Source organism: Pseudopipra pipra, chromosome 3, assembly GCF_036250125.1.
Source record: "Pseudopipra pipra isolate bDixPip1 chromosome 3, bDixPip1.hap1, whole genome shotgun sequence".
Lineage (NCBI taxonomy): Eukaryota > Metazoa > Chordata > Aves > Passeriformes > Pipridae > Pseudopipra > Pseudopipra pipra.
This window is the reverse complement of record NC_087551.1, coordinates 15,297,415-15,438,384: the sequence shown is the minus strand read 5'-3', so window position 1 is coordinate 15,438,384 and position 140,970 is coordinate 15,297,415. Positions and strand designations below refer to the sequence as shown.

At 40.4% G+C, this 140,970-nt stretch overlaps 2 protein-coding genes across 3 annotated transcripts; one reads left to right on the top strand and one right to left on the bottom strand.

Moving 5' to 3' along the window:
* Positions 1-41,725: 41,725 nt before the first annotated feature.
* MSH6 (mutS homolog 6) lies at positions 41,726-56,942 on the top strand. The gene is made up of 10 exons (XM_064647989.1): positions 41,726-41,993; positions 43,984-44,186; positions 46,902-47,077; positions 48,137-50,681; positions 52,006-52,271; positions 52,880-52,997; positions 55,188-55,277; positions 55,782-55,936; positions 56,140-56,339; positions 56,774-56,942. Exons 1-10 carry the CDS (start codon positions 41,731-41,733, stop codon positions 56,853-56,855), a joined length of 4,098 nt encoding a protein of 1,365 aa, XP_064504059.1. The 5' UTR covers positions 41,726-41,730; the 3' UTR covers positions 56,856-56,942.
* FBXO11 (F-box protein 11) lies at positions 56,909-129,171 on the bottom strand. 2 transcript variants are annotated; one of them, XM_064647990.1, is made up of 23 exons: positions 128,735-129,171; positions 93,497-93,624; positions 93,297-93,378; positions 87,379-87,523; positions 85,981-86,110; positions 84,825-84,908; positions 84,604-84,736; positions 79,383-79,489; positions 79,182-79,293; positions 74,144-74,250; positions 73,921-74,058; positions 65,063-65,280; positions 64,663-64,748; positions 64,487-64,581; positions 63,332-63,454; positions 63,145-63,230; positions 62,708-62,784; positions 62,451-62,594; positions 61,429-61,539; positions 60,218-60,325; positions 58,815-58,923; positions 58,326-58,424; positions 56,909-58,247 (listed from the first exon to the last, which is right to left on the bottom strand). In XM_064647990.1, the coding sequence occupies exons 1-23, from the start codon at positions 128,844-128,846 to the stop codon at positions 58,118-58,120; spliced, it is 2,664 nt and encodes an 887-aa protein (XP_064504060.1). In that variant the 5' UTR covers positions 128,847-129,171; the 3' UTR covers positions 56,909-58,117. The 2 variants fall into 2 exon arrangements, with proteins under 2 accessions (XP_064504060.1, XP_064504061.1); XM_064647991.1 differs by having other exon boundaries at positions 87,379-87,520.
* Positions 129,172-140,970: the final 11,799 nt, after the last annotated feature.

The window sequence follows — 140,970 nt, the reverse complement described above, 5'->3', positions numbered from 1 at the left end:
GAACATTTCTTTAAATACTGCCATTTTTGGACTTCACTTTTTGTTTACCCAAGTGATCAAACACGTACAAAACATAAATATAAAAGCTTGGCCAGTACTTTTTCTGAATAGTGATGGTCAGAGAATTCTTTTACAAGGCATTTACAGCTGCAAAAAAAGGCTGTACATGATAACTTCTTGATACTCCAGGAGAGTTATTTTTTTGTTTAATAAACACCGTCTCTTCCAGAGGAAAATAAATATATCTGTAACTGTCTTCTGGCATGGACTATGAATAAACTTTCTTGTCTCTTGTTGGTGTCAGCTGCCATATATCCTCTCCTTCTTCATGTGGACTTTTTTTCTAGGCATAAGAAACAGCACTTTAGGGACACTCAGTTTTAAAATCTTAGTTCTGATTTATAAGGGACTGTACAAACCTGATGCTGGAATAACTACAGAAGAGTTCACAGACAGTCCTCTCAGTATCTTGGCTGCAGGTAAGTAAATAATTAGTAATATCTGGCACGAAAGGCCAGAGTCTAGCAGTTCTGCCAATTGCTTTATCACTAGCAGTCTTGCAAGCGGGAGGTGAAACACCAAGAGAAGATGGCTAAGCCAAGTACAAAACATCCAGTTTCCCTTGGTGCCACAAAGGTTTCCTAATGCCTGAGCTCTTAGTCCTGGCGGTGTGATACAGAGAGCACGCTGTGCTCACAGGACCCTCCGATGGAGTGTACCCATCAGATGGAACGACCCGCCCTGTGAACACTGTCCTTTGGAGAGAGCTGCTCTGCTGCCCTCAGCTCGCTGGTGAACAGGGTTGGCTGTGCTTAGCACTGAGCCCATTAAGTGAGGAAGCAGCCTGAAATAAAATCTTATTTCTAAGATGAAAAGCCGGTGAAACAGTAGTAATCAAAACTGGGAAATGAAGGCTTCTGGCGTAGCAATGCAGAAGACCTGTGGCTGCATCTGCAGCCTTGTACTAGGAAAATGAGAATGGAGTTGCAGGACAGAGGTGTAAGGAATTCAGACTAGTTACTTGTCCTTGCAGCTAATGGAGAAATTTCACTCTGGTGTAAACTAGCAAGGGGGAAGATGCAGCCCATGAGTCTGTGGGTGAGTACAAAAGAAGTTGCTAGAGGAGAACCTTGCAGGGCAAAATCATCTGGAGAATAGTGCTGGAGTGATTTCTAGTACACCTCTGCCCAAAATGTCCCTCTCTGGGCTGTGCTTTCCTCTCTCAGTCAGTGTACCAGCAAGTTCATGGTCCTGTGCATGGGCTGGTATTGGCTAAGGAGAATGAGAAGCTCAGACTGGTAGTATATTTTTTAGGGGAGCCTACAGCTGAGTTTGATCTTAGCAGGGTAAGACAGTTTAATGGGCTTTTCCTAACTTTAATACATGCTGGAAAATACAGTCGACCTTGTGGGTGCCACTGAATAGGTTTACTACATCTTGAAGCTAACTTTCTGGAACATTTAAATTTGGAAAAGCTGAGAGTGAGACAATTTCATAGCAAGGCTGTCTATATTTAATTCTAAAGCCTCAGGAAAATGTCAAAAATGGCATTGCAGTAGGAAATCCTATTTTTCTCAAGAACTGTATGTGGCCTAAGCAGACACATTGTTTTCTTCTGGAACACCAGTGGAAAATGTCATTTTAGAAGACAGACCTTGCGGTCTGCTAATACAGCATTTATATAGATTCATAAGCCTGTAAAATGGATCATTACACTTTGCACAAAAATCCATACCATCTTCTTGGCTTAATATAGTAGTGAAAGAAATATTTCCATGATTTCACTGGAGGAACAGATTGGAGATCATGACAAAGAACGAGCATGTAGTGTAATTTATAGCTTGCCTGAATTAGACTTCTCATGTCTAATCTGCAGTTAAAACTGGATATAGTAGGCTCAAGTTGGCTTCGTCAGCTAATGAAGAACTTATATCAGGATAGTGGCTGTTCATTTAGCCTGGCTGTGTTCTGCGATCCGGTCTCTGCAGCTGTTTCCTGATCTTGTTGATGTGTTTAAAGAACACACATTTGGTACTCCATGCTTCTGGAGGTGGTATATCTTCACACTTCCTGCGGAGACTTAGCACTATACTTTACAGAGTAGTAGAAACAAAAGCCTAGAACATAAACAATCAAAATTTTTCTGGGAGAAGGATCCTATTTGAAAGCAAAGTCTCAAAGTTCAACCCCACAAAAAGGCTCATGACCTGTTCTGCTGTAGCTCAAAACTAAGGTCTGAAGAATGCATGCTGGACCTTGCTCTACCTTAAGCTAGTTTGTCAGGGTAAATATTTACACATTTCGAAATATAAAATAGGTAATGTTCATAGTAACAGACACAAAAATCCAACATGTAACACTTTTTTGAAAGATTTACATATGGATGTGGAAGTTTGTGTAGGAGACCAAGACACACCCACACACTGTCATTAGCAGTAATAATAAGGCATTGGACATTTGACTAACACAATAAATATTTATATATAACCAGTTTGTTAAATGAATGCACACTAAAACAGAAGAACCACCTAATTGTCCATTAGAAATACTATCTTGCTTCTTTCCCAGGTCTAATACCCTTTTACATCCTGGGCTACTGAAAAAAACTAAAAATAACAATAAGGGGAGGTGTAAACATTTTTTCAGGCAACTGTTTTGTTCTTATTCAGAGTGGCTGCTGCCTCTCCCTTTTGTCTGTGGCACTGAAGTCATGAGACATCCTCACCCTTGTAGCTGCTCACAGTGTAAGGTGAGGTACCCTCTGGAGATGGGTTAGATGCCACGGCTCCCAAAGGGAGCTGAAGCCTATCAACCCCAGGGAAAAGTGGTACCCATCAGGGGTATGGCTGGGTTGGGACTGAAATGCAGCAATGTAGGGCAGGAAGATGCATCTGAGCTGCTTTAACTAGAGGGCCATGGTAGCCTCATGGTGGTTTCCACAGGCTGCAAGACTTTGAGAACCCACAAAGGACACTTTGGTTTCCAGACAACCTTGTGCCCTGTGCTGCTAGAGCTGGAGGACTGTGGGTACCTGGAGCAGCCCCCGTAGGCTGCAACTGCACCTCTGGATCTGAGGGCAGCTGATGCTCAAGGTTAAGTGTGACAGGGAGAGAGGGAACACATGTGTGTAGGCAATAAGAACAAGCATCAGGGAGGTGCTGAGTGAAGGGGATGGCCATGGAGCTGGAAGAAAAACAAAAAAACAAAAAAAAAGGAAAACACAAAACTCAGTCTGGAAAGATGACGACATATGAATGTATGACGACATATGAAATGGCAGAAATACAACAGGAGGGAAGCAAGGGAAGCAAGTGTGGTGTAGAGGCAGTTGGGGGACAGAAGTGTGTGTGTAGAAAGCTTGGAGGGGGATGTGACCTGGGCTGCAGCTTCTCCCATCTCAAGTGAAAATTACAGGGAAGGAGCAAGTACTGGAGTGGCACTTTGCCTAGATTTTCTCTGAAAGACACTGCCAGCAGTAGACGAAAACACGATGATGAATTTGCAATCGGGAAAAGGCAATTGAGGAGTCATGAGCTGAAATGATTTCAACTTATGGGGTTAATTAAGCTGTAACATCACTGCAAGGGTCTTGCGTGTGGAAAGAAAAACTCAACTCTGGATGCAGATTCTTCCTTTGAAGTGGGTGCAGTAGCTCTGAACTGAGTGCATTTCAACATCTGTTAAGAAAAGCTGAAAGGATGAATAGCAGGGGAAGGTTTCATTTTCTAGAGGGTTAGGTTGCTTCTACTTAGCATTAACCTTCAGATTTACAACATTAAATCAGTATTCAAAATACAGAGGCATCTCTCTTGTTCCTAAAAACATTGCAAAAATGGTACTTTTAAGCTCTCTAATTGTAACAATAATTTTCAGTTGCATCAACACAGGGGAAGGATATGTGTAAAGAAGCTGAATTAAAGGGTTTGCTAAGATGAGATATTTCTCTTAAGAAATGTTTCTTTTGAACAGGCTTTTTCAAAACTCTGTTACCATCACATTGCTTACTTTGCTTTATCGCTGACTCATTACACTGAGAGGGGAAGGCTACTTTTCTTATTTTGGGTGTATGCTGCATCTGTTTTTTCTGCACTGTTAAATCCACAGTCTCCAGGGTCTCTAGAAACCCTTAGGTCTTCTGGGTGCCCACGCAACCAGGAATTAAATATTTTGCATTTCTGTCTGAAACTGGTTTAAAGTGGTGTCACATACATTTACGTCAGGGATTAATACTGTAATTATCATCTGGTAACAAGGCCACTTACTCTAACCAGGAAAACGTCCTTGGGCTATGGCAATGTAGCTTGTTCACAAGTAGCCTTCCTGCCCTATCTTTTGTTTTGTTTTGTACTGTCACATGGACATATTGGCAGAGCTTCGGAAAATAGAGATGCATGAGTTTCTTTTTCTACAGCAAATGTGTGAGATGCAGGAGCATTCAGTGTGTTGGATGCAAGACTTCATCTTTGTTTGAGGCATACACTTGCCCACAGAGAGAGCACTTGCTAACAATGCTGACTCTTTCAACAAGTTTTTGTGTTAACCTAAATGTGACTTCTGTTAACAGAGCAGTCAGAAACTATTTCTGCATTTGTGCCTTGAGGACCATGCAGAAAGTTAAGTTCAAAACATAATGAGCACAGAGGGAGGGAACATTTGTTCCTGCTCTTTCCACACCGCACTTCTGCGTCTCTCTGTAGGTGTCTCTCGGGTGCAGAGACTGGAACAACATCAGCCCTAATAGGAGTGAGAAATGGGAATTGCACAAGCTAAACTTGTATGTTAGCCTCTTCACTCCCATTTTTCCTGCACCTTGAACACAATAAACCCTGGAGGAAGTGTGGGATCTACGCTCAGGACAAAATTTCTCCATAACCACGCGGTGGCCGAAGAGATTCAGTTAACATCGGCCACAGGACACCAAAGGTCAGCACGAAGCGTGGAGAAACAAGAAGTTAATAATGCCTTGAAGGTGCTTTACAAGCATGGTCTGTCTGCTGTAGAAATAACAGCTGATGGGCAGCCAAAACCTTTCAGAGGCCCAAGTGCTTATAAGACATAAAGTCTCGAAAATCTGGCAAAATACTGGTAACTGCTGTGCTGCTATGAAAATAAACCTGCTATAGGGGGGAAGGTTTGTCTAGGTAAGAAAATTATGCCAAAAAAGAAGCAAATTGAAGAGTCTGTCATAGATATAGGAATGTTTTATGTCTGATATATGATGGGAAGAAATACAGATATGGAAAACTTGTCCACCAGGATTCAGTTTGTTGGGGATCTAGTTAGCAAAAATTTTTCCAATACAAGGAAAATCTGATGGATAAGGCAGACATAAGATCAATTGCTATGACTTCAGGGAAACAGTATAATCACTGGGATTGCTGGAGTGCTCATCATTAAAGGTGTGTTACACCAAGTATGTCAGAAGAAACAAAGAGAAATTCTGTGTAATTTTGGTCCAATATAGATAGCCATGGATCCTGTTCTCCCACAACTTTAAGATTACCAACACTGCAAATTTAATTTTTCTGACCAACAGATCCTCTTCCTTACCATCCTCACTAAAGTCTTTCTTCCCCTGCTTCTGCGAAGAATGCAGGAAATTGTTTGGTGACCCTTCCCCACTGTTGCTGCTGGAGCATGGTTTGTCCATGACATGGGCCAACATGGAGGCATCTGCTAGGGAAACAAGACCTTCCATGTAATATTTTATTTTAAAATCTGTTTTTTGAGCAAATCTGAGGTTCATGGTCTGCACCAATGAAGGGGAAAATATCTTTTGTAAGGCTTTTGAAAAGCTTTGTCTAGTTGACAATGTGGCAGCTGTTGCTAAACAATGTGAGTCTCCAAGTTAGAACCATCAAAAAGCCACAGAAATTCCCTTTGTGTTAAGATACATTCATGTTGTCGGACCTAGTCTTCCAAATTCCTGGAATGCAAAATACTTTTGTGGCCATGGCTCCCTGGGAAAATTAACTTCTACTAAAATAATGAAACTGTCTGCCCAGGGGAGGGAGGAAAAGTGAAGGGGACAGAACTGCCCTGGGAAATAAATTCAGATTATGGCACTTATTTTAAAATATATCAAAGTGATCCTTTGAATTAGCATTCCCTTAAAAATGCATCCTCATATACAGCCTTATACACTGACATAACACATAACTTTTTAAAAAGTGCTTAAGCAGTTTCTTCCCTATAGGTTGGGGGAAGTGGGATTGGAGAGTCTCAGTGATGGGACTGTCTTCGGGTACTTAAAGCAACTTAATCCTACAACTGTGAGGTGACAAAGAAGCTCTTAATGCCTGTGTAATTTCGTATGGTCTTATTATACAAAAATAAAAATTGCTTTGCTGTCATCCTAAATCGTCCGTTCTGTGAAGCCTTTCCTGTAGATTAATAACAAATGTAAAAGAATCGGTAGAATTGTATTTCTGCAAGAGAAATTGATCTGTTAACATTTAAATTCTTTGCCATGGGCTTTAGTAAATCTTTCAGTTGAAGGTAAGATTAACTTATTCTCTATGGTTCCAACATCTTGGCTTGTAGTGTTTTTAAAGATGCATGAAGGATAGATATCCTTGCCTTTCAGCTTTTTGATCAGATCACTTTCATTTGGCCAGATGCTATCATGGCCATAAATTTCAAAGCTAAAAATAGACTTGACTTTTTCCCCCCTTATCCCTTAATTCTCTCAAATAGATAATGATTCAGTGCTACCTTGTGACCTTTCAAGTCTAGCTCACTGCATGTTAAGTGAACATACCGATTTGGAGAGAAGAAGTCTTAAACTTTCAGGTTTATAAAAAAGGAGTTAGATTTTCTAATCTGTTATTTAAAGCAGTAGGTAAGAGCAAGGTGACTTTATTCCTTCACTGCAGGACATACACATACCAACTCTGGAGCCTTAAAGCCTGATTCTGGTTTTTCACTTCAAATAATTCTATTACAAAATCTTTACTTTTCACAAGATTGCATCATAATATATAATATTAATACCCAAAACATTATATCTTGTCAGCTCTTGTCTATATGACTGCAATATTAATTGCCGCAAGGGGACTTTGTTAGCATCTTGGTTTAAAATGAGTGTTATGAGAGGAACTCGTTATGACAAGCTTTTCTGAATGAATAAACTGTAGCATAACATTTATTTAAATGTTTAAGATGAAATCCAAAAGCACAGCATTGAAAGATCAAGCAAGACACATTAAATCATGAGGAATTCAATTCTTGTGGAGGATGTCACTCAACATCAGATTTTCTGCCAGTTTCTTTAGCATGTCCTGGTGGAGCAATTCCCAAAATATCTTGGTAGCCACAGACAGCTAGTATTCTCCACCGCTGACAGGTTGCAGAAGAGTCTTTTAGGAAGCTGGGGAATTCAGGATTGTAAACCCGTTTCCCTGTTTTATTTTCTATTTATGTGCAAGAAAAAATTGGTTCTGGTTAAAAGCTTAGCATAAATGAAATGCTAGCACATGGGAGTTTTGCACTGATGGAAAGAACTACACTCTGAATTTTCTTCTTGGCAGTGCAAAGAGCATCACTACAGCAGTGTAAGCGTGGTGCAATTTGTGATTGCCTTGACTGTGTTCTAAATCATTTTGATCAGGGATGTCAGCAAGGAAAGGACTGTGCTGGGTGTACTTTGATGGTTGTTTCATGTGTGTGCACTCTTTCTGGTTATACCAGTTTTGCTAAAGTAACGAGTTTGAGCCTTCTCTTTAATTAACTCTAACCCTGATACCAGTGCCCCGTGGCCTATCTGCAGCGTCTAGGCTGGACATACAACATGCCAAGACTCTTCATTGCAGCATGAGTTACCCATTACTCTTCTGCCTTCCCTGAAGGGCAGCTCTGTTCCTACGACTTTAAAGGAGTTTTATGATGTTTTAGTGACTCCTTATAAAGCATTGGATACAGTTATAATAAGTACTATGAGAAGACCAAGAGGAAGTTGTTAATCTGAAAATTAGACATTGAGTTTGAAAAAAATACTGAAGTTAAACTGAGCACTGGAGAAAGTCGGACTTTGGAGGGTGGGAAAGGATGTAGAGGGACTGAATTTGTGAGAGAAGGTGGCTCTGGCAGCGACAATACTTACAGAGGAACTGCACTGAACTCACTGCATTGAACTCTGATCTTACCTTACTCCTGTGATAGGATTTTGCTATTTAAAATGTCTCTTCCCCCACTCACTCCCACAAACCAAAGAAGAATAAAATAAAAAAAAGCCAAACTCTAAAATCTAGTTTCTATCACAGGGGACCTTCGATGTTTATGGGATACCCCACCAACAGGTGTTGGATTGGAACAAACAGCTCAAATAGATTATTTATATGCCTTTTGTTTCTTCTTTTTCTTTCCTGTATCATCCACCTGCTTTGCCTTTAAACTCAGGAATATCTCAGCATTTGTAGTTTGCTACCACATAGGCATGCTTCGTTTATGATGGTTAATGAACTGACTTTGCTTTTTAAATGGTGAAAGTTATAACTAAGGCATGACATCAAAACAAGTAAGAGTATTGAGAAGTTCTAGGTCAGTTCACTAGTTCACACAGTTCAGAGAGATCAGTGAAGTTTCCCCACCATCGATTTTGTTTAGCTGAATATCAGTTGATGTGGTAAACAGAGTCTGGCTAAAACTGTTGTGTTCTTCATCTCTCAGCAAAAACTTTTCCTGAATACATGCTAATCTCAGTGAATTCATGATGCTTTATATAGGGTAGAAACCACCTCAAAATAACATCTTAGCAACTAAAAAATTGCCAGTCTTGGCAACACCTGTAGGGGAGATCAGTAACCTTTCCCTTTTAAGTATGAAACAATCTGTCTTCTTTACCACATCACCCAGAAATTCTGTTGCAAAAGAAGATCATGAACCCGCATCGCAAAACTGTTCTCAGAGGAGGAATTCAGAAAATGCCAAATTCATAAGCAAACCTGAAAAAATAAAGAAAGGAGTCCATTTCTGTTACCACCCCAGTGGGACCTGGGGCTGCATATATCCATTTGACTGTGTCCATAAAATTAGCCTTGTTCACTGATAAGTGTATTACAGTTGTGGGGAAACACAGTCACAACAATGCGCTCGCTGGATGACAATGACTTGTTTGCCCAACAGCTGCACTTGTCCCAGTTGCCTTCCTTGTGTGTCTCCACCTTTTAGCTGCAAAAGTATGGAAAAATACACTTATTAGAACCACTTCTAACAGGTTGCATATAGCTGTGTCCCGTTTACTGGGGAACGCAGTCAAGCAAAGAGACACAGAAACCAAACCAGAAATGATTGAAGTATCACATGCCTTTTTCAGAACGCCATGTTCCATATGTCAGTGACATTTTCCTTGAAGTGACATCTCTAATTCTCAGCTTGGCCCCAAGGAATCTAGAAGATCCCCAGATGAAGTGAAAAAGTAGGAACTTCTTCAGAGGCAGGAACAAATAATTCATTCTCCCATTTGGCTCCTTCTCATCTCACCAGTATCACAGGGTGTTGTCAAAGATCACTCTTTCTTTGAGAAGTAGTCCCTAAACAATATGTAGAGAAAACTATCAGGGAAGGATTTCTGTTTGGAGCAATCCAACAATGAGCTAAATGAAAAAGATGCCAACTCCTTCAACCTGCATCTGTGTTCTGTATTACTTCTTTTCCCTTCCTCCTCTAAGCAGCAATCCATCCTTACTATTATTTAATCTGTTTTTTCAAGGGACAGAGATCTGTGCTGGGGTATAACCACAAAACTCTGAATTGTGGCTCAAGTTATTATCAATAACATCTCATATATCTCATTTTAAGATGCATTACAAGACCATAAACTTAAATAATCTATTTAGAAAATATTCAGATTCCCAAACCTTCAAGACAGGCAGTGTTGGAATCAGTGCTGCTCAGGAAAGTGGCACAAACTATTGGAAACTTCCCCCCCCCAGGACAATTTCTCTAATTACAGATCTCTGTCCCAGTAGCTTCTCTTGTGGCAAAATTGAATTAAAAATTCATATAGAGAAGAATTCCAGTTCAAATCCTCTATATTTAATTTGTTGATTTACATCTCCATTTTTAGGCCTCAGTTCCTTTTCCTTGAGCCATGCACTTCTGCCATGTGTTGTTTACAGTTGGATAAAGTGAGAGTTAGTTGTCCTCTATCCAGAGCACAGCTAACTAGACCCTGTGGGAGGAGGCTCATGAGAAGTGTAAGAGGTTTCCCCAGGCCACGATGCCTGTCGAATGTCAGGGCAGGACTTTTCTCAAGAGATAATTAAAGTGGATGAAATGGCCTCTTAGAATGAGGACGAGCTCACTGTAAAAGCTGGAAAATAAAGGTTAAGATACACAAAGCATATCTGACTCCTATAAGCAATTAGATGAGTGGGTACTGCAGGAGCACTCCTCTTTCTCATGCTAAAATTTCCCATACAAGAGAAGTGTTGGTGAAGAGATGCATCCAACACTGCTGCTACATGAGAAAGTAAATATTTTCATCCATTTCTAACACGGAAAATATGAGCCAGGGCAGGATGCCTTCCTGCCAGCCTTTGCCTGAGGCTGCACAAAAAAATTGTCCCAAGCTCAGAGTTTCAGGAATCAAAGCCTTTGTGCATCATGCCCTGTGGGTCTAGGCTACCAGTCCTGATCTCCAAACTGTTACAGGAGATGAGTGTAGCATGCTTGCATCAGACTAGGGTGCTTCCAGGGTTAGCTTTATTACAATAGACCTTTTAAGTCTTATTATTGACTTATTATTGTCTTCGTTGTTTGCAGCCAATGGAGTACTGGTTAGAAGACTCATCCATAAGATGAAAAGAAAAATGAAAGCAAATTTGCATGGGGGAGAGTTCCAGGTCCAGTTTTTGAAAGGAGATAAAAGCTTCTTTATTTTATTGACTGTCAAGAACACAGAAAATTTTCAGCATTCTTTGTGACCTGGCCCTATAGTGAAGTATTTGAATAGAATTAAGTTTGCAAAACTGCTATTACTGTCAGCTGAAATAAGCACTAATGGCAGTCAAGAGACCTTTTAGAATGACAACAACTCACCTTTTATTTGACATGAAGAGAGACTTCTTAACTAACTCAGTTATCTCTACCTGGTGCTTTTATTAGTGGTTGCTGAAAATACACTCTTCACTGTTGTGGGAAACGGTTCTAAAAATGACCCTTTTTTCTTCAAACTTCCCTACTGAAGTATTTAAGAATTGCCATGCATTCCAACATTTACACAGCTGCAGTGAAATTAATAAAACACTTCCCTCCTCCAAGCAAAAAAAATTCTAATCAAACCCCAAAGGTCATTAATTATCTTCTAAACATTACCAGTGCAGGAGTTCAGTTTAAAAATGTGGAAATGAAGACTGGTTACAAAAGCTGCCGTTGATCTGTGGCCTAACTGCACTCAGCTGTGCAATAACTCAGCATGTCACAACCTGCCCCACCACTCTGTCCCTGAAAGACTTTGGATTATCCAGTTTGTCATGACCTGGTTTTAAAAAACACCAAGTAGGCAGGCAGGAAGTGGGCTCTGTGCAAACTCTGTGTGGTGCTACCAAAATAAATGTGTCTGATTGCTGCAAGATTTCTGCCGAAACAACCCCAAGGACAGGACCCAGCTGGAGGCACAGGGAAGGAAACGGAGAACCAATGACAGTTTGGCATCTGGGATGGGAAGGGACAGTGCATGGTGTCACCAGGGTAGGACCCTTCAAAGCCAATGGTCATTACAATAGGGCCTTTCCTCTCAACTCAGCCAAGAGCTGAGGCACCTTCTGCAGTCTCCTCAAGGATGGACACACAGGGTGTCTGTGGTGTCCAAGGTGACACTGACAGCTTCCTCTGCTTCCAGGAAGTGTCTCGGAAAGATCTGCATCCACCCGTAAACATTTCTACCTTTAATCTTCAGCCATGGGGGGTTCAAACAGCACTCAAGGACAAATATCTGGCACTCAGCAGTCTGCTCATGGATTTGAGTCTGGACCTTGATTTTTGTACATGGAAATTTGTCATAGATGCCAAATTTTATGCATTTCTCCTCTTTCCGCTCCAGTTTTTGTGAGTTTGATCTGATGATCCTCATGAGTCCCTTCCAACTTGAAGTATTCCATGATCTGTTTTGCTATCATTTAGGTGACTCAAACTTCGTTCTTTGCCAGCTGAGGTTTTCTGGAGCTCTGTTGATTCCCTTTGTTTTGCCTGTTTCTCCAGGTGTGACAACAAACTGTGAAATCAGGTGAGATTACAGCAGTCAAAGTGAAAGCTGGAGAAAGAAGTGAAGTCCACAAAAGATCTGGGCATAGAGAAAGAAGTATTATCTGAGGACACCTTCAGCCACCACCTGTTCTGGCCGTATGGTGTGGATCTGCTGTTAGCTACCTTGGACAAAGGGGAGGCTGTAAGCAGTGAGCTACACGGCTTGCAAGTAACATTTCTATTCCTCCTAAGCCCGTGATCAGCTCCAGTAGTGATGGCACACGAGGCAGAGAGAACAATTTCTCAACAATCTGTGCTCTGCAGTGAAGCAGCAGGTTAGTACTGGGAAGAGTTACGTTGCCTCTCAGTACAGCTGAGCTCAATAAAGGAAATGCAAGATTTGAACAGAGAGTTGGCATATTTGATCCCATGCTGAGATATTTTCAGTTAAGGGATATGCTTCTGCAAACCAGGACAAACATTCCTTCTGGAGGGGTTCTAGGTAGAGCACAAGTGTTGCATACCACCACATTTTGAATATGACAGCCCCATCATGAGGCAAGGGACACCTGGAATACCCTCCTCTGGACTGACCCCAAGGAACCCTTTCTATGGATTTGCAGGACTTGTCGTCCAGAAAAACATGACTTCGGAAAATAGATGCAAATCAAAATCTTACAGATTGTCAAAACAGTCTTCACAGCACAAGTGATAACAGCCTAAAGGAAGAATGTAATACAAGAGGGGGTTGATACAAGCAAGCACAGAGCAGTGACAAAGTAGTAAGTACTTTCCTGATAAGCTCAAGGAGCAAATGTACTGTGGGCAAAAACAACAGAGATGGCAGCAGCACATGATGGATGTCACAGAAAACGTAGTTAGCACATATCTGTGTACAGTGCAGGAGCCAGTGTCATAGCACTAAAGCTATGGGAATTTTGGCAAGGAAAACACAAGCCACAAATATAAAGATTACAGATTGTTAGAGTGTTTTTTCTTCAGGCCACCTTTGCTGCCGCCTGATTCTGGTACTGTCTTTAATACGCAAATCTAAAATGAGGAAGATCTACTCAGGGAGATTTAATCCCAGGAAGGTTCAAGGCAACTACTGACTGAGCAGTGGGAAGTGATAGCTGCTGAGGACTTTGTTAGATCCACCAAATCCCACAAAACTAGAAGGTATAGTTTAATAATTTAGATATTAGCTAAGGACTGCAAAGAATGTACACATTTCACTCAGCTCTGAAACACTCTTAAGCTGCCTTTAGCATAGATCTGATGAGAAATCGTGGGCAGCACACTGCAGACCTGACTGGGCAAAGGTCAGTAAGGCACTTCTGCCTTGTCTTACAATTGAAGATATGAAGCATCCTAATGGAGAGTCTCTTGAGCACAGGAAAGCAGCACTAATGCACTGAAAACCTGCCAGAACAAAAATAGTAATGAGCAAATGGTTTCGTTGCTCTGATATTTTCTGATCATATAACTTCCAGCTGGCCTAACTAAAATAAAGTTGATCTGAGTTGTCTATAATGGTCACTTCTATGTGCTAAACTACAGACTAGCTAAATCAGACTATATATAAACCATATACTTACATTCTAATAAGAATAATTTACAACCTCCTGCATTTCTTGAACAAAATGTAACACTCCAACATAGTGAAAAGCTGGGATGAAAACACAGAACTACACCAGGGAGAACCCCTTTGCCTCAGGCTGTCTGACCCAGTCAGTTGTGTCCCTCAGCTCAACCTAGGAATGAGCTTGAGTGGAAGGAAGGAAAAAACCAAAACTACATTTGGGGTGTGCAGCCTGGATGCATCAAATTCACCCTACTTTACTTGTAGAGGGAACATTGGAGGATGCATGATATTTGGGCACAGAACTAGAGGGTGGGGAGGAAGATGCGGCACTTCCACATCTCTCACTTTCTTGTCTTCCTTCTCTCAGTCTTTTCTACCTTTTCCTTCCCATCTATTTGAAAAGGCAGCCTTCCCACCTTTTCAGTGCCATTCCTACCTGCTCAGCCTGCTGCATATCAGCAGCAGCAGCAGAAATTACAGATATTATGGCATAATTGCAGTGCCTTGATCCCTCTCACATGGGTGCAGGGTGCTTACTTTTTTTCTCTGCCCCGGGGAAAGCAGTAGGACTTCACTGCACAGGAGATGAATGCCCAGGAGGAATCTGGCCCAGGGTGCAAGAAATACATCAGGTTCTCCTTGCTGGCAGGAGCAGTGTAAGCTGTCCCACTGGTGATCTCTGTCTGGATCAGGTTCAAGAAGTGCTTGAAAAACTGTCAACCTGCCATTGAGGCAGCGCGATGCATTTCCCTGTAGTCAGGCTCCAGCAGACAAACAGAATCAGCCTGAAAGCAGAAGCCATGGCCCCAGAGCAATAGCCAGCACTTATTAGGATTTCACTAAGAATGAAGTTGGCAGGCTCAGGGAAACATATTGCTAAAAATACACTTGGCAGTCAGCAGGAGAGAAGCAAGACAAAAACCTGCTTCACTCAGCGCTCTTTGGCCACATACCCTTAAAAGAGCAGGAGGCCCCACAGCAGGCATTCCATGAAATGGGATGAGTGGGACCAAGTAGTAAATCTGTGTCAGTGGATGTGATACTGAATCCTGTTCAGTCCTGAAAAAAATTAGGGAAGGTGAAAGTTCTTTCCACCTTTCCACTCTTTCCATCAAGGAAATGATCAAGTGTTAAAGCAAATACAAGCAGATTAAGAGTGATGCAGAGTAAGTGCATCACACTGAACTCAGTTTCTATCCTAGGAACTCATCAGAAGGTGATGGCTGATAAAATGAAACTCCACTTTTCACTTTACTCCACTTCCTCTTTTTAAGTATTTTCTCAGTGTCTGTGATACATAAGGGTTTGGGTTTTTTTTAAAGATATGCTTCTTTGGAAAGATGGTTTATCGGCTATATGCAGGGTCCTGCACTTGGGTCACCATAAGTCCATGCAGCACTGCAGGCTGGGGGCAGCGTGGCTGGAAAGCTGCCCAGAGGAAAAGGACTTGGGGGTGCTGGTCAACAGTGTTTGAATGTGAATCAACAGTGTGCCCAGGTGGCCAAGAAGGCCAATGGCATCCTGGCTTGGACCAGCAACAGTGTGGCCAGCAGGACTCAGGAAGTGATGGTCCTCCTGGACTTGGCATGGTGAGGCCACATCTCGAATCCTGTGTCCAGTTCTGGGCCCCTCACTGCAAGGAACACATTGAGGTGCTGGATCATGTCCAGAGAAGGGCAAGGGAGCTGGTGAAGGGTCTGGAGCACAAGTCTTGTAAGGAGCGGCCGAGGGATCTTCGCTGAGGGATCTTCTAAGTCCTCCACCTTGCAGGCCTCCACCTTAGTCTGGTAACCAGAACAGGAAGGTAAGTAAAAATGCTCCTGGCAGCAGAATGTGAGGAAAAGACACGCTGTCTCGTGCCTTGCAAAGTACAGCAATGTTTCTGTAAGTGTGTGCGTGTCCACAAGTGACTGCTGATAGTCATCTTCAAACCACATGCTCTGCTGGAGGCAAAGACATTCTTCAGTTTATGAAAAATAGCAAAGTGCCTGGCAATCCTGAATGAGTGCCACATAGCCTTTTTGTGGTTAGGCTATGTAGTTTTTACTCTTCACAAATACAAGTGGCAAGGCAGAAGGGACATAAGCCTCTTCACTTGACTCAGAATTTTAAATCTGCCCTCTTGCTTAATCCAAGTGCTTTGAATGCAGCACAACACTTTCCTGGCAATCTATAGTTCTGCTGAAAGCAAGGTGCTTCCTATGGGCAGTTCTGTGCAGAGAAAATCTCCTTGGAGAGCTTCTTAAAAGGTTACTGAAAGAGATTTCCCACTAACTTCTGCTTCTCAATAAAAGCCCATGTTACCTGCAATCCAAATAGTTCCTGTGAGTCAATGTTTCGCTTCAGCAAAATTTAGGAGTAAACTGTAACAAAATGAAATTCTTACAGAAAATTCCATGCTTCTATTTCACCAATTCTTGGTCAAAGCATTTATGTATGATCAAAGTCTAGATTTTCTGGCATTGATCCATAACCAATCTGTACCTTTGTGTGTCAAGGAATTTATACAAGATTGGGACTGGTTTGAGGCATATGGAGAAGCAGCATAATTTATCCCATCCAGCTATTTATTTTTATAATTATGCTTCCTATTTTATAACATGTTTTCATTATAGCCATTGTGACACTGCAGATGGCAAAACTCTGTAAATTGACTGAAATATTGGGATCAGACTGGGAGAACCTCAGGACTTCAACTGGTGTTTTGCAGCTCTTCTGTAAGGTACTGCAGACACCTATTGCCCCATATACTCATTGCAGATTTTCATTACAGGTGGTTAATTTTATGTGGCAAAAATTTGTAAAATCCTTGTAGTATATTAATTTTATTTTTGTCAGTGTTCAAAAACCCTGAAGAGTCTGCTTCAAAATGTCCTGTATTTTACCTGTAGCAGTTTCAAGTCCTAGCTACAGGATGCTGATCTCCCCAATCTGAAATGAGAGACAGTAACCTGGCAAATAGAAGTGCTGCAGTTCCCTGCCTCTCATTAGTACATGTCAACACTTCATTAAGCTCTCCAGAGCCTGCAAGCATAAGACAGATGGACCTGATTCTGCAAAAGAAGTAGAAGCAAAAATAATAGTTTTTCATCCTCTTGTTTTGTGGATTAATTGGACAAACATTCAGCTGATAAAGATAAGAATCTGAATGGACAAGAAATGCAGCAGTTTAAAATATCATATTCCTACAGCTGGAAGTCAGGTGTCTGTGAACCATTAGGCCTTGTTAAGGCTAAAAGACTGATGGTTCCTTGCATGGGCCATGAAATAGCCACCTCCAGACACCCTGGGAAAATCAAAAGTTATCATGAGGTCCATTAGCTGTAAATTCCAATCTGCAACGTCAGGGCTGAGGCGCAATGGCTATGAGAGTGCATGAGGCATTTAATTGGTGTTGCATCTCTTTTGTAGACAAAAATCTTCAGTTTCCAGGGATATTTTTCATGCTGAAAGCCACTCTATAGGTACCTCCAAGTGTTCATGATTTTTAAATGTAAAGGTTTGAAGCCACTGAAGTGCAGTGGTCCATTACGAGTAGTCAGAGAGAGCAAGCCATTCTGGGGAAACACATTCACCTCAGAGGTGAGGAGAGAATAAAGGGAAGAGAAATAAAGCAGAGAAACAAGCACATTTAAATTAAAACATTAAAAATGTAAAGCTAAAATAGCATTTTGTAAAAAATAATTTATTTCACACATTAAATATGCTTTTATCAGATTAAGAAGCAAAGGCAAGTCATCTATAAGGACTGAGCTTGTTTTTAGTCTATAGGAGTAAGAGAATGAAGCAAAGAGGATAGAATCATGCTACAAGGATGCATAATAGTGTGAGCGAACATAGAGAAGCAAAAAGGATAATAATCATCTTGCGGTGGAAGTTGAACATTTGAGTTGACAGAGGTTACTGTGTAGGATGGCTCAAAGCCTCTTTATGCTCTTCAAATTCACAAGGGACTAAAACCACAACTGTTTTGAAATCAACCTGTGTTCTCAAGGGAGACCTGAAGTATTATTTCATTAAAACACAGGGCCAGTTTTTAATTGCCTGAGAGATCACCTGTTTATCCATGTCTGTCTGATAAAACCCATTTTTATTCCTTGTCACCCTTAACACTCCTCTTAAACCAACAGTACTACTACTGGTGTTTTAAAACACTTGGTGATGAAAAACTGTGAAATAATCAGAGTAAGAAATACAAAAACACTGAAGATCTGTGGGGAAAATGTAGCTTAACTCTGTTTAGAGGGAAAGAAATTCATGAGATAAACTAGATTTCTCTGAAAATCACACAATTTATTGTAGGAAGATAAAAGCTGTTCAGAAGAATGGTAACAAGTGCATGATCTGCAACTGTGAGATCCCAGAGAGCTGCAGAGCTCTCACAGTCATGTGCCAACTCCACACTAAGGCACAATGTGGGTATCCACCATCCTCCCGAGAGCAAAAAGCTGGCTGAATGTGCAGGATTTGCAGATCTAAGTAGTTTTGCTATCTCCTGAGAGAATAAAATCTGTTCATTTTATGTGCTGTGTTCAAAGGGCTTTGCACCATCTCAAACTCTATTTCAAAATTGATTTTCTCCTGCTCTGCTTGCACAAGTTCCAGCTTTGATGCTGGAAATGTTATAAACAAAGGCTGAGGGAGGAGACTCATGATTATAGCTCCCTGCTCAGTTTTCAGGACATAGATCTTGATACTTCAGAAAATGGGAGGTTTTTTTTCCCAATGCCTCCGGAAATTTTTTTGCTCCTGAATCTCAGTCTACTTACAGACTGGAAAAAGACCCAGCTGGGCAAGACAAGCAAATGTAGCACCGAGAGTCACAAAATTACAACGGATATTCACAAACTTCACACAGGTTTCAGGGAGTGGAAAGTTTCCCACTGCTAGTAATTGTCTACCAGAATATTTCTATAAGTTTTGAAGCTTTTGACAAGAGCAAGACTAACCCTAATAAATTACTTATGAACTCAGACTTATCAGAACTTATGCAGCAGCTGTCTGAGAATCTGAGAAGGTACAGTGAGCTCCTGAAAAACTGATTTAATGGAATGCAATTAAGGACTAAGAAGTATCAGATGTATGTAATCATATTCTCTGGATCTAGAAATTCATATTCATAATTCTCAGGCAGCATTTTCAAATCTGTTATTTGCTGGTATTTTTTTGTGTGCGCGAAAAATTTATTTCCATTATACATCTCATTGGATCTAACTAGCAAATTCTGCTTTATTACGATGTTATTTATTCAAATTCTGGTCAGGGAACATGAGCCTGGCCTAGGAAATCCAAAGAGCAAGGGATTCTTTCTGTCCAGTAGAAGCTACCTGAAAACTAAAAAAAAAAAATACTTGCTCCAAAAATTTCCTGTGAGTATAAAATGGAATCCTTAAAGAACATGTTTGGACTCATTGGGTGAGTAATTTTATTGTGTTAATTAAATTTAGTTGCTTTGTCTGACACATAGATTGGCTACCAGCTCTGTGTCTAAATTATTTTTGCAAAACTAGTGCAGCATTTTTACAAAAAGCATACCTTGAACCAAATTATGAATTAAAATCTTGAAGGAGCTAGCAAGTTATTCTTTCTTAGCAAATGGCAAAGTAGAAACAAGTATCAGACATTCAATATAGAAGAAAATTTTTATTTCAAAAATTATTCTAAAAAAGCAAAGTATTAGGAGAATTAGACCTGTTCTGTAAAATATTAAACCAAATTACTTTTCCCACCCATGCAATTGATATTTCTTTTTTTAGGTGATGAACAATCTACATTGTGGTTGATGTATTACCCCTTGGAAGTTCTTTAACCCACATCCCAGAAATAATTAAATTACTCTGTGCAAGGCAATGTAAAATAAAGATAATACTTTAAGATTAATCTGAACATCAGTTTTGGTGAAGTCAAACTGTCAGCACTCATTAATAGTGAGTTTGAATCTGAAAGAACTTGAGACTCTTTCTACTTTAAAAAATTAAAAAATAGACTTTGGTGGGTCCTTCCTTGATGTGGGACTGCATTTGTCAGCATCACGTAAAGACAAAGGAGAGTGAATGTTGTGCTCCCAGAAATCTTGCATCTCTTGCTTCACTGAACATACCAGGCAGCTTGAACTCCTGACACCGGTGGGTGTGCACAGAATAACATCCAGGCACTCCAGTTTCCATAGGAATGCTGAGAAGGAAGGCCTGGGCTCTCTGTAATGGCACGACTCTTCTTTTCTTCTCAGTGTTGTCACAGAGTGTGAAAGGACAATGGCCTTCCAGGTCCCTCTGTGAAGATGGGACCCTCCCATGGCTGCCAGTCTGGGGTTCCTTGAACCAAAATGCTTCAGAATCATCTGAGCTGATACCTTGTGATGCACACAGGAGACACTACCCATTTTTGCAGTCCCTGTACTGTTTAAATGACTTACATTCCTGTTAGCTCTTGTGCTAGTAGTGCTGTTCCTCTGTAGGAACATTTAGGGAATACTGTAAATCCTTCAGGAATTTTGTGGTCAAGGCAGTGTAATACAGTTATTTTGAGCTCCAGCTCACAGTGCCATACAATTACATCAGATTCTGCATTTTCATAAAGAAGAAATGGCAAGTTTCTTGCCCTTACAGAAAGCTTTAAGCTTTAAAATATGAAACTGATGCAATGTCATCTGCCTGAGGGCCTGAAATAAGAGCTCTAAAGAGACTGATGCAATGTGATACGCTTGAAAACCTGAAATGTGCTCTAAGGAGTGTGAACTCTGGTATGCAATTTCATTTCATGTTTATTCCTGAATCCATGGTCCCATTGAGGTTAGTGACAACCACCCTTGCAAAGAGCAGTGAAAAGGCAGGAACAGATAATTGTGGTAAGCCCTGACTACTCACCAAGTCACTGTGCAAATCAATGAGGCATTATAGGTTATCCTACTGTTCTTCCTTCTTCTCTTACAAAAAAGAAGACACTTCTATTTTCCATTTGCACTGATTAAGTAGGACTATGGCAGAAGGCTTCTGAATATGGAGACATGGAAGGCTTTTTGGCAATACATATGGGCTTTAAATTATTTTGTTCCAGCCACTACGTACTGGGAATGTCATTAAATAAGAGGATGTAAAAAAAGTAATATTGAAAGTTCATGAATGTTACAGAGCTTGGTAAACTATTATTTTTCTGTGTAAAGAGCCCTTGAAGTACACATGGGGATAAGGGAAAGGTGAATCTGTCAGGAAACTGTGTTGAACAATTATGCAGTTAAGGCTAGAAGCAGAAAAAAGCCAGGACTCTGCAGAAAACTAGAATTAATGAAACCCATTCTTCCCTTTGAGCCATAATGTTATCAGCTTGCTTTACTCCTCACTTATAGAATTGGCTCATCTCCATTTTTTAAACTCAATTATATGGTATAACTGAAGGCATCATCTGGCCTTTCAGTACTTGTTGTTACTTTCATCTGTTAAATCATGTAAGTATTTTTGTAATTAATAAAGTCTTTTAAGTGTTTTGTTTTAGGTTTTTTTAAGCTGGTTTTTTTCCCTCTTTGGGCAAAGCTGTTGTAATTGCTCAGCTGCTAATCAGCTAACAGCAGTTGGTTTGAATATTTGTGATCTGACACTGTATTCTCAAGGGACTAAAAATATGCGTATTTCAGATTTTACTAGAAGAAACCATGACATTTAACTGACTGAGGTCTCTATCCCACAGAGAACTCAACATAACCTTTGGTATACTATTTGTTTGCAGAATAAAGAAAATCTTCACCGGGAGTTAAAAGAAAATAGAACTGAATGAAAAAGTCATAGTAAAACATCTGGAATACAAAGAGGAACAGAAATATATCTGTATGTGTGTGCATTTCTACTTTGCTTCTCTTTCAGTAGCCCCATTTCTCCAGAGGAAAAGAAACTCAAAGTAAGAGATGTTTAAATTTTATTTTTTTAAGTACTGAGGGAAATAAATTGACAAACAATAAAAGCAGAAAGAATGGAAACAGCAGCGTAGGCTACAGTCAAATTGGCTGCTGTAACTCCAGTTGGGTAAGAGGTTAATGCTGAAGCTCTGCTCACCACCTCCCCCTCAATGTTACTGCCTCTCCAAGATCTGCAGGCGTCACTGAACATGCAGATTTGAGTTGTGTTATCTGACTTTGGGGAGTCATTGAACGTGCAACCCTGCCAACTGCTCCAAAGCCAGTACTGCTGCAGGGGCAGTGGGATCCACCCAAGGATCTACCTGGTGGTAGCAACCCCAATAACCCAGCTCAGCTGCCAGGACAGCACCTCTGACCAGCCAAATCAGTGTCAATCCAACAACACTAGATTTTTACTGCTGTAACTCAGAGCAGAATGTGACACATAAAAGCTGCAAACAGAATGAGAGCGAAAGTGCATCAGTTTGGAGGAATAGGAAATGAAGAAGAAAAAGTTAAGAGAAAAAAAATGAAATGAGGCAGAATCTGGCTCAGATGTATAAACCATCTGTAGTGTGTATCAGTGGAGCAACAAAGACCTACAGCAATACAAGCTTTGAGGCCAAGTGTAGATGGAGTGACTGCATATGCAGTGGTTTGCTTATACCCAAGGACCTGTTCCAAAGGTTCCAAAGATTCCAGACTTCCAGAGGAGTCTCCAGCAGTGACCTGCATGGGTAGTTAGTGAGTGGGCTGCATGGGTAGTTAGTGAGTCTCCAGGTGCAACTCAGGTCTAAAGAGTTTTTTTACTTTTAAAACCGTAAGAAACACCTTACTCCTTTTGCCAGATCAATACTTCCACTGTAAGATGCAGTGCGATTCTGCAAATCAATCCTGGCTTTTTTTTCTGCTTGAGCCTGGATCTCACAGTTTTGTTGATAAACCATGAAATCCCTCATGTCACTCAGCACACAGGGGTGTGAATGGAGGTACTGGGGTGAGACATTGAGAGATCACTTGAATAGGAAGTCTTACAGCTGTGATGTTGTCAGAGATACCTGTTTTGGCAGGGAAAACAGCTGGTGACTGTTCTCTCCACAACCACTTGAAATGTGGGAGGGTGCTTAGCATAGAGCCAGTCCTCAGCACAGTAATCCTATAAATCCAAAGAAGTTAATGGAATAAAGAGCATTTTTTTTATGACTTGGGAGCCCCCTGTGGCTGCAGATTTGGCAGTAGCATCTGTTTCATGTTCCAGAAATCTCACAAAAAAGCTTCATGATGGAAAAACAAGGTACATTGGGTCCCTAAGCCTTTGATGTGTATTTCTCATCGTAAACCTTAGGAGTTTTTGTCCTTTTTAGGGGCTTGTGGATTAGTTTTGAATGACTTACATAAAGGCTCTGTGTCTGCATCTTCCATATTGTTGTGCCCTCAATGCATATTTGCTTTTATCTCCTACAGGCAGCATTGGCATCCCATATCCAGTCAGAACATCTGACTTTGTGGGACCGTTTTTACACCAAGAAAGAAATTGTCTTGTGCCAGTCCAATTCTTTTCCACTGAAGCTACTCATGGTTATTTATTAAGGAATCAATACTTTTCAAATCGGCTTCCACAGTCATGAGCCTTTCCAGCACATTATAGCTTTGAGCTGTCATTTGGACAGGGCTTGTGGCACAGACAGGAGTGTGTCTTTGCTAATTTGCAGTTTATTCTGTACGTAAAAAAGCTCCACAGAAGGGACTGTCACTGTTCTGAGAAGGGACTTCTGAGAAAGGACTAGTCACTGTCATTCCATGACATTCACAAACAATCTCAGTAAAAAGCTTGTTCTCACCTCTATAAAATAAAGGTAACATGAGAAAACTACAGACTGTGCCCAGGGAACCCTGTGAAGGTAAGCAGTCACTATTCTCCTCCCCACTCGTGAAATCCCTTAGTCTGATACTGAACCCACCCTGTGCTTAATAAAGGGCTCTGCTAAGCTACTTCTAGTGCTGTAGGAATTGACCAGCCCAGACTTTACTGGAAATGTGGTACACAAGACCCTTGCCGGGTTCAACTGCTGGGACCATTCAGACCAATTGCTGTGCTTCCAGCATAGGAGAAAGGACTACTCTCCTGAGCCTGGCCACTGTCTGCAGCACATTCCCTCTGTATTCACAACTGTTGGATTGGGGATTGTCCTGGATTTGGTTGGGATAGAGTTAATTTATTCTCAGTGACTGGTACGATGCTATAGTCTGGATTCAGTAGGAGAATAAAGTTGAGAACACACTGAAGTTTTGGTTTTTCCTAAGCCAAGGACCTATTTTTGCGTCTCATGCTCTGACAGTGAGAAGGTATGGAAAAGAAAAAAAAATGGAAGGGAACACAGATGGGACAGGTGACCCAAGCTGGCCAAAGGGATATTCCACACCATGGAACACCATGGCCAGTATATAAACTGGGGGAGTTACCTGGAAGGGGGACTGATCTGGGTTTGGGAATAGGGTCTGGCACTGGTCAGTGAGTGATGAGCAGTTGTATTGTGCATCACTTGTTCGAGGTTTCTTTCTTCTCTTTTTATGATTATTATTTGCCATTACTATTATATTTTACTCTGTTTTCAATTATTAAACTGTTCCTATCTCAACCTACAATTTTTACTTTTGATTCTCCTCCCCATTCCACCTCTAGGGGAAGAGGGGGTGTTGAGCCAGCAGCTGTGTGGTGCTTAGCTGCCAGCTGGGCTTAAACCATGACAGGGATGTTGAAGGTATATCCATTTAGTGTCTGCTGATGGAGCTAAAAAGAGTTTGCCTGTGCCTTTTTTAAGCTTATTGAGAGCAACAGAACCATAGTGTCCTAGGGGAGCAAGTTCAAGAAGTTCAGACCTTGCAAGAGCAGTACATTTTTCATCTCTTTTAAACCCATCTCTTACGAGTTTCATTCAGTGCCCTTCAGTCCTCACATTGCACGACTTGGAGAACAACAGTTCCCCATCCAGCTTAAAGCAACTTTGTAAACTTCACTTGCATCTCGCTCCACCTTTTCCTCTCCAAGTCAAATAGTGCCGGTCTTTTCGGCCTTTCCATGCAAGGCAGAGGCTCCATCCTTTTAAAACTTCATTGCTGTGTCTGAGGTCTCTCTGCCCGCACTGAGGTGTACGGCAGCAGAACCGCCAGCACGCAGAGCGCAAGCTGTGGGTGTGTCATGGTCCTTTGTGGTGGTGCCAAGGTGACATCTGTTTTTGCCAGGACCCTTTCTGGCAGTGACCTGATGGTGCTTTGGTGCTTTTCCAGCTGCTGCTGTGCACTGAGCCAATGATTTCAGTGACCTGCAGTGATGGCTGCAGGAGCCCTTTCCTGAGAGCTCCAGCTGCCAGTTTTTAGTTCAATGTTGTGTGAGCCTGAATTAGACGTACTTAATATACTTTTATCTGCACTGAAGCATATCTGCCACCTTTTTGACTCCCATCATCAGTACCTTGTTTGACTGTTGATCTGCATAAACTGGGAATTTTTCTGTCTGCCACCTTCTCCAGGTTACGGATGAAGATGTTGAATAAAGTCTGACTCGCATCCAGTTCCTGAGAGACACTACTCTTGACCCTTCTCCACCCTGAAAAATGACAGTTTTGCCTCTCTTTCTGCTTTTATCCGGTAATCATATTTCAAACCATAAAAGCACGTTTCCTCTAATCCCATGGAAATCTAATTCCTCTAAGAGCTTTTCATACAAGTCTTGTCAAAGGTTTTTTCAAAATCCAAGCATACTATGTCCACTGGCAATCTTTCTTATAATTCACAAAATCCTCCTTGTCTGTGTAAGTCATCAACACACAGGGTTACCACGTGAGAACTAAGCACATTTATCATTTGGTTTCAGAATCAGAATCATCTTTAAGTCGTATGCTTTTATTTCTCAATTGCATTGTGCAAGAAATAGCCCAGGTTCCCCTCCCATGTGATACACCTGCAAGGAGAAGGTAAGTGATAGATCCTAGTTTGTATATTGGTAGTTCATAGCGTTTTCTAAACTGAAATCTGAAGAAACAAATATATTCTTTATTTAAATAAAGAAGCTGAACAAACACGTGAGTTTTACAATCTAATTATATAATGTCTACTCAAAAGAAAAGTCTGCGGTTTCATCCTGATCCAAATAGAAAGTAACAATGACTGCTAGGTCAAATTAAATAGTTTTGAAATTCAATATTATTATTTCATTAGATTTTAATATACTTTCTTGCCATCCTAAATAATTAACTCAATTTTGAAGTTAAACATTATTTAAAAATTACAAAGTGGCACATGTCATTATGATATATTATGTTTAAAAAAACTTTTTTAAATTGTAGGGGATTTTCTGTATTTGTTGGCTGAAACTTACTGGCCAAATTCTGCTGTGAATTTACAAATATTTCCTGCCTTATCAGCAAGTAAATTTTTGGAATGAAAAATTTCAGTGAACTTTATATACAAATCTCCCCATTTGTAGTCACAAACAAGATTCTATGGACTGCAGTATCATGTTTTCTGTAACTTGACTGAATATCAAAGTACAACGTTGTAATTAATGCACAGAGAAGTCTGATTTGAAAGTAATTCACACTTCTTCCTCTCTAAACTGCAAAAAGTCAGACTTTCAAACCGCTCCTCTCGCATACTTATTGATGCTGTTTTCTTACTATGAAACTGAACTATGTTGGTCATTTGATGCTCTGGGGGCTGGGACATGTCTTCTATGAAGACAGGCTGGGAATTTTGGTTGTTCAGCTTGGAGAAGAGGAGGCTCTGGGGAGACCTTAGAGCCCTTTCCAGTACATAAAGGAAGCTCACAAGAGAGCTGGAGAGTGACTTTTTACACAGGCAGATAGTGATAAGACAAACAGGAATGGCTTCAAACTGAAAGAAAGTAGGTTTAGATTAGATATTAGAAAGATACTCTTCGCTATGAGGATGGTGCACAGGTTGCCCAAAGAAGTTGTGGATGCCCCATCCCTGGGAGTGTTAAAGGCCAGATTGGATGGGGCTTTGAGCAATCTGGTCTACTGGAAGGTGTCCCTGCCCATGGCAGGCAGGTTGGAGTTAGATGATCTTTAAGGTCCCTTCCAACCCAAACTGTTCTATCATTGTATGAATTTGCAATAATTCATTTTTAGAGGTTAATCCTCTTAAAAGCAGAGTTGTTCTTTGACATATCTTTTTTTCTGTCCTGAAATCTGAAAAGGCCTAGAGTGTCACCTCTCAATATGTTTCATATTACATGCATATTTTGATCATTTTTACTTATGACATCTTAGGTGTCCAAGTTACAAAAGATTATTGTCAATATTCAAATCAGAAAGTCATTCAGAAAGAGGAATTCACACAGGGTGTAAGTCTGGTATGAAATCACGATCAACTATGTGTGATTCACTCTTTCAGAAGACAATTGCAGGTACTTAGTGATCTAACCACACACCTCAGGGAAATTTATATGCCAGTGATGTACTCTCCAGAATTTAATAATGCATATGCATCATTAATGTGCTACTTAGCAAACCTAGGGAATATCATTTATCAGTCGGGCAGAATTTCTCTTAATTTTTATCCTGTTGCTTTGCACTACAATTCAAAATGAATAATCATCTAACTTCAGCTTAATAAAAATACATTAAAGAAATTCTTGTTTTTCAGACAGAATTTTGGGGGTGAGTTAAACAGTACAAGTATTAGCTGGCCTAACTTTCACCAAGAGCAACAAGGCTAAGGAAAGTGAGGACAAGAAGTTAAGGGTGTCAAAACATGTAAGCAGGGAAAAAAGACAATTTCAGCATGGCAAAGGTGAAAAACATGTAGAAGAACCCACTACTGACTGTACTCACTGGCAGGATTTGAAAATACTACTGACTGCAAAAGGGATGCCCCCACCAAAAACTTCTTTACAATACTACGTAAACTTGGAATTTTCCTAAAATGTGATTTTATATTACAGCTTTGTTCACTTTTGCAAATGACCCCAAAGGCTACAAAATATGCAATATTATTGGATTTTTTTGAGTTTTTATTTTTTTAACAAAAGCTCTGGAATAGGGGAAATAATGAGCAATCAGGTGAACCAGATTCCGTAGTCTCAATGTGTTATATAGAGGTATAAGAAACTGCAATTTATAAAATCATGTAAGGGACCTCAAAAATTTTACTATTCTTTGATCTTTAAATGCCTTTAGAAGTCCAGCTCTTGGACACAGAAAAAAAAATCCTGAAAATCCTATCAGGTCAAGATTCAGCAGGTAACTATGTTAAAATTTACTTGCTCTACGTGTTGTAACAATTAACATTGCTTTACCCTGTCACAGTTGCATTCAAAGACAGCATCACAGTGGTGATGTTAAACCTTTAGCACCTGGAGTTAGGAATTCTTTTTCTAGCTGGATTATTTCAGTTTATATTATATGGAGGTATCCAGTGTCCTAACTTGCAGAACATCATGTTACTGGAAGATAAGATGTTAATAGAAAAATTGCTGTCATGAAACTAATACAAAGCATGTTATGAACTCTTGCAATTATTCCTTTTTTCTTCAGAGCTTTGGTCATTTCAGCACTCATTCATAGTTAGGTTAACACAATATTGCTGGAGAGTAGTTGAAAAATGTATGTAACCTGTTAGCTGAGGCAAAGTGACCCACAGCCATCTGAAAGAATAAACCCTTTTGGGTGGGGTAATGTGTACCTACTTTTCTTTTTTGATTATGTTTCTTATTGAGACAGTTCTGATTTTGTATTAATTAACTTGGTCCTTTGTAGTGATAGAGGAGGCCTAAGCATTCAGTACACATTTCTTTCTATAGATCATTTTCTACCCAAGCAAGTGAGAGTTCAAGTGGCTGACAGATGTTCACGGAGGAGCGAGATAAGTGCAGTGTACCTAAATACCGATTTGGGATGTGATGATGTGGCTCCCTCTACTGCATTATCCTGGATGGTGTTGCTGGTCCCTATCAGGGTTCCCTGGCTTGGCTATGAGAAAAAAGAAGCAGCACTTCTAAATGAAAACAAACTAACCCACCCCAAAGATTACACTAATAAATTTAACTCACTAAGAAATAGTTTTATGATTCTCTGAAGTAAGTCACAAAGATATACCTCATTTTGACACTCCTTCAGGTGTAGCTGGAGCCTTGTAGCTCCTTTAAGGCAGGGAAGTGCCCTAAGGAGACAGGCTGTTGCTCCAGAAGGGCTCCATGTCTCTTAAGGTCCTTTTCCTCCTGCTCCTATTGATACCTCCATCATCAACTACTTTTCTTTTTCTCTCCTGTTCCCTGATTCTTGTTATCTCCTTTTATGTGGTTTTTTTTCTGTCCACTTATTGTTTTGCTTTTATTTTCCCTTCTTGATCTTTTTGTCTTACCACTTCTATATAAGGCAAAATGCTTGGAAAGGAGTTGTTGTTTCTTCTGACAGTAGCATTGATCATCGTCACAAAATCCTTAAAGTGGAAAAAAATTCACTGGCAGCCCAAAAAGAAACTGATTCAGTATCCTGGATGCTACAGTTATTACAGTGCATCAACACCATCCACACAACCACAAGAGGAAGGATGTTGGGGACCATGGGGCAGATCTGTGTTTCTACATGTGCCCCGACTCAGTGTGGTGTGACATCAGTGTGACCTGTCATCCCTGTCCTACACAAAGCTGGGCTGCTCTCAATTAATCAAGTAGAAACAAGAGACTGCAGTTAGAACTGATGTGGAAAATGGCTGAATGGCAGTTTGCGCTTATTCTAAGCAGACCTGTTTGAAATGAAGATGTAAATTTACATCTGCTTTGCAGGCACCTGGAATGACTGTGGTGCTTGTGCAGGAGGTCACTACTTGGTCTCTCTGCAGAAGACTAACAGTGTCTAGAGTGTTATTCCTTTGATCTTTGCAATATCAGTGAACATCTGTGATTTCAGCTCATCTCTGACCTTGCAGTGGAATTAATTGGCAGTGGAGTTTCCACAGGATCACCTCCGTCTGACGCTGATGTGGAAGGCAATGACCATCCAGCTGGTAGGTGACTGTGAGTACTGAGCTCTTGTGCCATTTCCAGCCACTCCAGGTAGGCCCATGAAGGGAAGTACAGCTAATCCCCTATACTGTCCCTGCCTACTAACAGGTACTTTCCATGTCTCAGTGGACAGTCAGTGAAAACAGACTCCCCTTCATACACTACTGGAAAGATGATCCCTTTGGGAAAGAGAACTATCTGAATTTTCCACCATGTGTCTAAGTGCATGTGCATACCCATGCCCATGGGCACGCACACCAGATGCACTCCAGTGAGGCTGCAGAGCTGCCCTGTTGTGAACTGTCAGCTGCACAGTTACAAGTCTCAGAGTTGGTTTTTTTCCATGAAATTTACAACACATGATACCTTTTGTGAAATCCCAGTTTCCAAATCTCCAGGACGACATGGGAATTTATTTCAAAGGAAGGCAGGTTCTGAGCTTTCATTCTTCCAGAGAAATATTTGAAAATTAGACCACTTGGAGCCTTGGATTAAGAAATCACAAGGCAAATTTAAAAGTTCATTACATTTTAAAAGCTTGTTATTTTTTAATGCCTAAAGTTGGCAATATAGCATAAGTCTGTGTAAGCTCACAGATTTTACTTAAATTAGATGCTAACAGAGTTCAGCAGTCCTCACCAAAAAAAAAATATGGGGCCATCTGTTACCAAAGAGTTTCTTCTAAAATTATGAATCCCCATTGTGGCTGCTGCCCAGCTGTAATTGGCTGAGAGATAAGTAAGCCACCACCTGAGGGGAGAGAAAAAGAGAGTGAACAAAAATGTTACCCAGAAAATTAACAAATTATACTACAGCTGTTTAGTAATTTTTCCAATACAAAAGTGCTTCAAACTAATTAAGTGCATTTTCCATTCACAGAAAAACACGTGTTAAAAAGTGCACCAATTCAATGAGCTCGTTTAACTATGAAGCAGAATTTTCTTTAAGAGACCCTGTGTTAAGATTTAAGGAAGAATGTAGGAGGAGATAGCAGATGCTCCAAGACAAGTGAAAATTTTTTAGGTGTACTTCTATTAATAAAAAAACTGCACTGTATCATTACTATGAACGCAGGATATTCAAGACACGGAGTAATATACAAGTCAAGAAGTGATGTGGGAGTCTTCCGGCTGAAGTTGCCTTCCTGAAACTACAAAGAAAAGAGGATGTGTCAAACAGAAGACCACTAAATGTGAAACAAAAAAACAGTAATGAAAAGGTAGTGTGTCAAAGGAGACCTTGTCTCCTGGTAACCCTGTGGAAAAGTCAAATTTAGTGATAGAAATTATACCTTAAATTATGCATAAGTTAATGTCACCACTAGAAGCTTTAACTTCTGAATTTCAGGGAGCACTGACAGCAGACTTGCCATGCAACTAGCCTAACCTCTGAACCACTCAGTATTAAACTTGTGAAAATGCCAGTGCCTACAGAATGAGCAATATAGATATTTTCTGTCTGGCACAGACACATGAACTCCCATTTCTGATGAAAATCACAGATCACAGGTTATAGAGTCACTTAGGCAAGATACTTATCATTCACGGCTACAGCAGTTCTGTTCAGAAGGATAATTATCCTTCTGCAATTTGGCAAAACCCTCTAAAACTCTGCACTTTTTCCAGAGATACTTCCTTTGTATGTTTTTGACACCTGTGTTATACATAAAATGAACATAAGTGGTGTCCATCCATTTTTAACACCCACCAATGTTTTAACATAAGGGTTAGTTGCAGTTGGTTCCACAAAGCAATGTAGGAAGCCCAGCGGCTACAGAGGAAGCCCTTGGATAAGGAAGAGCACTCTCAGGGTCATCCAGTATTTGAGGAGGAAGAGCATCTATGGTCAGCCTGTGTGTGCTCTAGACCACACAACGGGGCTGACTGAATGTCAGCCTCAAGGTGAGCATGCGAGGACTGGCTGCACATCCTTTCCAAAACTTCTCGTAGCAGGCTACTTGCTCTGTCCTGGCAAAAAGCCTTACACATGCCTCTTCCAAATTCTCCACAGGAAAACAGAGAAGAAAATACTGCAGTGATCCTAAAAAATGAAGCTTCAAATCACCCTGCTCAGTGCAGACCACCAGGACTGCAATTGTCAGTGCAGGACTGCGGAGTTCCATGGTAATACAATTGTCAGGGGATCATGAGAGAGTTGCTGGTTTTAGCGGGCAGTTCAGGGAAGATGTGGAAAAGGACATCTTTATATAGTAGCCTATTTTAGACATCAATAAATCTTAGAGTTTTTTAAATTAGAAACTTGCTTGAGAAAGGAAATAATTTTTAGAGCTGACCTGTGGAAAGGATTAGTGTATTTGGCACTCTCTCTAATTTGTGAAGATATACCTTTGTCCTTACTTGAAATTCATTCAGTTTTAAATCTCCTGCCTCTCCAAGGTGTGGATGCCAGCTGCACAAATAGATCTAACAATTCTGTCCTGTAGGCAAATTGCCCCTGCATCACTCCTTGCCTCACTGGTTCCCCAGCCTGCTTAATTGCCATATTGTATCATGAAACAACCTGCCATCCAGATGCACCTCATGCATTTTTATTTTCTTTTAACAACTACAACAGGAGATTAGTAAGCTGATTGCATGTTATATTGCATGATATAATTTAGCAACAAATAAACTGTGTAGCAAAACAACTATACTAGTAACTCTTTTCAATAATAACTGTTAGGTACCCACTAGAAGACCAGTACCAGCTGTATTATTTCATGACAATATTTTGCCCAAACATTAAAGGAGTATTGAAAAATAATGAACTGGAATTTATATCCAAATGTGGTGTTATTTGTCTGCAGGGTTTGCTGCTCTTTCTGTTCAGTTATGGTGGTCAAAACTTTGTAAAAACTAGGAGGGGAATGAGGACAGTTTGACAACCGCCTACAGATCAACACCTTACAGCATAACATTGTCCTTATGTATGTGAACAGCAGCTTGGTGGAGAATATAATATTAGCACCCTGCATGGCTTTCTTCTCAAAGAGAAAGAAAGGAAAAACAGCACCAAGTGGAGCTTTTGGCAGGGATTAGAGATGCCCGTAGAGAAAACGAAGACTTACAGGAAAAATAAAAGAATAGGAAACCTTTTGTTGCTCTCATGTGAAGAGAGATATGGTGTACACAGCAAAAAAAAAAAAAAAAGGAGATAACCACAGAGAGGGTCCTGAACTCATGAGGGATGGCAAAAATCATATGGAGAGGTGACACGTAGAGCCACTGCCATGTACAGGAAGGAGACCAGAATGTTGCAGAGAATCTTTGCCATCACAGGGATGAGCAGGATGAAAGCCCTGATAATTCCATTGAAAGCTCTCAATCTCCATGCTTCCCCTGGTTTATATTCTACCACACATACCAGGGAGCGATCCCTGCTTTACCTTGAGCCAAGCATAACTTGTTTCAAGGAGAGGTCATTACTGCCCTCTCAGAGATCTTGAGCTCTGACTCCCTGGAAGCTTCATATTATGTGGCTCCCAAGTCTGGCTGCTGAAATACAAAGTGATAGTGAAAACCAAGATGCATTAAAATAGCAACATTCTAAAATTGAACCATATTACAGTGTGAACTACTAGGTTAGAACCAGCTCCCTAGTGCAGCTACAAGCACATAGGCAGTGAATTTAATGAAAATAAACTCTTACTAAGCATTTGAATTCATATTGTGAGTCCTTCTGCCCTTTGTGCTGTTTTACATGCACTAACCTGGCCATTATGGGGAAAATTAATTTCTAGACTCACTTCAGTCAAAAAACTCAACTATCACAAACTCAGTGTATGCATGTTTAAAAATAAATTAATATAAATACAAAGCTGCTAACAAAACAGAAACTTCGGGAAAGAGATCTTTTGGAGGAGCTGCATGAAAAAGTCTACAAAAAGGAGCTCAGAGTAGTAGTTCCAATAAACGATTAAATTCCAGTAAGATGACTGGTTATCATCTCCTTGTAAAAAAGCAAAGTCATTCAGCAAATGTTCATAGTTAAATTCTCTCTCTTGCTAGGAAAATCAGTTATGAGCTGAGGTCTGAGTCAGGGGATGGATCCAGTGTGGACAGGGCTCGGTGGGCACAATACTCGTCCAGTGTGAAACTCACAGCTCCGCGTGGGCAGACCACCCAGCCCCATGCCACTTGTCCCAGTCTGCACCCTCATCAGAGAAACAACTTTTGGAAGTCATTTCCCAGATTTAGTGCCAATGTCACTTGGCAATAGATTAGCTCTGCATAAGGAACAAAGTTATAGATTTAAGACGGAAATCAAGAAGCCTCTTCTTTTTTTCTGCCGCATTTTAATTAGTAGGAACCAATTTTCCTTTGGCTCTCTGAGCACTATCTGGCAGGGATGCAGAATTGAAACATTTAATGGTACTGTACTCGTTCTTCATCACCAGGCTGCTTTCCTGTTGCCTCTCTCACCCATCATCACTGCTGACAGGGGATATCTCTGAAGCAAGAAGACATCAGTAATGCAAAATACAAATAATTTCTTTTTGCAACACCAATTTGCAACATTAATGCAGTGCTGGGGAAAAACCTGGAATTTGCTTAACCCTATCCATCCTGCTCAAAATTATGTTCCCTGCCCTAATGGCTGCAATTATCTCGTAGTACTTAATTAACAGATCATTGTCGTGATCTGTCTTTGCAAACCTTTAAATGAAAACTTTTTGTTTTCCACAACAGATTGTCTGATTTAAACAGGGATTGATTCAGGGAAATTCAATGCCATGTGCTATGTAGGTCAGACTGTTTGATTACAGTTGTTTTTTTCTGGATGTGTGAGTTATTTTTTCTTTGCAAATTGAAATTATTAACCTGTATCATTGAAAAACCTGCAAGTGTTCATATTATTAATAGAAGCACAATAAAACAGACGGCAGGAAACAGGATAACTGTGGGTGGCTACTACACTTTCATATAGCAATAGCATCTTGAACCCAACGAAATCAGCAGATGAATGTTCCTGCTCTGTGGGAGCAGGATGGAACCATGGAGAAGAGTTTGATCATCTTCAGCCCTGGCCCATTTTAATTTTGTTTCCTGTTAATTTTTTTTTCTTCTGTTTTTTTAGGACATTCTATTATTATGCACGGATCTATACCATATCACATGAAAAACATCTGAATTGGAGCAGTCTGTCTGCAGTTTTGGTTGTGAATTAATTTCACAGGTTATGTTTAGACTCTTCTTCATTTTTGAACTCTTGTTTCTGGTAGTTCTGCCACATGCTATTCCAGCAGCTCTCATCTCACTTCAGGTCTGCATCTAAAAGAAGGCAAAATGTAAACAAAACATCCTAAAATGTTATTTATTCAGAAATCTTACATTTTCATCTCTTCTTTTTGCTGCTTTATCATGTTAGAAAAAAGAGTAAAAAGGTTTTAGTCATAGTCTGTGTCATTAAAGGTACCCTAAACAAACATGCATTTCTTGCTTTATTTCTTGCTGCTGTACAAGCTCTTCTAAAGCTAGTACAAGGAAGCTGCATGTCTGCAGACATACAAAAAAGCAAGCAAAGAGGAAAATAATTATCTTCTGTTACTAAAATAGAGGTGGTTTCTCAACCCAATTACAGAACAATCAGTTACTGCATAAACAGTCTCTTATTTATTTCATACCCATGCTTAGCCCTTTAAATATGCTAGATGTTGAGAAGGAAACTAAGAAGTGGTAAACTTAGCACTGGGGAAAAATTGCCCTTTAAACACACTTTCAAAGCATCCTTTCCTGTTTTCTGGGCCTGCACAAAATGAGTATATTAGGATACCTGACTCTTAGCAGCTCACCAGATCAATTACATTTAGGTCAGAATGACCTCAGCACTCATAAACATTTTGTCATGGTCATATTTTTCTTAAAACTTAACCTTTTCACCTGTTACCTTATTTACAGCATTCATCTCATGCTTAACTTCTCCTTTGGGGCAATTTCCGAGAGAGGTCAATGTTGTCTTCAGTGCTGTCTATATCATATAACATGACAAAACTATTTCTGTAAAATGTTCCACCTCACAATCTAAGATTGGTCTGTCAGCCTTTGTCACCAGGGTGAGGCCCATAAAGAATTTAGCACCGCTTTAGTGTTGCCTCTGTTCATCTCATGTCTATGGATAAAAAAGCAGTGGCTGCTTTCTATTAGTCAGTCTCAGAGAAAGGACACACATTAATCAAATGAAGCAGTGGACTGCTCTTTCCACTTCCCTTAAGCTATTTGCATGCCAGTTATTTAACTTGGTTTTGATAGCTGATAGATACTGAGTATCTGCAAGAGCCCTGTAAAAACAGTTAAATCTCACAAACTTCCTTCACAGTCATGTCTTGTGCCAAAAATGAAAATAAACTGTACTAAAAATTTTTTAGAAATTGTGTTCATAATAAAGGAAGAAAGCGAAAATTGTTGCATTTGTTACAGTGGGACAGCTGCAGAATATTGGAATGATAAAATCTTATCAGTTTTGTTCAAAATGAAAAAATCCTAACTATAATAATAGCTAGGGCTGTGGGGTTTTTCTGTCAATTTAAGAACTTTCTGTTAGCTCTGGAAGACAAATTTGTCACTTTGCTCAGCAGACACATAAAGAAGGGTAGTGCACATATCTTGTACTTCAAATCCACACCAAAGTGAAGTTTCCTAGACTGCTGTTGACATTAACTATCATAGATAGAGGTCTTTTGCTAATTGCTTACCAAATTTTGTCTGAAGAGCTTTCAAAAGTTTGATATCAACAATTTTTTTGCCCTGGGCATCCAGCCCCTGCCTGAGCCATGCTCACTGTAGCTGTGCCTGCCTGCAGCCCTGTCTCCTGGATGGACGCTGGATCTGATCCAGCCTCTCCCCTGGCCTGGAGCAGTTGTGGTTATCAGCACCCTGCTCCGCCTTTAACAACTGTCCAGCACCCCTTTCTGTCTCAGCTGTAGAGAGGCACTGCATAATCGAGAAAAAGCAAGGTTTCAGTTTCGCAAATTTTGAGATATCTTGAAAAAAGCCAAATCCTTGCCATTTCCAGGGCTCCTAGAATTGAAAATGTTCAGAACCACTTAGGGAGCTAAAAAGCACAGTTGAAGGCTGTGTGGGAGTATTTGCGTATGCACTGGCGGGGGAGAGGGAGGAAAAGAATTACGATAAATACAGCACTTTTCGGTGTTCAGCTGAGTTTGGTGTAAAGTCTACACTGCAGGAACTTAACAATTCCCTGTGGTTTTCTCTGCAAAATAAGGTCTTTCAAAAAAGAGGGGAGGACAGAGTTGTTTATAGTATTGTCATTAATAACACCTTTTATATCCTTTCAAAGACTTTAGTTTCTTAATCATTCTATAGCCTATCCTATTGAGACTGGTTGAAAAACAAGTAGAATTTCTTTACTGGATAAAAAATGAAGACCGTGTCCTAAAAGGTTCCTCAGCATGAGTTTGTGTGAAAAGGCTCTACAGGCACATGTGTGGATGGAGAAATAGGCACCAGGAACAAGGAGGCTGAAGAATGCCCCTGGGACAAAGGCAGGTGAGCATAGGGCTCCTAGGCCAGACTTTTCCTGGGGAAAAGGCACCAGGGAGCATTTGAGAGGGAGGAAAACTTCACCTACCGCAGGGAGCCAGCTGCACAAGAAATAGTTTCTTGTTGAAAGGAGTGCTTTAGGAATGGTACTCCCCAATTTAGTGTTCCCACTGGAACTCCAAACCACACGCAGCTTGCTCACTCGCTCCCCCCCTTTCCCCCGCCCCTCCCCAATGCAGCAGATTGGAGAGGAGAATTGGAGGCAAAAAAGGCAAGGATCATGGCCTGAGAGAAGAACAATCTACTAGAAGGAGCAATAAGATAAGAAAAGGAACAGGAACAGCAACAATACTAATGCCAGATGGTGGAAGAAAAGAAAGGATCCACAGGGAAAAAAGCCCCACTAATAGACAATATTGGAGCCCTCCATCCACCACGTTTTATTGACTGGAAGGAACCACTTCTGGATGGAAGTAAACCCTTTTCCCCTGCCTCCAGCAAGGATGGGAGGTGGTAGAGAATAACCTCCATGTCCTAGTCCCCTCACAGCTTCTGCAGACAATTAATCTTGTCCTGGCCGGAACCAGGACATCCAATTTTTCTTGGTTCCATTGGTTTAAGTAAGGACGGGAGTGGAGGGAGAGACGTGTCACGACCCATGGGTAGGGCCGTGAGGTTCGTTTCAAATTCTCATCAGGCTGAGCAAAGACACCAGACCACGGAGAAGAGAGAGAGAGAAAACAGAGAATGTCACCAGCGCGTAGATCCTGCGTTAGTCCTTCCGTGGGAGTGGTCCAGAGCTGGGGCAAACCATGAGAGGGAAAGAGCAAGAGAGTAAAAACAGAGGGCAAGGGGGCCCCATCTGCTGCCTTTTCGAGTTAACCTGGTGCAGCCTCTCCCATCAGCTAGATTTCTCATGCCCTTTAGTTCTCACATGCACAGCCAGCCCTTGGAGCCCTCCTGCAGCAGGAGATGCTGGGGAAGAGACATCTGTAAAGCAGCTGTGCAGACACCTGGGAGATGCCAGGCTGGCCAATTTGGAGCTCACAAAGTGCCCCTGGGGCAAAGGCAGTGGGTGCAGGCAAGGCTGCAGTTGGCCAAGCCTTGGCAGCAGGTGGAGGGAGATAATCCTTGCCCTTGTGGGTGCCCAGCTCTGGGCTCCCCAGCGTAATAAAGGCCATCTAGTACATACTGGTACAGTCTGTGTTTCCCCAGACTGACCCCGCCAGAAAATTAGGGAACGTACAACAGGATTGCAAAGGTTAACTCCTACATTTTTGTGGGTATCAAAGTGCAGAGCTACCCCACCTTGGGGAGGATGTCTGATATTTGATCCAGACTTTTTAAATTACAGACTTTGGTATGTCTCTAACGTGGCATTTCATAAGTGGCTGTCACCATAAGTGGAGGAATGTCCAGACTCAGACCCAGGGACACCACAGACCTGAAGATCTGGTATCATCGGATGGGACAAATTAAAAAGTTGCAAAAAAAGTATTAATCTTCTCAAAGGTGCATACTCTGTGTCCCTTGCCCAAGCTACAACAGTCATCTCCAACCCGAAGCCACGAGAGCCTATCAGGAATCTGTTCAAAACAGGTTTCATCTTTAAAGACTGGGCCTGTTCACAGCATTCTCCCAAGTTTTTTCCCTCTCTGCCTCAGCCCATCTCCCTGCTTCTACCTGCCAGATGGATGATCGGAGTGTAATTTTCCCAACAGTTATAAATTTACATAATGGTGCCTATTTGCTGCAAACAGTTGAAAAAAATGTGTCATCCAAATATTTTTGCAAGTACTGGTCCTGGTGAGCGTTTTTGATGGGAACAGCCATACCTGCTGAGGGGATTACCCTGCAGCATGTTCCACTTCCAAGCACTTCACCATCCATGTGCTTTGGAATCCCTGGATTATTCTCAGGAAACTAAATGCCATTGCTTTGCTTCTTGAGTTTGAGGCTTGTGTGGCTGAGGACACATCAGATTGTTTCTGAAAGCAATAGATGACAAATAAAACAGAAATTTTGCCTTTATATGAAACGAAAATAATTCTTTTAGGAGGAACATGCTTCTAAAATCCCTCAGTATCATCTGGGTTTGTGTGACCTCTTGTGGTTAAAGCCCTGCTTTGCAGTTCCACATTTTTACTGGCGGTGAGAGCACACCTGCGGCTTTTTCTGCTACAGTTGAGCAGAAGGGTAGGAGAGACTTCTGCTTGCAATGTTAAACCACAGTCTTAGTGAGAGAAAAAGCTGTGCTAACAGGCATGTTGTGACAGTAAGTATTTTTTCTCTGTATTTATGTTGTTATTTTTGCTCTATACTGCTGTAGCAATTAAGACCCATGAATGGTGGGTTTTTTCCCCTTCAGACATAGGTGCAACTTTGTTAGTTAAATCTGTCAATTCACTATAAAATCACAGAAAATTCTGAGTTGGAAGTGACCCACAAGGATTATCCAGTCCCACTCTTAGCCCTACACAGGACCCTCCCCAAGAGTCACACCATGTGCCTAAGTATCATCCAAATGCTCCTTGAGCTCTGTCAGCCTTGGTGCTGTGACCACTTCCCTGGGAGCCTCTGGGGGAAGAACCTTTTTCTAACACCCAACCTAAACCTCCCCTGACACAGCTTCAGGACATTCCCTCAGGTCCTGTCACTGATCACCACAGAGATCAGTGCCTGCCCCTCCTCTTCCCCTCACAAGGAAGTTGGAACTGCAACGAGGTGTCCCCTCAGTCTCCTCTTCTCCAGGCTGAACAGACCAAGTGACTTCAGTGGCTCCTCATACAGCTTCCCCTCAAGGCCCTTCACCACACTCAATGCTCTCTTTTGGGCGTTCTCTAAGACTTTAATAGCTTTTTTGTATTGCGGTGCCCTGCACACAATACACACAATGTTCAAGGTGAGAGCAGAGCAGAGCAGAGCAAGACAGTCCCCTCCCTCGACTGGCTGGCGATGCTTTGCCTGATGCCCCCCAGGACACGGTTGGCCCTCCTGGCTGCCAGGGCACTGCTGACTCATATTCAACTTGCTATCAACCAGGATCCTCCTGTGCCTTTCCCAGCACTGCTCTCCAGGATCTCACTCTCCAGTCTGTATGTACATCCAGGGTTATCCCATCCCAGGTGCAGAATCTGGCACTTTCTTCTGTTGAACTTCATATGGTTGGTGATTGCTCCTTTAATTTGTCGAGGTCTCTCTGCAGAGCTTCTCTGCCTTCCAGGGAGTCAACAGCTCCTCCCAGTTTTGTGTCGTCTGCAAACTTGCTTAGTATTATTCCCAGTCCTGCGTCCAAGTCATTCATGAAGATGTTGGAGAGAACAGGCCTAAAACCTGTGGAACCCCACTAGTGACAGGTCACCAGTCTGATGTCCCCATTCACTATTACCCTCTGTGCTCGACCATGAGCTCGACCATGCTTACCCACTGCATGATGTGTTTATCCAGCTGTGTGCTGGACATTTTGTCCAGAAGAATCCTGGGAGAGACAGTATCAAAAGCTTTACTGAAATCCAAGAAGATTACATGAATGGCTTCCCTTTCCTTTCCTCAGAAAAGGAAATCAGGTTTGATAATCAAGACTTTCCTCTCACAAAGCTGTGCTGGCTTGACCAGTGACTGCATTGTCTTTCAGCTGTTTCTCAATACTTCCCAGAATAATCTTCTCCATAACCTTACCAGGCACTGAAGTGGACTGACAGGCCTGTAGTTTACAGAATGCTCCTTCTTGCCCTTCTTGAAAATCGGGACAATGTTCACCAGCTTCCAGTCAGCTGGGACCTCTCTGGATTCTCAAGACCACTCAAAAATCATTAAGAGAGGTTTTGCAATGACATCTGCCAGCTCTTCGTGGATTCTGGGATGAATCTCATCAGGCCCTATAGATTTGTAAGGATCCAGCTGGAGCAGCAGATGCTTCACAATTTCAGGATTGACTGGGAGTTGATCATTCTCACAGTCATGGTCCTCCAGCTCAGGGCACTGAGACCCCCTTGGTCTGTCATCCATGTGGAAGACAGAGGCAAAGAAAGTGTCAAACACCTCTGTCTTGTCTCTGTCCCTGTTTGTGAGGTGACCATCCTCACCCTGTAATGATATTTGTATACTGCCTATTGTCATTAATATATTTGAAAAAAACCTCTTTTTATTGTCCTCCACATTTCTGGCCAGTTTCAACTCCGCTTGAGCTTTGGCTGCACGAATTTTCTCCCCACCGCAATTTTGTCCTGACACCTGGGCATCACTCAGAGCTTGTTTATTAGCTGCTATTTCATGGATTAAGTCCCTTGCTGATTAGGTCTGAAAGCATAAAAATATCAAACACCGAAGAACATCCTTTTTTTAAGAAAACATTTACATATCCCACACTTCGCAACACAGCTAACAGGGGCAGATCTGCTGGGCTCGGGGAACGACCCCCGGGTCGCCCCTCACGGTTCCCGCCAACGCGGCGGGCGGGGCGGGGCGGGGGCGGGGCCCGGCCCGGGGGCGGGGCGGGTTTGGCGCGTGTTTGGCGCGCTGGGGGCGCGCGCTTCCCGCCGCGGCCATGTCTCGGCAGAGCACCCTGCTCCGCTTCTTCTCCAAGGCCAACCCGGCCCCGCCGGGGGACGCCGCGCCGGCGGCCGCCCCTGCGCCGGCAGCCGCCCCTCCGCCGGCCGGCGCGGGGCTCCGGCGGCGCCGGGGCTCGGGGGAGCAGAACGGCCGCCAGGCCGCCCGCAGCACCCGCGGCGGGGCGGGCGGAGCGGCGGCGCGGGCCGGGGAGAACGGCGAGAAGGGCGAGGGGGACGGCGCGGCCGTGAAGGCCTCCAGGTACCGGCGGGGGAAGCGGGGAGGCCGCAGGAGCGCGGCCGGAGGCGGGGGGAGGTGGAGGCGGGAAGGGAAGGCGGGACGGGGCTGCTGCCGGCAGCGGTGGGAGCGGGACCCTCGGGCCGCCCCTGTCGTCGCTCCCGTCGTTGTCCCGCCCCCTGTGCCCTGGATGTGGTGCTGTCCCACCCCCTGTGCTCTGGATGTGGTGCTGTCCCGTCCCCATTCCCTGGATGCGGTGTCCGGCTGTGCAGGCCTGCAGCGGCCCGCGCTCCCGGCGGGCCTGGGCCGGCGGGACAATGGGACACCTGCGGGGAGCGGAGCCGCGGGGTTGGTTTTTGCTCTTTGGGAATAGTGTGTCACTCGTGCCTGTATTTCCTTTCCGTGGTGTATCATAGAATGGGTCAGGTTGGAAGGGACCAGGGTGTGTCATCCGGTCCAGCCTCCCTGCTCAGGCAGGGTCGTCCCAGAGGACATGGCACAGGATTGTGTCCACACTGTTCTTGAATACCTCCAGTGAGGGTGATGCTACACCCTCTCTGGGCACATCCTGTGGCCACACACAGAGTAAATAAGTTCTTCTTCGTGTTCAGGTGGAACTTCCTGAGCATCAGTTTCTGCCTGTTGCCTCTTGTCCTATTGGTTGGCACCACCAAGAAGAGCCTGGATCCAGCTTCTTGGCACCCTCCACTTTACGTGTTTATACACGTTGATGAGGTCCCTGCTTGGTCCTCTCATCTTGAGGCTGAACAGGCCCAACTCCCTTAGCCTTTCCTCTAAGAGAGATGCTCCAGTCCCTTAAACATCTTTGTTGCCCTCCTCTGGGACCTCCATGTCTCTCTTGTACTGTACACCATGATGGCAAGTGTCCCACATGTCAGCGAACTGAGTGTTGCTGGTTCTTGGACCACAGCCCTCAGGAATATCCTGGCCATCATTTGTGGGAGTGTGGCAGTGGCTGAAATATCAGGGGAGGAGGAGAGAGAAAATAAAAGCTGCATCAGGTGCTTTGCAGTGGGGGACAGAGTTTTTTATTTATTCATTTTTTGTAGCTTGAGGGTTTTTTTAAAATCTTACTCTTTTCCTTTAGGTGCCTGGTTGATAATTAGTCTCTACAGGAAAACTTGTCTTAGTTATATAGGTTGATAATTCGTAACACCTAGTCTGCAATCTTTTAGGTAAGATCTGGTTGGACCCAGCTACTCTCTCACTCCCTTAAATCCACAGAGTCTGGTTACATCAGGCTGTAGGTGGCCCAGCTTGAGGAGAGGGGTTGGACAAGATGACCTCCAGAGATCTCTTCCAACCTCAGCCAGTTTTCTGTGACTGTGAATCCAGAGGAGGCCACAGAGATGCCTGGGGAGCTGGAGCACCTCTCCTGTGTAGATAGGCTGAGAGAGTTGGGGTTGTTCAGCCTGAAGAAGAGAAGGCTTCAGGGAGACCTTATAGCATTTTCCAGTACCTAAAGAGGCCTACAAGAAACCTGGGGAGGGACTTTTTACAAGTAGTGATAGGACAAGGGAGAATGGCTTTAAACTGAAAGAGCGTAGGTTTAGATTAGATATTAGGAGGAAATTCTTTGCTGTGAGGGTGGTGAGGCACTGGCACACGTTGCCCAGAGAAGTTGTGGATGCCCCATCCCTGGAAATGTTCAAGGCCAGGTTGGATGGGGCTTTGAGCAACCTGGTCTAGTGGAAGGTCTTCCTGCCCATGGCAGGGGGTTTGGAACTAGATGATCTTTAGGGTCTCTTCAGACCCAAACCATTCTGTGATAAAACTCTGTCTCTGTGGGGATCCAGTAGAACTTGGGGGAGCAAATAAAAAAAAATTGAGAGGTATTGGTGGTGGTGTAGAAGGACTGTGTAATCCAGGTTGTACCACCTGGGAGCCTTCCAAGACCCAAGGGGCGTAAGCCGCTCAGAAGCAGTGTACAGTTACAGTTATGAAGAGAGCTCTTTTAAATGTTCCTTTAATTACACATTTGTTGTCTCTGCAGTGTCTCCTGTGAGTATTCTCCTGGGGACTTGGTCTGGGCCAAGATGGAAGGTTATCCTTGGTGGCCATGTCTCATATACAACCACCCGACTGAAAGAACAATAGTCAGAGGAAAAGGAAAATCCACTCGTGTCCATGTACAGTTTTTTGATGACAGCCCTACAAGAGGCTGGATCAGCATTAAATACCTGAGGCCATATAAAGGTAAGAGATACAAACTAAACTTTCTGAAGTAGAAATATGCCACTTGTTTTGGAAAAATGTGCTTGAAGTGTAAGGGTATGGTATTCTCCATAGAGAAAGAGCAGCAAAACCAAGATTAGAATTGAGCATGTTTTCTGCTTTGTAAATTAGAGACAGCAAGTTTTTGAGGATTACAGGTACATTATGGTTATACAGTTCTTTGAACATAAACCACTAAGCCCTCTTGTTTATTAGATTAGAACAACTAATTAAGCAAACTTGCTTATGCTTTAAAGATTTTTCCTTCATTTCTCCCATCAACATAACAAGTATCTAAAGGATAAATCCAGTAATTCCACTTTTAGCCCTGAAATCCTTCATTTATTAGGAGTGTTGAACCCAGTTTTTAAGCAGCTGCTTAGGAACTCTAGTTTGTCCAGAATCAGAAGACTAGGCTCAGGATGTTAGGTAACTAAAATTCATTCTACTGTGGTGTTTCTTTTAGGCAATGCAGCAGTTTTGTTAATAAAATATATAACTTGAGAATTGAGTGTGTTTGTGAGGGTATTGCTTGTAGTTACCAATCAAAGTTGGTCTTTGTCATATTGAAGAAATGACTTGGCCAACTAGTGAAAATCAAATATATCAAGAATTGTCATTTTGCATAATAAATCTTACCTTATTACTAATAATGATCTGTTTCCCCCTTATTTAATAATTTTACTGTTGCTGAAAACTAAATCATTGTGAACTGTCATGTGTAAATCATGTTGCTGTGAACTGTCTTGTTGGTCAGTCAGATACTTTGGGTGTAATACGATATTTCTGATGTGCTTTAGGATTTGCTTATGTCAGTGAAAAAACTAAATTTAAACAGAGTCTTCCTTTTTACAAGTCAGAGTTCCATCTCATATCATCATGTAGCCACATTTTTTGGCTCCTTTATGCTTCAAGGCACCGCACTTTGGCCATAGTTTTAAATTAAAATGGTAATGTCATTGCCATGAGTGTTAACATAATGTAGTGCAAGTGAGTTGGTCCATGGTTTATATGTCCCTTCCCTGAAGGTGTTTTAAAAGGATCAAATGGATTTTAAGAGCTTGCAGTTGCACTTAAAAGCAAATACAGCTAAGGGAATTAATCTGTTTGCCAATAGAAAATTGTGGAAAAATAAGAAGTCACAGATACACAGGTCATTCCATGAGAAATGTGTTGAATGCGGAACAGAGTAAAAATATTTAAAATATGTGGTTTGCTTGAAAATTCAAGCAAAAAGCATCTTGGTATACAAAGTAAGAGTGTTGGAGTCTTTGGATAAGAAAATGGTGAAGCTTCTTGTGTTGTGTTATTGTTTTTACCTGAGTAAATATAGACTGGACAGGGCCAGAGGTGTAACAGCTGGGCATGCAAGAAGGGCAGGTGAATACCAGTTGGTAGAGTGAATATGCAGGTGTTGCACACTTGAGTGTGCAGTTAAATTATAGGAGGAGATTTTTCTCCTGCCATTGTTAAATTGCATTTAATATTAATGCAAAATATTTTTAGATTGCCTCACTGCATTTGCAAAACTAGAACGGAGAGATCTGGATTGTTAATGTGTTGCATTTGTGCTGTAGAAAGAGCTACTTGTAACTCCCTGCTTTGCTACTGCAAGCTCAAAGAAATGAGTGTGAGCAGGAGTTCCATTTGGCTTCTTTCTGAGGTAGTTGGCCTCCTATGAGTCAGCTACCTGTTGTCTGCCTCTGAGTCGGAGCTGAAGCTTCAGTCAATAGCACCGTTTGATGGGATTCACAGGAGTGGGTGTGAGGACCTATCCAAACAGATCCTACTGTTGGATGCAGACAGATAGACTTGTTAGAGCAGAAGCAGGAATTGCCCTTCTTTATCTATCACATGCTCGTGTCCTCCTTCTCCTTCCCCCGAGTTGAATATATGATATCTTATATATAGCACTGTTTTCTTGAGCATGGCATTAAGATGAATCTCAGTGTCTCTGTGGACCCTTTCTAGAAACCAGTCTGTAGATTGGTTGGCTTTGTTTTTGTGCTGTGTACAGGTGGTGGAAGGAGGAACTGCCGTGCCATGGGGCTGTGAAAGAGGATGAGGGAATGGTGCAGTTATTAATAGCAGGCTTTGCTCTATACCCTGCAGTGTCAGGGTGAATCACCAGTGTGATTGAGGATCAGCTAATCTGGCTAATAGGTTAGTGTTGGGTCTGGACACCTTGCTGCTCTTCCAGGAGCAGTTTGGAGGCCAGCAGAGCTTTATTCAAGAGGTCTGTGTCATAGGTGACTCGTGCCTAAAATGTGAAGATAACTTTGTGGCTGAACTTCCCTGTGATTGCTAAAATACCCGTGTGGTCTCAGTCAGGCCTGTTCGCTGCACTGCGAGTGTGAAGCGTTATTTTCAGTAGTTACTACAGTTAGTGTGAGGGTGTTTAGAGCTCAGCTTAGAAGTATTCACACGTGGTAATGAGTTACAGAAATAGAAGCAATTCTTCAAGTGTTCATGTACTAGGTAGGCATTTCATTTGTGAGTGTTTATACTTTCTCTAGGGGTAGTTTATCAGGCTGAGTGATGAGTTACTATATTTAAGTATGGTGAGAATGTCTGGTAACAATGCAGAATGTTAGGGACTTATACTAGTTGTCTGAATACATTTAAAAGTGAAGCACGAACACTAACTGTCTAAATGGTAGACTAACTTCAGTTTCTGACAAATTTGTGGTTTTGCAGGTTCATCAGATGGGGAGACGCTGAAGGGAGGAATGTTTTACAGTATGAAGCCTGAAATTAAAAGAGCAATGGTATTAGCAGACGATGCAATGAGCAAAGATAAAACTAAGCGGCTTGAGCTGGCAGTATGCAATGAACCTTCAGACACAGAGGAGGAGGAAGAGGAGGAAATAGAGGTAAAATGTTTCTTACTTGCTGTCATTTTCAGAAATAGTACTAGAACCTAGGAGCTGTGTCTTGGAACTAAGCATGGAATATCCTGCAATTCTCTGGTACAGTAATCACAGCTTATCTCCTCTTTAATCGTATGTGTATGTGTATCCATATGTCTTTTTTTTTACTGCTTCTGTGTTGTCAGGTCACATGCTGGTCTCTCACCTTTTCTAGTTTGAAAGACAAGTCTCTCTGGTGTTTTGCGTGGTAAGGACTGACCTCAGAAGCTACTTAACTTCCCTGACTCTCTTCACTCATCACTCTCTGGGTGACCCACTTTCTCACTCATAAGTGCTTTTTTCTAGTGCATCTTTTTAATCTTCTCTATCTGCTATTCATAGTCCAAGTTGCCTTAAGTTTGATCTGAAGTTTTAGTGTGTCATAATGTAGAAGTTTGTAACATTTGTTCATGGCAATGGTGCAGTGGGCACTGGCACTTTGTACTCATTCCAGGCCCTCCACTGATGTTTTTTTCCGGTGCTGTCGCTGGAATTATTAAAGTGTAAGGCTGAAAAGGCAAATAGTGGAGTTTCTTTTTCGTGCACCATCTTCTTGAAGGTTACTATAAGGTAGTATGTTTCTAGGTGGAAATAAGTAGTTAACTCAAAAGTAAAAATCAAGGGCAAATCTCACATGGGCTTGTACTGAAAGGTGGCAAGACCTCATCGTGTTTCTGACAAAAGTTAACATTGAGTTGGTTTATGGAGGCGTTTCTCCTTTTTGCTGAATTTCATGTGCTAATCCTTTTTGTGCAGTTTAAATGTTTTGTTCATCAGCATCAGTTAAGCACATGAATGAAGCTGTAAAGGATACAAATAGGACTAATTATACCACTGGCCAGTAGCAGTTAGTTATCCAGAAAAAACCTGAATTCTGTTAAGGTAAATGGAATTGGCTGTGGCTCTGCTGTCTCTTGCTTGAAGTATCATAGCTACTGCATTATTGCACACTTTTGCACTTCTTTTTGCATCAGTGACTTTGTAGCGAGAATTATCTATGGGTAAAATAATTTATTTTTCCAGGAGATGAGTGAAAATGCATCAGGCAACAGTGATGATTGCAGTAGTGAGGAGGACATGAAGAGCAATAAGCGAGTAAAGAGCAGGGAAAGAGCCGTAAAAACCAAGAGAAGAAGAGTGTTGGATTCTGACAGCGACCAAGAAGGCTCTGACACAGAGTTCAAACCCGATGTGAAAGAAGCAGCAAGCAGTGAGGAAGCGAGTAGTGGGGTAGATGAAAATGAATCTTCTGACACAGAGACAGATGCAGAGAGTGTTGCAGAAAGTCCCATTAAAGTCCCTTCTAAACGAAAGAGAACAGAGGTGAAAAAACCTGCTAAAAGGAGTAGCTTAGGAAATGAGTCTTCTGAAACACCCAAAAGAGCAGCAACCGTCTCTTCAGAAGCCAAGTCCAAGCTGACATCATTTGCAGCACCTGAAAGTTTTGAGTCTCAAGCAAATGCTTGCAATGGAGGCGTTGGTGGCTTCACAGTGTGGGAACATGAAAAGCTTGATTGGCTGCAGGAAGGGAAAAGGAAAGATGCGCACAGGAAGCGTCAGGGTGACCCTGATTATGACCCTTCCACTCTCCATGTGCCCGAGGATTATCTCAACAAGTGTACACCGGGAATGCGGAGGTGGTGGCAGCTGAAAAGTCAGAACTTTGATGCTGTGATTTTCTACAAAGTTGGAAAGTTCTACGAGTTGTATCATATGGATGCAGTCATTGGTGTAAATGAGCTGGGCCTGATCTTTATGAAAGGTACTTGGGCCCATTCAGGTTTTCCAGAAATTGCATTTGGCAGATTCTCTGATGTTCTAGTGCAGAAGGGCTACAAGGTAGCCCGGGTCGAGCAAACGGAAACTCCTGAAATGATGGAAGCGCGCTGCAAGTCAACGGCCCACACCACAAAGTTTGACAGGGTGGTACGCCGAGAAATCTGCAGGATCATCACCAAAGGAACTCAGACTTACAGCATTATGGACTGTGATCCCTCTGAGAACCACAGCAGATACCTTCTGTGTGTTAAGGAGAAAGAAGACTCGTCCGGACAACGTGTTTACGGAGTCTGCTTTGTTGACACATCAGTGGGGAAGTTTTTTGTAGGCCAGTTCTCAGACGACCGTCACTGCTCGAGGTTTAGGACTTTAGTAGCACATTACACTCCTGTGCAGGTTCTCTATGAGAAGGGGAACCTGTCTGTGGACACACAGAAGATACTGAAGGGCTCACTTGTTTCTTGCATTCAGGAAGGGCTGATCTCGGGTTCCCAGTTCTGGAATGCTTCTAAAACACTAAAAGTCCTTCTTGAAGAAGAGTATTTCAAGGAGAAGCAGAACTCTGAAAATGGGTGTTCTCTGCCCTCTGTAATCAAATCTCTGACTTCAGAGAGTGACTCCCTGGGATTAACTCCTGGTGATAACAGTGAATTAGCTTTGTCAGCTCTTGGGGGGTGTGTCTTCTATCTCAAAAGATGTCTGATTGATCAAGAGCTGCTATCACGGGCAAACTTCGAGGAATATGTCCCTGTGGATATTGCTGCTGCAAAACCTATGAGTTCAAGTAGTTTGTTTGCCAAAACTGACCAGCGGATGGTGCTGGATGGAGTCACCCTGATGAACTTGGAAGTTTTGCAGAACGGAACCAATGGAAGCACAGAAGGTACTTTGTTGGAAAGGATTGATTCTTGTTGTACACCATTTGGGAAGCGACTCCTGAAACAGTGGCTTTGTGCTCCGCTTTGTAATCCTAAATCCATCAATGCTCGTTTGGATGCTGTTGAGGACCTCATAGCAGTGCCAGATAAAATGGCTGAAGTTAGTGAGCACCTGAAGAAACTGCCTGACCTTGAAAGGCTGCTCAACAAAATTCACAGTATTGGATCACCACTTAAAAGCCAGAACCATCCTGACAGCAGGGCCATCTTTTACGAAGAAATCAAATACAGCAAAAAAAAAATTGCTGACTTTCTGTCTGCACTGGAGGGTTTTAAAGTAATGAATGAAATTGTTGACGTCATGGAAGAGGTTGCCAGTGACTTCAAATCTAAAGTCTTGAGGCAGCTAGTCACCCGCAAAGCCACAAATCCAGATGGCTGCTTCCCAGACTTGAGTGCAGAGCTTACAAGATGGGATACTGCTTTTGATCACAACCAGGCTCGGAAGACAGGGGTGATTACTCCAAAGGCAGGTTTTGACCCCGATTATGATGGAGCACTACAGGATATTAAAGCTGTCGAGGAAGATCTTCGCAAGTACCTGGATAAGCAGCGCAAACTGCTCGGATCCAAATCCATCCTGTACTGGGGGACAGGCAAAAACCGATACCAAATGGAAATACCGGAAAGCATCGTATCACGTAACTTGCCCGAGGAGTACGAGCTGAGGTCGAGCAGGAAGGGGTACAAGCGTTACTGGACCAAGGAGATTGAGAAGAATCTGGCGGCGATGGTCAACGCGGAAGAGCGGCGCGACGCAGCGCTGAAGGACTGCATGAGGCGCCTGTTCTACAACTTTGATAAAAACAGCAAGGACTGGCAGGCAGCTGTGGAGTGCATTGCTGTGCTGGGTAAGAGCTCTGCTTCATTCTGACATAGGGGAAAAATTACTCTTGTGTAGGAAATGGTGGCATCTGATCTGGATAAGCAAAAAAGGCTTGTTGCCAGCTCTTAAGTTGTAGTTTAAAAACTCTGATTGTGGTAACAGTTTTGGAGTTAACAGTGATTCCCTGTTTCCTTCCTGTCAGTAAATGGCAGGACAGTTGCTGGGTCTGGATGTTTGCAAGCTCTTTCTTCATTCCTGTTGTGTGGTTGTAGATGTGCAGCCGAGTATTTCTCACTGTTCAGCGTAGCCTGGTGGGTCTCTCACTGCTTCCCGATTCTTGTGTATGGATTAGTAGCTTCTTATTAAATGGAGGTATAAAGATCTAACCTGCTAGTCATCTCCTTTCTATCTGAGCAGGCTGCTCTCTCAGCAGCCTTTAAAAATAAAGAAGTGGTGATTGTCAAGCCTTGAAGAAGGTAGTCTACTAGGAAGACTTCCCCATATCTTTCTAAATTTCTGAGATAGAACAGTCTCCTCTATTCCCTTCTCAGGACTGGCATACTTTTGTACTGTGAATTTTCTGCTAGGATGAGGGATTCTGGGATGTCTTTGTTCCAGGGAAAAATGAGAGCATTCTCTGAATGCTACTGGGGCAGAAAAGGGAGGACAGGTGGGCAGGCAGTGTTGACTAGGAATGGATTCGCTGGGAGATCTGGGAAGAAGTGACATCAGCTACACCACAACATCAGAGAATTCTGATCAATTCAGAATACTAAATTTGTTTCCAGTAGAGGCTGAGCTGTAGTTTTCTGTCTGTAGAGCCTCTAAAATCATAGAATGGTCTCGTTTTGTAGATAATCAACTTTTAGAACCTTAGATCTCAGCTGACTGGGGGGACTTGTGCTGCTGGTTTTTGCTGGACCAGCAGAATTTTCATATTTATATAAATTTCCTCTGGCAACTTTTAAGCAGCATTATGATCCTTCACAAAGTAATTCACTGTCACAGAAGCTGATTTCCTCTTTACTTACTCTAAATAAAAAAACAATGCAAAAAAAAAATATTTTATACATGTACTTTTGCAGTGAAATTATGTGGATTTTAAAGACTTTAAAAAAGCTAGAGGGGAGGATTTTAACCTGACAACACTAGAAATCTGGAAGGAATGAGGAAAGGCAATGTAAATATTCCCACCTTTTACTTGTTCTAGAGTGCTTCTTGGGTGTTTTCCTTTAGAGGAAAACGGAATGAACTGGAAAATTGTGTTTACAAAATTGCTATTCAGTGAGTAAATGAATTCCAGTGAATGAAGAAAGTGTAACTTACTGTAATGTCTCCTAATTTTATAGATGTCTTGATGTCCCTTGCTCGCTACAGTCAAGATGGTGATGGACCTCTGTGCCGACCTGTAATTGTGCTGCCTGTGGACAGTGCTCCTCCCTTCCTGGAACTTAGGAACTCGCGCCATCCGTGCATTACAAAAACCTTCTTTGGGGACGAGTTTATTCCCAATGACATCGTGATAGGCAGCACAGATGAAGGCAGCGGCAGTGAAGCTTCCTGTGTGTTGGTAACCGGCCCGAATATGGGCGGCAAATCTACGCTCATGAGACAGGTGATGGGCTGTCTGTGTAAGGTCAAACGTTCCACAGTGCCTCTGTGTTCGGCATAAGGGAATTACAAGGCCTGGCTGTTGCCAGAGGAGGTCCCAGAAGTGGTCTTTGGGGTGTGCAGCACAGCACAACAACCGCACTGTAAAGATACAGTCTGGTAGAAAATGCCCATGTTTAGATAGATTTTCTACTTTCACTTTAGGGAGGAATAAGTTTTATTTCTCCTGTGAGAGATGGTTGGGAAAAAGTGATAGAGTACCTTTTATCTTTTTCAATTGACTTATCTAGGACTTGGCATCATCTGGCAAAAGATGCTTCTGCAGGTTGAACAAGATGAAACTAGAGATCAGTGGCAACTGTGAAAGCAACAGGGAGTTTGCTTTATAAATGCTGCTTGCTGTGATAACTTGTGTTTTGAAACCTTCCAGAGTAGTTTAGTCCTGCCTGAGATTATGATGCTGCAGCCTGGAGCTGTTAAAACAGTAGGAAGCTTTATGTACTCTAGTCTTTGCTTTAGGGGAAAACAGAGTTTCATCCCCTCGTTCTCGGTGTGGAACTGAAGCTCCAAGCACATTGTAGAAACGTGACTGTGTCCATGTCTGTTCTGCAGGCTGGTCTCCTGGCTATCATGGCTCAGCTGGGGTGCTACGTACCTGCAGAGGCCTGCAGGCTCACCCCCATTGACAGGGTGTTCACGCGGCTCGGCGCCTCAGACAGAATCATGTCGGGTGAGTTATTCCAAAGGGCTTTTGCCACCCAGCCCAGTGACTTTCTTCTCTTGCTTTGAGTGGCAAGTTGGAAAGGGACGGTACGTTGATTGTGCAGGGAGAGCTGGGCACTAATCTGTTGCCTCTCATTGTTCAGAGTGGAAACAGGATTGTAGTTAGACTTTATTCTTTCACATGCGTGTCTGTTGTTATTTCTGACAGACACGTAGGATCACTTTTAATGAATTTTAATATTAAAAGCTGGATACCAGTCTGCGGGATATCTTTTTGGATATGGTACAGTTGATTATATTCTACTCACATTGATACCTTTTTCTAAGTGTTCTGAAATGGGACAGTGATATTTGGGTAGCTGTTGTAGAGGAGTTTTTTGTACCTTATTGCCAGGCCTAGAAGTCCCTTGTTTCAGTCAGAATGCCTTATGTCTGAAACCTGATTTCTTCAGACAAGGAAAAGAGCCAGGCTTCCTTCTTAGAAGCAGTAGTTGACAATTCTTGGGAGTATTTTGTCTCTTTAATGGAGAGGAAGAAATAAGTGACACAACAACTGGAATGGGAAGTCTGCCTGTGGTGGTGGGCAAAGTGTCACTGGGCTAGAAAAACAAAATTATTGTTGTGGTAAGAAGAGCAGTATCACTGCTCATTTAAGGAGGGCACAGATTTTCTGTGATCTCTCTGCTGAAAAATATGGGTCAGTGATTATGAAAGGATTTAAGCCTACTGGACTTGTTGCACATAAGGAATTTGGAAATGAATCATTCTGAGTTCTTAATTAAAAAAAATATTTACACTTCCCTAAATCAAGGCTTTTCTTTGCACCTAGAGAATGTTATTAAGGTTTTCTTTGCCTAGCTAGTTTCCATTTTAATTTCAGTACAAAACCAAATCTTAATTGTAGAAGAATACCTAAGTGCTTATAGCAGAAATAAAAACCATCCTTCCTGCACGAGAGGCGGTCTAGCAAAATGCAGCATTTTCAATTTTTTTTTTCTATCAACTGAGAACTATTCTTTTACAAATATGTGCACAAATGTTATAACATTTCACATCGTGAGGCTGAACACTGCACAGAAGAACTAGGTTTGATATCTGTTCTTGATGCATTAGTTTGCACACTGCGTAGATAAGAAAGCACAGCAAAAGTTGTTCCATGGCATTTGCTCTGTAATGGATGTCAACAGGGCTTTTATGAAGTTAGTTTTTTAAGCAATATAATTTTAAAATTGCCTGTGCAATTTTTAGGGCTTTATTTTCTAAAATGAATAAACGATTATTCTTAAACATGGGTAAAAACATACTCAGTCTTGGGAATTTCTTCAAATGAATGCAGAACATCAGGATTAGTGGACACTGCTTAATAATTCATGTTGGACAACTTATGTTAGAGCAAAGCAGTGCTCATGCAGCACAAGTACAGGAATTAAATGCTTACCTTTATTGGAATAATTTACATTAATTGCTACTGCTTGTGATTATTTGTAATGACCACTACAAAGAAGTAGTAAATCCAGACTTTGTAAGTGTGCATTTATCATGTGAAAGGGTGGGAATAATTGTGTGCCTCTGCTTGTAATCTGCTAAAACCAATTTCACGTTTAAATTTCAGACCTTGCATTATCTGGGTTGCTTCAACTCCCATGAGATGTTCAAGCCTCAGCAGCAGAATACTTCTCTTGTCACATTTCACTCAATTAGAGTGCATACAAATAAATCCCTTATTATCCAAATAATTTGTTACCTTATGACATCACAACCAAACCAGTAATTCCAGTCTCTCAGTCTTTGCTTGCTTTTTCACTGAAAAGTCACACACACCTTAGGCCTGTCTCATGCATTTAGAGCAAGAAGGGGCCAAAGATTGCCCCCATCTTGTATCCTTAGTGCCCCTGTTTTTGTCCAGCTGGTACATTTGACCAGTGCTGTGAAAGGTGGACAGATATGGTGGCCTTAAAACTTAATTAACTGTACTCATGCCTATGCCTGTACTCTTAGGGAATCAAACCCTGCTTTTTCTGGCAAATGGAAGCCCACCATTTTCACACTGGAAATAAAGCTGTATGTTTTTGTTCCATTTCAGTTTGCTGTCAAGTTTCACTTTACCTTAACCAAGATTTTAGTGCAGATTAAATGGGGGTTGAGTTGTGGTTTTCAGATCTTTTGACTACTTTTTTTTTTGTCATTTCCTTTAAAGGTGAAAGCACCTTCTTTGTTGAACTGAGTGAGACTTCCAGCATTCTCCAGCATGCAACAGAGCATTCCCTCGTTCTTGTGGATGAACTGGGTAATTACTCTATAGTTTTAACATAATGCTCCTGATGTTTAACTGGTCAGTGTCTAATGCTCTCTAAAACGTGTATTTTTTGTGTGCCCCAGGACCTGATACACCACCTCCCACCCCCCCTCATTATTATCCTATTTCCAGCTGTGTTTCCCTGCTTTTCCATTATATAATTACTTGCAGCAAACCTCAGGAGAGCAGAAACATCTTTTTCTGCAGTGCAGAGGAGTGTGATTGTTACGGGGCAAATACTTGGGTCACTTCCCACTGATCCTGGTGGCTCTCACCACTCACTGCTGTTTGTCCACACAGTGCAGAGGGAGAAAAACCAACACTACAAATGCATTGCTGCATTTGCCTTTAGAAAGGCACCTCCATCTCTGTGGTTCTTCGTTTTAACAATTAAAGGGATGTGCGTCTCTCCCCAGTAGCAAGTAAACTATGGACTGAATTTACTCTGCTGCTTCTGTTCCCGAGTGTGCCAAAGCTGTCCTGTTTTCCCTCCAGGCAGAGGCACAGCTACTTTCGATGGAACAGCCATAGCGAGTGCTGTTGTGAAGGAGCTGGCAGAGAAGATCCGTTGTCGGACGCTGTTCTCCACTCACTACCACTCGCTGGTGGAGGACCATTCCCACAGCGCGGCCGTGCGCCTGGGGCACATGGTACGTGTGAGTGCAGCACAAGCCATGGGGCCTGAAGGACAGGATTTTTCCTTGTGGCTGGGGGGGATCCCATGCTGTGCACCCTTTCCTGTGCTCTTCTACCCCAAGTCACAGGCATTTTGAGAGGAGGACATGACGTCCCGTGCATTTATTAGGCTGTAGGCCTGTGTTGCAAACACTGACTTGTGCCTTGCACTTCCTAGGCATGCATGGTTGAAAATGAGAGTGAGGATCCAAGCCAGGAAACAATTACGTTCCTGTACAAGTTCACCGAAGGAGCATGCCCGAAGAGCTACGGCTTCAATGCAGCAAGACTTGCAGATATTCCAGATGAAGTTATTCAGAAGGGGCACAGAAAAGCCAAAGAGTTTGAAAAAACAACCCTTTCACTAAGAGTGTTTAGGTAAGGCTTTGGGTTTCTGTATTTAAGTTGCACATTACTTAGTGGGTACCCACTTTAAAATCTAGGGAGTGGCTTTTGCTCAGTCTCACAGCAGTGGGGGCAGCTACTACTTTTGGGAATAGCAAACGTACTTCACAGAGAGGGGAAGGTACTACAGGAGGGCAGATATGATTGGCAGTGCAGTATTTTATGCCAGTCTTAGTTTGCACAGAGGTGCTGGGCTGGCTGTGTGCTGAGCCACACTGGGGGAAAGGCTGTGCAGTGCTGGGGGGCACTGGGGGGACCTTACAGCGGTACTGGAGCCTCTGCTGCTGGCAGCCTTCACACCAGGCCCAGCATCTTCTGTGTCTCCCAAAGCTGTGCCAGGATAGGCAGCTTAAGCTCTGCCCCTCAGTATCTATCCATGTTCAGTAAAGGTGTTTTTTCCCCCTCAGGTATCTGTGCCAGGTGGTGGATGGTGCAACAAGTGATGCAAATGCTGTGCAGAAACTCACCGCGATGATCAGCCACCTTTAGGGACATGCAGGTTTTGTATGGGCAGTTTCTCAAAAACACAGTAACAGACAACATTATGATCTAATAAACTTTATTTTTTAAAAATGACCATTTTTCCATTGTCTTTCCTAGGAAATTAAACCCTTTAATTCATACCTACCCTCTACATAATGGTTATTGAGTACTCCACAATATATTAAGTCTAGATGTTATGGTACATGCATACACTTTCAGGCTGTTGATTACCCACTGTCACCAATACACATAAATGGAAAAAAGCTATGAAACTGTATAGGGCTGTATATATACTTGTCTCAGCTTCATTAGAGCAGGAAATTGCTGTGATTTTTTTCCAGCAGGTTATGTAAGTAATGTCCAGACTGTTCAAAAAAAACTATGAACAGAGTAAAGTACAAGACTGTTTTGAGGAGACTTTCTACTGTGTACTTTAAAACATAGTAAAATTTCTTTCACAAAACTTAGTTACATGGGTACTTTGTTTTATAGTGCATTATAGTCTAGGAAGTCTCATTAAAACACTCGCTTTTTTCTTTTTGTTAGGGTGGTTTGAGTACAGACTATTGCTGGGGCAGGGGAGGAGATTATTCTAACTTCAGAGGACACCAGAAAAATTGCTGGATATAATTTAAGATTAGTGTTTTCTCTTTCATAGAAAGAACGTACATACTGGGACATGAGTACAGTTACAGCAAGTCTAGGTGTGCTAACAAAACAGGACACATTCAAGTACAATAAGATTTTTTTGCTTGAAATTAGAAACAAACTACATGAGATTAAAGCATTAAATCATATTTCTCAATCTGAATAAATGTTAAAAAATCAAAAGAAATGCAGAAGTGCTAGCTCACATTTTTACCATGTTACAAAAGCAATTGGTACCCATGTCCATAAAGGCAGCAACAAAGAATGCTGCTTGTCTACAGAATAGTACTACTGCAAATTGGACTGCGTTTCAATGCTACTTGTAAAAACACCAGCTCTCAGAAGTTGGTATCTGTACAAAATTGCAGCTTATTTTTCTTCACTTCTGTCCCTTCAAAGTCTTTGTTTACACAGTAATGCTAAAACGCCCAGTTCTGTTATCCTGAGTCAACATATTGCCACTTTCTTTTTTGGTAGGTTGAGCTCCATAGTGTCAACACCTCACACATCCGCTTTAATACAGTCTCTTTCTGCAGAAATGGGCAAGTGTAACTTCCTCCAAAAAAAAAGTTTTAATAGGTATGATATTAGAATGGCAGGACTTTCTTTCTGAAAGGAATTCAGTTGTGCTGCAATGTATTAGATTCTATAGGTGGAGCAGAGTCATATAGTGTGTCTGTATCGTGTGTAGGCTCTCCGGCAAGCGTACAGGGATTGGACAGTGTTCCAGCACCACAGTCACAGAAAAACCTACAACGAGAGAGAGCTCTTTAGTGTCTGCCTCCCTCGTGCTCTCCACACAGCCCCACGCCCTGGTCTGACACATACCTATCATGTCTAATGAATTCTACGTCATGTCCTTGATGGCACTTCTTAATGCAGTTCACGCAGATGGCGTTGCGGTCTGTGGTGTTGCAGGTGTGACATCTGAAGGGAAAAGCAGCACATCAGGCATGAGCCAAAACCCGACGAGCTCTCCAGTAAAGGGCGGAAGCACTAAGGAAGGGGGTGCACAGGGCTGTAAAGCTTGGCATTTTTATGCAAATTTGGATTTCACAGCACACTTTTTGTTGCATGTGTTGAAAACGCTTGTGCTGTGTGATCTCTCAGGCTGAGGTTCACAGTAAGAATCTGTTTTCCTCAAGCCCACATTAAATTCCAGACAATGGAAATTTGTTCAATCCTCCTGTTGCTGCTGAGTAAGAACACACATTTGTGTGTTCACTGACATATGGCAACTGTTCTAGGGGCCTTGTGGGAAGAGAAAGAGTGTTTATTTGAAAACCTTACTGTAGGTGATGGGAAAGAACCTGTTACCTGTAGAAGTCATGCATCGGGTAGCTGGTGTAGCTTGAGATCTTATACAAACACTGGCCTCTACTGACAGCTTTCTCTATGGCATCTTGATTGTTCATTATTTTGTTATCTGTTGGAGGGAAAAAACAAATCCAGAACTAATCACACCTGGATCAAAGACTTATTTTTTTTACCCTGAGGTGTTGAAGCAGAGGGCCCATTAGCAAGTTAGTTCTATATCTACATTTTAGTTTTGGCATTTACACATATCAAATCCTTGATGCCAGCTCACAAGGCCCATGCCCAGAGTGCTGTGCATTCCTCAGGCGAGAAACACTATTCTTCACTGCACACACAGCATAAAACACCTGACAGCCTCCATTTAAATACCCTGTGCAGTGGCCTGTGAATAAATGGTTGCAGACACAAGCCTTCCTAGCAGGCTTAAGTTTTGTGCTGAGGAGCCTGAAACCTGAATGTTTAAAAGTCTCTCATCTACCAGAAGGACTTCTACACATACATCCCTTAGGAAGAGAAAAAGGATTGTTCTTTCTCCATCAGTTTAGGAATGAGGTGCTTACCAACACAGTGGAAGTGGAAATTAGGTCTGACCAGTTCCAGCAATTAAAAGGTGTGCCCAAGGCACAGGAAATTTGATAATCCCCTCTGTTATTCAGCTACTAGATCTTGTGTCAAGTCTTGAAGTGCACCTCAAACTAGTTTGTCCACTCCCAATAGTGTCACAGCACCAACTGATGCAGTCAGGAAGCCTGGGAGCTGTGAAATGGGGAGCCAGAGCTTTTGTTTTAAGTGGTATAAAGGATCCATGGGAAGAGACTTAACAACTAAAACCAAGCATGTAAAAATTCTGCAAACTGAACCTTTTTCTTCTAGAATAACCTCCTGGAGCAGTCTGGCATTCAAACCATCATTCCTGTCTCCTTCAACTGGATCTTGTCTCATGCACACTTCCCCACTATACATGAGAATTTTATGTATGTAAACTGTTTGTATTTTCTGAAAAAAATGATTTAGGATTGTGAATATTCATGCCTTTAGATCCTAAAAGTGAAGTGATGCATGTTTCTTTACTGGACACTTGGTTTTCGATATGGGAAAAGATTTTCCATTATACTAACTTAGAACTGGAGTTTGACACGCGCTGAAGACCAGTAACAAGTTCAGAAGCCATTTTGAGACAGAAGAGCTAATAATAGTTTTAATATTATAGCAAAACCTTAAGCTACCTTTACCTTTGAAAGTGCCTGTCTAAAAGCTCATTACCTTCCACTGAAACTCTCAGTCACAACTCAGCTTAAGGTGGTACCAAATCTGAGCCACAAAGGGTGCAATAAACCCAAGACCCAGCACCAAAGAAAAAAATGGCAAGTGAACAAACACAACCAAGGAGGGCTCAGGCTCACCTTTCATCGTGACATTGACACCAGATGCTAGAAATAAACCTCCAAAGCGGTTGTTGAAAATCTGATTGCCTTCTAATGTTGCAGTCGCATGATTTGTTATTTCAATACCTTTATTGGGTCGGGGGAACAAAAAGAGAAAAGAAAGTGGCAAAGTTAAATCCTTGGTGATTGTGCACTGGTACCTCTCTCATGTTCTTTATTTTTTAAAACCATCATAAACTCAGGGGGAAACTGCACTGTAATTTGTTATAAAACTGAGGTTCAGATGCTGCTGTTGAGTCCTTTCAAAGAGCTGCAGCTGGCATGCACGGTTTCTGGGAGAACACCCTGCTACTGGCTTATCTGATTATAAAATGGTACTATGATCATGTATATTTTCAAGGGGAATATAATCTTTGGGTGGTTAAGGCTGTCATCTTCATGTACATTTGCAAGTTCTTGTGCACATACCTTACCCTTTTTAAAATATCTTTCTAAAAAAGTTCTCAAGATGGGAACCTAAAATAATTTCTTTAACTCTTAGCTTTTATCAGTAACCCGTGTCTTCCAAGTCATTTGTCCGGGACTGCTCTTGACAGCAACCTATCCTTCCCCCCCACCACACTGAAACAACACCTTTAGAGGCTCTTCTCAGAAAACTTGCTTCTTCTGAAAGAAAGATGGGAGAAAACTCAAGAATGCAATTTTAGTTGAAATGGAATGGAATGCAAGAAGTATGGAACTGCAATGATTAAACAGTAAACTGCCAAAAAATCACTGTTAAACATTCTTCATCTCTTTTGGAGTAAGAAACACATTTGTAATTTTTCTAGTTTATGGAGTGAGAAAGTTGAACTTGACATGCAATTCAAATCTCTTCAAAATGTATATTTGCTCAGTTTCCTAAGTTTTAAAGCAGTGATAAAATATTCAAACCAGCATCCAGCAGATCAACTATGACTATGTCCTAGACAACTTTATCAATTACTTCTAAATTAAAACAATGAAAAAGTATTTCGTAAAAAAAATGAGAAGAGAGAATGTATCACTTCTCAACATGCTACTAATTCCAGAGACTTTTATAAACATATTCTGAATTCTCAAATGACTTCTAGAATACACTGTTAAAATGTCTAAATACCATGGTGTAAAGAAACTCAGAGTTAGCTTTGTGAAGAGCCTACACTTTGTGAAGCTCCAACACTTCCAAATTTGATTTAAACAACACAAACCTGCAGCAAATCCATCAAATATTCGGTTTTTCCTTAGCACAGGGTGGCTATTGGTGCTGATAAGAACACCAGCTTGAGCATTCCTGAAGATATCATTCTCTTCCAGAAGACCTACAACAGACCAACACACAAGACATTTGGGCCTGGTAACATTTCCTGACCTGTAACCATTCTGTGACATACTTTCAAAAGATCTCATCTTTTATCACCCTCCTGATTCCTTTCATTTGGAGAATACCCACCAACAGCACTGAAGTTAGTGATACAATTTTAAAGTAACTGGCAGTGTATAATCTTGGAAGTATATTTTTTCAGTATACAGGACAGAATTTGGGATCGTAAGCGCCATTACAGAGAACTAAGTCTTTTTGCTTTCCAAATTCTCTTCAATTTTTCCAACACCTTTCTGTTCTTGTCTTTCAAAACAAGCAGCCTGCTGAAGCCAAGCTTCACTTGCATTTTTTTGTTATTGCAGGACAGGATTACTTTGAAATGCTTAACTTAAAATTAAAGCTCATTTACAGCAAGTGATTATCTACAAAATATGAGAAGCTGATATCAGGACACACAAGTCAGGAGATTTCAGACAGGGACCACTTCTAAGTTTACAAGTATACAAGAGATTCCTTAGAGATCTGTCTTTTTTTTTTCCCCTAAATCTTGGACATTGGCAGAACCTGAACTGTTCAGGTGCATGATTTTGGCTACGTGACTTGAATTCAATACTGTATTTCAGTCAAATGGCAAAGCTTACAAAAGCAGATGGGACAGAAGTACTGTCCTAAGCAGCAATCTAACAGTCGTCTTGGATGAGATTAATTACCTCTCTGCCTCCCACATATTTCAGTATTACTGATGTAATTAAGGCTAAAAAGCATCTGGGTATGTTCCCTATAACTCTTTTATTACTTCAGAAGACAAGAGCGACATTTCTAAAGAGCACTTTAAAGAGGACACTGTTTAATCTGAAATTAAACTCTCATCCAGAATATTCAGTATATGCCAGTAAGAGAAAAAACTACCTCTTCCTCCATTAAATATACAGATGCCTCCATCTCTTCCATCATGGATTTTATTTCTTCTTAGTGTAGGATTACTGTCTGTTTTAATCCACACACCAGCCATTGCATTATCAAAAATTTCATTGTCTTCTATAAATCCAAGCCCTGAAATTGAAGGAAGGGTGGAAAAAAAAATAAAATCAAGAAGGATAATAGATGATAAGAGATAACATTGCAGAGCATAAACAATTCTGGATAAACATGAAAAACAAACCTACCAGAATTATAGACAAGAATACCACCATTCTGACCACCCCAGATCTTGTTGCGTCTAATTTTGGGGTTGCTTCCAGTTCTAGAGTAAAATGTAAGCAAAGAAGTCATTTAAAACAGTTTACTACATCTCAAGGCCAAACATTAAAAATGCATCTAAAGTGCCCCATAGATCTCACTGCTTAAAAATCTTAGTAAAATATGGTTCTTTCCAAACATGCAAATATATTTTAGCTTTACAGACTCCAAGGGCCACCACACATTCTAGTCAATATTTGGCCTCTATTAGTAATAACTTTCTTGTAGGTTAAAGCAGAGGGTATTCAAATATACTGGATTTTAAAAAAGTTATTTTTATAAACAAAATGACAAGAACAGTTAAAAAGACACAAAAGAGCACAAGCCAAGCTACATCTGTTTTGACATAAAATCAGAATGTTACCTTATCTGAACCCCTGAGTACATGTGATTATAGATGTCATTGTCTTCTAACACGCCATGTCCATTGTCATAAAAATAAACTCCAACCTAACACATCGAGAATTAAATTATTAGTTCCAAAGTAATGAGGCATAAAACCACAGACTTTCTTTTCTGTGGTCCTCTTGTAACCACAAAGCAAAACTCACTTGTTTTCCACTGTGTATTCTGTTTCTCCTCAAGACTGGAGTGCTCCCTGTTGTCACCCAGACTCCAGCCAAAGTATTGCTGTAAACTTCGTTTTCCTCAATCACACCTTGTCCTTTTTCATGCTAAATCAAGATGATTTAAGAGTTGAGAAAACCTGCTAATCACCAGTACTGTTTTTCCTGCTGTATACATCCCTCCCCAACATGGTTTCTTTACTGTAGCAAAGTAATTCCTTTCTATTTGAGTATATTTTTTCACCTTCCCCCCCACCCCAAACAGCACATCATGATTTTCTATGTCTGCCATGAAACACCCTGCATGTAAATCCTTATATTCCAAGGCTCTGCAGTGGTATTTGCAAATCTCTGCTGGCTGTTGGCAGCATGGCTGCTCCTCAGCACTGTGCACTCACATGACAGCCCTGGCATGTGGTTCCTAAACCTACACCCAGCCCTGTCCACCAGGAGGACAAAAAACTGGCAGTACTATCCCCACCACATGTTTGGGCTCTGAGGCAAAGCACCAGTGTCCTTGGTCAGAGGAAGCTGTTCTGGTTAGATCTACACAATGAACAGATGAAGCTGCACACCTGCAGCATTAGCTGAACCTTACAGAAAGCTACACAAATATTTCTCAAAATCTGATATTGCTAAAGGCAACCTGACAGCTCTTTCAGTTCAGTCAGCAGAGCCTTGCACACACTGGAAATTGTGCTTTATTCCCCACTTCTACAATACACAACTGTACAGAAATTGCAATGTAAATCACCCTGAGGGCATTAAAAAAAATCTTATTTGAGGTTAGTGGTAAACACATTACACTCCTTAAGAGCTGAGCAGACTTCTATTTTTTTAAAAATAATGACATACTATTATGAAAACTAAGCCTTTTCAAAAAGCTTTTAACCAAGAAATGATGAAAATCTGTAATCTATCCTATTTTAAATATTTTACTCTGTAATAGGAAAAATTTGGTGGCATTCATAAAAGCCTTCATCTTTTAAATATCAGCAGCAGCTTCCGTCTCTTACAATGAACCTACTTTAGAACACAAGAAACTCAATCATTCTAAGCACAAACATTTTACAGAGTACTCTTCTCTAATGTTTATAAAACAGAAGACAATTTTGTAGCCTGTTTGTAGGTTGTACTTACTACATAAATTCCACCATGTTGACCATCATGAATCTTGTTGTGTCGAACTATGGGACAGCTGTTTGTTCGAATCTGTATTCCTGCTAATGCATTACCTGTTAACAGAAGTGTTATTTAATACTACTTAGATATTCACTTTTCTCAGAATTCAAGGTGCAACAAGCAAATCAGCTTACCATAGATGTCATTTCCTTCAATAAGGCCTCTTCCATCACCAAAGATATAAACACCACCTTGATTCCCATTAAAAATTGCATTGCCCCTAGGAAACAAAAAAATCCACATTATGAAGAATGGTTCTAATCTACTGTACAATACTACACATGTATGTAGTGTCTAGGACTGTACACTACTCAGATTTAAAATAAAGACCTTATGTTCTGTTGCTTTGAGAAAGATCTACCTCCAGCCGTGTACAGAAACTAAAAATGCAGTTCAACTGAACACAGACAAATTTCATTTCTACATATACAGTAGTACTTATAGTTCATTATAATTAAATGAAATTAAAGTGCACTTCCTCTGTCCCCAGCAAATCTCTTCTAAGCAGTGAAATATCAATGAGGAAAACAATACCTTATTGTTGGGTCACTGTTTGAGGTAATCCAAACACCTGCAAAATTGTTTGCATAGATTTTGTTCTCTATGAATTGTCCTCTTCCTTTTTCATGAACATAGATTCCTCCAGTCTGGCCATGATGGATTTCACACCGCACTACCGTTGGATTGGCATATGCTTTCACTTCAAAGCCTGCTATCCTGTTCCTATGTATGTTGCAGCTTTCAAAATAACCCTTAGGACACAAAACATGCAGTTTCCTGGTTAAAAGTCCTTTCTAAAATGAAGGCTATTCCCTCCCCTCCCTCCCTTCTAAATACAATCTTCATTTAAAAGGAAACAGTACCAAAACTGACAACACATAAGTACTTACATAGGCAATTAAAACAACTACTGCCACTATGTAATTTCATTTCCCCCCCCAACAATACTGTGTTTGCATTGCTATTTATTACTACCCACACAACACCAAGCAAAAGTGGCAATTCTGGATATAGTACCTTGAACAGGACTCAGTATTATGTTACCTTAGCTGCTCCTGAGGATCAGACTCCTCTCAAAGGCCATAAAGCCCACAGGCCCAACAAAAAGAAGACAGTGCTATGGAGAAGACTACCTACTTGTTTTCAGACCAAGAACTATCTATATTTGGTAAACACATGGTTTATTTATGAAGAACTGTGCTAAACTTCTTTGAAACATCTAGTCAAAATAAATACATAAGAAGGTGGGAGTTCAGTAATTTTTCCAGGGCTGGACTGGTCTGAATGGCCAACTGGTAAACTTTTTTCCCTTTTCCCCTTTTTTTAAATGGTATGCACTTCCACTTAAAGCACTGCAGTAGTAGCAGTAAACCTACAACAACAATATTTAAACAAGTGCATTATAAACAAAGGCCATTGCACAAATCCATCCCCAGCACGCTCCTTCTATGCCAACAAGCACTCACATAGCAGCACAATGAACTGGTCCATCTGAAAATTAATCTGGCAAAGCAGCTGTTTTCTGCCCAATGATTTCTCTGATTCTAATGCATTCCAGGACCTTGCAAAGGAATTGTGTCAGTCCTTTGAGAGCATTTTTCTGAAACGGTCTCAGAGCATTTGATACTCAAATTCAAGCTATTCTTGAGGTGAACTTTAATGGTATTTCATGCTCATTTTGCCCAACTGAAACAACAGATATTAAACAACTGAAAGACAGGAAGCACCTCTTACTGGAGATGGTAGACAATCACCAAGTGATATGTTTTAATCTGTGGATGGCCTAGATGCAAGCTCTTGAAAGCTCTAACACAGACCACCTCCAGCAAGCAGCTGCAGAGAGCAGGACTAACAACAGAACACATGACATTCAGAGCAGGACTCTGCTGCTGACAAACAACCGAAACCGCACTGTCCCTTCCATCCAAGGACACATGGTTGAAAGATCAAGTGAACCAGTCTCAGTTCTTTCTTTCCTCCTAGATGTCTGTCTCTCTGTGCCCTGCAAAGCCCTCTATAGTGTAAACAATCTATATGATTCCACCTATAGTTGTAGCAGTACCAGTCTTTATAATGCAAAAAGGTTACCTGTTTAATGAACTGATAACATTCAGTTATAGGTATATAGGTAAAACATCTGACCCAAAAGGAAAGGTCATGACTTTCAATGATCTTTGTCACCCCCACAGGCACCTTGTCCAAACACCCTTTTTCCTGTAGCCACCTAAGTCATTTAGACTCACTCATCATGAGACTTGTTATACTTGTGAACTAAAAAAAAAAGCACAATTCCTGCCACTGCTCAGAGTAACTGGATTCCAGTGTTTGTACTCACAAGATCTACCACCTGGAACACCTCAAGCCTGGAGCTTCTACTGGCTATCATGTGGAAATTACTCAATTTACTGCCAGCCTAGGTAGTCAGCAACCTGTTTCACTGTGCTGTGAATTGCTATGGGACTCCATCAAACATATTTTGATTACAAAAAAGCAGAAATACATCCAGTTGAATGAGGAAGTCAAGATAGTATGCACTTCTCTCTACTCTGAGGATTGCAGCCAGGAAAGACACTGCATGGATTAAACATCCTCCAAAAAAAAGTACTATTCCATGTGCACAGCTTGGCTCCCCCGACTCCTCGGGGTGACAAATAAAAAAGTCAAATGGAAGATGACTACTTTCTGTCAATATTCTGAATATGTTTTTTTCAAGGACTTTGAAGAAATCCAATCCTAAGTGAGTCAAGATATTTTCAGAGTTCTCAAGGAAGCTACATGCTAACAGACTGGGGAATCTAAAAATCTCCTCAGAAATACACCTTCATGCCAAGAGGCAGTCTTTTGGACTTTTTATCCCAAAAGGAAACACTTTTTTTCCTCATTTTCACCTAAAATGAAGCCCTCAGGGAAACTTAAGTAAGATAATTTGGCATAAAGGCAAGCTTGATTCTCTTAATGGAATACATAATTTCAATTAAAATATTACTAAACATGGTCTGATATCTTTTTAAATACTTCACACATTACCCTCCCTTCGAGGGCCAAATGATGGCACCACGATGAAAGAAAAGAAGTATTTCAAGTGCACTTCATCACAGCCATTTAGGATGCCATGCAGAAGCTGCAAACAAATAGAGCCTTTATCATGTTGTCTGCAGTATCTCCACAAGCTTCAGAAAGCACTGTTATTTAACAGTATGGAAATTTTGGCTAAAATACTTTTAATTCTTGAAAACAATACCATATACTCTGTAGCTTTTTAACTTGCTTGGAAATTAAGTGAAAGAGAAGGCTCCTTCCCTTCTGCTTGTGTCCCAGTGTATCTATGTAACATGCAGCTTCAGGGAGGAACAGAAGAGGTACCTGTAGATACACTGTGCTCTGCCCACTACATCCTAAGAATACCATAACATCGCTTGACAGCAGAGTACAAGTGTAATTTCTTCAGAAAGCAGAAAATGGAACCTTCACAATGACTGCTCTTCTACTTTCTCTAAAAAATGTTGGACTGCTGATTCAGAAAAAACTGAGAATCTGCTGTTAAGCCTCTGTGAGGGAAATGCTCCTACAAAGAGGAAGAATAAAATAAACTAAAACTTTATGTCAGATAATTTTATAAGGTTGACTGCTGGGTCAGAAAGTCAAGGTTTTCTGCTAGGTAAGATCCTGTAACATTCAATATTCATAAAAAGAAACTGCATTAAAGAACCCACTCTAGCTCAATCAGAGTCAGCTTAAGCTGAACTGCTGGCTTTGAGCTGTCATGGTTAAACCCAGTGGACTTCTAAAACTTTTGAGACCATGTCTGACCATTACCTGTGTGCATCATTTTTAAACTGAATTCAGTCAAAACAACAGAACTGCTGTTTGTCAGAAACACATGCTCTCATTCCCAGACTTCCTATTTCCTATGCTATTCTCTGTTGATACCAACAATTTCTTTGGCCCAAATTCACCGCCTGGGGAGGGCTAAAACTTATTTCAGTCTCTAAGATGCACCCTGGCAATCCCTGGTATCTTTTCAACCACCAGAGCTAATTCCCTTCAAAAAGCATTGTTGTGCCTTTGAACTGTAGCCTCTCAAAGATGTCTAGTGATGGACTTCTGGATCCCAAGAAATCATATATGGGTTCAGACAACATTTCCTCTTTGGAAAGCTAACAATGAAATTGTTTCCAAGTATGAAGATAAATGATCTATTACCCACAAACCTTACTGCCAGCTCCAGCTATAACCAGTACCACCATTAGACACAGCCTGCTCCTTTCTGTCTCATAGCACACACAGTCTGCCCAACACACAGCTCTTAAGCTCTGTCCAGCTGTCAGGCAGCTCAAGCCCAGATCCTTTATGGAGACTCTGCCAGGAAGCTATTAAGGTCAGGAAGGTCAATATCCCTCCCCTGCATAGAGGGATTGCAAGCCTTATACTGCCTTCACCTCCTTCTAAGACTCATTTTCAAGTGTACTGGGTATTTTGCTTGTGCTTTGTGGTGGTTTCTGGTTATTATCACTTAGCAGAAGAAGAGTCTGGATGTCACATCACCTGGCAGTGCCAGGACTGCAAAGAAAAAGAGGCCCTTATCATTAATAAGGAAAAGGAATAAGGGAGATGTGGAAAAAGTACTACAGACTTACACAAAAATACCAAGTGTAAGGAAACTCAAAACACCTTAGTAGTAGCTTTCTGCTTGAAAAATCCTAGCTGTTAAAAAGTAGCTCTGCACATCAGATTTATTTAAAATGCCAGGCAAAGCACTCGCTGTGTGCACAAGATGACAGCTACAGTGACAGAAAGCGTGGGCAAGAACGCACTGCTGCAGCCTGTTAGGATCTGAGCAGGTAAAGCAATCACAAACAAACACCACAGGAATGATAATGTTGATGTTCTCACAGGTACACAGTGAACACGAAAAGATGTGATGACAAAGATGGGCTCCTTTGGACAAGCTCAGAAGACTTTTTACATCAAGACAAACACAGTAATTGAACTCTGATGGTTTTTTTCTTTCTGTATGTTATCTAGTTTAACAAACACTGCTTAAAATTTTAAAAATGATGGGATTTTGTTTGCTGTTTTTCTTCTCAGAGCAATTTCCCCCCCCATTTATTTCTAAAAGGACTATTTTTTCTTTCTCTATCTCAAAGATCACAACATTACAGAAATACAGAGGTATTTCATGTTACTATTTGAACAACACAGATATTTGAAGAAAAAAAAAGATAACTGTGCAAGCTTCCTAAATATTTATTAACGCTGGTATTCCCAAAAGGGTAAGAAAAGAAAAACAAACAAACAAACGACAGGAGATCAAGATAGAAAAAAATTAACTGCTTAGGAGTATCTGACTCTGTGCCAATTTAATCAAATAGCAATTAGAAATGTGACTGACAACAGAAAAAATATGCTTACAAAAATTTGTCTCCCAAAGCCTGGAATGGTCTTTATCTGAAAGTTGGTGCATTTCATAAAAATTCAAATGCAACATAAAGAAAATCACATCCAAGATGCAAAAACAAACCCTTTGCCTTTAGTGCACAGCAAAAGGCCAATTGAGTTTTAATGTAGTCTGTATAGAAACTGGCATATGCCTAAATTTTTTTTTACTTATATACACACTTCTTTAAAATGATCTGTAGTACTTAAAAGACTGAGCTGTAAACTAGTTAAAATCACCCAGACACATGCTGCTATACTTTTATTTCATCAGAAAAAAACCCCAACCAAGTAATAGTGAGTTTTGTGGTTCTCATTTGGGAGCAATGAAAACGAAGACTATTATGCCTAGATCTCAGTTTTAAACTGTAAAATTATGCTCATTCTTACAGAAAGTTGGAACTTCTCTGTTGTTGGCATACAACTACTAAATACAATTTATGACAGATGTCTGGTAACTCGTCTCAGGCAACTGCAGGAGAGGTCAGTGTAAGGCACTGAGGGCTGCCAACGTTATGCTGCATTTTTAATGCCTGCTTGTTAAACCTTCCACACAGCACTAAGGCAAACATCAGAATATTGCCAGTTTAGAAATAAGAGGTTAAGATCCTACAAGTATCAAAACACAAAGAACAGTCTGAGAACATGAAACTCGAAAACTGAAAAACAAAGCACTCTTGAACCTTTCAGAGCCAGCGCTTCAGCACAGAAACCCACGGGAAAAGAACGTGTAGGGCAGGAATTCAGCACTGGAATGTACTTTTCCCACTTCACAAGCAACATAAAAAAAATAAATATATCCCACAAAGTAACAGAAGGGAAGCGAGAGAAATGAATGCAGAAAAGCCACTGATTTGTTTAGGTATATGGAATTTGTATCTGAAAGATACCATGTCACTTTGTCACTTAATGAGTATGTAAATATTACCAATGATGTAATTTCATTAACTCTATCACTAGGCATGATGCATAAGAGAGGCTGATGCCAAAGCAGACTTTGAGATGGGAGTGCAGAATCTTTCAAAGCAGTTTATGACTACAAAGTATTTCAATAATATTTGCAGCTGAGATAAATATTATTCACAGGTTCTTTTTAATGTGCTAGTGTTTCCTCTGAACGAAACAGAAACATTTATTTCTATTCCACTTTGCTTGTGATATCACACTGATCACAGCACTGAAACAGGCTTTTCATTGGTAAGAAAACAGATCAAATACACTTTTATTTAAAAATAATAAACTGAATTCAGCCTGGCTTTTAATTTTTTTTAATACTTCAGTATTCATATATTTCATATTTATACTTTAGTATTAAACAAGAAGCAGCTCCTAGCCAGACTTTCCAATTAACCCAAGCCTACACACAGACACCTCTCCTCCAGGAGTTACTGAAGCACTCTCCTTTACCAGTTTTTCTATGGCTGAAATTACTTCATTAAATTTTTCCAAGACTAAGTCTTGGAGGGACGTATGGATACATGTATCCACTGAAGCAGATTAGTAGTGCTTGTATAATATGTTAGTACAGCTTAATACAGTCCAAACAACGAAATAATATAAAACAAAGACATAACATCTTAAGTTTGCCACCACTCTCTGCAAAATAGCCAAACAACTACATTTCTAGAGAACAGAAAATGATGTAGAGCAATCCATCAGAAGGCTGCCAGCTGGGCATTCTTCTGGACTGGTGCAATCTTGCCCAACACAGAATAAATATGCTTTTTAAGAGGTAACTATGAGAGCAGAAAAGAGGCACCTAACAGCAGAATCCCATCACGCTTCTCACCTTCCACTGGAAAGAAGATTTTATGCCAGCAGCAAAAATAGCAGCATTCTGTGACCTGTTTACCTTCCACTGAAACCAGAAAACTGCAAATCCAACAGCTACAACTAAGCACTGCCTCGATCCTTCATCCCCACCTCCCCAGCAAACTGGATGAAAAGGAGAAAGGTCTCACTAGTTTATGTCCACAGTGGATTTTCTGTTAATACTATTTCCAGTCTGCCAATTCTCATCAAAAACCTCAGGAGATCTGGGTTGGAAATTGCTGAAGGTGCACTTGATCCCACTGTCCATGTCACTGATGAATGGTACTAGTCCCAGTACAGACACTGAGGGACACAACTTGTCACCAATCTCCATCTGGACATTGAGACATTGGCATCTACACTCTGGATGCAACTATCCAAACAGTTCCTCACCACCAAACAGTCTATCCATCAAATCCACATCACTCCAATTTAGAGAGAAGGATGTTGTGGGGGACTGTGTCAAAGGTCTTGCAAAAGTTAAATGGCATCTGTAGCCCTTCCCTTGTCCACTGATGTCACCCCATCACAGAAGGCCACTGGGTTGGTCAGGCAGGTCCTGCCCTTGGTGCAGCCATGCTGGCTGTCCCAAATCACCTCTCCCTGTCTCCCATGAGCCTTAGCAGAGCTTCTAGGAGGATCTGTTGCATGATCTTCCCAGGCACAGGGGTCAGGAGTTCCCAGGATCCTCCCTTCTGCCCTCTCTTAAAACTGGGCGCAAGGTTTCCTTTCTTCCAGTCATCAGGGACTTCACGTGACTGCCATGACTTTTCAAATATCATGGAGAGTGGCTTGGCAACCACATCAGCCAATTCCCTTGGGACTCTGGGATGCAACTCATCAGGTCCCATAGACTTGGATATGTTCAGGTTCCTCAGGTGGTCATGAACCTGATCTTCTCCTACAGTGGAAGTTGTTCCCCCAGTCCCTGTCTCACAGTTCATCCACTCAAGGGGTGCGGGAAGAAAGACTGCCAGTGAAAGCTGAGACAAAGTGTTGTTGAGTACCTCAGCCTTCTCCTCATCTCATTACCAGTGTTGCTCATCGGTGGGGTTGCTTTTTTTTTGACATTCCTTTTCTGGATGACATACCTGTAGAAATCTTTCCTGATATTCTTTGCATCCCTTGCCAAGTTCAGCTCCATCCACACCCTGGCCTTCCTGACCCCCTCCCGACACAATTGGACAGTGTCTCTATACTCTTCCCAGGTCACCTGTTCCTGCTTCCACTGCCTGTTCATTTCTTTCCTGGCCTTGAGTCTTACCAGCAGGTCTCAACTCAGCTATGCTGGTCTCTTTCCTTCCTTTCCTGATTTCTTACACCTGTGGATCAAGAGCTTTTGCACCCTATGGGAAGCATCCTTAAAAATCGGTCATTTTAAGAGTGACCAGAATAAAACAGCTCATTTTATCAGCTGGGTGGGGGGAACTGGGAGTTTGTCATTCAAGCAGGAGAAACAATGATTTGGCACTGTTTAGTAGTCATGCAGAATATTTTCCTAAAACAAATCAGCAAATAATCATCTTTTATTTCAGTGGCAAAAATCCATTCTGTTTACTTCAAGGGCTATCAATCTTATCACTCACTACTTTACATGTACTGGGAAGCTATCACCCTCACCCCACACAAACATTTTTATGAAAGAGGATCTGAATTCTGATATGAAATTCTGTTTCCAAATTCCACAACTAATTCCATGCTACAAAAGTCCCTCTTCCCAGAGAAGTTGTTTCAGAGTTTTAACACTAAAATAAGGTTAAGTCTCCACAGAGCATGTTTTTTCATTTCTAAATCTTCCAGCACCTTATTTTTTGTTCCATTTCAAAGGGAAAAGAATGAAGCATAAATGTAAGCCTACCATTTACATCCTATTTCAAGAGGTATTTTGTCACTGTAACATAATACAATGTAACAGGCTGCCAATCAACTGCAAAAAGCTTGTTTAAACCTCTTCCAGATAAAATTGTCTTTAAAGTGAAGTCTCCCACTGAAGGGCAAGAGAACACCAGCAGGCATATTTTATAGCATCTGTTCATAAGTAAAAGCATGTTTTTTTAAACATTTCTTCAACGACAGGCAAAATGTGAAAGCTTCAGTTACACAACATCTGTATTCCTTTCTTCAAAAGAAAACATATATGTTACCATGCCATGGTCAAAAGTGAAAACTCCAACGTCACGTCCATGGTGAATGTGATTCCGTCTGATAATGGGATTTCCATGGTTTTTAACCCAAATCCCTGCTAATGCATTATTGGATATCTCATTGTCCTCATATATTCCCTGGGAAATAAAAATGTAAATTAAGACAGGAATCAAGAACACCAAACAATTTTATCAAAGTAAAGAAATTCGTATAGAAAATTACCTGTGCATGGTCTGTAATATAAAGTCCAACATTTTCACAGTCGCTGATGTTACAGTGTTTAATAGTAGGACAAGCTCCCTGGCCACTAACACATACTGCAGAGCCAACTGGAAGAAAACAGTACAGTTACCATAGCTTCAAAGCATAGTGTATTTATAAATAGTCTGGCAGTGCTTTTGCAAGAAAAGTTAGTGTGAACTGATATTTAAAAAAGATTCAGCCAATGATTGGCCAGTGCCAAAACATTGCAAGACACTGGCAGAAAAACACTAATGTCATCATTTTGCAGATGCAAAAATCACAGTAGGAGTTGCTTTAAAAATCACCCTGCCACGATTATACATCTGCAAGGACAATGGTTTATATAATAATTCATGCTTATGAAAGTTCTCATTTATTTCCCTGCATTAGACCCACTGTATACTGACCACAATAAAGGGCAACAGAAATAGAAAAAATTTCTATGCTAATTACTGCTTTTTTTTACTTCCCTTTAAACTTTCATAACTCAGTACTTCAAAGAGGCCAAACAAATATTAATTTTGTAGCATACAAAGACACACTGTCTAACCAGAGATGAGCAGGACACAAATGCACAATCTCAAGTAGACAAAACACCAGGAACCAACAGGTCTCTTCTTGGCTGAGTTACAAAGCTCCTTGAATAATTTCAGCTACCATACCATAACCTAGAAAATAAACCTTTTTCAGGAAACTAGGACTCAAACTGCTCAGGTCTTCAGCAGATCAGCTCAATTCCCTGAATCCCATGAAGTATGAAAATAATAAATTCTGCAGCCATTAAAAATCAACAGTCGATTCACAGTGATTTCTGAAAGCTAAGACCTTGTCTCAGGGTACTTGGTCTATGTACCACACATCATCCCTAAATAACCAAGCCAGTACCTGCTCTGTTAGTAAGTTTTCATATATCCTTCTAGCAAATTACCACAAAGACTGTACTTTAATAATTCACACCCTCATTTACAGAGAGTTTATTTTTTTAATTCCTACAGATATTGTTTTGATTGTCTAGTCTGACCTCATGAATAATACAGGCTATACTAATTCCCTGAATTAAGTCCTGCTTCAATTCTAGTAGCAGGAACTTCAACACGTTATCTCTTAGAAACACATTTAATTTTGACTCTATGATTTCCAGCAACTGAGAAACCAGCATAAAGCTTGTTAGCTGGTTACAGGGCTGTTCCCTTTTAATTTACACTTTAATTGCTCATCTGAATTCCTTCAGCTTTAGCACACAGCTACTGGTTCTCTTTACACCAATGTATGCCATACCCAACACACGTTTAGTGCAAGCAATTTTCTCGTTCAGCCTTCTCCTTGACAAAGTAACAAACTGCAGTCAGTGTGTTTTTCACTACAGCTGAATTTTTCTGCTTTACCTTATATGACTTTTCATTGAACTGTTTCTAAATTTTCGAACATGTTGCTATGGACACCAGAAAAGAGCACTTTATTCTGAAGTAGAACTAAGCAGAGGCGTTAACACAGTCTCTCTACTTCTGCTCAGTATTCCCAGAGGTGTAACTAAGGATCACATCAGTTCTTTTGGCCACTTGACTACACGAGGGTTCATATTTAGCAGTTCCCCCACTGTGACTCTCTAAGCTTTTCCCAGCTTTCCACAAGGGAGGTTTATCACTTAGAAGGAGGAACAAACGTGAGTTGTGTGTATAACTTTGCACTTGTCCAGACTATCGTGAATAGTGTTTGACAGCCCAACTACAAAGAAAGGTCACAGCAACCCATCCTCCTGGTTACTTATAAGATTACAGTTATAGTATATTCTTATTATATCTATAATACTCTAAAATATAAAGTCCTCATTCTCTAGAAGTCCCATCAATATGCATCTTATTTATTTTCTTCAAGTCATTACACTTAAAGTCAAGAAGTCATCTTTGAAATAACCACAAAAAAAGCCATTTATAGTTACCCTGAAAGTTATTTTTCATCTATTCGGTGTGTGGTCTGGTAATTCTGTAGAATTCTAATACTTTAAGGCACTATATGCTGAAGTCAAGTATTTTTCAAGGATCAATGTAATTATACTGGGACTGCTGCCTTCTTTTAGTCAAAGAAAGTAATAAAAAATGCTAACAGTGTGATGCAACCATTATAACTTTCTGTAAATATACAATCATTTGATTCAATCATAAATTTTAAATTCTTCATTAACCAAACCCCTTCATTTACTACCTCATTATTCTACCCAGAATCAATAGACAGTAGTCATGCCATACTTCATCCTGTGTAGTCTCCCTCCATACTGCCTCCCCCAAGGACATACACCATCTCACCCAGGTTTCAAGTTATTGTTGATAGATAATAGGAGCCCAGAGAATTTCTTGGTCAGTTCTTTTTAAACTCCTGCATGATTTTAGAATGTCTATTTTTACAGCTGTTTAACCTCATCCACGGTTACTGTCAAGAGTGGAACATATTTCATTATCCCTCTAGGGTATGAGCACATTTATCATTCCTGCCTATTCTCATTAAATATGGAACAAAAATTACACAACACTTTGCCATTCAAATTTTTCCATGCTATGATGGATCAGCATCACTGCCAAAAGTCCCTTTGTTCCCCAAATTAAGACACAAGCACGGTCTCTTCTAAAGACAGATGTATCTTGTCTTGTTTATCAAGTTCTTTGTGGGGGTAAGGTGGTATTTTGATGGGGTGTTTGTATTTTGGGGGGAAGTCCCCACAGTTTACTTCAATTCCTATTCTCTACTTACATTAGCTGCTAATAACTTCTCCTTTCTTGTATTTCATAATTACTTTCACTCCCCTTCCCTCTACCTCTTTTGGTGTCACTGAGGAGTGACGGATTTTTAGGAACCCAGTCTGATGTTCTAAAAGCATACCTCTATCACATTTTGCTTCTTTAAATGAAAGCAATCTTTATTCTCACTCACTTCACTGGACTGAAGTATTCATTGTGTGAAATTGGTCCTTTTGCAGTACCAAGCACACGTAATACTGGTTTAGGCTTTATTTTGTTTACTCAAAATATAATGATTGCACACACTTATGCAATATTTAAAATAAAAAGGCACAATGCCATCCACTACTACTTTTATCCATCGAGGTGAGGACTAACACAGATTTCTTCCACAATGGATGCAACAGAACCTCTAGACTCAGGATCTTGCCATTTAAACTTTATTTAAAGATGCTCTGGACTGGCAGCAGGAGACTTCTAGCTAAAATCCCTTGCACTTACATAGCTCGTATCTCTACATGTTACATACATTAAGACCTTTATATATGACATAATGTAGAAATATGCTTTAATGCAATTAGGAGATCTGCAGAAAGGATATCAAACGTGCTAGGAAAGATTTTGAATGCTTATGGATCAGTATTTCAGAGATGTCAATGATTTGGAAACAGTAAATGCCTTTTCTGGCAGACTGCCATTTTTTCCTCCCTTTTTACACACACTCAATACTTCCTGAATAGGTTATAGCAAGGCTTGGTAGGATTTAAAAGTCAATAAAATTTAATAATCAATAAGTGATGATAGTACAGCCTCCACACAGGCTCCAAAATTGACCAGAAATTTTAACTTCGCAGAAAAGAAGCAACAATTCAATAGAGCAAACATTCAGAAACCCAGAGTCTTGAAGGGGGCAAAAGTCCGAAATCCTCAGAAAGTCTTCCATAATGAAAAATGTTCATAAAAAAAGATCAAATATTAATTTTAATAAACAACTTTCACCAAAATATCAAGACCTACTAGCATATCTGTAAGCACGTTTCAATATGAAGCCATGCAGCTCTTCAAACTACTTTTATAATCACGTGGTTCAAGAAACTAATCTAATTCATTTGTTGTCAAGGTCCCCAATATTGGTATATAAGAAGTTCCAGAATAAATTTTCTTCATGTACTTCAATTTCCCAGTAGTTAGCATTAACACTGAAATACTGAGAGCAGTTCCTGTCCTTTGTTCCTCTCTTGCTATTTTTAACACTTCCATATATTTGCTGATATGCCTTCAATAAAACAGATGATGATGACCAAGGGTAGTGTTTTATAGCCTGAAACCTCCAAGAAAGAGCCCATCTTTCCCCAGAAGGCACAGACAAGGAATCCTTCTACCACTCTCATTGTGGTTCCCTGCAGTATTCTCTCCTTCACAGGTTGTACCAGAAAAGTGTAGTTTTTCTATCTAGTCTGAAGATCTTTTTTCCTCACCTTTATGTTGAGCTGAGCAACCTCTGTGCACAGCCTGCTGCACAGATCCATTCCCTTTCACTAGCTGAACTTGCTGATCTAAGTTCATACTGCCATTTCCATGCAAAGACTCAGTATCTTAATTCTCCCAAACCACTTCTTTCTGACACTCCAACTGCATTTATCAGGTTGTGTTCAAACACGTCTTGTGTCTAGTGATTACAAACTGTTGTGTCTTCCTGCCAATGATTAAACTGCCATTCAGCTTCTCACTTCAACAGATTCCAACCAGTTCTTCCCTGAATCTCAACTACTAATGTTTCCCAAATCAGGTGGTATAAATTCCCTATTGTCTCTGATGGTGACACTTCTGCCTGTCTTTCAACACTTCTGCCTGTCTAGCCAGGTACTAATACTCTATGTCCAATCATTCCACTCAAGAGGAAAGTGAACTGAACTTAGCATTTACATCTCATGACTGTTTAATGCCATCAATCCCAGTAGTGAATATCACAACAAACCTCATGTACACGTCCCACGTGCACCCCCTTCAAATGCCCCCTCCTGCCAGCTACAATTAAAAATACCAAAACCAGTAAGGTTACTTAAACTGTCACTTTTCAGGTTTTAAACCAATTGCCCAGAGAGTCTAAACGGATTCAAATAGAAGACCAAAGGTTTTGGACACAAAGAAGTCACTAATAGTGCCATTTCAAGGCAAGTAAGGCTTGCAGACATGTATTAAACACCTGCATCAGAAAGTGAAATATGCCAACAGTGATCATACTCAATTTGTGCATTTCTTCAAACGACAAAAAGCCCACTAACCAGTACAAGTACTTCGAATAATACAGTGATCTATAATTGGACTGCAGTTCACGGTAATCTCTAAGCAGTGGTGAGCATTGTGGTGCTGAGCAGATTTGTCATCAGGGTTGAACTGAAAAAGGAAGAAAACACAGAAACGTTACATTCAATTGCTCAGGCCTTAAAACTTTTAAAAGAGCTGCTGAAGTTTGAGATTCTTACCCTGATTGTCATATATCCAACATAGGCATCTTCAGAACCCTCCATAAAAACGAAGGTGGAATCTCTAGTGTTTTCTATTATAACTTTATCTGCTACTTTTCCAGGTGCTGTAAAGAAAACAATTAGTAAGTCTTAGTTTATGCCACTGGAAAAAAAAATCCTCAAAAGATTTACAGAATTCTGTTCAAAGTAACAAAGGAAATTAACGCTATTGTTGGCACATAAACAGTCTTCATGTAAGAAGAATCTTAAACAAGGAAGTTTCAAAGACAATGAAGAAACTGGTCTTTAACTAAGACAATCTGGCACTAATTTACTGTGCAGTACCAGGAGAAAAACCTTCTCTTGTACAAAGCTAGTTTTTGACTATTACTTATGATGAACTGAATTAGCAGTTTAAGCACGAGGCATTAGGCTAGAGGCACTTTAATTCTGTTCCAAGCACAATTTATTTTGGTATTCTGAACCCTTTTATTAAAGCTAAAAACATATATTCCATCACTAATTTGAGCCACTATTTAGTAATCTGCTCACAACCTACAAGTGACCTCTCCCCATACTTCTCAAATGTAGGATTCAGAGTTTTGAACTGATATCCTCATTATTCTTCAGGGGTGAAAAAAAAATCTTATTAAACTGGATTGAACTACCTTACTGCAAGTATGTACAGAAGGTTTCAGACTGGTTCACTTGCAAGATGCCATAATGTGCCATTTGATCTCCTGTGCTACCAGAGAGGCTCTGCTTGATTCTTTATCCTTAATCCAAAGGCAGGCAATGTTTACATTGGGATGGCAAGAGCCGGCAGAGGGCGCACGAGTTAACAACAACCTTGCACTGGAATCAATTCAATGACGCTCATTCACAAGCAAGATCGTTCATCCAATTCAAACCTGCACATTAACTATGCAAGTTAGAAGCAGCCTTCCTCAATGCATAAAATATAAAGTTTCACATTCTATAGCAGGTAACTTATCTGAGAGCAATTTCAAATCATTCCCCACTCCAGACACACAAACATGAGCGGGTATTTGCCCTAAATTCTGTATTTTATTGAGGCTACGCACAGGATTTCTCATGAGCAGATCCTTTTCTGCTGTCTGTTGACACTAGTACAGACAAGTGGTATGTCCTGTTCTTTATCTCTCTGGCAGAAAGGTGTCAGTCAGAATGGAGCAACATTTATATCATTATCCAGCTTGTTCTCACTATCTAAAAGCCTGATCTCTGCTTTCACTACTGCAGAGCTGCAAATATTTTAAGGTAGTCTAGCTCTTCTTCATACCACTATTCACTTAGTACTACATAACTAAAAGAGGCTTTGATGAGGAGTTCTGTCATCATACAAAACATCTTTCTGTGGCTTGATAACATTTCTATATATTCACCATGGTGCAAATGCACTGGTATACACGAGTGTATTTCAGTATATGAAAAAGAACAGCACCACAGTATTGCAGGTGAACCAAAACTAGAAAATAGAGGCCCTAACAGGATATAAGAGCCATAAATCAATATCAGAATTGTGTTCTCTTTTAAAGTGGCACAGAAAAATTGCACTTTACACTGGATGCTCTGAAACACAATAAAACAGAGATTTGTGGAATTCTGCTTGTAGGTGTTTGGAATGCACTTGGGTCACATTCTCTACAGGTATTTCCTTCCTCTCAGCACACGAGTTACTTCATAGGTCTCTGAGTCTGGGAGGTCCCAGAATGCCCATCATGGAATATGCCAGTTAGTAAGACCACTGCACTGAGACCCCCCCTGGGAAAAGACTGAAGACTTCCTTGAGCATTGGTTTCATTCTAAATGCACCAATAAAATTCTCTGCAATATCCTACTGAATCTTTGCAAAATCATCTTTCACAGAAGTATCTCTATTTCAGCTTTTGGCTTAGACCATTTTAGAAAAAATGAACCAGTATAAGAATCGGAAAAGGAAGAAGAGGACTACTAATTTTGTAAGCAAAACACAGCTCCCAAGAAGACTATTTGCTGAAATCTAAGGGAGTTGTGTTCCATGGGATCAGAATTCATACTCAGCTTAAGGACCAAGATGGATCATTTAGAAATAATGTAACAGAAAGCCTACAATAAGGGACTGTCTAAAGAATTATAAACTAACTGGATGTTGCCTCATAATTCTTTAATTCCTCAAAAGGAATAAAACAACTTCAATTTTCAGTGCATTAAAAGACAATCCACTACGTTCTGCAGGAAGTAATTGTAACCCTGTTCAACTTTACCAGGCAAAAAATAGAGATACCCTTTTAGATCTTGCAGTCTGAAAAATCTTCAGCAAAGAACACAGCTCTAAACTAGTCCAAAATACAACTTTCAAACTTCAAAGATGCAGAATGGGTATTTAAAGAAGAGCTCAAGCATGTGAAAGTACTCTCGCACTCTAAAGTAAAAACATATTTAATTACGACAGTCTTACCATTTTAGATTTTTCCACCCTTACAATCACAATAATAATTCTCATTGTTTTTACTAATGTGTTTCTTGATTGAAAAATCCCCTGATAATCCCTTTTTACTTACTCGCACATTATTTAAGCCAAATAAAAATAAAAGAGACACAAAAAAAAGAAAGCTGTAGCTCCTAAAACATAGAAAACCACACACATTTAGTGAAAATTCTCATATTGGGACACATGTCTGTCAACTGCTGAAATTCAGTCCATTGAGAGACTTTGTGTCTTGAGTGCGATGAGCACTCCATGGATATTCCTGCACTGAACACACATCCCCTCTCCAACTCTGGAAAATAAATTCTTTTAAGAAATCCATAGGTATTTCTGTCCACTGAACCAGATGCAACAATTTCCTTTCAGAACCTCTACTCTTGTTCCTTACTTGACAGTTCAGATAAGTCCCAGTACTAACAATACCTCCAAAGGCTTCCTTCTGAACTAACTCCTTCCCCTGGATTTAACGGAACAAATAAATAACCCCAAAATTAAACAGAACAACAAACCTAGAATACCAGGCACTATTCTGTAAGAACATTTTGCTTATGTGTGAAAGCAGAAGCTCCTTGTGAGCTCAAGGTATGTTAAGCTGCCTTTCTAATAATGTTGTGCTTCTTCAGAAGTCAGCAGAAGAAATATTAAAGAAATTTGAGTAGAACTGCAGAGAGATTTGGTGCTGCCTTAATCCTACCATTCTGAAAAGCATGTCAGACTGAACAGAGAAGAGGTAGTTCTCCAAGGCTTAGTGGTTCACTTTAATTTGTTTTCTTTTCCAGACAAAAGAAAATTGACTCTCTCTACAATGTCATTCACCATACAGTGGAGAAAGTCTGAGGAAGTGAAGTCAGCATTGCCAAAAACTGAAATATAAATACATCCAGCATTTCTGGATTCCTCTTGGAGGTTTTGTTCCCCAAGATAGCTATTCTGTTACAAAAATACACAATGCAGATCCCTGGCTCTTAAAGGACTGTAGTTAAGATAACTTAAGTTATTCAGAAAAAGTTAATTCCAGTGGAAGGGAAAGCAGAGGACTTTTCAAAACCTAAAAAGAGCCAGAGAACATGCAGAAGTCTAACCATGTATCAAAGATGTCATTTCAAGTGTCATGAAGTAACCGAGAAGTTTTGTATCTTAGGACAGCGCTGATCCAGTTTCTTCTGGATTTTAAACACTTCATGAATACAACTTGCCCTATTTGTACTGGCATCTGTTACTGTCATCCCCCATCTGAAACAGAAGCCAGGGGCATTCTGTTATTTGTCTACAGCCACGTGTCCATTAGCAAGCACTGCAGCCTAACAACAGTGGTACTACAAAGTGAAATAGTGCTGAGGATCAGACACCCACACCACCCACGTTGCAGGACAGGGAGGGTAGAAAAGACCGACTTTGGACTAGTCCTGTCCCGGTCTCTCTGACTGAATGTACACTGGCTACTAGAGTGCAGGAAGAGTATTCCAGGAACACATCTCTTAAATTAGTCTCATCCAAAAGGAATCCAGTTAGTGCTCCAAAACCTCTCCACAACACAAATCAAAGCACTGTAAGTAGGGATGTTCAGAATGCTGGCTTCAGATACGTAGCCATGAACTGACAAACTAACATACTAACACAGCCACATCTTGCGGGTCTGGGGGGACAAGTTTTAGGAGTAACACTGGAACAATCTGACTGCACTGCTCAAAACCATTCTCACTGCCAAGTCTGCAAAACCCAGGCAAGAAGTGCCAGAACGGGCTCACTCAAGAACAAAACAGTTGGTATGGAGAACAGATAAATACCCAAAAAGAGGGACTTTTCAAAACAAAAAAATCCAAACCCAAACTACACACACTCACACACAAAACACACCCCACCAAAACAACTACAATCCCCTAACCTAACAAGCAATCAAAAAACCCCACAACCCAGAAAATCCAACCAACCAAGCCAATGCAAATAGGCAGCATCTCAGAAAAAGCAAACAGCAGGCAGTTCACTTCTGGGTCACCAGAGAAGCAAGAGGTCTGAGACCCCTTAACCAAGATCTCTACCAGACCTGAATACAGTCTCAATTTCTACCAGTTATCATGCTACTAGGAATTAGCATGCTCACAGTAGTGACAGGAAAAGCAAACAGCTCCACAAGTACCACAACTTGCAGCCAGGTGTATTATCTTATATTATAGATTATATTATATCTTATATTAATCTTATCTTTTTCTTTCCTAATCTGAAAGTCTTATTTGGTTCTCCATAAAGGTTCTCCTTTAGAGGAATGGTTGGGAGATGAATAGAGAAAAAAACCTCTAGTCTTAGAATCTTTCTGTTGGATGCTCTCATTTCCTTCCTCAAGATGGAATTACGATGAAGAAAATGGGACAGATACTAATTTGGGCTTGTTCCCACTGCTGGTTTCTACTCTGGAGATGGGATATATATATGTACAAATTTCATAAGAACCACCTGAAAATTTCAGCTGCAGTCATATAACTGAATATACTTTCTGAAAAATTCAATTTTTTTTCTCCCAATAAAATAAAAAGATAAGTTGTTCCAAGAACTAACAAGCAGACAATGGTACTTCAGTCTGAAGCATCAGCTACTTCTTAGTTAGCAATACTTGTACAAAAAAATATATATTTACTAGGCTGATGAAGAAAGATGGGCATTTATAGTAGATACTTAATACATCAGAGTATTTTTGTAATTAATGTAGTAATTAACACAACTTTGCGATGACGATGCTCTCAGTTTACATACCTGCACCGATCATGGTGATTGGAGATTCTATATATATCCATTCATCAGTATATATTCCAGAGTGAACAAAGATAAGTCCATCAAAATGAGCTTCTTGAACTCCACCAAGAGCATCCTCAATAGTATCATAATACTAGAAGAAAAGGGACAAGTTTAGAGAAATGTCCATTTCCATTTAAATAGATATCTAAATACTTTTAAGAACTGCTTTAGATACATACCAGCATATTTTCTCTTCCTTTGTATCTTGCAGGATTACTGTAGAAGTGTTCAGCAAAACCTGGCTTTACATGTGCTCCTTTGTACTGAAATAAGGAAAAAAGTCTGTGATAAGTTTGCAGACAGGTGGGTCTGAATGCATGGACAAGAGATCTACTAATCCTCTAATTAACCAGCCATTTGCCAATATCAGTTTGTTCCAAGAAGTAAGGACCACATACTGAGCTCCCATACTAGGTACACGATTCAAAATGGCAACAATCAAAAATGGTCTGAGCCTAAGGGAGTGATCAACTAAACCTACTTACAGTAGGCCAACCTACTTACACAGCCAGGAGCCTTGAAACCGGCTGAGAGCTTCAAACACCTTATGCACTCCACAGCCACTGTTTTTACATCCATGTCTCGATTCTCTAGCAGCTTGCCACAAAACAAACTGCATTTATATGGTGAGGAAAAGAGAACCCTATACCTTCACTTGTGATGGAATAAACAAAGAAGCCAAGTCAAGTATTTGTCCTCAACAAGCTTCTGAATTTCATTAACCAATGACACGCAGCATTGTTCGATTCACTCACCCTGATATTTCTCTTACTTATGTTTTTCAAATATCATGCCCAGCCATTCTTACAATAGCTCTGGAATTTTGGATTAGAGGTTCAATCACATGCCCTAAAGATAACTTGTTGAGCTGCAGTCACTGTGAATCACTATTTAAGCCCAAACTGGTATTACCAATATACTGTTCAGTTTACTAGAGGAAGATGCACACAAATCTGATAACCAGCACACACACTGGTTTAGTAACAGACAACAACAACAACGTATTTGCAGTTTATTTGCAAGCCACAGACCATGACAATCTTTTCCACAGAATTTCAGTGATGCAAAACACAAAGAAAACCCAAGACAGAAGAGCTGGATGCTCACGCACTTTACAATGTTGTGTCTCCCTGAAGTGTGCCTCAAAACAGGAAATAACTTCAGATTTCCCCCTACTGTGTAACACCAGAGGATCTCTCCCCACCTCCTCAGTCACATCACCTTATTTAAAGTTTAAACTCAAGTGAATCACTATTGTCAGTTCCATTTCACAAGTTGGGTTTTTTACTTTTATAAACATCTGTAAATTTGAACATAAACAAGTACTACTCTTACCAGTTGCTGGAAGCTTTCTTTCCAGGGATTTGGATGTTCATATTCTTCTGGATTAATCTGATAAAATTTACCAGGTTCAGGATGCATCATGGGACGAGTGTACTCAAATACTTCCATATATAATCTTTTCCTGAGCACAAGTGTCAAGCAAAAGAGAAAATTAATGCATTTCTGATTACTCTTTCATTTTCACGTAACACCAAAAGTTAAACCTCATTTTTTTTCTGAGATATGCCAGTCTGACAGTGAGTTTTACCAAGATCAGTACCCACCACTTAGACACTTCCAAAACCATTTTTCTGTTGTACTGACTTTTGTGTTTTTCTGAGAAAAATTTTGATGTGTTTCATGAATCAAGTGAAAAAGTTCTCAACATGCAATTTCCATGAAGAAATTCAAGCAGTTAGTTACAGTGTTTGTGGAATCAGAGTCTAATTGCATATTAACTACAGCATTGCCTTAACACTTACAAAAGTTAGTAGCACGAGAATAACAAACTTAAAACAAAGTGTGCCACCACCTCTTCCTCACCTTGCCAAAAAAAGACTGAAAAATGCATTCACAGAGAACAAATAATGCACTGTATTCCAAAAAGAGTTCATCAGTGAACAAATTACAGTGGTTTAAAAAGAAGAAAATGGCACACAGCAGTTGGATTCTTTTGATTAGTGCCAGAATGCAAATAATTGCAGTGTCTGAGCCTGCTGATATTAAGCCCAGACTTACAGGATGCCACTGAATCTCAGAAGCTGTAATTCATCTGACAAGACATCCCCAAAGCTGTCTTTAGGACAGAAAAAAAAAGGGGCATTTTTGTTATTTTATTCTTTTTCTTTTAGTCTTTATTTTTAAAAAAGCAGCCTAAGAAACATGTTATTTTTCCCTTATAAACAATTACAAATTTAGATCCTTTTTATTCAAACTCTCAATAACCCAGAGGAAGGGTGGATTCAAATGGGGGAAAACAGCCCCAACACCCAACCACTAAACAAAACAAACAAAAATCAAATCAAACCAACCAAACAAAAAAAAATTAAGTAACACTATACAAAGCTTGCATCTAACATTAAGAAATATTTTATTTCTTTTGCATCACAGTTCCCACTGCAGCCTGCAAAGGGTTAAAGAGGGAAGAAGAAATGGCTACTGAAGGGATTGATTTTTTAAAACATTGTTTAACTAGTATCTATACTACTAGAGAATCAAGTTTTACTGTTTAATACATACAATCAGACATTCATAAGTAACAAATAATGCTTAACTGAACCAGACACATTAAAATACAATTGGTTTTAATTCAACTAATTGTAACCAACATTTCAATTTTTCTATTGTACTGGCATCTTGAGCAGCACATCTAGTATTTCTGAAGATAATGAGGAATAGCTTTTCACTTACCACAAAATTGGATCGTTAGCCAGCTCACTGAAGCGTTTACACACACAAGCTGCTCTACAGAGATCCTGCTCCAGCAGGTAGGAGAAGATCTTTAGAACCACTTCATCTGGCAACTTCTCCTGAAGATACTGTTCTGCAGGTGCTGCTATTAAACAGTAATCAATATAAGATTATTGACATATTTAACCACCTCAAATTCTGACTGAAGTAGATTACCAACTTGTCACTTGAAAGATTTCCATTTAAAATGCCAATTATCTCAAAGCAGCCTTCCTTTCTTTTTTTTAAGCATGTTTCTTCTAAATCTGAAGGCAAAAAATCCAAAATAAGTCACAGACTTCAAGTCCTCTTTCCAAACATTTTAGTTGACCTTTTTCTATTGAAGGAATCATTCTGTATATGACTGCAGATGTTAAGCAGGCTACTGTGCATGTTCCAGATATACTCGCTTTTCACTGCTACTAGCTTCATTGTGATTCCATTAACCCACATTATCCATATGATAATAATAATAATGCAGTCCCAAAGCCAAAATCTCTGCAAAATGCTTTCAAATATGAAAGAATTTACTCAGAAATAGTCACTGTCTGGAAAAACTACAAGTAAAACTTCCTTGGTCTCCCACAAAGAAGACATTAGGAAAAGAGGACACCTGGGATGTGGGAAACCAGTACCCTGCAGTAAATCCAGTCTCCTCTTCCATTTACTCCTCTTTATGCTTTTTTTTTTTTTTCAAATCAAAAATCTAAACCAGAAGAAGTGTTAGTCTTGCCAGCTATATTGCTACAGGGAGGCTGGAGAAAGTGGCATTCCCATGTCATTGTGTGGAGATGTGAGTGCACTTTATTAAACCCCTGCTCTTGGGCACACAGGCACTCCACATACACCAGTTCCTTTGGGAAACCCCCACCTGTATTTGTGTTCTCACAAGACCCTTCTGTGGCAGGTATCCTCAAAGCTGGTGAGTTCTGCTTGCACAGGTCACTTGTTTGGTCAACACCTTTAAGATCCTTTCTATGACCCTAAAGGCAGAGCCATATAGAACAGCTGCCAAAGTTTAGAGGATTTGTATGCAAGGCGTTAAAAGCTCTCATCTGCTAAATTCATAGCACAATTACATCCATGTAATGCTCCTTGCATCATTTATTTTCTCCTAGAACATCTGAATCCAAGGAGCAACAGGATTGTGATTTTGGCTACTACAAGAAGACTACTGAAGTGAGCTTAAGAAAGATAACTCACAAAATGGGAGGGAACAACATTCTGAAAAACAGTATCCCCGTGAGATTTCACCAGAAAAAAAAAAGCAGCATCCCAGGACTTCCCTGGGAAAAGCTGCACAAATAAATACATTATTTCCAGCCATAGGAGAGAAAAAAGGAACTGCAAGGATCAGAACTGTGGCTTTATGAAGATGCTGAACTGTGGTCTGTAGACCACATCATCAGCACCTGTGTACTATGAGAGAACCAATTAGAGCTGTTTTTACAGGGTGTCATGCAGACAGTCTCCAGTCAGACCAGGTAATAGAAATTCTAAAATATTACTGAGTTTGCAGTGCCTTTCCCTGAACCTGTTCCTTGTTGCACCACTGTATGAATGCTCCCTTAGTGACTCCCAAATACTGATTTCCTCCAAGATGCCACAAGGGCATTTATGCAGTTGACAGCTGCTCACAGCAGTGTCACAGCTAACATTAAGTATAAGCTACAGGTACATGGCACTTTAATCCAACAAAAACCTATGCTGTACCAAAGTGGGAAGTGTCATCATTCCACATGCCCACAACTATTTGCTCCCATAGTATCCCCATCCTCCTACAAACTATTTTTTTATAATCAGATCCTTGTTTTGGTTCATTGCAAGCTACAGAAGTGCTACAATGGAACAAAAGGAAGGAGACAGGCAGGGATGAACATCCAGAAGTTGGCCAAAACAGTTCTCTTCAGCAATGGTATTATAATGTCAGATTACAAAATTATTTTTATTCAAAAAACAAAGCAAAAAAAGCCTTATGAGCCAGGCCAAAGCCAGTAAGTCAGTAAAACTTATGAAATGCAAGTAGTCTGGAAAGGTCTTATACTCAAGAGACACTTGGGGAGCCCAAAGTCTGGAAATCAGAACAGCAGCCCATAAGGGAAATATGGGTGGGCATCACCAAAGAATGTCACATGTACAGTCAATGCTGGTTTTTAAAAAGGTCCCTTTCCACTGGAGATATAAAGGTTCTTTCCTGTGTCAAACAGGCAGGAGCAGTTAATTCTACAATCCTAATTACCCTGGAAATGCATCATAGGATAATTGGACATTGCTTCTGAATTCATCTTTTTGTGGTAGCTTTCCAGTTAGATGTAGAGATAGTCTTCTACTGTCTTATTGAAAGATGAAATGTGATATTGCAAATGCAAGGCAGTAAATCCTCCCAAGTCTTCCATGACCTGTCTTCTCCTTTTAACACACAAATCCCTGAGGCATATAATTTGATCTTCTTCCCAAGACAATCAGTTACTTCAATAAGCAACCTGCAGATTTTTTTCTTCCTGTAAGTTTATATATGTTAGGACCTTGAATAATTCTTTATTGAAGAGGGAAGCTCACTAATGTAGTGCCTCCCACTGCTCCTAAGTTCATACTCCTGTTTTCCTCCCTAGGCCCTATCTCAAAATGAAAACTGAAATCCAGATGTGTTTCCTTACTGCAAGGGACAAGGACCAACTTTGAAAGCGTCAAAGCATTTCCTGAAATAAAAAAAAAATACTTTTAAAGGCCTCAGTAAACCCCCTCAAGCCCTGCAATTTTTCAAGCAGTATTTACATGGAAACTTCGGCACTGTTTTCAAAATGAAGATGATGATTTTACAGGTGTTTGCTATCCTCACTCAGCTTTATCCAAAATCCTGCAGAAGTGAGCAATTTAACTTAAATTGTCCTTCTGCTCAATTAAGTAGGGGTTGATTTAAAACTTCTCCACTTAAATCACTGATACAGTGATTACTAGGTGAAATTCTCCAGTATAACTTGAAAAAGCTGATTTGCTTCTTAATGTTACGACTCAAATTTCCTCTGCATCTAAGAGAGAACTACATGCTTTTGTTCTATAAATCCACACTCCACATCTTGGGTATCTTTTAATAATGTCTCAAAGCAAGGATGCAATTGATGTGTTCTTCCTCTCAGTTTATAAAAATAAGCCAAAACCATTTAAAAGGGTTGTCTGGCCCCCAAATCAGAAAAATTAACGTGCTCCTATTAATGACAGCTTTATGCCTATTGACAAAGTGAAGGTTAAGTACAAAATGCATATTCATATTAAAAAACCCCCACAGTTTTCCAAATAAGTGTCAAAACCAGACAAGAATAAAAATAAAAACAAAGTGCAAGAGGTCATCGCCAATCGTTATCTTTGCTCTAAGGTAAGTTGACAGTTGAACTATTTATGATTCAGTAAGTGCTAATGTACTGCACAACTGAAAATTAGAAACACATCTGGTTATGTCATTCTGTTTCCACAGGATATGCGTGAAGCTAATTCAGTTTCGGTTTTGATCATTTAGTAGATAGGAATTAGCAAAGTAATACCAAGACAAGGGGCAGGGAAAGCTGCCTGAAAGTGAATTCCCTTCTTTGTACAAAGACCAAGAATGCCACCCCAAGAATTCCAAATTGCAAATTATGTCTTGTATAGGTACCTTTTTTATCCACTTTTGTGGAGAAGATGGAGACAAATAGCTTCTACTCTACAAGGAGGTATTTAGTAAAAAATCTTTTCTTGTTAAGAAGCAGAAGTATGTCAGAAACATGGCATGTACTGTTCTTGGGAAAATATCTTATAAATCAATGGGAAAAGACAAAAATAAATTTAAAAAGTCAGTAAGTTCTGTAAACTATGAGTTATGCTTGTTCCTGATGTACAGTACAATCAATGAGTGATCCAGTAACCTGCAGTCTCAGTATGTACTGCAAAGCTGTAGTTCAGGGAAAAGGGAAATTTAAAATAGCAACACTCCCAGCAGAACTAAAGCTGAAATCAGTATTAAAATAAGGAGTAGTCTTCTGTTTTCCAACTACTGCCTCCACTCCAGTTGGAAACTCCAATTGACTGGCATTTCTCTTTTGACTCCACCAAATTTTCCTCAACTCAGAGTCCACACAAAAAGGAATGGTTTTCCACCAAGACATTTTCCTGTGTTTCCAGTCCCATGCCTTCATTTCATCTACAGTTCTAAAATAAATCAACTGTACACAAGAATACACAATCTCCACTGATGAGGAAGTCTCATGCTTACAACTCAATTCCAACAGCTATCATTATCTATGCCAACAAAAAACAGGGTGGGAGGGGTTTGAGTGTTAAAATAAATCTCACCACAATCAATACTTGTAGAAATTTAGAGGAATCTCTCAGAAAGTCAAGAAAGAAAATAACAAAACCCCATCACCTGTACTGGGAAAGAGATTAATTGCAAATCGGTTGTGGAGGACACTCCCTTGTTAGATTGTGACTGGTTTGAATACAACCTTAAAAGTAAAATTGTAACAATTGTACAATTGTAACAACTACTCTGTTAATTCCATGCTAGAGAAGCCTCAACAATCCCTGTACTCTCCCCACACGAGCTCAAGAATTTAACAAAACGAGTGCACAGTGAAAGTGTGGAGAATTCCTTTGGAAATCAGTGTCATTTGTGGTGTAAGCTGTACCACAGGACTCAAGTGAAGCTACTCACCTTCACTAAAGCAAAGAGGTGATTAAAAGCACAATGAAAAATACAGCAAGAAAGTGAATGACATGGAAAAAAGCCTAAGAACTGGCAAGAGAAACTGAGTCCGTGTCAAGATGACTTTGCACAGGGCTTCAGATAGCAAATCAGGAAAAGAATCAAAGCAAAATGACACAGGCTGATGTCCAATTGGTTCTGGCTATTTCAAGGATATAAATCTGAGATTAAATGGTTCTTAAACAGCTGCTGAAATCAGGAGTTAATCAAAGAGAGGGAGAATGAAACAGAGCGGGAGAGTTTGAAAGATAAAACCTACACTATGGAGAAGGTGAGGAGCCAGAAAGAGCAGACCTCAACAGAAGCAATGAAAACAGACCAAAGCCTTGAGCCAGCTGCTCAGTTTTAGTTCACAATATTAAGGGAGACATGGATTAAAAAAAAAACAACAACCAAAAAAAAACCCCAACCAAACCAAAAACCAAGAAAAGCAACAGAAACCACATCAATGGGAGTTGGCGAGCATTAGTGTTGATTTTCCAGGGAAAAGTGACAGCAGATCTCCTGGAACTAAAGAGTGTGTCAGGAAACAAAAAGGTATAGAAGCAGAGAGACTGAAAACTACACAGAGAAAAAGTACAAGTAGGGTATGTGTGCCTGTGTATATCTATGGTGTGGGTACACACAAAATACACACACAATATAATTATATATGTGTGCCTATTATACCATGTACATATACTGTAGTTGTGTGCAAAAGTATATGCACATCTATATAATAGGCATATGCATATTTTTATTTAAAACCACACAAACTCTCTCCACAATTAAGTGCTATAATACCAGAACTACGTCTAAACAATACCATCAATAGGAGAAATGTTAAGTAAGGCACCATTGCAGCCTTACTGCTCCCAAGAGTAACTTAGATACAACTACACAGCATTGTGAGGAGAATAAAAAACAACCAAAACCTGCCTGCAGTGAAGCAGACAGACTAAAGAATCAGATTCTAAAAATTCTGATTAAAATCATCATTCCAAATTTGAACTTCAGAACAAGCCAGTTTTGGGGATTTTCCACTACTGTTTCTTAGCTGGAGAGCACGTAGGAAAGGTTAAGTTTGGGGGTGATGTGTGGGGTTGCATGTGAAACTAAACTGTCCTTCTCTCTCACCCCATTTTTAGTACAAAGTTATTACCTGATAAATCCTGGGATTTTCCAGATACTCTAGCACGTTTTGCTCGGTGGCCAAAGTTTTCAGTAGCTGAAGTGGAGGCACCCTTTAGTGAAATAAATAAGAATTAGTTCAGTCACTAGGTAACTTGTGAAAAATACTAAATTAGTATCATATTCTTGAATCAGTAAGATTTCCTTTACAATTAAAAACAAAGAAGTTACCTCCATACTGCTCTTTGTAGGGCAAGCTGTTCTTTTAGGTAGAAGAGTTTTTCTGCGAAGTTGGTATGGACTATTTTGTGCACCAGGACCTGATTCTTCTGCAACCATATCTGCAGGTACATCATCATCTGTAAACAAAAAAAGAAATTTGATAATTGGAATTTTAATTTTGTTTTATACCAGGAAAATGCTTCAGAAATTTTCTGGTAAGTCAGGAGGGTGGGGAGGAAGTGCAAGAGAACAGAAAAGCTCCAGTTAAAAAAAAAACAACCCAAAAAAACCCAGAATATACACAGCATACATAAAGCTACATGAGACACCTAGGCTTTTGGTTTCTCTGCAAGCATTTAATTCACTACACTAATTCCATCACCTCATTACCTCAAATTTTTCACCTAACACAATCAGCAGAACAAGGAACACGAGATTTCAATTATTAACTAGATGTTATCAAGAAATCCTTTAGTAAACATAACATTTAGTACAAAACTCAAGGCAGAATTTTCCTCTAACATTTCAGGAATAGCCCAGGACAGCATACAGAACCTTCTGTAAAATAGAGGTAGCTTTAAATACATCCTCTTCACCTAAATTATACGTTAGAAAACTAAGAGCATATTTTCTCCCTGCCCCCTAAAAAAAGAAGTGCAGAAAGTGTGATGAGAATAATTTTAAAGTTTTTGATTCACTTCTTTCAATTTTCCCTATTCATATATTTATGGAACATACTTGAAATAAGCAAGGAATAATTACTTATCACTGCATGCCCTATAACCAGCATTACATTATAAAGTTACAAGAATTTTTAAAAGGCCAGGAAAAAAACCCAAACAAAAACCCCAAGAAAATAAATTTAAGCCAACTCCACTGAAGTAAAAGGTACACTTTTTGCAGGTGCTTAACTGTGAGAAAAAAATTTTGGATTTCCTTTTCATTTTAACTGGTCTTTTGTTCTTAAACTGAGCAAAATGTGATGTGGAAGTGATAGCCAGAAAAGCAGTGCTGCAGAGCCAGCAGTTTTCCTAAATATATTAGGTTGAGAAGAGACTGATGTAAAAAAAAAAAAAAAAAAAAAAGCCACAAAAAAGCCCCAACATCCCATCATAAAACTCCCCTACCCTTCCAATATTAAAGTAATTTGTTTAAAACACAAAGAAACAACTCTGAAGAGACTCTCTTACATTTCAAAATCTTAATATCATGATTTTCCTAAGGGGTTTTTGGTTTAACAATAATTACAAAACTGGATTACACATACCATCAAAACAATAAAACTCTGAGAGAAAAACCCCCCACACCAATTCAGCGTCCTCCTGCTCTCTTATGGTGCCATTTTTTTCTGTTCCTTAGCTGGTATTTATAAATTGCAACCTTGCCGTGTACCGTAACAGATCACAACACTGCCAGGACATCTAATTGAGGACAGAATCTGGTACAAAGATGAAGTTCACTGGTGGTACATGTGCAACTTCACACAGGCAGCTCAAAGCAATCTAGGAGAGCTTCAGCAGCTCATCAATCCACCTGGAAACCAACCTGCAAGTACCACCTCCGTGATTAGCTTTTGGCCAGCCCAGCACAGCCACGAGGGGACAAGACCACATGACTGGCAAGAATCACCCTCCCCTTTTGCAGCACAGGTTTTAGGGACAGAAGTGAACGGTGGAACTTCTACCAAGACCCACCACCTCTTAAAACAGAGACACCTCTGTAACTTCACCTACAAGATGGCTCAGTCTTCCTGTCTGCTGCTTACAGAGCACACCTCACTAGCAGCTGAACACTTCTCTACCTCAGAAGCCTAAGTAATCATGAATTATGTAAAAAAACCTAAAGAACACTGACACATGACCAGCAGTGTTTTCTTGTGGAGTGTCTGGCCCAGTGTTGGCATCGTGTGCCTGTGGGAGATTGCTGACCTAAGAGCAGACCCACAGCACACTCATGATTCAGTCGCCTGGTTTTACCTGTTTCTTTTCATCCCTGATCAAAAACACCCCACCAATTTCACAAGATATCAACAGGCAGAAGATAGCAGCCTCCCCTGGCACATCAGAGCTGAAAAAGAAGCAGAGGGTGTAAAGCAGGCCCTCCCAGGAAAAATTCAGGCACCACCACCAGTCCGAAGGCTCTCTCATAGCAAAACACCCAAACGTACTCAAACATCGCCACACAGATTTACTCTGCACTCCTTGTTTCTATTTTAAATTTGATACAGTGATTATGATTTCTGATGCTAATATCTTCCAGAAGCTAACCAGGGACTTTGAGTGCTGTGTCTTAAAGCCTCCACTGCTCCCCTACTTTGCATTAAAGACACAAGATGACTGTCAGCAGAGCTGGTTTTTTCCCCCTATTCTGGATGGTCGGTACAATAGTTCAAAATTGCCACATGAGACACAGCAAAAGCATCATAAGCAAAGACAACAGGAAAAAGAGAAAAATAAAAATCAAAGCACAGAATTTTGATCCCTCAATAGGTGATGAAAAGGGCACAGATAAACCCCAATCAGGTCTTCAGAAGTAAACCCATGGAGGCCACAAAGGACAAAACATATTAGTGCTGGAAAGAGAAGGCAGAAGCCTGAGGGGGAAAATGGCAGTAAAGGTCAGTTTGGCTGAAACACTGAAGGACTGGGTAAGCAGAAGAGAAATGTATTCATTTTCTTGCAGTGGTTTTAGGAAGATGGCAGGAGTCCTGCTCAAAGATCACTTTTCTAGCACAGACGACATTAAGGGATATGCACATGTTCACTCATGCTCACCACGGGTATCAGAAGAATTAAAATCTTCCTTTTTCCATTTGAACAGCAAGTAAGATGAGGGAAGGGTAGCAAGGGAAAGCAAGAATCCACACGGCATGGGAGGCAGAAGGGTGCCCAGCACACACGAGCCAAGGTGCCCTTCACTGCTGAGCGGTGCCAGCCTGGGGGCACCGGTCCATGTGGCCGTGCACCTGGAACGTATGGTGACACAGGCTCCTGTACTGTGGGAGCAGCTCACAAGGAGAAGGTGCTTCAGGAGCCAAGATCCTCTGGCCTGGCCCTGCCCCCAACCTACTGGCAGGTTGACACGTCACCTGCACAAGTGACGTGCTTATGGAAGGATAACCACAGTCAGGTGAGCTGGATGACATCTTTCTCACCAGCAGTTTTTTGCCACACATCTGAGGGGCTTCTGCACAGATGATTTCTGACACTTCAGGAACAACAACTGATCGTGTTTTTCCAAGTGCAGCCTGTGTACTGCCAAGTGGAACGCTACCAAGAAACCTGAAGGTCTTGAGTGATCCTTTACAGCAGTAGCCTCAGTGCTTGTTTTTAGCCTTCCAAATGCTCCCTGCAAGCTCTGAACAGACTAAACCAGCTACAGGGGGAGCCTTCAGAGAAATGTTGCTCACAAAGTAGTATTTCCCCAACACTGCACATTATCCTTCCCTGAGCAAGCAATGTAACAACTCTTAAAAAAGACTGAGAACTCCAAGAGCTCTATTTTGAAAATCCTTCCCTAACAACCACTTAAACGTATGCTGTTTCAAAGCAGAAAAATCTATTTTAAAATACAGAACTTCAGTGCCTCCAAAATACTTTGAAAAACCTTATTTTGAAGTGTGTCAGCTAAACATACATAGAAAGCATTATAATCACATTTGTCAATGACAGAAGCATAAAAGTCAATAAACAAATTTGGAAGAATGTGTGTGTAATATTAATATCCTCATACAAATACCTGCTGAAATGACTGCCAGATGCTGTCACAGTCTTAACCAAGCCATATACATCTGCAGTTTTTAAGAAATTAAATTAAGTTGAATCTGCTCTCAAATAAATATTTACCTGAATATTTTACACCAATTATATTGTATAGTAAGATAAAATAATTTCAAACAAAATCATGTTTATTGAACTTTGTGACACTGACAGGTCAAAACCTAAATTTAAATTAAGAATTATCTCAGTTCATAGTGCAAAATGACTCTTGAAACCTGAACCATATACAAGCTTTAAGACTCACAAAAGACCAGTAAGGGCAAATACTGCCATGAGGGAAAGAAAAGAAATCTGCCATTCTGGCAACTGCTATAATCAGTCAAGACTGCTTTGCCTTTCCATGAACGCTATGGAAGTGAGTACATTAAAATAAAGAAAAAAATTAAAATGACACAATCGACTTCTGTTTCATGAAGACATTTTAAGTTACAGAAAAGTGACAAAGGGTTGTCAAAATAGTTTATTTATTGGGAAAAAAAAAACAAAAAAACAAAACCACCTACAGATTACTTCTAGTGAAAGTTCATCACGTCAGCAACACCTTTTCCAAAACATGTGCATATGATGTAGTTTCATTTCTACCTTATATGTGTTCCATTAATATTTCCAAAAATCATCTTACATATAAATGACAAGTAGAGTGAAGATAGTAAGGTTGATAAAGCTTCTTTTTTTTTTTAAAAGGTATTAAACCCCCCCCAAATTGACTCATTGACTCACCAGTTAAAAAGGAAACAGGGGGGACTCAAGGGAGGCAGCTCATATACTAACCCGTAGGATTTAAATCACTTCAGTTTTAACATTGCAGCTTCACATTTTTGTGCTAATTTTCCACATCTTCTCCAAATGGGGCAGGAGGAACAAAACAAACCAAACAAAAAGATTTGTAGTCAAGAGAAGCAAAAGACTGGGGGTGGCAGATATTTCCAGACAGACACAGCATTGAAATTGTTTCTGCAGACTGGGGGAAGAAAGTAGTGGGAAACATAACCAACCAGTTTTAAAATAGAAAAATCCAAATCAAACTGGGAGTAGATCCTAGAAAAACAGCTCTGAAAAACAAAGTTAATCCATATTGAACCTATTTGAATGAAGCCATAATTCATCTTGCCTATCAAACAAATTTCAACAGTAACAAGAGTTCATTACACAGTGTCTTTAAGTAGAACTAGTACAACTTCAGAATGAAATAATAAACTATTAAGATAAAAAAACCCCAATACTGTCAGTCTTCTTAATTAGAAGAAAATCTGAGTAAAGCAACTAAAATGTGAACTGATACAGTTCACTTGCTTTGGGTAGAGCAAATCTTGCCATAAATTTGGCAAAACATGGATAAGGCATAGTGCCAACCTGTGAGATGACAGTTCCAAATGCCTCATTGCTGGATTAGTTCAAAATTGCAACAGAGAAGAACAAGTTTAAGGGAGTAAAGAAGGAAGGTACACCCAACAGAACCAGCAATAATGGCCAAAAAACCTACAGAACACAAATACAAGGCAGGAGTTCTGTATTTGCACATAAAGTAACTGCAAAAACATTAACATCTCTGTAACAAACTGTCCACACAAAAAATAAGCAGAACACACCCACCCACCATTTTTCTTTAAGGAGCAAAGTCTCTGGGAGTGAGCTGTTAAATAAATGTATGTAGCAGTGGTGTGACTGACACTCATCCCGTGTCCTTGCAAACACTCCCAACAAGTGGCTGACACTCAAAAGCAGACACAGTACCAAAACATGAAAGATACTGAGTAAAGAAATTGTACGTTCTACTCTGCATCTCAGAGCAAAGGTTTCTCACACTAGTAGAGGCTTTCCCATGGATTCCAGACAGCATCTGAGGGTTAGTTTAAATTATGGATGGCTTAAGGTTGCTTTCGAAAACCACTAGCTAGGAATACCACTCCCATGAAGGGAAGAAGAAGAAAAAGAAAAATACAAGAGTGAGAAAAATGACGTGCAAAAGTCATTGAGCCCAGATTCAATGTGTCCTCAGGGCAGGAGCATTCTGGTGGTCCTTCACTGTCAAGTTCCACTTCCCCAAAGTGAATTTCTAAACAAACCAAACCCAAATAAAAAGCCCCCCAAAAAACAAGAGGCATGTATAGAGCTATTCCCTTCATTTTATGTTTAATGTTAAAAATACAACATTAAAATAAGAAATAGCTGCAAATTCATTTACTACTAACACCAAAGAGTTTAATAAATACTGTAATATATTTTCATTATCATTAAGGAAAGAAACCCTGCAGTATTTTCCCAAGCAAGATCCAAAGCAGCTCAAGTCACAGAAAGATAAAATCTAAGAGGTGGTATTTTTGTAAGATTCTAATGGCACTGCTCAACAAGAAGGATTAACCTCTGACAGGAGTCAAAGCTGTTTGGAACTGGAAGAGACCCGCAAGAAAAAGATTCAGAGACAGATCTCCACTCAGAGCAGCTCTCAGCTGGGAAAGGGGACAGACCTAACATTAAAAATGTATGCTTCCTTAAAGACTACGGAAAGATCAGACTTGCCGAACACCATATGGGATGAAGAGGTTTTGCCTTCTGGGAAGCAACAACTAGACACAATAACCATTACTGACTACTAGAATATTTTAAATACACATACAATTTCTTACTGATAATAAACCAGAGATACATAACACTACACAAGCCTACTGTAACTTGTACCAGTTTATTTAATAAACAAAAAGTATTTGGAATACCTTGAGTTTTTCCTGTATAGAAATTCTTTCTTAAATTGAAAGAGGAAAAAAGTTATGCTTAAGCTAAAAGTCTCAGTACTTGTACAGAGCACAATAAAAAACCACATAACACACCACCATCACCCCAAGAACCAAACAGCACCTTTCTGGAATTTACATTTTAAGCTTTTAAACATTGATACCCAAATGAGATATTGGAAATAGGTCATGTAGTCATCATGGCCTAAAAAGAGTAAGAATAGATCAGACACTCAAACTCTACCTGTATTTTTTCAAAAGCTTGTGTTAGTTTTACAGCACATGTAAATTATTTTCTACAAGGAGAAAAGCAACTACTTCTAGCTACACTGAGAGTTTCTTAAGGCTTAGATTATTTCTTGTGTTAAATAAAAGTTAATTTCCCTGAGAGGCTAAGAATCTGATCTTTTCTCCTCAGCACACTTTGAAGCCCACTACAGCAGTGCTCACGTAGGTCTCTCAAATCACATGGGAGAGAAAACACTCCCTCAAAGGTCTGTCAGGTCAAGTGGCACCCTCGAAATGCTGCACATGCTAAAACACAGCTTACACAGCAAGGCACAAACTTCAGTTCTTAGAGCTGGCACAAACCAGACAAAATGAAAGGAGACAACTGGGAAAGAAACTGGCTGCAAGCCCAAAACTTGTCCCCACCTGTTTTTCTTAAAAAATTATCAACAGTCACAAACAGCTATTCACATCTTTAAATCTCATTCAGTACACAGTTTATGGTCCAAAACCATGTAGCACAAAACCCATATGTGAACACTAGTTAAAAACCCCTCCAGGTACTCCAGAATATTTTCCTTTTCACAAGTCAGGAGAAAAAAGTGGTAACTAGGATTTGATGAAAAATTCTGGTTTCTTTCCACAACTACACCTCCAAAAGAGATATTTAACATCAGGTTAAAGATTGAATTTCTAAAGAAGTACATTAACATGCACATTTTTATTAGACATACAGAATAACTGTGCAACTACCTGCATACTTGAGCTGCTTGTTAGATAACTCGTTTTAGAGAGGGAAGAAAAAGATCTTTTCAGAATAAGCAGCTCTAACCATCAGCACTAGCATGTAAAACTGATGAACTAGAATAAGGAGATAGATTTTTTTTTAAATTATACTGTTTTCCCAAACTGCTGATAACTGTATTACAGCATCATATATAACATTTAGCAAAGCAATAAACAAATCTCCAGGTGGCTGCCTTGCAAGTATTTTATTAAAAGAACTGCCCTTCCTGCTTAATAGGCAGCTTGACTTCTGCTCTGACAAGCTTTCATTGAGAAGGGACAAGGATCCCTTTTTGGGTGCATTCCTCATTTATAAAGCAACACTTTCAAAGCTGTGGCCTTGCTGCACGGTTGCTTGATGTTACAGTGAAAAAGCTGACCAAGTAGATTTTAAGAAATATATTCAGAAATATACATTGTTTAAGAGCGTTTCCTATGTAGTGCTTAAGAGCCTTTTCTTATTATATTTCTGAGTGATACTAAATAAAATAGACTTTATTACTACAAGCTGGGGGGGGGTTCTGTCTGACTACTGACTCAAGATTCCAACTAGGACCAATTAAAATTTCTACCTGGTCATACTGCTTCATTTGTTAGAGTAGTCAAATTAGCAGCCTCAAAGGTCACCTCCCTTTTTGGCTGAAATACAGCAACTTTGGTCTCATTAGAAAAGCACAGCCAGTGAGAACAATAAAAACACACTGAAAGAGGCTCAAGTATCCCCACTTTGTCCTGACCAGAATGATGTTTCTGACCAACTCACCTTCAAATTCAGGCAGTACTTCAAGGTGCCTGAACACAGAGGTGAGAATGCAACCCTGTGACCACACCCTTGGTGCCTACAAAAATGCCACCTTACCAGGAGACTGTCTCTCAGACAGGAGGAAATTACAGATTCTCCAATAGCAACACAAAGTGACCAGAACAGACACACAGAGGAACTGTGGAACCAGTCACTGGTACTTTAAAAAACACAAAACCAACCATCAGCAAAACAAACTAACAAAAAAAACCCAAGCCACCACCACAACCAAAAAAAAAAAAATAATTTTAAAGAAACAGAGAACTCAGTTTCACAAACAATGATGTCAGTAAAACGGCTGGACATTGACAGGATGAAAACCAGCCTCTGAACCTCATGAGAAGAATATTCTAATTAGCATATGTAAACTAAATATGATACATTTTGTGAGGACAGATTATTTCTAATAAGAAGAGAGTAGCTGAATTATGAAGCAGAGAGCTTGCCTTCTTTAATTAGACTGAAGTCTGAATATTCTTGACACCAATATCTCAAGAAAAATAATTAGAAGTTTGTAATTTCCTGTTTTTATTAACTTCCGGCGGCAATTATTTCCAGCCTCATCTCATCCTGCATTATGAGTAACTGCCTTTAGCACTGCTGGAACTGAAGAATGACCATGACACTCAACTCCAGTTGAGTTTCTGATATCTTTGAAAAAACTGGGTGCAAACCCACAGTGTAGGAATGAGTAAATTCAGTTAGAATACCGAGATTTCATTAATGAATCTACAATTTACACTTCAAATTTTCTATGGTCCATAACTGATCTATTTGCTGAGATTTTCTGTGATGCACAGGAAGTCAAGAGAAAGATGGCTCCCCTTGAAAGGATAGGAAAGTTTATGTGTAATAAAACTATCTACAAGTCTCAATATGAATTAACACTACTGCAACTTTTCAAGCACAACCTCCGTAAAACACCATCTCAGGGCACAGTCATTTCACCAAATTTTCAGGAAATGAAAGCCTCTAACAGATTTCTCTGCCATAAGCCACATCTGCAGAACACTGTTGTAACAAAGGCAGGAAAAAAAAATCTATCTCCTGCTACTAAGAGCAGTGCAGATTTGGAGATACTTGCCATGCAAAGCCATCTGCCTTATGTGGACTTTCCATCAGAAGTGACTGACATCTATCACTACATTGGCCCAGCTGAAACCTTGTTATGTCAAGGAGCAGTTTTGATGAACCTTTGCAAATTCCTAGTTTAGGATTTCAGAATTTTAAAAGTGTTTATGAAATGCCTATCATGACAAGGCGAGGCAGTCACAGATCTGTCTTGCAGTGGCAAAAGAGCTGAAGGAAAAAAAAAAAGGCAACCAAGATGAAAGGCCAGACAGTTCTTTTTGCACGCTGGGGACGAAGGGGGTACAGTCAGTGTTAACTCATCCAACGAAGAAGAGAGGGGATGAAAAAGTACATTAATAGTACTTTATAGCTTACTGGGTTCGGCTCTCATTCTTCCCTTTCTGTATCCTACTATTATGTTAAATCATAGGAAGGAAAAAAAAATTAAAAAAAAGGTCAAGACCCAGGAGCCATCAACCTCAGCACTTCGTATGTTTAAACGTAACCAAAAAACAAAGGGTCACCAAGGAAATCCTCCTTCGATTTCTGACTTTGTATAGATCCCAAATAACATTTTATCATAGCCTTCAGAAACAATACAAGCCAACAGACCATGACACGCAGTTTTCTGGAGAAATCCATACATGGATTGGCAAATACAGACTGTACCAAGCAAAGATTCCAAGTCAACCATTAGTCTACGAAGAAGCAGAGAAACACCAAACAATCCAGAGGAAAAAATATGGACCTTGAAACTTTTGGAAGATAAAGTGGAAGAAAGCACACCTTGTGCTAATACTCCTCACAATTTGGGATATCCAAGAGCATGTCTCTAGAAAAAGATAACTGTGTAAGCTGCAAAAGGTAAAATATTAATTCTGCTACCTCTTTTGGCTATTTCCCCTTACTACTACAATGATATTAAACATGCATTCTACTTTCTCCTCCTGCCCTAGTACTACAATCAACACTTACACAGTATTTCAAGTGTTACAGCTGAAATGAAAAACAAACAAAACCCAAAGAAAATCCAACACATACACACCCCAAAAAAACTATGAAATACCACTATAAGAACAACTAGCAACAGTACACTGAAAACTTAAATACATTAGACTGGAGAGGAAAAAAAATAAAAAACCCTCATTACTTCCCCTCAAATTATTGTTCTTTTACTCACTAAATAGACAGACCCCCTTTTACAATATATAGTTATTTTTCACATGACTTTCAGCAAGGCTGTTTAATGATAATTATGCCAGAAACATGCAAGCATTTATTACCCTTGAATTAGTCACAAGTATGTTGTATCTAATATACTTTGTAGTCAGGCTGAATTTTGCAAGCCTACCTGTGGCAAGGTTTGCACACGCCGAGTCAGACTTATCTGCATCCCTACTTACTCTGAAAAATTTTCTAAAGGACTGTTCCTATTATTCTATCCCTTGAATGATCAACTCCAAAGTGCCTGTCAGGAGCAGGAAAGCATAGTTCTGTTTAGCTTCAGGGAAATAACTGAGAAAACAACACGTGGAACCACAGTAAACGCAAGTACATCAGGGTGCAGGAGGAAAATGTTTTGTTACTCATTACTTATTTGCCAGCATATATGTTATTAAACAAGTTAAGAAATCTGTCATCAAACAATAAAACACCACTGCAGTAGGCAACTTCTGATTCAAAACCTAATTTGTTAAGAGCTACAGTAAAAAATAAAAAACTGCTGTCAACACCAAATACTGTAGGACTAAGGGCCAACAGTCTACTGAGCCCAGGCTGCTTTGAGAAAGGAAGGAAAGTAAATCCTACACAGAGAACAACTATGCATATTCAAACCTTCTACTCTGGGAGATAAAGATTAAAGAGCTTTTCTACCAAGTTTTATAATATTAATACATGATACAAATACAAATTGCAAGAACAGGATCATCTGTTTTCCACTGCCAACACGTGTTGCACAACAAACATCAGGAAGGCTGGAAAGAAGGTTCTGTATTATATGTTCAAGGAAATTGCAGCACAGGGAGGACACTCTGTTCTTCCCTGCCCTGTAAACTAAGGATCTCCTAAGTACCCCAATCCAGAAGTTACTGCTCTTGGACATCTGGAGGGGGAAAAAATAAAATTACATTCTGATTTTTTATTAGAAAACCAAATTGCATAGTTTTGACATATTAATCAAGTTTTTACGTTGGCTGGTTGGTTGTTTTCTCTACTTCTAAACAGAACTTTTTTTAAACCATGTAATTTTTATAGACACATACTTCTTTTTTTACACCTGAGCACTGTGCAAATTCTGTACACATTGCCCAGCCCATTCCACAGCACTTCATAACCAACCACCCTACACCACTCACCTAGTTTTAACTTTCCCATTTTCAACTGCAATGAAAACATGCTGTCAGATGCTGACTGATGATGTATTTTTACCATTAAAAGCAGTATCATGCATGAAATGCTGCATCAATGAACTTCTAAAAGCCTTTTTTAAGCAGCTATTAAACTTCCATTAGTATTTTCTATTAACACTGTCGTTTCACATTGTGAGGAGCTTTTAGATACATAAACTCATGTGTAAGTGCATCTGAACTTCAGAAATAGGTTTCTAATGTGCAATACAACTGATTTTGTCACAGGAACTCTGTTTTCAGTAAAACTTCAGAGGCTACCACACCAGCAGCTGCAAATGTCAGGGTGTGGGGGTGGAGGGCAAAAATCTGTGTATTTGGCTGTTAATTATGTCTTTTGGTAACTAATAACACTAATTGCAGGTACATTTTTCCAGAAAAATTTTGAAGTAAAATGTAATGGCAGCTTAATTTAAGAGCTTCCAAATTGAGACATTTTTGCAGTGAATGCTCTTAAGTTTAGAACTCTGCAGACAATGACCTGCATCTTGATGATCTATTCTCAACTACTGACAATTTCATTACAACAACACCAACAAAAAAATCTAGCTTCTTTTCTCAGTATCTCTCAGCTGTTTTTCTCATTGTCCCAAATTGCCTAAAGTTCTGTTACACTAAACAATATGGAAACGCCCATCTTAAAAAAAAAAAAAACCAAAAAAGGCTTCTTAGATTCCTCCCTGGTAGATGAAGTAGATGCCTATTATTTGCATTTCAAATTTATTCTTAACAACACTGAGCAACAATAAAGTTCAAGCAGGCAGAGCAAACCTAAGTCACAAAACGGAAAGAAACTACTATTTTTTTCATATTGTTTAAATTATCCAAAAGTACTGAAGTTCTCAACAGGGTTGTTTTTCTTCATCCACTGCCTTTTACGTCTAGTCTTTCTATATACCTGCAGCAGAATCCTGACCTTTTCCTTTTCTTAAACAGGTCCTTCTGCTCATCCACCTGAACTCCCACTTTTAGTTTCTCAAGTTCTGAATATTCACCCATTTTAAGACCAGACAGGACAGGTTTTTGTCATTTATTCCATATCCATTTTGAAGGTCTGAGCCACCACACTTCCTACAAACTCCCTATAATTTGTCATGCCACAGTATGGTAAATGTGTATTCAAAAAAGTATTTTTCAGTAATGTGTAATAACTGTAAAAGGTGTTTGAATGCAACAAAAAACAATAGGGAAACAGTATGGTTGAAAAAAAGAGTACAGTAACACAGCCCCTTCCAGACTCTTAAAAGCCCTTCACTACACACAGTAATCCTGTGTTGTGAGCCATTAAAAGACAGATTGAAAAAGCCATCAAAAATAAACCCTGTGCTAGAAGGCCACAAGGACATAAAGAGGTCTTAAGAGGAAGAAGTGTTCTTTAACACTATGCCCTCCCCCCCAAAAAAAAAAAAATCAAAGAACGTCTAGAAGTTGCATATTGAGATGGTCAGTTTTCTCCTTTCATATCTGGATGCTTCCATCACTATCCATCTGCCTCATGTTATTTTCTCTCAGACATAGACACAAAGCAGGGTATTTACAGACCAAGACACTCTGGAGAGTCAGTGGACAAAACATAGGCAGAGAAATAGGGAATCATTAAACTCCTTTTTTAATTACTTTACCTGCATTTCCTGATTTTTTTTTCCAGAGAAAGATTTAAAAAAATTGAAAAAGACTGATAAGAGACTATTGAAACATGTCAAGATGTGCCACAGTAGCTGCCCCATGGTGAGGTCCCCCTCCATCCCATGACTAGTGCTGACTACCCCTCAACTGCCTTATTCCCAACAAACCTATGCAGTTTGACCCTGTCCCTTTCAGTACTTTTTAGTGTTGATGAAGGTTAAACACGTGAAGAATAAAAATGCAGTTGTGTGCATATGCACAGCTGTCGAGGCATTCTTCTGGAGACAAATCTGACACGTAAATATGCAGAAACACATTGTAAGAGAAGAGTCACAGGTGTACAGATCTAAAACAGTTCTGAACACACTGATCCACCAGAAGAGATGAACACCTCTAATTCAGATAAACTGAATAAACTGTTTTGTACATCAGTGGCCTAGGTCGGCCACAATACCTCGGCTGAAGAGGGCTGCCACTGCATAATATTAATTTATTGTGGGTTTTAGGTCATCTAACTACATCCTTTAAAGGTTGCAGAATAAAGAGTATTAACATTAAGAAGGAACATCATATTACAAACAAGACAGATGGTTAACAAACCTTCAGATAAGTTCTGGATGTCAAATAATCTCATAGACAATTATCTCTTCTGGAGGACAAACTGTTCCAAATATTTAAACTAAAAAACAAAGAATTCCTTGGCCCAAAGCAATGCACAAGTTCACTGAGCTTACAGCTGTACAAAAATAAGAGGAGAAAGTGTTTAAGCACTGGAAGGACATTAGAAAAAAAAGTTTCCATAAGGAGACTTTTTTTTTTGATCATGAAGGTGACTGAATGTCAACACAAGTTGCCTGGAAAGTTTGTGGAGTCTCTAAACTAAGTGAACGCTTTCCAAGACAGCCATGGTTTTACTCATATGGCAAAGGCAGAAGACAGCATCAGAGAACAATTCAATCACTGCTCCATCATTCTCATCAGGCAGGTGAAAGCTCTCCCACTCCTGCTCAACATGCCGAGACTTATAATATTTACTTCCCAGATTTCCTATTACGTGGCCTTAAAAGTACACTGAAAGTCCAATCCAACTGCTTTGCTATAAACCTTAAGTTTGTAGTTCATTAGCATCCCAAAGACCTTGGCCCATTTTCACTCTGCTGAGTACTCCATGCTTCTAAAAATCCCAGCCATTGTGATATTAGGATAGAAAGACAGACCATAGCACTGGAACCTGTTGCCCAGAGAAGTTGTGGATGTCCCATCCCTGGAAGTGTTCAAGGCCAGGCCAGACAGAGCTCTGAGAAACCTGGTCTAGTGAAAGGTCTCCCCACCCATGGCAGAGGGGTGGAACTAGGCAGATGATCTTTAAGGTCCCTTCCAACCCAAACCATTCTATGATTCTATGATTTTCAACCGCACACATGTAAAACTACAAAGCTTTACAGAGATTACACCGCTACATAAACGTGGATATTTTCTACACTGCTGTTGCTATGTTGCCAAAGAATCCATATCAAAATATGTTTTGCCAGTGAGAAACCTTTTATGAAGAAATAATATTTCAGTTAAGTCAAAACATCCTCAGCACAGTAATTTAAAGCTTTGATTTGAAGTACTAAAATATAACTTGGTAAAGTGTTCTGCAGTAATAGAAACTCCCTCCTTCTCTTAGATTTGCATAACATATACATTATCTCATTCCTTCCCAAGTGTCAGACTCAGTTTCATTTCATCATCTTCCTGGTCCAGAGGTTTGAGAGGGAAAACCCACCACTACCAGGCATTTTGACTCAGGTTGTAAAACATTCTAGGGTACTTCTACACACTTGACCAGGCAAGTGAAACACCACCAAGTCTTTACAAAAACACTATGTTTATTTAAAAACAAACAGATAAAGGGGCTAGCAACTGGTGATGTATTTATAACCAAAAAAGCTATTTTAGAGCTGTAACAACCTTTTTACAATACTGAATGCTGACGAATAACTGAAACATCCTTTCCAATTTAATTATATCTACAGAAAAAAAAATCCAAAGAGGGTAATCTCAAAGGCAATTTGCATAAGTTTCAAACAAGAGGACTCAAGCTGCTTCCCTCCTCACCTTTCCAAATTAAAGACTTTCCCAAAAGGTAATGAGGTATTTGTGTTTACCTGGAAGGCGAGCATGAAGAAGTAAAGAAACTGCTGCCTGACTGTGTAATCTCATTTACACTGCTCAAACTTGATTATAACAGAAATAAAAGCTTTGGTTACAGAGGTACAGGAGATTTATCCCCTACTGCTAGAGCAGAGAAAGAAAGCAAAAAACTCCAAGACATCCAACAGACCTTTTTTAACAGAATTAAGATTTCAAAATGAAGTTCTAACGTGGTAACGTGCACGTTGAGCTCTCCTGGGGCTCAGAAAGGATGAAGAGAGAACTGTACCAAGCTACGCTCCCTTTGATTTTTTCATATTATTAAGCATTTAAAAAACAAAAAAATAACTAAATCAAGAAGTGCTACTGTACCACTTCATGGTTTCAAGGAACTGTAAACTGAAGTATGCTAAAACACATGCTGGTTGAACACACTATAAAACTCACCTGCTAGACAAGACTGCTCCAGCTAGAAAGTCAGAGTAATAATATATGTAACCTCCTACATTTTCACTCTAAATTACAGTCAATCTGCTAAAAGTGAAGCCACACGCAATCACTCTCCCTTACAAACTATGTTCTCAAACTAATGAATCTACAGGCTGCACTAAGATGGTTATATAACATGAGCAAATTGAATTTATTTTCCTGACCCTATTTTCTGTCAGTCTTTGTAACCATCACCTCAGTTTCAGTTTCCTTCATCAAGTCATCCCGTCACAGTTTCACCTGTTCTGAACTCACCAATTTGACACACCTATAAACTACTCAATTGTTCCACTATTATTAATTTGCCGTAGCACCTGCTGAAGCAGCCAAGTTAGTCACTTCACACACAGTGGGGGGAAAAAACCCCAAACTTACCCTGAAGAGCTCGTGGACACGGCTGCAAGCAAGACTAGAGCAGAAGAAAGCAAGACAAGTAGGCACGTTGAGTTTGTTTTTACAATAGCAGCGTATTGACCGTGTACTGTTTGGGGGTTATGTGAACATCATTCACATCTGTCCCTGCTGGTTTACGTATGGCCATCCCTTCTCCTAACTGATAATCTGGGATGAGATGATTTAAGAACTCTGCCCTCAAAAACTTGCTTGAAGCTGATGGAGTCAAACCAGAACCAGCTGCTGCCATCTTGACATACTCCACCCGACTCATGAGTTAAACGATTCACGTCTTCCAAAAGTAGGCAAGGAGGTTTAAAAGACATTGCTGCTCATATTCTTTCACCTGCTGCTTCTTTCAGACATCACTGCTATAAAGCAGTGGTAGAATAAGTATTTCCTATGAACTCACTTGAATTTAAATACTATCGAAAACTGCTGGTGAAAATAAAGGAGTATGTAGTGAACTACAGTTTTCAATGTTTGATCTGAATTACTTTACCTTGTATTAACATTTAGGAGGTCAATTCAGTACCAAAAGTCCTTAATTTCATTAATCACATTTATCCCACGTTTTTCTTTACTGAACTTGCAAACGATGCAGTCACACTCATTACTGTGCAATGACACTTTCATAGGAGAGTCACCTTCTTCCCCCAGCCCAAAGCAACAAAAGCATCTCGATGCCAAAGAACCGTCTGAGTGCTTCAGAAACATATGACCCCCCAAAAGGTCTTTGGGCAGGAAAGAAAACACACAAGCCCACGGCTTCTATGCCTGGACAAGTGGGTATTATTCAAATCCTGTGAAACCAAAGGCTTGCAGCCAGCACAGCTAGAAGGCAGGCTACCCAGAAACACACATTACACCTGGAAGAGCCCTGTCACTGTACAGTAGCTGGCTGACAATATTTTTTCCCTTAGATGTCAGAGCATATGCCACCACTGATGACTAACAAGTAAGGAACACAAAGAAACTTTGGTGCATCAGTCAAACCATGGTTGAAAAACTATGAAGCCTGACATCCAATCAGGCTGCTATCTTTGAAGTGTAGTACTTAACAGTCAGTGAATTATTTCATGTCAGTATTGTGTGCATTTCTGACACCGGCACAAGATGAGAAACAGGCCAGAGACTGAACTATGATGGAATGAATCTTTACTTCCAGTTGATAGACAATAGACACTAGTAGCAGATGGATGCACTGCACTATCCACAGTGATATTCTGGGAAAAATATTACAGTAGCTGGAATGACCAATTATAAGCAGAAATCAACAAGTAAACAAAACTGAGACATAACCATAGAGATCATCTCCTTTAACAGACATCTCTCTTATTTTCAAGTATAGAAAAATATTTTCAGAAAAAAATATTCTACTTTATATCTTAGACTCTCAAAGGACTTACAGGAGGTTCTGTCTTCGGTAAAGGAAAGTTCAAGACCTCTGTCAAACAGCAAGAGCTATGCATCTGTGCCTACAGACACTAGACAATTTAAAAAAAAAAAAAAACCCAAACAAAAAGAACCAACCTTAAATACTTAGAGGAGGAAGAGTCAGAGCCACTTCATTCTGCTCCTGTCTTTTCACATTTCCTGCATAATTTAATCCTGGAGAACTGCAGTGCTTCAGGGAGCACTGGTCAATGCCAACAATTTAGCACCAATCCAGCATTAACCATCACTTCTACAAACAAGAGGTTTTTATTGACTATCTAACATCCTTACCCTGAAGAGAGCCTCTCTGAAGTGTCTAAGTGTTCCTAGAGGAAAACCTTGCATGTAAAACACCTACAGACTGATGATACCATCCTTTCACAGTCACTCCACACTGCACATTCACCTTCTCTATCAATAGGGTAGCGAGACTATAGATGCAAAGTTAGAACAACAGATCACAGCAAGTTTCAAATTCTGCACACGTAGAATGTGTAAGACACAAAAAGCCCCCCATTACACAACTACATTTATCTAGTCTGTCATATTTGAAGTGCAAGCGTAGACAAAAGCAGATTCAGTATCACCAAAGACTCAAAAGAAAGGAATCCTTCATGAGTTGCTCTTAAATCACAAGCATTCAAAACATTTTTAGGAAGTGAAATATATTTTGTGCACTCAACACCAAGTATGCTCATGGATCTCAAACATGGCTAAATCCAGCCTACTATTTTCCCCCCTGAACTAGAATATACAATACTTGTCAACTAGTAATTATACTCCATCTGGTTCAGCATCCTTAGATTTCTGTTCTTTGTTTTTCTACCAGGAAAACCAGGATATTCTCTCTATTCTAATATGCAGTAAAGATACTGTACAAGTGCACTGAGCTCTGCCATGTTCCCCCCTGTAATCTGGTTGAACACACGGAATGTTAGTCATCTTTGTTATATTCATGCTCAGCACACCCACAAAAATGGTCTTAAGATGTATTCTGAGCAACTGTCAGATTGAATTCCTGACATGTTTATTCTCAAACTACAGCTAATTTAAAAAACCAAACCATTCATATTCTACAGAATGAAGAAATAAACTTCTTGTATTAAAAATGCCAGTATATTTATTGAAGTACTTTATGGACATGTAACTTTAATGACTATTTTGCACAGAATACATATTTTAAGAATAATTCTTCAAAATATTGCATCAAGTCTCACCACTCTGAAGTTAATCCAGAAGTTACCTACAGCAGCCTTTACTCATTTTCCTCCACACATACCAATATCCATCCTATATAGAGATGCTGTAAATATGCATTTGGGTTTGCTTTCTGGGGTTTAGTTGCTTAATGAGTTTTTTATTCACAACTTCAAAAACTAGCACACTGGCAGGAACAAGTGCTGCTTCTAAGAACTTTCATCTTAATTGATATGTGGGTGATCTAGCAGTCCATACTCCTCAAAACCAAACAGTACAAACACAAACACCCTCTATGAGGAATAGTCCACAAGCAACTCCAGGCTTTGCACACAGGCAAGAGACCAACAGCTCCTTTAAGCAACATACACCTACTACTTTTAATTAAACATATAGACAAGCAAATCATGCAGGACCAGCTCAAGCCCTGATACAAGTAAAATGTACAGAAATAACACATTAGATACTTTCTGATCAAGTGCAGTAATCAAATGCAGTTATCGGAGTGAAAAAAAATTAAACACTTCTAACAACCTAGACTGGGAGAGTAAAAGTTGTATTTAGAGCTCAGACTAGATTTACTACCAGGCAATATACTGCTGAAAATATATAATGATGCATACAAAACCAGTATTACATTAACAAGATTTAAAGAGCAGCAGTTAGGTAAAAGACTAAAACTATCTTTCATTGCAGCAAAGCCTTCCGTATTCCAAGGGCAGGAACCATTTGTGCTCTACATGGTGCCATCTATTAGTAAGAAAACGCTGACATTGCTGCAAACAAAGCAAAGAGCTGTGAAATAACGTAACAGGTTTTGAAAAATTTGTTAATCATATTTCACACTTGAGAGCCAGTCCCCTCAAAAGAAGAACAAAAGAAGTCACGTGCATTTCAAAACCAAAATCCAGTTTGGCTACTTAAGCTTATATTTTCAGACAAAAGAAAAGCCTTATTAAAATATTTTTTGTGTTCTTTAGAAAACAAATGGGAAAGAAGTTTTCCCTTAATGAAAAGTAACTGATTGTAGCTGAAGATCTGAAAACCTTCAGCTATGACAGTGTTGGGAAGAAAATCCTACAAAAGAAAAACTTCTAGAACAAACACAGCAATAAAATTGTCAATAACACAAGTGCAAAAAAGATCTGGTTTGGTGCCTTTAGTGGACAAATATAGAGCTGCAGTCATCTTGAATAAAGAGCAGTTAAAAATTAATTTTTGTCTTCTTTAAAAGCCAAACCTTACTGTGAACTAGTTGCTCGCTGTAAACACAGAAGAGTTCTGGTTTCCCAACAAAAAAGAGACTTGAGATAAAAAGGAGGGGAGGAAAAAGTTGTACGACCATCACATTCCCTCCCACTCATAACCACAAATGACACTGGAGACTGGAGGCCCATGTGTATTAAAACACAAGTTAAAAAACATTAAAAAAATAATATTAGGACTACCCCCTCCAATGGGACAGCCTCAGACAGGAGTTATCAACATAGAGTTGTCTCTAATGTATCTGCTGAGAAGTGTGGTGCTTGAGTATAGGTCAAAAGCAAGGCACTAAGTCATGGACTTGAACATCTCAAAACACAGACAATATCAGGCAAGTCCTTTATCAAAAGTAATTACATTGGAAGTAATTTTGAAAGTGCCACTAGAATTCACTTTGCCAGTATAAATGAGTACAATAGTTTGTCAGTGCCCTTTCTGGTACTTAGAGTTGTAACATTTCATTCCAAGTCATTACAACTTTATTTTTTTTTAAATCAACTATATTTTTCAAATTGGAAAGTACAGAGAACTAAATACAGTTTCCTGGAAATTTGAAGCAGTCGTTAAAGTCAAATGCTTCCACCACATCCAAAAGCAAAAAAAAAAAAAAAAAAAAAAAAAAAAAAGAAAAGAAAAAAAAATTGTTCTCCTCTAGCAAATAATATAATTTAGTAGGACAGTTCTACAGAAAAATTTAATTTTGGACTGTTCTCTGAGCTATATGTAGCAATGAGGAGATGCTTCAGACATGTTCTACTGCATGTTTGTAAGATTCCAACCTGAACAGCCTGGGAGTCTTATCAATTATTTCTAGACATGACTGTGAAAGGAACAATCAACAGTGGCAGATTCTGAGGCCAAACCACTGTCTCTTACCAGCAAGTCAATAAATGCATGTTGTACATACTCCCTCAAATGGTCTCTGGTTAGTGGATGGAAAAGCAGACAGAAGTGGACAGAGCACACGTACACCAGGTACTATCATCTCTATAAAGGTCCTTTTAGACCAGCCAGCAGCAGCAGGTTCAAGTTAGAGCAGAATATCATCTCCACCAGTCCAGATTATGATTGAGCACTAAGAATCCATTATTCAAGTTATGTTGCTTCCTATCCTCTCCTCCCAACGTATCACCTGGATGAATGGGATGAACAATAGCAGTTAAGACTTATGCAAGAGCCAATGTAAATCCTGGGCTCCCCGAGACTTCCCAAAACCACTAAACTATCAACCTGTTCCCAGTCTTGAGAAAACAAAAAAGCCAACCAATCAACCAAGAAGAGAAGGAGCAGTACCCCCTCTTTCAATAAAAATATTCAAAGCATTTCAAACTAAAAGCCATATATTGTTTGATTGCCAACTGCAGTGTTTTCTCCAGCTATTTATTCTCCTAGCAATTACCTTTTATAAACTCACATAGTCTTCCTCAGATAAAATGTTTTTTTTCTCTCTCTGTTCACAGCAACGTGCCCATATGATCAATACCATTCAGAGTTCCTACATCCTTAGTCAGGAGCCTGTATGATAAAGTTTCTAAAGAACTAGAGCAAAATCCAACTGTTTGAATCTTCCACGTGATCTGTAGGTCGCCTCTCAATGTACTTCCTTTGGCATTTGTGCTTTCACAAAGTAACACTGCATTTTAGTAACAATGTGTAATTTTCTTGTGCCCTATGTGTACGGTTCAGTGCACCCACAGGCACACCTATGGCTTCACAACTGTCACGTTGTTTCATCTGAAAACACAAAAAACTGTCTATAACAACACAGAATGCAAGTCATACAAATGTAATTTATTTTCACAGAAATGTCCACAGTTTCTATTAGGATTTTTAAGTTAACTGCACAAACAATTAAAGCAACCCCTACTCTCTTCCTTACCCACAACGAAGGGTTCTGACTGACATGCAGTGGCATATTAAAAAAAAAAGTCTGCCAGCCAAAGCAAGCTTCAACCCTGCCAGCTGCCCCTTAGAATACAAGTTGTTGCCCCAATGACAGATGGCCACATAGCTCACTGGCAATGCAAGCACAGCTCCAGTTTGCAGCCCAGCATAATTAAGCCAAATGCAATTCCCATTTACCTTAATATGCTGCCCTAAAAGATTAAAGCGCTACCACAACCATGATCTGAGGCATTTAGTGATCCCTGTCTTGAACAAGGATCAGCTGAGAGCACAAGATAAATGACAACCAAGAGCAACAACTCCCAGTACAACTATCCAGTATTTAGCCTGGGACAAGCTGAGCACTAACATAAGTCCAGAAAGAAAACAGGCATTGTACCAAGAGAGACTGCATAGTCCAAAACTAGACTACCAACCACAGGAACTCATGGGCATCATGCTCAATCCTGTGCTTTGTCACAGATATGGTTCCATGATAAAGATAAACCAAATATAGAGTACAATACTGCCAGAAAGGAGAGTACAGACCTTTTTCCACCAGCTCCTCACACAACAGGCAGTGATTGTACAGGTACACCATCATTAAAACAGGAAGGAAGAAGCAAATCCCTACTGAGAAAATCCCTTTTGGTAGCCATTTGCAATGACACTGCTTAAACCAACAATGAAACTACGCCTATGGACTTCCCTGGTCACTTTGGGCAAGATATTTAATTTCCTCACACTTTCGTTTCCCACTGCTGAAGTCAGAACAGTGGCACTTCAGTACATCCCAGGTGTGCAATGAGGACAGCTACAGACATGACTGGAAACCCACAAGACACAGGACTTCTGCAATACAAATATCAAAATCAGTAAAACAAAGGGGATCCTTTACCAGTACCTGAAATTACTCCAGGCCATCGCTACCATTACTGTAAGAAGTGCTGGGATAACAGTCATTTCCTCACGTTCACTGCAACCCAAATGCAAGACCTTCAGGCAGAAGGGGAAGATTAAAGTTGAGTACTCTGATTAGTATTCTTTTTACATCACGGAATGCTTGAACAGCTCTTTCCCAAGTAAACTCTTAGCATATACAAGAATAAGGACTTCTGTGAAAAGATCAGTAAGTCAGGAACCTTCTGGACTAGAAACTGCTCATTAGCCTCAACTCCATCCACTGCATTGCTGTTACCAAAAATACTGAAAGAGGAAACAAAGAACCACTGAATTATTCCTCTTATTCTAAAAGTTAAATATGTAAATATATGTCTGCTCTTAAAAGGAATAAAAAAAAAAAAAAAAGAAATTTCTTATTTAATTTAAACACCTAGGATCATTAAGTCTTCTATAGGGACTCTCACTAACAGAAATTTTATCTAGGCGGGGGGATTTTTGCCAGCCAGGTTTGCAGTAAGGGCTACTTAGGAATTGTCTCTGTGTATGTGAAAGGTACCTGATGGAGGGAAGATGCATGCCTTGGGAGGAAACGTGTCAGCTGTTTCAATAAAAAAGGAGCAAGTTGATTTTTTTTTTAACTGAGCTACAAAACGAACACAAGCAGGATTTGTGGATACCAAGTTCTCAAACATCGCTATTCTGATCTATCTCCCTTTGCCCCTTTCTCAAACCATATATTGATTTCAAAAGCTAGAGGAATTAAAATTCATTTTCTGTAATATATTTGGCTGCTTCTGTAGTAGTAATAAATTTGGGGGAAAGACAAAATATGTCCCAGAAATCTTACCAAAGAAATCTTAACCAGGCTCGAGCAGTGCCCCCAGCCACCACAGTGCACACACAGGATTTAGATTTTTATTACTGAAAAATATAACCTTCCTGCCAACAGGACCCTACACACAAATAACAAGAAAGAAATCATTGTGAATGTTTAATGCTCAGTATACACACATAATTTTAGTGACTACATCTGCATCAAAACATCATAAACATACTAAAACAGACCACTTCTTTTTCTTACTATTTAAAACTTGCTCATTGTGAAAGTGGTAATTATTTCCACCATGCAAGTGACAGAAAGAGTTGAACATTTCTGTCTTTCACAGCCATCACAGCACTACTTCAACAGACTACCTGTTTGCTAATAGTGGTAGCCCAGAGGAACGCTGGAAGGTTGGCTGGAAGGCCAACCTTGTTGCTAGGAAAGAAACACTGGGATGGCAATCAAGTATATTCAGTCTGAAAAAATCACTGTGCCCAACTCTCTACAATTTCAGCTAATGTTCTTGATTCCAAACAATTGTACAACATTTCTAAATCATATATAAGCACAAAAAAAATACACTGGCAGCTCATAGCACTCTTTGAGATATTGGTCATTGAGACAACTGAAATACAGTCAGCTGAAAGTCAGTCTGCTGGGATTTACCCAAGACATGGTAATGAATCCACTCTTACAGCATCGATGGATGGTAGGCACTGCTTGATAGGCCTCTGAAATAGAGGAGTTAAAAATCATGCTTTTTCCATACACTATCCACTTTTAACTTTCATTGTATTAATATCCATAAGAGCAACCCAGAGCAGAGGACACACTCAAATCTTCAGTTTCTCAAAAAGTTATCCAAAACATAGGCTGAAAAATTAATGAAGTGAATACGAAAACTGATCTTAGATATCAATATTGAAATTTTCAAATATAAATTTGTTTTAAATTCATTTTCCGTTCTTCTTTTTCCTTTCCCCACATTTTTACAAATTTACAGATTTCAACATTAGCATGACCAATATATTTTCCCTTTAAAATTACATATAAAGTTATGTTGTCTAAAACTGAAAAATCAGAATAATTTCATGTCCTCTTCTTCTCCTCTGGCATTTAAAAAAACAGGTTTAGAGGAGATGGAGCTGTGAGTAAACATTATTTCCTGTTAAGACTTTTAAAGTTAACAAGCTCAGATGTTCAAATATTACTTACACAAAATGGGAAATCCAGTATCACATTGACACATATCACGGCGACTTGATTTTCAGAACAGAGCTTCATTAGACACCCACTGAACCTACTCAGGTATGCCTTTTTCAGTTTTTAAACCTTTTAAATTAAGGTAAAATTTGACAATGGTAAACATCCATACTGATACTGTCAAGTGTATCAGCAGATTATTGATCACAAGCTGCTGAATGAGCAGCTGCTACTAAGAAATTTGTCAAGATATGAAAAGGGTCTAAACTTGTTATCAAAGGCCACTTGAAGTCACTCAGGTATCACTCGTTATCACAATCACACCCATTCTTCTTCTAATCATCCAGACAGCAACAGTAGCCCAAAGCATTAATCCTCTCTCCTCCCACTGATGCTCAGCTGGCCAAACAACTCTTGTGCTAAAGGAGGTTCTCTCAACAGCGATCTGAGGCACATACCTTAGAGGCTCAATTACTACGGAGCTTTAGAGAGTTAAAAACGCAGCCAGAGAGGAAGCTCCAAATGGATCTGAATAAAATAGGAGCTGGAACTAGATGATTTTTAAGGACCCTTCTAACCCAAACCATACTATGATTCTATGAAAACAATTCTGTGATAAAAAATCCACTACTCATTTTCATAATACTGCAAACCCCGTGGACCTTTGGTCTTCCAAGGTAGTAAGAGATGGAAGTCAGCTATCTCCTTCCTTATCCATGGTCTTGATGAGGGCAGTTGCAGCCAACAAAGGTCAAAACAGGCAAATGAAACTTCAGAGTAAACCCTTGTTTCTTTTGTATAACTGATCTCCAGTGACCATGGAAGAATATGAGAACCTTTCTGCCAAAGCAAATGGTCACAGATCTTACCACCTTCAGAGAAGGGTGAAGTGTCACATCTTGCCAACAACTAATATAACAACCATCTAAAAGTTGCAGTCCTTCCTCCTTCAAGACAGCAACAACTGAAGGAAATAAACATTAATTTGAACAGCTACTACACAATTTAAACTGATGACCCAACAGTATTTGGGTCATCTTTCTGGCCTCTTGCTTTCCCAATAGTCAGGAAAGGCTGGTTTAGCAAAAAAAAGGATTCCATTTTGTTCTCAGCTCTTAGAAACAACGATTAAAATCTGAAGTTTTCCTATGTTTCAGCAGCATAACATTTTCTCCAAAGGTATGTTGACAAACCTCCCAACTCTTTATTTTTCAGATGACTATAGCAAGTCTCCACCAAGACCTATGTCTCAAGATGACTGAATTCTAATTTTAAGAAGTCACACATTTCCTCTCACTTTTTCAAGTACAAGAAGCTTGGGAACTGTAAATCTTACATATTACCTCCTAGAAAAAACTCTCACTGACCAAATAAGAATGAAAAATGGTGAGGAAGCTTTGTTGTATGCACATAGGATCAGTAGTACAGTAATTAAATAAAGAGATTCATCTGTTGAAGAAGGGAAATGTAGATGCAAGAGGCAGTTCTGAGTTTCTCTTTGGGAGCCTTAGGAATCAGTAAGGCAGAAAGACAGGGTGGCGACATCCAACTACTGAAAAATATTTTCCCATAAGCATTTAAGCAGTATTTTAGATTTTTAACAATTATTGATGAACCAGACTGGACTGGATTTTCTATTGCAAAATCAAATTTCAGATAAGAACTAAGCACTAAAAAGAAAATCAATTGTTTTACCTTTCCTGTCATTTCAGATCAAGTTCAAGTGCCATTTGTGGTCAATGGGAATCTTTCAGTCAGCCAGGATTTCAGCGGGCTTTGAATGAGAACATCAAAAATCATTCCTGCAGTGTTAGAATTATTTCAATTACCAAGCATCTTCTGAAAGAACTCGAAGTAAAACCCAATTCTTTAAAAACAAGAAAGAAGTATACCAAGATACTGTGAAATAAACAACTTATTTGTGGTGCTTCAAAATCCATTAATAAAGCTTTTGTAAGGTCTGCCAAAGAAAAACGCACCTGGCAATTGTAACATCTGACTGATTTTCAGGGTAGCATCTTTGTAGGATTCATTCCTTCGGAAAGGTATGGTCTCAAAACAGCAACGACACAAGAAACTGGTGAAGTCCTCATCTTACTGTTCTACAGATACACCCAAACTAGCTGGGGGACAGAAACTGTATTATTGTTTTAGCCATGGCTCTCCAGCAGGTCTAACAATCCACATGGAGAAGGGAGTGCCTTGTAAGAGCATAATGAAAGAGGGTCAAGCTAACTCAAATTACCTTCCATTTGCCACAGGCTAAGAGCATACACATGAACAATTACTGTGAATCAGATACCACAGATCAGCTGACATATGGTAACCTGTCATCCTACAATAACCTGTCCAAATACAAAGATAGCTTGAAATTCAGACCGGCTATGGAGCCACAACTCTCCTCTATTCAGAAGGCAAGACACTAAACCCTTGAACCTTTGCTTCTGGAGGTATAAACCAAAATCAAGCAAAGAAAAGAACCCACAAATGAGAGCCCTTAAGGTAAAGAGGCTGTTTCCAAATACTACAAACTGGGATTACCAAAAGGAAATAGTTACTGTAACATGACCTATTCATGCTAACCAGCCCTTTGGTATAAAAGCATGAACACAGCATGATGACCATGAGACTGCAAATTCAGCTCTTCTGTTGGTATGGACAGTGGTTATTTAAAACAAGTGTAAGAATTCCAAGTACAGCTGTTGATTTGGCCTTTTTGCCATGTAACAGCAATTCACAGTAGGACAAAAATCAAGCTTCTCCTTCCAAATCAGTGCTTCCCTCTCTTTTTTTTTCCTTCTCTCCCCAGGAGTGCTTATTTCTCTATGCTTTGTACCTACCAAGCTCAATGCAGTCAAGCAGCACACAAGAACTAAGGATAAGCTTTATACGCTCTACCAACATCAGACTGGCACTCACATGGTAGAGCTCTACAGCTGAATCAGTTCTTTGGAACACAAAAAAAGTTGCACAAGAACATAAACACCCCTATAATTTTGATATTGGAATATCAATATGGATCTGGTATGTATTGGCATGCTATCTCTATACACCTCTGTGGAATAACCTACATAGAATCAAGGTACAGCTGAGAACAGAAACAAACCGAGGAGCCCCAGTGACAAGGTTTCTAGGCAGAGCACAACTATGCAGCAGCTTGAGCTCCTAGAACAAAGCAATGCCTGAACTCTCACATCAGAGGGACTTGACAAACCTGGCAACGGAATGGAAACTGCAGGTTTCTGTTACAACAAACAGTAGGTTTCATTGTATGCACCATAGCAGGTACCTTAGCACAGAGCCCCAGCAGCATTTCAACAGCTCCTCTCAAATGGACAGGACCATCACAGGTGCCGTGGAAGGCTCCAGTCCCACATGACTGCCAAGGGGATCTAACGGTGAGCTGTGAGGATAAGGGGCAGTCCCACTTCCTTCACCCCACTCCCAACTGCGTACACACCCACTGAACTCTGCAGTTAGACAGCTCACACAGCTAAAACAGCAAATAACTATTCAGGGTGTTTTGGAGGTCTAGTTTCCGTGGTGACGTGGTTCAGGGAACTAAGAGTGCAAAGGCAAGGCAGAGGATAATAGCACGGAGCTAGAAGAGGGAGTAATGGGACAACCCCTTCCTCTAATAAACAGGCTCTAAAATTAGTTATCTTGTAAAAATGCAACTAAAGGAGTATCTCATAGGAGAGCATAAAAAATAGTCCCCAAAAGCCTGCTGCAAAAACTCGACGTTTTTCAACTGTTTGTTCCTTGTCTATGTCCTCCCAGCTTCTACACATGGGTGAACCACGGTTTAAGAACAGACAGCGGTAAAACCAGCAAAACTCTGCTATTGAGAAGAACCACAATAGCCACTATGCAAGTTATCTTTTAAGAAGAATTCCAGATTCAGAGACTTTAATCACTTCAAGAAGAATTCACTAAACTTTCTAACAGGAAATACAATTTAAATGATAGGAGATTCCTCTAGAGCGTCTTCTTTACTTAGGAACCTACATCCAGATCTTGCTCTTCTCTTTTACAAAAATTTAAAAGTAGCAATATATTATAAAAACAGAACTTTGATGTTCTGCAATTTCATTGTAGGTTTTAATTTGCTTTCTTCCCCTCCCCTTCCACTCTTTCCAGTTTCATTAAGAACTGAAGGACTCAGACTAAAGCTCTAGGTTATATTCATATACTACAGCTTAGTACCACGAGCAATAACAAAATTCACCAAGTTTGCTTCCCCTCCTACCCAAGTGCTGAACAGAGAAACAGCACATAAGTAAGAAACAAACAGAAATACTTAACAATTTGAAAACATGAAAGGATTAGGTAATAACAAAGTCAACTGAACAAAACTCTCATTTTCTCAATTCCTGTTAATTCAGTCAGCTCGCCTCCGCTTTTACTGTCCACATTTTGCACAGATCTGGTTTACTTTTCCTAGTCCACCTGTTGTAATGTGTAAGGCTAAACATATTTAACCACTATTAGCACAACTTAGAAATCTTAGACAAGCATGCTACCTCCTCTCCCTAGCAGACCAAACAGTTCACAGCCTGTAAGAGGACGTTTAAGTGCTGCCACAGGTGATGCACACACCTGGTGCATCCTCCTTCCCCTTACATCAGGGACCCAGACAAGAGTGTGGGCTAAATGAGTTGTCCCCACGGCAGTGGCAACTTCACTGCTCCCACCTGGCCTCTGAAAGATACCCCCCTGTGCGTGTGCAGAGTTAAGTGTGCTTAATGTGCCGAACAAACGCACGTGCGCAGCGATGGCTCTGCACGGGCACTGCACATTCAGCACTTGCACAGCACACCAGACCTACCATGCTGGAGAGGGAACTGCCCAGGGAAAGCAAGCTGCAAGCCTGACATTCCCAGGCAGCTGCTGGGCTGACAAAGCATTCACAGTGCTCCAATGCTATGCATATACATTAAATCCTTCATATTCAGTGCATATAATGTTTTTTATGCTTACCGCCCTGCACACCTGCAGTAAAAGCATGACATACATTGGCCAGCTCTGGTCTACTCCATAACTGTGATTCTCCCATGAAGCACCACAGCAGGAGCGAGGCACAGAGCATAACCCCCAAAGCACAAAGATATCAAATAGACCAATGTAGGAGACACATTACCTCTTAAACCACTGGGCTCCAAGTTTTTGTAACATTGAAAGTAAATAAAAAAAGATTTGGTATTTCTGGGAAACTATAACTGATGTTAATAGTCTTATGAACGACCAAAATATACCAAAACTACAGGCAGTGAACACTACTGTGTATACCAAGAAGAAATACACTTGATTTTGATCTCTTCAAATCAGATAAAAAACTTTAGAATAGATTTAGACACTTGCCTTACATGAAGGACAACACAGGTACACAGATACTCCTTTGTACTCATGATGCAAAATCAGGCTTTGGAAAACAGAAGTTGCACTTGAAGAACCAAGTTTATAGATTCTAAACTTTTATGTGTAAGGTAGGCTTTGGAAACTTCTCACTGAAGAAACAAGAATTACATTTCCATATGTAAATGTATCTTTTTGCAGCCTAAGATTCTCTTTCAAGAAGTACAGTAAAGACTGGACTAGATTTCCTTTCACCTGGAGCAACCGATGCCCAACCTGACTTCTTGCCATAAGGGATGACCTCACAAGAACTGAAACGCATTTAAGTACTTCGATGCAAGTCTGCACATTTGCTTCAGAATAAGAATAATGTAATTCGGTTACTGTTACTGCCCTGAACACACTAAATAAGCCCTTTGGTGCACATACTAAAAAAAAATTGTTTTAAAAAATCGTATATAATCATGCACATGCTTGCACGCATGCACTTGAAATAGAGCCAAATAAAGACTCTTACCTTTCCTGAGATATTTATCTCAACATTACAAAATTCAATCGTTGTGAGCAAGAACTCTACTGGAGCTTAGTTTCTACATGTTTGTGTCTTACACAGCCTGACCTACTCTTTCTCCCAGTACGTCAAGCCCTCATGTCCCCTATGCAGACAAATGACTAATTCAATTACCTTGTGTGCTGACAGGCCAGCTGGTTGCTGCTTCTTGGCATGGGTAGAGAGGGTGAGTTATAAATGTCTTTCCCTCATTGTCTTCGTCCTCTGCCCAGCCAATAATTTCCACAAAACTTAACTTCACACCCCTTTGTCAACTTTGGTTGAAATGAGCTAACAAGTTCAGCAGCTGCAGAGTGACAGACAGACTGTATGGGTGTACGTATCTTGTTTTCCCTGGGAAATGGGTGGGGGGAGGAGGGGAAGCAAACTTGCAAGGTAGGTTTACAGGCTGCACATATTAAATTTGCCTCAGCTCCAGAGTATTGACCCAGGTTAACACAATCTAAATCCGAGCTGCCACAGTCCCACCACACCCACAGGCATTCAGTGTTATCCCTTCCCCTGCACTAGCACTTGTGCCAAAAATCAACCTGGGAAAAAAAAGTCAGTCAGCGTTTGGCGCAGGCAGGTCCGGAGCCAGCTCAGCGTCTGTCACATGGACTCCGCTACCACGTAAAAGAAACGCGCAGGGCTGTGGCAGAGGCAGCTGCCCTGGTGCTACACGTTTGGGACTTAATAGCACGCAGGATCCAATCCTAAAAGCACTTAATTCTGGACATGAAGCTCAGAACCTCATCAGTACCATATACAGTGCTGTGCTGGTGCTACAGAGAGGCACATATGCACTAATGGAGTTGTTATTTTGAAAAGAACAGAAACAAGAAAAAAATACTCATATGATAGCTCTGAGGTTGACAATTTTAGCTGCATTCTGGACAAGATCTTTTTTTTTTAAATAAGTGCCTAACCTTGTCTTCTTCCTAAAACTGTGGCCAAACCTATACGCTCGAGGAAGAAAAAAAAAAGGCACCATAAGCAAATATAGGAATATTTAAACACAGATATCACCCAATCCAGATCTCCTTTTGGATAGACCTTTGTCCTAAAGAAAATGGAAGGACACATCTATTCTGTATCCTTCATGCAGAATTGCAAAACCACTGAATAAACCACTGGCAACTCCTCTGGTGACTGGGGAGAGATCAGGAGAGAGAAGGTAAGAGAAGTAGCAGAGTGTAGCCAGAGTGGCTAATTTAGATGGAGGGAGGTGTGAACAGCAGAACATAAGGCAAAACATCTTGGGAAGTATATCCTGATGACATCTTATCTTGGCTGTACAACACAGTCAGTCTGGGGGAGAAAATGTTTTTATCTGCGATCATTTATGATCTCCCTTCTGCACCATTCAGAATATGTGTACAGTCATTGTTTATCGATGTATAATATAGACGGAATGATTATGCATTCATAGATTTATTCCTACTACACATATAAATGAGAATCACTTCAGTATAAAATACAGTTTTGCACAATTTTTAAACCCTTACAAGGAACCTTTGATGGAGGATTTTTATAAAAGCATTTTTTCCCAGTGATCTATTTATTAACAACAGGAGTCATAACTTGATTTTTACCCAGTGGTGAACATGTAACAGCTGTTACTCAGTTGTAAAACACTGTCTACTTACACAGCATTAAATAATAAATAAAGCTCAAGACCTAGTACATGTTTTACTAAGCAATCTAATGATATGAAACAAGAAGTTCCCAAGATTAACTATGTGCTGTATTATCAACTCTGTTTCATGATATTTGTGCTTATAAGTACTATGCTGTAATATGAAGGAGGAAAGAAATTAAAAATAACAAAGAATAATTTTCATTTAATCACAGCTGCACTCACATTATCTAGTAACAGGTTTTTTAAACAAATTTACATCTGAGTTCAAAAGATACCCTTTCCTAATAACTTACACTGATTCCTTTGTACAGCCTTTTTGAGAATGACCTACATTGACTGAGAATAAAGGTGAAAAAAGTCACCACCGACTTGCATGGTATAATCTAACCCCAGTATATTGGCTTTTAATTTAGTAGCATTATTCATCGTCCTTTACTGTAACAGCCCTGCATGAAGCAAGCAAAGTCACAGGTGAAACTGAAATTACCTTCCAGATACAGAGGATCAGACCTTGCAAGTTCTGAGATAGAAATAGAAACTGCACTAGAGACACCCCAAATGTAGGTGGAACACTAATGACAAAAAACCCTAATGCTGTTGATACATTTTTGGGCAAGTGAGACCAAGTGCAACTGACCTTCAAAAATGAAAGGAAAAAGCTAGCAGTGATCTATGTGGAAAGGTAATTTCCATAAACTGTGGAACTTGATTTTGTTCTAATTTCATCACCACTGAGTGGTAAATAGCACTGAACAATGTAAAAAAAAAATAAATTAGGTGAATCTAGAGTGCCAGAAAACATCAGAGTAATACAAATACATTGCAACCTCACATTTTAATAGAGAAAGTTTCTGCTTGTATCTTTAGCAAATTAATAACATATGAACAGTGGCAGTCCAATATAAAACTGAATAACCACAGTATTTAATCCATAGGCACATCTTTCCAGATGCCTTTTAGAAGTTGTATTTTCATCTGTTTAAAAGAAAAAGTAAACCATGAGGTTGAAAAAAAAAATCTATATTCTGCATATGGAACACTGATGATGAAAATCCTCAGTGCATGTCATTGAGAGGAAGAAGTTTAGGGATTTTTTTTGTTTGTTTGTTTTGTTTTGCTTTTTTTTCCATGTTGTTTTCTTTTTAATGTCAGTATACCAGAGAAGTCATTTTAATTATATAATTACTGAAGATTTTGGAAGGTTTACACAAGACCCATAATTGGGCATAAGACATCACATCCTCTGGTTATATACACAGCAATCTGGTCTGGGTAACATTCTTTGCTCTGACCAATGTGTGCAGGGGGGGGGGGGGGGGGCGGGGGAAGGAAGGGGAGGGAGGGGAGAGGGGGAGGAATGGAGAATTAAAAATACTTCCTCAGATTAAATTTTCTTTACTTCATTTGCTTAAAATGCTATGATTGCATAAAACGCACTAAAATATTTATCGCGACACATCTCCGTAGTTAAAATACCTTGCTCTCGATGTGATAGCCTAGATACTCAAACAAAAGACATTCAGCTGACAATGAAGCCCTTTTTTTTCTTAATTTTAAAAAGGCATTTATACACCTAAAACCGCACCATGGATCAGTCTCCTTTATCACGCCGGAGTTGTGGCAGGTAATGCATAAAAAATTAAAATCCAATCCACCAGATAAGACATGCAAAATGTCTCCTCCAATCCCACCCCCATCTCGCCTTCAGGAAAAAAAAAAAAAAAAAAAAAGCCCAGCCACCACCAGCCCTGCACATTCGGAGCACACGCACAGCGGCACCCCCAGAGCCACCGCTGGGGCGACAGCGCCAGGGCCGCGGGGCCGCCACCCCCGAGCCCCCCCGCGCCCCGCTCCAGGCTCCATTAGGGGCGAATCCCCCCTCGCCGCCTCCTCATGCCCTCACACAATAGTGCTTCCCCCCATTAGCTCCGAATTGTCAACATTTTCACGCTAGGCCCCGGCCGGGATGAGCCGCGGGCGGCCCGAGCCCCCGCTCCGCTGCGGGGCCGCGGGGGCGGCGCGGTCGGGGGGGATCAATGGCCGATGGGCCGCGGCCCCCCCGGCCGCCGGAGCCGGAGCCCGAACTGCGCAGCAGGCGCGGCGCGGCGGGCCCGGCCCCGCGGAGCCGCGGCCGCCGCCCCCGGACACCATTTCGGGGAAGGTGCCGCCGCGAGTCGCCCCGGCACCGCCGCCCCCCCCCGCCCCGCAGCCCCCCGGGCGCTCTCCCCCGAGCCCCTCGGGGGCCCGGCCCGCCGCTCCCCGCGGGGAGGCACCGGCGCTGCCGGGGGGAGAAGGCAGCTCGCCCGCCCGCGGTCCCCGGGGACGGGGCGGGGGCTCGGGGGGGTGTCCTGTCCCGAGGGGCCGCGGGCGATCGGCTCCCCCCTCGCCGGCCGGGGAAGGGGCCGAGCCCCCGCCTCCCCCCGAGCCGGGGCAGAGCCCGAGCCAAACAAAGCGCGGCCTGAGCGGGAGCCAAGGGTGAAGCAGCCTGGGCTTTTCCTGCCGGTCCCCGCGCAGGGCGGGCCCCGAGCCCGGCTTACCCCGATCCCCGGCGGCGGCGGCGGCGTTGTTCCTCTCCTGCTGCTGCTGCTGCACCGGGCGCGGCCTGGACACTCGCCTGGGTCTCCTGTTGGCGGCTCGGACCGAGTTCATTTGCCGGCTCGTGTGGGCGGCGGGAGGGGAGGGGGGGAATCCTCCGGCAACCGGTGCCTCGGCGGGGACGGGGGCGCTCGGAGGGAGCCCCGGGGCGGCCGCCTCGCAGGCGCGGGCAGCAGGGAAGGGCGGGGGGGGATCTCCGGGCGCGGGTCCCGCCGCCGCTGCCGGCTCGCTCGAAGGCAGAGGAGCCGCCGGCTCTCCCAGCGCTGCTGTGGGGGACGATGGCGCCGCGCCCCCCCCCGTCCCGGCCCCCCGGCGATCCCGCGGTCCTGCCCGGCTCAGGCCCGTCGCTGCTCCGTGGCAGGAGGAGCCATTGACACCGCCAGGGACGCGCTCGCGAGCGGGCGGCCGTTGGGCGGCCACGCTCCGCCAATCGCCGCGCCCAACACAAACGGCCGGCAGCGGCGCGGCCAATCGGCGCTGCCGTACTATGCAGCGCGGGGTGGGGCGGGGCGGGCGGGCGGGGCGGCGCGGGGTGGGGCGGCGGTGCGGGATATAAAGGGCCGGGGCGGCGCGTGCGGTGCGGCAATGGCGGCGCTCGGGCCCGGCCGGGTTGTGAGGAGCGGGCTCAGAGTCGGCCCGGCACAGCCCGGGCACCGCCGGGAGAGGGGGAGCAGAGGGGCCTCAGCGCCCGCGGCAGGCTCCGCTGGGGCTGTGTATGATGAGGGAGGGAGGGACGGACGGCGGGCGGGCGGCTGGCTGGCTGGCGAAGGTGCCTTGTTGTGGTGCCGTGCGCCTTGGTAACCCTGCCTGGGCTGGGATTAGCCGTGCTGCGAGTGCCGGCTCGCTTCGGTTTCCTGGCTGGTTGTTAACCACTTTTCCCCCTCTGGAGTTGTGTGTATTCCTTGGCCAGTGTGCACGCTCGCGTTTGCGTTACCTTTTGGTAATACAACAATAAGTTATTTCTCTTGGGCTGGCACTTTCAGACAGTGCGTGAAGCTTCTGGGTTTTTTTTATATTTCTCGTGTTGGTGCTCAGCGGGGGGGCTGAGAGCAGGAAAAAAAAATTGTTGAAATTAGCTGTGCTCTTTTTTCATTCTCAGAAATCACTTAATAAAATAGGTGGCAAAACTTAAGCAGTAAGGAAGAGGTCTCTGTGTAGGGTTACTCGGGAGTCAGCTTCTAATGCAGCAAAGGTGTGTTTGCGTGTAGTCCTACTTAAGCTAAGCACTGGGAGCTTCTGGAACCAGAGCCATTGTCTGTGCCTGGAAAGCTGAAGTGTGTTATCTGGTATAGAATGTAAATAAATGATGGTAATTAAAAACACATTAGGCAGGAGCTTGTTTAAAGCTGACAAATGAAGGTATAATATAGCTATAGGAAATGACAGCTTTTTTAAAAAAGATCATTTAAAAACATTTGTATTTGTGCTTCTAAAGGAAATGACAATGAAATTGTATCTTCAAGTTCATATCAGGTGAGAAATAAATGTATGGGAAATCTCAGTAGGATATTTCTCTTCTTAAGGAACGTTTTTTAGACTTACCATTTTGTTGCCTTGAGGAATGACTGGAGAAAGAGTGGAGGATGTTTTTCCCTGTCTAAGTAATTCTAGCCAAATTGTCTAATAGTAGGGAAAGAAATAATGAACTTAGAAGAAGACTTTCATAGGGAAAGAATATAAACATCACTCTGTTTGGTGCCAGTTTCTGTCATAACAATTGCCATGTTAGTGTACTAAACGTTCTGTAGAGCTACATAATTACATGTACATATCATAAAAATATTTTTACTTTGGATAGCAGCGTTGTGAAACTGTTTAACTCTCAAATGGAAAGAATGACCCCACCCAGGAATTGTGCTGAACTTGTTGTGTCATAGTTAAGGATATCTCACATCATTAAAAACTTAAAATACAGTATTTTGGTAGTTTAAATGCATTTCTGTTCAGCTGTTCTAGTTGTGCTTTCTTCACCAAGCAAATGAATTTTTGGTGTCACAAGATTACCTGAAATTACTTAATATGGGTATATTCCAAATTTTTAGTACACTGCGTAAATCTTTGAAAATCTGTTCAAGGGTCAAGATGGATGACAAGTGAATTTTCACCTAGAGCCTTCAAGAATCTGAAACTTCTGATATTAGAATAAAACTTCATTGAAAACTTGAATCAAATCGGACTTTAAACTTTCTTTAAAAGTTTTGAACTACTTAGAAACTCAAGGATCTTTTGCCCTCAAAAAACCATTTTCTGTAATTAGCTTTTTAAGGTCCAGTATGTGGTCTCACTGACAGCCAAAATGCATTGAGGGCCATCTATAGAAGGTTATGTGGAAGTTTGTGATAAATGCTCTGAGTTGATACAATAAGAACCTCATGCTGAATAAGTCCGACTTGATCAGGTTAATTAATTAGTGGTGTACAAAAAGTGAGCATTCAATGGTTGCTTACAGGACATGGAGTAAAGAAATAGTCACAATGCTTGTCTGACATTCTTAGCTGTGCTTTAGAAGGCCAGACAGTAGAAAGCCTAAGAACTCATCAAAACATTATTGACTAAAACACTGTATCTCCTCGCATAAGCACTAAATCTATCCTGTCTCATTTGTGATGACTGTGACTTGATCATAATAATTCCAGGTTTGTATGTCAAGTCTTTAATGTGTTATACTTGGCCATCCTGTGTCTCCATTGCTGCTGTAAAGCCTCTGAGAAGAAAAACACAGTTCTGTGATGGGAATGGCACCGAAAGCCCAAACTAATAATTCCGGCTTCATTGTACTGACCACTGTGTAGAAGCTTTAAGCTATCCTGTATGATGTGCTAATAAAGCATTCCTGAATGTGGGTGCAATTTATACTGGCAAGATAATTTTGCCTTTGTTAAGACAGCTTTTTCTTTATTTAAATTGGGAAGAGTGGGAATGGGAAGTGGAACTAAACTGCATGGTGATCTTTTTGCATAATTGTCTGTAGTATAAATGCTTGCTGGGCTGGTTATGTTGGCCACAAATCACCTTTTGGTGACCCATGAACAGTTTCACATGAACAGGAAGGCGTAAGATCTTGGTGAAGAGCTTGTTTGGAGCATTTACAGCATAAGCGATTTGGGCAGAGTTGTCAAGTGCTAGCTCATCATATTAACATTATCTTCTAAGCTGCACTGAACTTCAAATGTGTGTGTATTTAAATGTTAATGATATCTACTTCTCTGTATCTACTTGAAGAGTTGGCTGTTTCTTTGAAGAGATCACCTTCCTTCTTGCATAGAGGAAGGGATGCACAGAGTATTTAGTGATAACAACAGTAACTTTTTAGTTATGTGTTAGCATAGAATAGTTAGAGATGAAGTAGCTTCATAGAGAGAAATGGTGTAAGTTGTCATGAAGGAAATTCCTATTTTTGAGGGTGATGTGTGGAGACAGAAGAGCAGCTCTGAGTCAGCTGACTCACTCTAAAGCAAAGACAGTTAAAACTACTTGAAGATCTGATCAAGCTAATGGAACATTTAAATATTTCTTTTCTAGAATCTGAGTATAGCTGAGAGGCTAGAGGTGGTGGGATCACAGAATAAGTGGGATTGGGAAATGGGTGTGGGGCAGTGTAAACTGTTAAGTCAGCAAGGCTGATTCAGACCAGACTGATCTGCAGGAATCACCACTATTTTATTCCCTTTAATGTACGTGTCTACTAGCAACCTCAAAAACCTTGCTTCAGAGCCTGTTAGAAATGCTTTGAATGTTGGACAGATTCCTGTAAATTGTCATGATCCAAACTTACCCTGAGGATGTGGGTATTGCTTTAATAGTTGATCAAAACAAGCCTAGGATAACGGATTTCAATGAATCTGTGAGCTGTGGATTACTTCTGAGAGGTTCACAAAAGATAAGTAAGGACAGACTTCAACTTGTATATGATGGCCTAAAGCTCTATCTAAAATTTTTTCAGAAACTGCAAAATGAAAAAAAAACCACACTGATTTACTGGCTTTAATTTAGTGGAAAATGCACAGTATTCTCCCTAGCTTTTGCTTCCTAATATTTGTGAGAGAACAAGAAATATTTTGAGGACACTGTTGCAGTTTGTCACACAAAGCCTGCTGCAGAGCCTTTAACTACAGCTTGTGGATTTGAATAAGAAATACAAGGAGTAATTTTTTTATTGTGCTTTTTAATCAATTCAAGTGACTTTGCAAAGAATCACATCTCTCCTTCTCCGTACACATGAAAGTGAAGCAAAAAGGGCTGAAATGACTTGCCCAAGAGGGTTTACAGGCTATTAACAGGGCTACAAATAGAACTCGGGGTACAGGAGTCCTTATCTGAGGCTTTCTCCACAGTGTCATGTTACTGCTTTCATAAGCATAAGACTTTTGCCTATTATTTCTAACCATCTCATATGCTGTTAATGTGTCCCTGGACTAAAAATACTGCACTGGAGATTTGGGATTGACCCAGTGTGGATTTCTGACTTTAAGTTCTTTAAACCTGGAGGGTTATTCCTCTGAAGATTGGAAGAAGTGAGTCTTCCAGAAATATTTAGTGATACCTACAACTGGTTGAACCTGCTTGCTCTGCAGCTTAGAAGTTTTAATGTCATTTTTTTGCGATGTCTCTGGCCCATAGTTCCTCTTAATTGTGTTTTACATCCTATCTCATGCAGCTAAATCTTCCCATTCTTGCAGAAAAAGGCACTTAAATCTCTCCTCCTTTTACCTGGAATCCATGTCTCCTGAAATCTAGCTTAATGTTAGCTGACCTTAGTGGGTTGCCTTCTGGGTGAATGTCTGTGGCTGGGATGTTTTCTGTTGCTATACCAACCTGGTTTCTGCACTAAGAATAAAGACCTCAGGGTGGGGAATGTGTGTTGTTTCCTATAAGCTCACATGACTGTTGCAACATATTTATCTAACATGTTAATTCTGATTCTGCCCTAACAAAAGCTCTCTGGAAGCATGAATGGTACTTCAGTTCTCATTAATTTTTTTTAATAAAAGTAACTGCTGAAAAAAGTCCTGGAGGGATGCTACCTGAATTCTAAATCATTATTAGCTGTCCTGGTAGAAATTTCATAAGCAGATAAATATCTACACATCACCTCCCTTCTGGATTTTTCAGGAGTATTACTCAGGGGATCCAATTACTCAAGCATCCAATCTGTATTTTCAGCCTTGTTTTCCTGGTACCCACTGCCCTCCACTGAAATCCCCAAGCTTGGTCCTCTGGATGGTGCTGAATTTTGATGTTTCAGATGCTCTGAACTGATACAAAGCTTCATTGCTAAAATTAATGAAAATACACTGGGTCTAAATCACATAATTTTATGAATGTCCAGTCAAAATAGCATGATTCTCTTGAATGATCTGTTTAGACACAATATAATACTGAGATAATATTTTGACTTGGTTCTTATTCATTCAAGATTTGCTTTTCACTACTCCTGTTCACACATGCACGTACAGAGATAAAACGTGAACTTCAACTTATGCTTGTAGTTCCTCTCAGGTCTGTGGCTCAGATTTAAGACAGTTCTCCAAATCTTGCTGTTAGTTTCTAAGTTTCAGATTTGCCTTGCACTGAATTTTTATTCCTTGGAGTATGCTTTTGTTTTGTTCATTGCATCAGCAATGCATCTGTATGATGAGTTCTGTCTTTAGAGCTGGGATTTCCCACCCCCCAAATGTGGCTGATATGGCTGTTGTTTATATTGCCTTGGAAGGGATGCAGCCTGAAGAGATATTTCAACATAACAATTTGAGTCAGGTCCCAAATAAAAAATGTTTCCAAGAAGTACGTCCAGTAATCCCAATGGAAAAAATCATTTAATACCAAGAGGCTGGAGTTGTATGAGGGTCTGGCTCCAACTTTAAACCTACCAAAGAACAAAAATTACTTCTTTAGGAAAATTTTTGCTGATTTGGGGGATAAGTTCTTCCCCAAAAATATCTCAGTGGGATTCTGAGCTCCCCAGTTTTGCAAAGTACTTATGCTCCCTGATGTTTATCCATCACAGGTCTAGAGTGGCAGGAGCAGTTAAGGACACTTTGCTTCACCCTCATTATGAGCAGCTAAATCTGAAGGGAACCTGAGGAATCCCAGTCTTCATTTTCAACATCTCAAACTGTTGGCAGCATTGTAGAGTATCCAAAGGCTGGAGGTGCTTAAATGGGATTTGGTACCTCCATACAGAGAAGGGTCAGCAGTGAGAAGTGATACTTCTTTCAGTCCTGGAGACAGGAAGCTGAAAGCCGTCTCACCATCAGCATGTGGTACAATTGTCTTCACTTTAAATCTTGAGAGTAGGAGGGTGTGGGTGCTATTGGTATTATCTGACAATTTTACTCTTAACTGACTTTGTTTATTGATGGGAACAAGTTCTTTATGCTAAGAAGAGAGAATATGAGAGATATTACAGTTTTTTACTTTGCTGCCTGGTGGACCAATGCCATTTTAAATGTTCTGCTCCAAAGCTGTATCCTTTTCTACACAAGTGTTCTTTAAATATAGAAAGGTTGAACCAACCTAGGAAAAAAAATAGGTGTAGCACATCATGTGTGTATGTCTTGCCAGTTTGCTCCTTTTCTGGGTTAAGGAGGTAGAAGAGAGGAATCTAGATCCTTTTTCTCTCACAGTCTCAGATGGATCTCTCGATCATGGCTTAACTAATGAGTGAGAGAAATGTGTAATTATCCTTGTGACTGAGAAATATTTCCCCAGAAAGAGTTTTTGAATGTCCTGAAGAATGTTTTGCGGTTAGGGACTGAAATGTCATTGCTATTAAGAAGCAATTCTGCTCTTCATAAGCATCTTTCTGCTGCCCCTGCCCCGTTCCCTGTTCTGTCAACTAGCATTTCTGCAGCAGCAGAGTTAGGCAGATCAAGGAGGTAATCCAACTGAAAACTAATCCAGCTGAAAGCATGGCTATTCTTTAGGCACATGTGCAAGTGGTAGTGCAGAGAAACGGTGGGAAAAGATGACTCTTACATGCTGAAGGAAGCTTGCATACAGATTGGCTTATTATGACCCTGGAAGCACACCTTTAGCATTTCCTTGGGCCTTTGTGTGAAAGTCATCTCTAATTAGATACATTTTACTGGAATGCTCTCAGATATAGCTGCTGTGCTGTAGGATCTGTTTGGGCTGCTGCTGAAGCAGCACATTATGTTTTTGTGGTTGAGCTGTCCGTTCAAGCAGGTGGCAGCATGTACTTCAAAGATGCCCAACTTGGGACCACACAGCTAATGTGTTTAAGCTGCGTAATGACTTTAGGCGGTAAATTTCTCTTCATTGCCACGTGGTGGTGATGTTGCTTGTTGCCCTCAAGGAGCTTTGGACTTCTGCTCCTGAGGGCAGGTGGCAGATAAGTTGACAAAGAATGTCTTACAGGATTACTTTCTCCAGTGCTGCATGTTTTTTCTAGTTAGCCACATGCTGGCTTTTGCTTCTGTTTTACATGCAAATGTTCCTAGACCTCAGCATGGTCAGCTAATCAACAACACAATGTGTTTTGCTAGGGATAAGTGGCAAAATATAATAGATTTTGAGGGTAGCGTGCTGCAGATATCTCCTTTTGAGTCTGTTTGGCTGTCATTCTAGGATATTCTAGGTTTAGAAGTTTTTCCTAGCCCATCCTTATCACGTCCGTCAAAAGCTTGGTTGTGATCTTTTTCATTCCCTAATGACCCTTCTTCTGTGGTGGGATCTGAACTCTGTCTTCTTGTCCTCAGTAGGTCAGCTCTCACCTCCTCTGGTTGTACTGTTCTCTGTGCCTTTCACTATGGCATTGCTGGTTGAAGTGTAGTCTTTTCATGTCTGTCCATTTTGAGACTCCAGGACTTTGAGTAAAGGCTGTTTTCTGTGGAATATTGATTTATTTCACTTTCAGGGTGACAGTCTTTGTAATGAGTCTTGAATGTTTATCAGCCACTAAGGAGCTGACCTGAAGATGGGTGTTTTTGCTTGCCAAGGTGAGTGGTGGAGTGGTGGTTTGCATCCTTGGAAGACTTAAGGGGTTTGCAAGTTTAAGGGAATCAAGTGCTTGCATTGATTCCTTAGTAGAGTATGTGGTATATGCCCTATAGGTGTGTATTCTCTAGTCTTGATTATGTCACCCAGCATGTGAACATAAATATCAAAGGTATATTACCTTTTCATTATGCAAAGGACATAAAAACATGAATTCACCCAAATTAACTGATAAAGAATAACTGTATATAGAAAATACTCTCTCACACGGTTGGCTATAACTAATGTCTCAGGATCTTATCAGTTTTATGCTGACAAGCAGAGATGGAGGAGAGATCATTCATTCAGAGGAATGTGTGTATAAATGAGATCAATAGCACTATAAAATCCTCTCCACCAACTATTGGTGATCAGCATGAGTGTGATCTAGGCCTCGATAAAGTTTATATAATATAGGTAAATGCATATCACTGTAAGGACAGCTTACAAACAACTGATTTAAATATGTTAAATAAAGTCTGTTTTTCCTCCACTTGTCTGTGTCTAGTACTACAAACTCAGAGTTACTGAGTCGCTGAGTTCCTGAGTCTTACATCTTCTGATTGCTTAAGTTTTTATGATTTTCATAAAAACTTTTCAGCAAATCAGAAGAGGAAAATAGGAAATCAAGATTATCATGTACTTTAAAGTCTCAGTTAGCTGAGAAGGAACACTTGAGTAAGACAAGACTATTGTAATATTTTAGCAAATTTTCCTATTAGGAATTGGATAAAGGGAAGTGATGTCTCTGCTGTTTTATGAAACGGGTTATTGACAGTCACTGCAAGTGAATGTTCAACACAGGTAGAGTAGCTGTTGCTTTAGAAGCCTATAAATATTCAACCTTTATTGTTTGTTTTGTAATCTTCATTTCTTAACAGCTGATCTTTGTCTTCCTTTTTTATCACGCTGGTGAGTTTATTGTGTGAGATTAAATGGATGACTTTGTCTTGTAAGTTGCTTGGCAAAACCAGGCTCATTTTGATGCAAGTTGGTTTTTTGGTTTTTTTTTTCTTTTTTTTCAGATTTACATCTGTGTAGATGACATTGTAAAGCCCTTTGGGTATGGACAAGCATAATAGTTGTTCACAACAAAAAAATGCACTTGGGCATTTACTTCATTTTTTTTCAGTGATATGTGAGGCAGAAAACAACTGAGAAGAAGGTAAGGCATCAAATCAAATTTTCTCTATATAAACTCTGTTCCAACATGACATTAGTTGCAGTGGTCATTCAATGTTGGGCAGTGCTGGGCTGTGGCCACCCAGTGCTGGGATTTTGCATAGCTCTGAACATGTTTGGTGGAAAGGGGAGGTCCAACTGTCATAATCATAGATTTTCCAGCTTGTGTGAGCATCTTGACAGCTAACTAGTTCTGTTGCACCACACTCTGCTGGACTGTGTATGTAGTATTTCCATACTCAGACTGTGAGGTGTGGGAGAAAGAAGGTAGCAGTCTGATCTATGAGTCAAAATTTTTGAAGGTGTGGAAGAGTAGTCAGTGAAGGAACATAAAAATATGAAGATTGGGGAATGGAATGTTTGGTGTTGGTTTTAATTAGAAACATCCTGTTCATCATTCATGTTGTGAGATAAAAGGAAAAAAATATCCATCACTATAGCACACAGAAAGAGGAAATATCTGTATTACAGTGAGTGAGCAATTCTAATTGACCTGCCAAATATAATTGAACTGAAATACCAACCCTATTACAGCAATATTTCCCTTATTGTGGTGTATGAGAGAGATTCACCTGGCATTACATTTATTCCTAATCTGTCTGCAACCAGATGACTTTTGCCTAAAATTCATACTACTATTAATTCAGTATTAAACTTAGCAATTATATTTGTCAGCTAAAAGATTAATAAAGCCCAACCAACAAACCTTGCTTTCACAAAAACACAAGGCTTCCCGTGCCTCACCCCTTAGAAAGGGACAAACACGGCTCTAATATCGTGACCTGGAAGAGTGACTGTGTAAACTAGAGAAGGAAGTTGATACTTGGAGAGCTCAGAGCTGAAGGTTCTTTTGGTTTTTGGGGGACTTAGTTCTTGCCGAGGAAGAACCAACCATTGAAATTCTTTGCTCATCTTCTCCTAGGTGTGGTGCTGTGACATGATGACAGAGGTATGTGCTACCCGTGACTGCAGCTAATCAGGTAGAGTGACCTGTGCTCTCCTCCCCCGCACTGGAGACCAGCTGGAGTGACTGATACTGTTACTTCCCATGTTGCTGGAAATTTGGTAGAATCTGCTTCTCCTGGATTTGTTTAATTAGCTGGCAGTATCTTTAAATTCTTTTTAGAGCATTTCGACTGATGTGAAACATGCATAATTTTTAAGGCTTAAACCTTACTAAATGAAGTGAAACAATCTGAGATCCTTCCATGTGTCGAGGGGAAAAGTTTAAGAGGTTTAAATTCAGATTGTTCTAAATTTTAAAACTTAATAAATATCAGTATAAATGGGTACAAATAACCCTTTTGTCCGCAATTGTTGCAAAAGATTTTTTTCACTTTACATGAACGTTTCTATGTAGACTGAAGTTTCCTCTGAACCAATTTCTTTTGGCTTCTAACTAAAAAAGATGAAGACATGTTCCAGGGTAGGGTACTTTGAATTACTATAAAGCTGCCACATGTCTTATCTAAAAATAGTGATAAATAAAACTCTTAATTGATTGCTTTCCTTTTTTAAAATACACAGGAAGGCATGACGTTATTCCATTCAGGTCATCAAATTCATACAAGCTATTATACTACAATGTAAGATGTAAATTTTAGAAGAATAAAAAGTGCAGGAAGTTTGAATGATGCATGATCATAAATTTACTCATCTTTTATATAATGCCCACTTGAGGTGCTGACATTTTCAGTACATTAATTGTTCATAATGAATACTCTTGCAAAAAACATTTCACAGGTAATTTTCTGAGGCCAAAGAATGACTAAAAGGTTATTCACTGAAGAGCAGTCAATAATCTGTATCCAAGAGAACACTGGTAGGATGTGAAATAAACTGATGTAACAAGTGAGAAGTTTGCATATATAAAAGTATCTGCCCTTTTCACAGGTTCAGTGCTCTAAATCAGAAGCCTCAGAAGTGGTGTTGATTGGTGTAGAGGCAAAATCATTATGTTCTAACAGTTTTGGGCAAAATAACCACATCTCATGTAGCAGAGGTCCAAGAGGTAGTCACCTCTGCTGCGGGTAATAGACAATCACTTTTGTGCTGTATACTTCAAGATGGATAACACTAATCAGTGGAGATAACATGTTTAAAGAATATACTAAAAAATCAGGAAAATAAATCAGTTGCTGTGTAAGGCTGCTTTCAGGCAGTAGATTTTAAACAACTTGTCAAATATTTCGTGGCTGTTACAGCCTCACGTAAGAACTTTTCATGGTTCATAAAGAAAATTAATGTGAAATCAATAATGGTATTTAAAAATTCACCAAACATTTCCCATTCAGTGAGAGCCTCACTTTCAGAGTGCCACTAATGCAACACTCAGAGTGGGAAAACCACACAGACTTGACCTTAGTGATAAACAAAAGCGAGTGCAGATGGAAAGTGCAGGGAAGAAAGATGCTTTCAGAAGCAACCAGGAGGAAGACCTTCCTGCTTTCCCACAAGAATAAACCTCTAAACAGAGTTACTGTGGGCATCAGCTTACAAAAGCCTTGCTTGAAGATGTAGTCTAGGTGCTATGTGGACTTCCTCCTGGATGATACAAACTGGCCTTAACAGCAACACCACCACCAAAATCACATAAGGGTAAAAATCACAACAGAAACACAGTAAAATAAGTTTCCTAGAGCATAATACAACCATTTGAACTGCCAGACTTCAGACAATGAAGCGGAAACCTTTCCTAGGTCGCTTCATTTTACTCTTGCAGAAAACCGGGGATCATTGTGGAAATGGGAAGAAACAAGCCACATAATTAGGTTTGTTTGTTAGTTTATATTTTTTAATAGAAGCACGAAGAGGAGTAATACATTATGTAGTGATCTTGCATCTCTACCTGCACTTAGGTGACTTCTCTGCTGCAGAAGATGCACTGTAGTTACCAGCTGTGAGTTAATACAACTGTAATTACCCACAATTGCCACATTTGATCTGTGAAATTAAATAGGATTTGTCAGTATCCTCTCTTCTCTTCCTTCTTCCCCAA

Bases quoted from the DNA above. Each gene is read 5' to 3' on its own strand.
- MSH6 (XM_064647989.1), top strand. From the start codon at position 41,731: ATGTCTCGGCAGAGCACCCTGCTCCGCTTCTTCTCCAAGGCCAACCCG. The intron at 41,994-43,983 runs GTACCGGCGGGG...TTGTCTCTGCAG, and splicing joins GCGGCCGTGAAGGCCTCCAG to TGTCTCCTGTGAGTATTCTC. The intron at 52,272-52,879 runs GTGATGGGCTGT...TCTGTTCTGCAG, and splicing joins AATCTACGCTCATGAGACAG to GCTGGTCTCCTGGCTATCAT.
- FBXO11 (XM_064647990.1), bottom strand. From the start codon at position 128,846: ATGAACTCGGTCCGAGCCGCCAACAGGAGACCCAGGCGAGTGTCCAGG. The intron at 64,582-64,662 runs GTAAGCTGATTT...TTCTGTTAACAG, and splicing joins TGAAGGAAATGACATCTATG to GTAATGCATTAGCAGGAATA. The intron at 61,540-62,450 runs GTAGTTTTTTCT...GGTCTGTTGTAG, and splicing joins TATATTTAATGGAGGAAGAG to GTCTTCTGGAAGAGAATGAT.